This window comes from Prionailurus bengalensis, chromosome E1 (assembly GCF_016509475.1).
Source record: "Prionailurus bengalensis isolate Pbe53 chromosome E1, Fcat_Pben_1.1_paternal_pri, whole genome shotgun sequence".
Classification (NCBI taxonomy): domain Eukaryota; kingdom Metazoa; phylum Chordata; class Mammalia; order Carnivora; family Felidae; genus Prionailurus; species Prionailurus bengalensis.
Window position 1 is genome coordinate 10,800,831 of NC_057347.1, and position 116,838 is coordinate 10,917,668.

At 54.7% G+C, this 116,838-nt stretch overlaps 3 protein-coding genes across 4 annotated transcripts; 2 read left to right on the forward strand and 1 right to left on the reverse strand.

Moving 5' to 3' along the window:
* Positions 1 to 25,225: 25,225 nt before the first annotated feature.
* LOC122485031 (GRB2 related adaptor protein) lies at positions 25,226 to 51,934 on the forward strand. Of its 2 annotated transcripts, none has more exons than XM_043583283.1 (6): positions 25,226 to 25,402; positions 34,926 to 35,023; positions 39,033 to 39,155; positions 48,578 to 48,713; positions 50,541 to 50,714; positions 51,413 to 51,934. In XM_043583283.1, the coding sequence occupies exons 1-6, from the start codon at positions 25,325 to 25,327 to the stop codon at positions 51,494 to 51,496; spliced, it is 693 nt and encodes a 230-aa protein (XP_043439218.1). In that variant the 5' UTR covers positions 25,226 to 25,324; the 3' UTR covers positions 51,497 to 51,934. The 2 variants fall into 2 exon arrangements, with proteins under 2 accessions (XP_043439218.1, XP_043439217.1); XM_043583282.1 differs by having other exon boundaries at positions 25,229 to 25,402; positions 48,578 to 48,746.
* Positions 51,935 to 51,944: 10 nt separating this feature from the next.
* SLC5A10 (solute carrier family 5 member 10) lies at positions 51,945 to 110,056 on the reverse strand. The gene is made up of 15 exons (XM_043583281.1): positions 109,847 to 110,056; positions 104,873 to 104,944; positions 104,508 to 104,612; positions 104,125 to 104,184; positions 103,449 to 103,553; positions 98,625 to 98,730; positions 98,251 to 98,331; positions 96,549 to 96,754; positions 92,773 to 92,908; positions 59,716 to 59,823; positions 57,270 to 57,420; positions 53,245 to 53,413; positions 52,861 to 53,076; positions 52,416 to 52,473; positions 51,945 to 52,294 (listed from the first exon to the last, which is right to left on the reverse strand). The coding sequence occupies exons 1-15, from the start codon at positions 109,958 to 109,960 to the stop codon at positions 52,188 to 52,190; spliced, it is 1,794 nt and encodes a 597-aa protein (XP_043439216.1). The 5' UTR covers positions 109,961 to 110,056; the 3' UTR covers positions 51,945 to 52,187.
* On the forward strand, positions 68,112 to 96,493 carry FAM83G (family with sequence similarity 83 member G). The gene is made up of 6 exons (XM_043583280.1): positions 68,112 to 68,812; positions 69,269 to 69,931; positions 82,632 to 82,799; positions 90,032 to 90,156; positions 90,901 to 92,158; positions 95,967 to 96,493. Exons 2-6 carry the CDS (start codon positions 69,410 to 69,412, stop codon positions 96,375 to 96,377), a joined length of 2,484 nt encoding a protein of 827 aa, XP_043439215.1. The 5' UTR covers positions 68,112 to 68,812; positions 69,269 to 69,409; the 3' UTR covers positions 96,378 to 96,493.
* Positions 110,057 to 116,838: the final 6,782 nt, after the last annotated feature.

Consider the following 116,838-nt stretch of genomic DNA (forward strand, 5'->3'; position numbering starts at 1 on the left):
CTCTGCACAACCTCCTCATGTCTCTACAGGATGATAGGATAGATGGAAAGCTATGATTATGAGATCATAATCCATGCTATTTTTTTCTGTGGACAGCCAGGGACTTGCTTGCCTGTGTGTGTGTGTGTGTGTGCTTAAAATTAATTGGTACATGTTGCAGGGGCAGTTTCAGTGTTACAAGAAAATTGGGCAGAAAGTAAAAGAATTCTTACATACCACCTCGCACACACACCTGCACACCCCTTTTTTTCTATTGTTTTTAATGTTTATTTATTTATTTTGAGATAGAGAGCACAAGCAGGGGAGGGGCCGAGAGAGAGGGGGAGAGAGAATCCCAAGCAGGCCCCTGATGTAAGCACAGAGCCCCAGGCAGGACTCAATCTCACAAACATAATCTCAGATCTCATTACCTGAGCCAAAATCGAGAGTTGAACCCTTAACCAACTGAACCACACCCAGGTGCCCCTCTGTTCTTAATTTTTCGAGAAGCCTCCAGACTGTCTTCCAAGTGGCTGCACCCGTTTGCATTCACACCAACAGTGCATGAGGGTTCCATTGTCTCCACATCCTCACCAACATTTGTTGCTTCTTGTGTTTTTGATTTTGGCCATTCGGACAGCTGTGGAGTGTTATCTTATTGTGGTTTTGATTGCAATTCCCTGATGATGAGTGATATTGAGCATATTTTCATGGGTCGGTTGGCCATTTCTGTGTCTTTGGAGAAATAGTCTGTTCACGTCTTCTGCCCGTTTTTAATTGAATTATTTGTGTTTTTGGTGTTGAGTTGTATAAGTTCTTTATGTATTTGGGATACTAATCCTTTATCAGATATGTCACTGGCAAATATCTTCTCCCATTCGGTAGATCGCCTTTTAGTTTTGTTGATTATTTCCTTTGTTGGGCAGAAGTTTTTTTATTTTGATGTAGTTCATGTTTCCTTTTTTCCCCCTTCCCTCAGGAGACATATCTAGAAAAACATTGCTATGGTTGATGACAGAGAGATTACTGGCTGTGCTCTCTTCTAGGATTTTTATGGGTTCAGGTCTCACATTCAGGTCTTTTTTTTTTTTTTTTTTAATTTTTTTTTTCAACGTTTATTTATTTTTGGGACAGAGAGAGACAAAGCATGAACGGGGGAGGGGCAGAGAGAGAGGGAGACGCAGAATCGGAAACAGGCTCCAGGCTCCGAGCCATCAGCCCAGAGCCTGACGTGGGGCTCGAACTCACGGACTGCGAGATCATGACCTGGCTGAAGTCGGACGCTTAACCGACTGCGCCACCCAGGCGCCCCTCACATTCAGGTCTTTAATCCATTTTGAGTTTATTTTTTATGTATGGTGTAAGAAAGTGGCCCAGTTTCATTCTTTTGCATGTCGCTGGCCAGTTTTCCCAGCACCATTATTGCAGAGACTTTTTCCCATTGCATATTTTTGCCTCCTTTGTTAAAGATTAACTGACCACATAATTGTGGGTTTATTTCTGGGCTTTCTACTCTGCCCCATTGATCTTTGTTCTATTTTAGTACTGCACTGTTTTTTGTTTTTTAATGTTTATTTTTATTTTTAAACATTATTTAATGTTTATTGTATTATTATTAAATGTTTATGTATTTTTGAGAGAGAGAGCGAGAGAGCATGAGTGGGGAAGGGGCAGAGAGAGAGGGAGACACAGAATCCGAAGCAGGCTTCAGGCTCTGAGCTGTCAGCACAGAGCCCCACATGGGGCTCGAACCCACGAACTGCGAGATCATGACCTGAGCTGAAGTTGGACGCTTAACCCACTGAGCCACCCAGGTGCCCCTTTCTTTAAATGTTTGGTAGAATTCACCTGTGAAGCCCTCTGGTCCTGTACTTCTGTTTTTTGGGAATTTTTTTGATTACAGGTCCAATTTCATTGCTGGTAGTCAATCTGTTCAAATTTTCCATTTCTTCCTTATTCAGTTCTGGGAGATTATGTGTTTCTAGAAATTTATCCATTTCTTCTACATTGTCCAGTGTATTTTTCATAATATTCTCTTACAATCCTTTATATTTCTGTAGTGTTGGCTGTTATTTCTCCTCTTTCATTTCTGATTTGGGTCCTCTCTCTCTCTCTCTCTCTCTCTCTCTCTCTGATAAGTCTGGCTAAATGTTTATTAACTTTGTTGATCTTTCCAAAGACCTAGTTTCATTTATCTGTTCTTTTTTAAAGTTTATTTATTTTGAGAGAGAGAGAGAAAGAGAGTGTGTGTGTGTGAGTTGGGGAGGGACTGAGAGAGAGGGAGAGAGAGTCCCAAGCAGGCTCAGTGATGTCAGCACAGAGCCCAACTGTGGGGCTCAATCCCACAAACTGCGAGATCATGACCTGAGCTGAAATCAAGAGTTGGACGCTTAGGGGCGCCTGGGTGGCGCAGTCGGTTAAGCGTCCGACTTCAGCCAGGTCACGATCTCACGGTGCGTGAGTTCAAGCCCCGCGTCGGGCTCTGGGCTGATGGCTCAGAGCCTGGAGCCTGTTTCCGATTCTGTGTCTCCCTCTCTCTCTGCCCCTCCCCCGTTCATGCTCTGTCTCTCTCTGTCCCAAAAATAAATAAACGTTGAAAAAAAAATTAAAAAAAAAAAAAAAAGAGTTGGACGCTTAACCAACCAGCCACCCAGGTGCCCCTCATTGATCTGTACTATTGGCTTTTTTTGTTGTTTGTTTTGTTTTTAGTTTCTATTTTGTTTATTTCTGCTCTAATCTTTATTGTTTCCTTCCTTCTACTAGTTTTGGGTTTTGCTTATTCTTGTTTTTCTAGCTTCTTTTTCTTACTCAATTACAATGGCTAGTCCCTCCAGTACAATGTTGAACAGAAGTAGTGAGTGTGAACACTTTTGTTACTGATTTAGGGGGAAAGCAGTCAGTCTTTCACCATTAAATACGATGTTAGCTGTGGGTTTTTCATAGATACCTTTTATCATGTTGAGGAAACTCTCTTGTATTCCTAGTTTGTTACGTGTTCTTATCAAAAGGAGCGTTGGGTTTTGTCAATTTTTTTTTCTAAGTCCATTGAAATGACCTGTGATTTTGTTTTTTGTTCTATTTGTATGGTATACTACATTAATTGATTCTGGGTGTTGAGCCAGCCTTGCATTCCTGTGCTAATCCCACTTGGTCATGGCATATCACTCTTGTAGTGTATTTTTGGATTTGGTGTGCTAGTATTTTGTTCAGGATTTCAATGCTTTTTTTTTATTTATTTTTTTGGGACAGAGAGAGACAGAGCATGAACGGGGGAGGGGCAGAGAGAGAGGGAGACACAGAATCGGAAACAGGCTCCAGGCTCCGAGCCATCAGCCCAGAGCCTGACGTGGGGCTCGAACTCATGGACCGCGAGATCGTGACCTGGCTGAAGTCGGACGCTTAACCGACTGCGCCACCCAGGCGCCCCCAGGATTTGCATCCATATTCATAAGAGATATTGGTCTGTAGTTTTCTTTGGTGGCTTTGGTTTTGGTATCAGGTTAATACTGACCTCATAGGAGTGTTGTGTTGCTCCCTCTTCTATTTTTTGGAAGAGTCTGTGAAGAATTGGTATTAATTCTTCCTTAAATATTTGATAGAGTTCAGCGATGAAGCCATCTAAGCCTGGACATTTCTTTGTGGATAGTTTTTTTCTTTACTTACGACTACTCGAAACACTTCATTTATTATGGATCTCTCAGATTGTCTATTTTCCATTGATTCAGTTGGGTAGTTCATGCCTTTCCAGGAATTGTTCCATTTCATCTAAGTTATCTAACTTGGTGGTGGACAATTGTTCTTATATTCCTTCATATTCCTTTTTATTTCTGTACGGTAAGTAGTAATAACCCCCCCCCCCCCCCCCCCCCCCCCCATTCTTCATTTCTGATTCTGGTAATTTGAGTCTTTTCTTTTTTCTTGGTTTGACCTAGCTAAATGTTTGTCAATTTTGTTGATATTTTTAAATAACTAGCTTTTTGTTTCAATTATTTTCTTTATTTTTTCTGTTTCCTACTTCTTTAATTTCTTTTCCAATCTTTATTATTTGCTTGCTTCTACTGATGTTTTAAGTTTAGTTTGCTCTTCTTTTTCCAGTGTCTTTTATTATTTATTTTATTCTATTTTTGTTCATTTATTTTTTGTGTGGGTGAGAGAGAGACAGAGTGCAATCAGGGGAGGGGCAGAGAGAGAGAGAGAGAGAGAGAGAGAGAGAGAGAGACAGAATTTGAAGCAGGCTCCAGGCTCTGAGCTGTCAGCACGGAGCCTGATATGGGGCTTGAACCCACAAACCCCAAGGTTATGACCTGAGCCAAAAATCAGACACTCAACAAACTGAGTCACCCAGGTACCCCTCCAGTGTCTTTTTGTTTTTTATTTATTTCATTTTTTTATTTTTGAGAGAGTGTGCTCATGTGAATGGGGGAGGGGCATAGACAGAGGGAGAGAGAATCCCAAGCAGGCTCCATGCTGTCAGCCCAGAGCCCAAAGCAAGGCTTGATCTTATGAACCATGAGATCATGACCTGAGCCAAAATTAAGAGTCAGATGCTTAACCAAATGAGGCACCCAGGTGCCCTGACCTCTTTTTCCAGTGTCTTAGGTGGAAGGCTAGGTTATTGATTTGAGAGCTTTCTTTCTCTTTTTTAAAAATTGTGTTATTTTTTAATGTTTTTTAAAAACTTGCTTATTTATTTTTGAGAGAGAGACAGAGCGCCAGTGAGGGAGGGGCAGAGAGAGAGGGAGACACAGAATCCAAAGCAGGCCCCCGGCTCTGAGCTGTCAGCACAGAGCCCGATGTGGGACTCAAACCCATGAACCTTGCAATCATGACCTGAGCCAAAGTCGAATGCTAAACCAACGGAGCCACCCAAGCGCCCCTCTTTCTGTTTCTTTTTTTAAAGTTCACCCATTTATTTTTGAGAGAGAGAGTGCAAGCAGAGGACGGGTAGAGAGAGGGGGAGGGGGAGAGAGAATCCCAAGCAGGCTCAGCACTTGTCAGTGCGGAACCTAATGCAGGGCTCAAACCCATGAACCATGAGATCATGACCCGAACAGAAATTAAGAGTTGGACGCCTAACCAACTGAGCCACCCAGGTGCTCCATATCTTTCTTTCCTACTATAAGCATTTGTAGCTCTAAGTTTTCCTTTAAGCACTATTTTTAGTGTAAATTTTGGTATCACATTTCTTCATTTCATTCACCTCAAAGTATTTTATGATTTCTCTCTTGACTTCTTCTATGACCCATTGATTATTTAGGATGTGTTGTTAACTTTCCTCATATTTGTGACTTTTCTAATATTTTCTGCTATTGAGTTCTTATTTAATTCCACTTTGTGGGGCACCTGGGTGGCTCAGTCAGTTGAACGTCCGACTTTGGCTCAGGTCATGATCTCCCGGTTCCTGAGTTCGACTCCCACGTTGGGTTCTGTGCTGACAGCTCAGAGCCTGGAGCCTACTTCAGGTTCTGTGTCTCTCTCTCTGCCCCTCCCCTGTTTGCACTCTGTCTCTTTCTCTCTCAAAAAGAAAGAAGCATTGAAAACATTTTCTTAAAATTTTTTAATTTACATTTATTTATTTTTGAGAAACAGAGAGAGACAGACCATGAATGAGGGAGGGTCAGAGAGAGGGAGACACAGAATCCGAAACGGGCTCCAGGTTCCGAGCTGTCAGCACAGAGCCCGATGCGGGGCTCAAACCCACAAACTGTGATTCGTCCTGTTTGTGTCCTGTCATGATTGACCTGAGCCGAAGTCGGACGCTCAACCCACTGAGCCACCCAGGCGCCCCTAAAAACATTTTCTAAAATTCCACTTTATATTGTTTTTATCCTTTTAAGCTTGTTATGGTTTATTTTATGGCCTAGCATGTGGTTTATCCTGGAAAAATTTCTATGTGCACTTAAGTAGAATGTGTATTCTGCTGATGTTGGTGGAGGGTTCCACAGATGTCTGTTAAATTTTGTTAGTTTATAGTTTTATTCAAGTCTTCTATTTCTTTTTTTTTTTAATTTTTTTTCTTTTTTTAGTGTTTATTTATTTCTGAGATAGAGACAGAGCATGAGTGGGGGAGGAAGAAAGAGAGAGGGAGACACAGAATCTGAAGCAGGCTCCTGACTCTGAGCTGTCAGCACAGAGCCTGACGCGGGGCTCGAACTCCCAGACTGTGAGATCATGACCTGAGCCGAAGTCGGTCGCTCAACCGACTGAGCCACCCAGGCGCCCCAAGTCTTCTATTTCTTAGTTGACTTGTGGTCTAATTGTTTCATTCTTTTTGAAAATGGGTTATTGAAGTCTCCAAATATTTTTTTCATTTTCTATATTCCCCTTCATTTTGGTCAGTTTTCTTTCGTGTGTTTTGGTGATGTGCTACTTGGTAACTATTGTTTCAAATTGTTATACATTCCTAATGGACAGATCTTTTTATCATTATGAAAATGTCCCTCTTTGGAGAGCCTGGCTGGCTTAGTCAGTAGAATATGTGAGTCTTGATCTTGGGGTCATGAGTTCAAGCCCCACATTGGGCATAGAGCTTCTTTTTTTAAAAAACGTCCCTCTTGGAGTGCCTGGGTGGCTCAGTCGGTTAAGCAGCCGACTTCGGCTCAGGTCATGATCTCGTGGTCCGTGAGTTCGAGCCCCGCGTCGGGCTCTGTGCTGACAGCTCAGAGCTCGAACTCACAAACTGTGAGATCATGACCTGAGCTGAAGTTGGACGCTCAACCGACGGAGTCACCCAGGCGCCCCATAGACAGCATGCAGTTTGATCTTGTTTCTTAATCCCGTATGACAATCTCCGCCTTATTTAATCCATTTATATTTAATGTTATTACTGACATAATTGGATTTATGTCTGCCATGTAACTTGTTGTTTTCTATATTTCATGCCTTTTTTGTTCCTGTATTCCTCCTTTATGGCTTTCTTTTGCATTAAGAGAATATTTTCTTTTTTTGTTTTTAATTTTTTTTAACGTTTATTTATTTTTGAGGAGAGAGAGAGCATGAACAGGGGAGGGTCAGAGAAAGAGGGAGACACAGAATCCGAAACAGGCTCCAGGCTCTGAGCTGTCGGCACAGAGCCAGACGCGGGGCTCGAACCCACGGACCGCGAGATCATGACCCGAGCCGAAGTTGGACGCTCAACCGACTGAGCCACCCAGGCGCCCCAAGAGAACATTTTCTAATGTGGAATTGTAATTCCTTTAATTATTCCCCCCCTTTTTTTTTTTAGTATTTTAGCAGTGACTCTAGGATTACCACATACAACTTAACTCATCTGAATAAGCTTCTGATTTATATTAGCTTAATTCCAGTAATATATATCGAAATGATACTCCTATATGGCTCTATTCTCCCCCCTTCTTGCGGTATTACTGTGTATGTTGTTATATTACATCCATTACTGTTACAAACCCAATAATACATTGTTATAATTATCACCTTACCGTCTATAGTTATTTCCTTAGCCCAACACAGTTTTGCTCCTACCAACTTCCTTTGTGCTGTCATTGACAAATATATTGCACATATTACATTTTTACGTGTTACAGCCCCAACTATACATTGTATGCACATTACTTTTTAAAATTGCTTTATAAATCAATTAGAAGTAGGAGAAATCCACTTCTATTTTCTTTGCTAATTACATAGTTGCCTTTTTGTTTGTTTTGTGGGCTCAGATTATCATTTGGAGTCACTTGCTTTCAGCCTGAAGAGCTTCCTTTAATATTTTTCTTTCTTTCTTTCTTTCTTTCTTTCTTTCTTTCTTTCTTTCTTTTAGTACAATTTATTGTCAAGTTAGCTAACATACAGTGTACCCAGCATGCTCTTGGCTTCAGGAGTAGATTCCCATGATTCATTGCTTACATACAACACCCAGTGCTCATTCCAATGTTTTATTTTATTTTATTTTTATTTTTTTATTTTTGGGACAGAGAGAGACAGAGCATGAACGGGGGAGGGGCAGAGAGAGAGGGAGACACAGAATCGGAAACAGGCTCCAGGCTCCGAGCCGTCAGCCCAGAGCCCGACGCAGGGCTCGAACTCACGGACCGCGAGATCGTGACCTGGCTGAAGTCGGACGCTTAACCGACTGAGCCACGCAGGCACCCCTAAACCATATCTTCTATACCCATTCGTCAGTTGGAGGACATTTGGGCTCTTTCTGTAATTGGCTATTGTTGATAGTGCTGCTATAAACATTGGGGTACATGTGTCCCTATGAATCAGCACATGTCCCTATGAAACAGGAACCTCCACACTGTTTTCCAGAGTGGCTGTACCATTTTGCATTCCCACCAACAGTGCAAGAGGGTTCCCGTTCCTCCACATCCTCGCCAACATCTGTTGCTTCCTGAGTTGTTGATTTTAGCCACTCTGACAGCCACTCATTGTGGTTTTGATTTGTATTTCCCTGATGATGAACAGTGCTGAGCATCTTTTTATGTGTCTGTTGGCCATTTGGATGTCTTCTTTGGAAAAGTGTCTATTCATGTCTTCTGTCCATTTGTTTCACTGGATTGTTTGTTTTTAGGGTATTGATTTCGGTAAGTTCTTTATAGATTTTGGATACTAACCCGTTATCTGATAGGTCATTTGCAAATATCTTCTCCCATTCCATCAGTTGCCTTTTAGTTTTGCTGATTGTTTCCTTTGCTGTGCAGAAGCTTTTTATCTTGATGAGGTCCCAGGAGTTCATTTTTGCTTTTGCTTCCCTTGTCTCTGGAGACATGTCAAGTAAGGAGAAGTTGCTGTGGCCAGGGTCAAAGAGGTTGTTGCCTGTTTTCTCCTCTAGGGTTTTGATGGTTTCCTGTCTCACATTTAGATCTCTCATCCATCTTGAGTTTATTTTTGTGTATGCTGTAAGAAAGTGGTCCGGTTTTACTCTTCGGCTTGTTGCTGTCCAGTTCTCCCAGCACCATTTGTTAAAGACACTTTTTTTTTTCCCATTGGATACTCTTTCCTACTTTCGCCATACATTTGTGGGTCCAGTTCTGGGTTATCTATTCTATATCATTGGCCTATGTGTCTGTTTTTGAGCCAATACCATACTGTCTTGATGATTACAGCTTTGTAGTACCGGCTTAAGTCCAGGATTGTGATGTCTATCACTTTAGGTTTTTTTGGCTTTTTTTTTCAACATTACTTTGGCTATTTGGGGTCTTTTGTGGTTCCACACAAATTTTAGGATTGTTTGTCCTAGCTCTGAGAAGAATGCTGGTGCAATTTTGATTGGGATTGCATCGAATGGGTATATGGCTTTGGGTAGCACCAACATTTTACCAATATTTGTTCTTCCCGTCCATGAGCATGGAACGTCTTTCCAGTTCTTTGTGTCTTATTCCATTTTTTTTCGTAAGTTTTCTATAGTTTTCAGCCTACAAATCTTTTACATCTTTGGTTAGGTTTACTCATAGGTAGTTTATGATTCTTGGTGCATTTGTACTTGGGATCAGTTTCTGGATTTCTCTTTCTGTTGTTTCATTATTGGTGCATAGAAATGCAACCGATTTCTGTACATTGGTTTTATACCCTGCGACTTTGCTGAATTCATGTATCAGCTCTAGTGGCTTCTGGGTGGAGTCTTTCAGATTTTCCATGTAGAGCATCATGTCTTGTGCAAAAAGTGAAAGTTTGACTACTTCTTTGCCAATTTAGATGCCTTCTATGTCATTTTGTTGTCTGCTTGCGGAAGCTAAGACTTCTGACACTATGTTAAACAACAGTGGTGAGAGTGGACATCCCTCTCGTGTTCCTGATCTCAGGGGGCTGCTCTCAGTTTCTTCCACGTTGAGGATGACGTTAGCTGTGGGCCTCTCATACATGGCTTTTATGATGCTAAGGTATGTGTCTTCTATCCTGACTTTCTTAAGGGTTTTTGTTAAGAAATGATGCTGTATTTTGTCAAATGCTTTTTCTGCATCTATTGACAGGATCGTATGGTTCTTACCCTTTTTTCTATTAAGTGATGTATCACACTGATTGATTTGTGAATATTGAACCAGCCCTGCAGCCCAGGAATGAATCCCACTTGATCATGGTGAATAATTCTTTTAATATACTGTTAAATTCGATTTGCTAGTATCTTGCTGAGAATTTTTGCATACGTGTTCATCAGGGATATTGGCCTGTAAGTCTCCTTCTTAGTGGGGTCTCTGTCTGATTTGGGAATCAAGGTAATGCTGGTTTTATAGATTGAGTCTGGAAGCTTTCCTTCCATTTCTACTTTTTGGAACAGGTTGAGAAGAATAGGCATTAACTCTGCTTTAAATGTCTGGTATAGGGGCACCTGGGTGGCTCAGTCGGTTAAGCGTCCGACTTCAGCCAGGTCATGATCTCGCGGTCCGTGAGTTCGAGCCCCGCGTCGGGCTCTGGGCTGACGGCTCGGAGCCTGGAGCCTGCTTCCGATTCTGTGTCTCCCTCTCTCTCTGCCCCTCCCCCGTTCATGCTCCGTCTCTCTCTGTCTCAAAAATAAATAAACGTTAAAAAAAAATTAAGAAAAAAAATGTCTGGTATAATTTCCCTGGGAAGACACCTGGTCCAGGACTCTTATTTGTTGGGAGATTTTTGATAGCCGGTTCAATTTCTTTGCTAGTTATGGGTCTGTTCAAATTTTCTATCTCTTCCTGTTTGAGTTTTGATAGTGTGTGGGTGTCTAGGAATTTGTCCATTTTTTTTTCAGGTTGTCCAGTTTGTTGGCATATAATTTTCCATAGTATTCTCTAATAACTGCTTGTATTTCTGTGGTGTTGGTTCTGATCTCTCCTCTTTCCTTCATGATTTTATCTGTTTTGGTCCTCTCTCTTTTCTTTTTGAGAAGTCTGGCGATGGGTTTATCGATTTTGTTTATTTTTTCAAAAATCCAGCTCTTAGATTCATTCATTCATCTGTTCTACTGTTTGTTTGTTTATTTGTTTTTGGATCATACATTATTTATTTCTGCCCTAATCTTTATTATTTCTCTTCTTCTGCTGGCTTTGGGGTTTCTTTGCTGCTCTGCTTCTAGTTCCTTTAGGGTGAGGTTAGGTTTTGTATTTGGGATTTTTCTTGTTTTTTTGAGCTAGGCCTGGATTGCAATGCATTTTCCTCTTAGGACTCCCTTTGTTGCATCCCAAAGGGTTTGGACTGTCGTGTTTCCATTTTCATTTGCTTCCATATATTTTTACATTTTTTTCTTTAATTACCTGATTGACCCATTCCTTCTTTAGTAGGATGTTCTTTAACCTCCATGCATTTGGAGGCTTTCCAAATTTTTTCTTGTGGTTGATTTCAAGTTTCATAGCGTTGCAATCTGAAAATAGGCATGGTGTGATCTTAATTCTTTTATTTATTGAGGGCTGTTTTGTGACCCAGTATGTGATCTATTGTGGAGAATGTTCCATGTGCACTCGAGAAGAATGTGTATTCTGCTGCTTTTGAATGAAAAGTTCCAAATATATCTGTCAAGTCCATCTGGTCCAATGTATCATTCAAGGCCATTATTTGTTGACTTTCCGCCTAGACGATCTGTCCGTTGTTGTAAGTGGAGTATTAAAGTCGCCTATAATTACTGTATTATTATCAATAAGATTGCTTATGTTTGTAATTAATTAATTTATATATTTGGGTGCTCTCCAGTTGGGGGCATAAATTTTTACAATTGTTACTCTTCGTGATGGGTAGATCCCTAATTATGGTATAATGCCCTTCTTCATCTCTTGTTACAGTCTTTAGTTTAAAATCTAGGTTGTCTGATATAAGTATGGCTACTCCAGCTTTCTTTTGACTTCCAGTAGCATGATAGATAGTTCTCCATCCCCTCACTTTCAATCTGAAGGTGTCCTCAGGTCTAAAATGAGTCTCTCATAGACAGCATATAGATGGGTCTTGATTTTTTTTTTTAATTCATTCTGATACCCTATATCTTTTGATTGGAGCATTTAGTCCATTTACCGTCAGAGTGATTATTGAAACATATGGATTTAGTGTCATCGTGTTATCTGTAGGTTTCATGTTTGCGGTGATGTCTGTGGGCCTTTGTAGAGTCCCCCTTCGGATCTCCTGCAGGGCTGGTTCAGCCTGGTTCAGATCATGAACCCCTTCAGTTTTTGTTTGTCTGGTAAAGACTTTACCTCTCCTATTCTCGATGACAGCCTTGCTGGATAAAGGATTCTTGGCTGCATATTTTTCCTCTTCAGCACATTGAATATTTCCCACCACTCCCTCCTGGCCTGCCAACGTTCAGGGGACAGGTCTGCAACTACCCTTATGTGACCTTTGTAGGATAAGGTCCATTTGTCCCTAGCTGCCTTCAGAATTCTTTCTTTGTATTTTGCCCGTATCACTATGATAGGCCATGGTGAAGACCTAGTCTTATTGCTTCTGAAGGGAGTTCTCTGTGCCTCCTGGATTTGGATGTCTTCCTCCCTCCCCGGATTAGGGAAGTTCTCGGCTGTAATTTGTTCGAGTAAACCTTCTGCCCTTTCTGTCTTTCTTCTTCTTCTGGACCTCCTATGATATAAATATAATTATGTTTTCATTGAACCACTTAGTTCTCTAATTCTCCCCTCATGGTCTAGTATTTTCTTATCTCTCTTTTTCTGGGCTTCATTATTTTCCGTAATTTTATTTTCTATTTCAGCGATTCTCCCCTCTGCTTCCCCCATCCTTGCTGTCACCGCATCTAGCTTATTTTGCACCTCATTTACAACATTTCTTTTTTTTTTTTAATTTTTTTTTTCAACATTTATTTATTTTTGGGACAGAGAGAGACAGAGCATGAACGGGGGAGGGGCAGAGAGAGAGGGAGACACAGGATCAGAAACAGGCTCCAGGCTCTGAGCCATCAGCCCTGAGCCCGACGCGGGGCTCGAACTCACAGACCGCGAGATCGTGACCTGGCTGAAGTCGGACGCTTAACCGACTGCGCCACCCAGGCGCCCCACAACATTTCTTAATTCATCGGGACTGTTTCTTAGTTCCTTGATCTTTGCAGCAATAGGTTCTTTCCTGTCTTCTGTGCTTTTCTTCAAGCCCAGCTATTAATCTTATGACTATTATTCTGAATTCCTGATCAGATATACTGTTTATAGCTATTTCGAGCAATTCTCTAGCTGTCATCTCTTCCTGGAATTTCTCTTGAGAACCCTTCTGTTTCATCATTTGGGCTAGTTTTCTATCCTTTACATGTTTTTATAGTTAGTTAGGTGTCCTGCGCCTGCAAGCATGACTCTATTAAAAAGGGTCCTATGCTGTCTAGGGTCTGGCCCTTCAGGAGGTGTTTTTGGAGTATGTTGCGTGCTCTCTGTCGTGACTCTGGCTGCTTTATCTCCCTACTCGTAGTGGTGGCTTGAACCTTCCACCAGGTGTGCTTTGATTTGTTCGTTGAAGTAACCCTGGAAAAAAGTTCAAAGGGGGTGGTGGGGGTGGAAGAAGCCTCATCCCATACAAAGAGAGAAATAATAGGGGCGCCTGGGTGGCACAGTCGGTTAAGCGTCCGACTTCAGCCAGGTCACGATCTCGCGGTCCGTGAGTTCGAGCCCCGCATCGGGCTCTGTGCTGATGGCTCAGAGCCTGAAGCCTGTTTCCGATTCTGTGTCTCCCTCTCTCTCTGCCCCTCCCCCGTTCATGCTCTGTCTCTCTCTGTCCCAAAAATAAATAAACGTTGAAAAAAAAATTAAAAAAAAAAAAAAGAGAGAAATAATAGGGGCAGGGAAAAAGAAAAGAAAAAAAAAACTGACTAGGCAGAGAGTCAGAGAAACTATACGGTTTAATCCAGAGAGAGAGGAGGAAATAAAGAAGAAGGAGATACCGAAAGGGTGTCAAAAAATAGATTAAAAATATCTGCTTAAACAAACCAACAACCAGCATAGAGAAGGGAAGAAATAAGAGAAAGAAAAGAAATATAGAAAAAAAAAAGGAAAAAAATATATATAATAAGAATTGACCAAGAATCAAATCAGGAAATGCAAAGTTGCTGGACAATATCCGACGGTGCCTTGGAACACGTGGCTGTGCTGGTCTGGAAGCTGGTGGAGGGGCTGTCTGGTCTGGTCAGTGTCAATTTCACTCCGCTAGATAGGAAGTTACCGGGCACCGAGGGGCAGGGTTTGGTGTAAGTGGGTCCCGCCTCTACCGTGAGCCCACCGTCCAGTTCCGTGTAGCCCCACCATGTTGGTGATGAAAAGAAAAATGGTGACACCCCAGTTTCTCCTCCCCCCAAGCGGGTGTCCCAGACCACTCTGCTCAGGCCGTTTGTCCTGCTCCACAGTCTCCTGAGCCCCCGGGCGCTCGCTCTCCACCACGTTGACCTCTGATGTCTTAAAGGATCCAGCTCTGTGCCCCAGTTCCCGAGTAGTGCCACTGTGCCCAGCTGACAAAGGGCCTCTGGCTGGCAGGTGCCTGCGGGGTCTTTTGTCCTTGGAGCGGCTGTATACCTTCTTCCCACGGCACTCAAGGGAGGGGACTGCTCTCTCCGACTGCACCTCTGAGCTCCCTACTGAGCCTGGGGCTGGCTCCCTTCCCCACCAGGAGCGTGCACAGGGTGGCAGGCCCCAGTCCGGAGGAAGTCCTGCAATCCTGGATCGTCACTCCCAAGGCTGTTTGCAAGTTAGAAACGGGATCTCCTTCCGTTTTTTCCATTTCCCTGTCTGGGGTCCACAGAGGTTTTTCTCGTGGCCAAATACAATCCCGCAATTCCACAGCCTCTCTTTCTCTTCCTTTTGTCTCTCCACAGAAGGGGATCCCTCCCCTCCCTCCCTATGCCCCCCATTTTATCTCTCCCAATTTGCAATCACGCACCCATGGCCCGCCAAGCTGTCCCCGGGGGCCCCTGGAGATGCCTCTGTCACTCTGTAGCCCGGATTCCTGGAATTCCAAATCTTCTGGCCTCAATACTGCTGTGTTTGAGAGATGAGGGAACTTTGGGCCCCCTACTTCTCCGCCACGTTGACCTCTCTTCCTTTAGTATTTCTTCTAGAGTGGGTCTGCCAACAACACGTTCTCTCCCCTCTGTTTCCTGGGAAGATCTTTATTTCACCCTCATTTTTGAAAAGATAGCTTTGCTAGAGACAGGATTCTTGGTCGACAGCTGTTTCTTTGCCCGCTTCTAGGATGTTATCTCACTGCCTTTTGTACTCTGGTTTTTGCGGAGAAGTTAGGTGCTAATATCTGTTCGGTTCTCTTGTGAGTAAGAACTTGGATTTTTCTTGTTGCTTTCAAGATTTTCTCCCCGGCCTTTGACTTTTAGCATTTGTGCCATATAATGTCTATTTGTGGTTTTATTTGTATGTATTTTGCTTGGAGTTTGTTGAGCTTCCTGGATGTATAGGTTACTGTTTTTCAATATATTTGGGAAGATTTCTGCCCTTGTTTCTTTGAACGCGAATTTTTTTGGCAAGGGTGCGGAGAAAGGAGAACCCTCTTGAACTGTTGGTGGGAATGCAAACTCGTGCAGTCACTTTGGAAAAAAAAAAAACAGTATGGAGGTTCTTCAAAAAGTTAAAAAGAGGACTACCCTAAAATCCAGCAAATTGCACTACTGGGTATTTACCCAAAGGATACAAAAATACAAATTCTAAGGAGTACATGTACCCCCAATGTTTATGGCAGCCTATCAACAATAGGCAAAGTATGGAAAGAGCCCAAATGTCCATCGAGTGATAAATGGATAAAGAAGATGTTATGTGTGTGTATATAACACACACACACACGCGCGCGCGCACACGCACACACGCACTGGAATATTACCCAGCCATCAAAAAGAATGAAATCTTGCCATTTGCAACGTTGTGGATGGAACTAGAATGTATTATGCGAAGTGAAATAAGTCAGAGAAAGACAAACATCGTATGATTTCACTCATGTGTGGAACTTAAGAAACAAAGCAGATGAACATAGGGGAGGGAGGGAAAAGACGGGGAAATAAACCATAAGAGACTCTTAACAATAGAGAACAAACTGAGGGTTGGTGGAGGGAGGTGGGTGGGGGAAAGGGGCTCAATGGGGGGTGGGTCTTAAGGGAGGCACTTGTTGGGATGAGCGCTGGGTGTTGTGCTAAGTGATGAATCACTGCATTCTACTCCTGAAAGCAGTATCACACTGTATGTTAACTAACTAGAATTTAAATAAAAATTTGAGAAGAAAAAAAAAAAAGGACCTTCTAGTGAAGTTTTCGTTTTAGTTATTGTACTTTCCACCTCTGTCACTTCCCTTTGGTTCTTTTCACCATTTCAGTCTCTTTGCGATTATTCTATTTGATGAGACGTGACATCATGCCTTTCTTTCACTTCCTTGATCATGGTTTCCTTGAGTTCCGTAAACATGTTTAAAAGGACTACTTTAAAGTCTTTCTGGTCAATCTAACATCTGGTCTCTCTCACAGGCAGTTTGTGTTGCCTGTTGTTTTTTTGTGTTTTTTTTTCCCTGTGTATGGTCATGCTTTCTTGGTTTTTTGTTTTGTTTCATCATTGCTGTTATTTTCTTATTTGCTCAGTGACAGGATAATTTTGGTGAAGTCTCTTTCCTCCTCACAGGGTTAAGGCTCTGATATTCTTTTCAGGGAGGCACAGGGAATGCAGGGAATGCTCCTAGCCACCCTAGGATGACAGCGGTTTGGGCAGGTCTCACATTCCTGACCACACCCAGCTGTTAAGCTGCCCTAATTTCCAACTGATTTTTCTATTGTTTTCAACAATACCCTGGGGCATGCATTGTTCTATGAAAGAATCCTAGAACAGTAAGAATCCCATCAACTCTGTCTCCTTTGAAGGAATACTGTATAGTCCATAATTAAAAAAATTTTTTTAAATATTTATTTTTGAGAGAGAACGTGTGAGCAAGGGAGGGAGGGCAGAGAGAGAGAGAAGGAGACAGAATCCAAAACAGGCTCCAGGCTCTGAGCTGCCCCAATGCGGGGCTCAAACTCACACACTGTGAGATCATGAGCTAAGCCGAAGTCGGACGCTTAACCGACTGAGCCACCCGGGCGCCCCAGAACCTCCACTATCCTTGAGAACACCTTTAGGTCTGAACTTCTTCGCTCTCTGCTATAAATGAGGTCAGTTCCTTCGGGAAGAGAGTAGGAGCTGTTTTATGGCCAGTTTCTAGCCCCAGGCAAACCTCTGAGCCAGGGTTCTGGAGGCGGGGGTGGGGACCAGGCAAGCTTCTCTCTGAATAACACTCCTGCTTTAGGAGCTGAGCCCTGGTGAGGAGCTAGGGAGGGATCAGCCCGAGGTCCTTTCCGCTTGCCCCTCCCGGTGTGCCATCACCACCTCGTGAGTCCAGGCCAGAGTGAGAGGGCCCCAGGGTTCCCAGTACACTGTGCTCAAAGCACTGGCTCTGTTCCGGGCACGGAGGCTGGGCAGAAGGGGGCGGCCACCTCTCAACTATGGTCATGCACTTAGGTGGCTGGAGCAACTCGAGAAATGACCTCCTGCGCCTCCCAGGAAGAAGGCCCTCTTAGTAGGAGCTAGGGCGAGAGGGGCCCTGTGTTACTGGTCTGGGGGAAGAGGGGCGGTGTGTTGTTGGTTTGAGTGGGAAGGGTATAGGGGACACTTTTAGGCAACAGGCTTGGGCGCAATGGAAAGCTGGCACCCACAGTGACCCCGTAGGGACTGCTATGGCTCTTTGCCGTGACCCTCTCGTGGGAGGCCCCTTTGGGAATTGGTGACCGGCCTTTTCCACCATAGGACAAACCCTTTCTATTCCTTCGGACTCCCCCTTGGGCTGTGTTCTTAAAAACTGGAAGGAATTTGGGGCGCCTGGGTGGCGCAGTCGGTTTAGCGTCCGACTTCAGCCAGGTCATGATCTCGCGGTCCGTGAGTTCGAGCCCCGCGTTAGGCTCTGTGCTGATGGCTCGGAGCCTGGAGCCTGTTTCCGATTCTGTGTCTCCCTCTCTCTCTGCCCCTCCCCCGTTCATGCTCTGTCTCTCTCTGTCCCCCCAAAAATAAATAAACGTTGAAAAAAAAATTAAAAAAAACAAAAACAAACTGGAAGGAATTTGACCTCAAGGCCTGAGGAGAAGATGTCTCCTCTCTTTATGTAATGTTTCCTGGCCTCGGGGAAAACTGGCCCAGATCAAGAGGTAAGGCCCCTCACAGAGCTCTTTCTTAGAATACTGTTTTCCCGCTTGACCTCTTTTGCCAGAACTCCTCCAAATGGTCAGAAGTCTCAGATGTGCAAGACTTGTCCCCAATCCCGGCCCCCAGAAAAACTGTAGAAGGTGACTGTCTGGGTCTCGTGGCCCTTCTAACCCCGTGGACATTCTAGATTACCCCTCTTTTATTCCACCTGGTCATTTTTCCCCTCCCCCTGAAGGTCCAGAGGCTCCCCTGGATCCTAAGTGCCCTAGGGGCCCCTGCCATTGCCACTACCCTGCCACCACCCTCCCAAGACCCCCTCTCTTACATCCCAAACCCGTCTGGCACTAATTATGAGCCTCAGGACCTGACTTCTGTTTCTCCACAAAATGCCATGCCCATCCGTGAGGGAGTGAACAGGGATGCAGGGACCATTAGGGTCCACATTTCCTTTCCAGTGTCTGATTTGTCTCAGATAGAAACAAAATTGGTTTGTTTGTTTTTTTTAGCCAAGATTAAGGTCATGTATCACCCCAAAATCCCACAACCCATCTCAGGACCTTCGAGGTTCTTTATGGGAGATCTTTCCTCCACACAAATCTTATATTAGGCCCTGAAAGCCACTCTCTCACACATTATATTATTATTTTTTATTTATTTATTTTTAAATTTTTTTTAACCTTTTATTTTTTTATTTTTGAGACCGAGAGAGACAGAGCATGAATGGGGGAGGGGCAGAGAGAGAGGGAGACACAGAATCGGAAGCAGGCTCCAGGCTCTGAGCCATCAGCCCAGAGCCCGACGCGGGGCTCGAACCCACGGACCGTGAGATCGTGACCTGAGCTGAAGTCGGACGCTTAACCGACTGAGCCACCCAGGCGCCCCTCTCACACATTATATTATACCCCGAGGGCAAACTATCTCCACCATTAATGACCACCCAAACCAGTACAGTCCAAAATCTGGCCCCTCTTTCTCAGGAAACAACATCCCAAACTTACATCCGGGGATTGGGTATACCTCAAGGCTCTTTCGCACAACAAAAAGCCATGTGAACCTGTCTGAACTGGGTCCTATCAAGTTCTCCCCACCACTCCAACAGTGGTAACCCTTCACGGCTCCCCCAGAAGCCATCTTTCCAGAATCAAGACTCCTCCTGCCCCACATGAGGAGACCTCCCGCCAAGTCCAGCTGTGAGCCATTGGAGATCTAAGCACTGTTCCAATGAGACTCAGGGGGTACACACCCTGAGACCTAGAGACCCATGAATCTGGCCCATACCCGGTCCCCATTCTCTCCCATTCAAGCATTCGATTACATTATCTTAGAAAAACTCCCTACTTTCCTCCCCAAACGCTCAGGACCTCTCCTTCCCAATTGCAAGTCTTCGTTCTCGACCTTTTCTTTCAGGGTGACCCCTCTGAATTTCCTTGGCCAGACATCATCACTTTCCTGGAGCTGTTCCCCACCTTGACGTCCTGCTCTCACAATATAATCGTCACCCCTTTTGGGGTTAACCTTTTTCTTTGTCATCGTAACCTTTTGGTGCGCATCCAGTCTCTCCTTCACTGTCCTGCCCTCTTGCAGCGTATTCACTGCCTGCTGCTCTCTTGCGGTGTATTCACTGCCTGCTGCTCTCTTGCGGTGTATTCACTGCCTGCTGCTCTCTTGCGGTGTATTCACTGCCTGCTGCTCTCTTGCGGTGTGTTCAATAAACCACCCATTTCCTTTGTTCTACCTTGGGTGAATTCTTTTTGTTTTTTTAATTTTTTTTTTTACTGTCTATTTATTATCGAGTGACAGAGACAGAGCATGAGCAGGGAAGGGGCAGAGAGAGGAGGAGACACAGAACCCGAAGCAGGCTCCAGGCTCCGAGCTGTCAGCACAGAGCGCGACGCGGGGCTCGAACTCATGCACCGGGAGATTGTGACGTGAGCTGAAGTCGGACGCGTAACCTACTGAGCCACCGAGGCACCTCTGCCTTGGGTGAATTCTTTCACCACCCTTGCAGCCGGCTTCCACCGGCTTGTCACCACAGGGAGGGGTCTTGTGTTGTTGGTCTGGGGGAAGGAGACCCCTGTGCTGTTGGTCTGGGGAGAGAGGGTGCCTGTGTTGTTGGTGGGGGAAGGGGGTCTCGGTTCTCTTGGTCTGGGGGAGGGGGAGCCTGTGCTGTTGGCTGAAGTGGTCCAGAATGGAGTCTGCACCTCATTGAGCCGGAAGGAGGGTGGAGGGAGGGAGTGTTCTTGGTTCCAATACCACAGACCCTCACCTATCTTACCAAATCTTCCTAAATGTTCTTGCACGGCGTTTCATTTTCTGTTCACCCTTTGGACCATTTCCAGAAGCGTTCAGTATTTTTTCGGTTCTGTTTACTGGTTTTCAACGGCTTTATGGGAAGGCAGGTCTGTGGCACCCCCTTGTGCCGGATGTCTATGTCTGAGGGCAGAGATCTGTTTTGTTTTGACTTTTTTTTCTCCATCTCATGGGAGAAAATGCACAAAACCTTACGTGGAGCTCGGCACAGAGTAGAGGCTCAAGGAACAGTTCTTAAGGGAACGAGCCCCAGAAAACAGCGTGAGCCTTTCTCTCCACTGTCTTGTTGAACTTTTCCTGACAAGTGGTTACCCTCCCTGCCCAGGATGAAAACACAGGGAGACCCTTCAGATGTCTCAGTCAATATCTGAAAATAAGAAGGTCCCCATCCTCCCTCCTTGGGGTGTTAATGGTATAGTCCAGTCTATAATTACAGGACTCCGACTTTCACTGAAACTGCACCTCCCCGACCCCCTGACCCAGATCTAGACCTGGAACGGGGGGTGGGGGGGTCGTGATCAATTTCTCTGTCTTCCTCTCTAGGTCGCAAGCTGCCATTTCTTTCTCTTTTTTTTTTTTAACTATTTAAAAATTTTTTATTTCTTTTTGAAAGAGAGAGAGAGCGTAAGCAGGGAGGGGCCGAGAGAGAGGGAGGCACAGAATCCGAAGCAGGCTCCAGGCTCCAGCTGTCAGCACAGAGCCCGACGTGGGGCTCGAACTCATGAACCATGAGATCATGACCTGAGCCCATGACCTGAGCCAAAGTCGGATGCTTAATTGACTGAACCACCCAGGTGCCCCTCAAGCTGCCGTTTCTGTCTCTCGTCCCTGCTGGATCAGCCCCGAGGGTGATGGGTGTATTTGTCTCCTACGGCTTCTGTACCAAGTTATCACAAGCTCTAGTGGCTTTAACAACACACAGTTATTCTCTATAGTTTTGGAGGCCAGAAGTCCAAAACCAGTCTCGCTGGGCTAACGTCAAGGCAAGGGTAGGCTGGCTCCTTCTAGAGCCTCCAGGGGAGAATCCACACATGGCCGCTCTTAGCTTCCAGAGCTGTGGTCCCAGCGTCCCTTGGCTAATGACCCCTCCCTCCATCTCCAAAGCCAGGAGCCTCGGTAGCATCAGACTTTGGTCACATTCCTGCTTCTTCTCCATCAGCCCTCCCTCCGCCTCCCTCTCATAGGACTCTTGAGGTTACCCTGAGAGTCCCCCTCACCCCCCACCCCCTGATCATCCAGGATCCTCTCCCCGGCTCAAGATCCTTACTCAGTCACATCTGTGAAGTCCCTTTGTCAGATGAGGGAACATTCGCAGGGTCCTGGGATTAAGACCCGGATGTCTTTGGGTCATTAATCAGCCTGCCACATGGGATCAGGGTCTAAGGACTGAGAGTCTTTCGTGGCTGGTTCTGCTGTGGGCTGTCAGTGACCAATGCTGACTTTTGCCTCCTGTGGGCAGCTTTTGAGGGACTTCTGTGGGAACCCCAGCTGCAGTCCCCCTGGTGTGCTTGATGCTCGTCCCAACCTGCAGATCTGATGTCCCTTCCTCCCATGCCCTGCATTCCACCCTCAGCTGGGGTGCCCAAAGCCCCCAAGGGCCGTCTCAGTCAAGTCCCTTTCGGGGGGGTCCTGTTTGGTCTCTGGGAATTTGGTGCATTTATGCTGCTAAGATTTGCCGCCCACCCCTGGCACGACGCCCTTGACTCACCGTGTATGTGGCCCAGGCTCCAGGCTGAGGTCACGTGGCACAGGGGTTATGGCACGGGCCTGGTTCAGGTTTGCCTGGGCTTGAACCCCGGCCCTGCCACTTGCTAGCCATAGGCCCTTAGGAGAGCTACTAGCCTTTTTTGTGCATGACCTGACACAGAATAAGCCCTTTGAAAAGCATAAACTAAACCAGCCACCTGGCCCCCCGAGCCCCAGGGGACACATGGTCTGCTTCATAAGGAGTCCCCTCCCACCTCTGCCTCTAGGCACCTCAGATTTGGGGTGGGGGTGGATCCCAACCCCGTGACTGCACCATTCTGAGGCTTTGAAGCCTCCGCTGAAACTGAGCCGGAAAGAGGAACCTTATGACATCCTGTCACACCAGGGTCTGGGGCAGGCGGAGGACAAGGGAGGGGCCTTGGGGCGCTAGCCAAGGCCTGGCCGGCTAGGGCTCCGGGGTAGGCAACGGCTTCTGCCATGTTCCTCTTCTCGATCCACAACTTTCTTTCTTTTTTTTTTTAAACGAAACCTTTTATTTTGAGATGACTGTAGATTCACATATATCCTATCAACTTTCTACATAGTAAAATTTCAAACCTTCCGGAAAGCCATAAGAAGGGCATAATGACACCCATATACCCTTCACCTGCGTTCACCAATTCGTATCTGGTTGAGTTCATGGTTTTTAACCTATTATCCGCAACTCTATAGACACTCATAGAAATGTAGAAATATGGACATGCTCGGTCCACTAGGCATTATATTTCTTTTTTAAAAAATTTTTATGTTTTGGGGCGCCTGGGTGGCTCAGTCGGTTGGGCGTCCGACTTCAGCTCAGGTCACGATCTCGCGGTCCGTGAGTTCGAGCCCCGCGTCGGGCTCTGGGCTGACGACTCGGAGCCTGGAGCCTGTTTCCGATTCTGTGTCTCCCTCTCTCTCTGCCCCTCCCCCGTTCATGCTCTGTCTCTCTCTGTCCCAAAAATAAATAAAAGTTAAAAAATTTTTTTTTTAATTTTTATGTTTTATTCATTTTGAGAGGGGAGGGGGAAGGGGCAGAGAAGAGAGAGAGAGAGAGAGAGAGAGAATCTCTCTGCGCTGTCTGCAGGGAGCCTGACACGGGGCTCAAACTCACAAACCTCATGACCATGACCCGAGCCAAAAATCAAGAGTCAGACGCTCAACTGACTGAGCCACCCAGGTGCCCCTAGGAATTATACTTCTAAAGACTCATATATAATGAACTTCTTTCTCTCTCTGTCTCTCTATATGTGTGTGTATATATATATATATATATGTGTGTGTGTATATATATGTGTATATATACACACATATATGTTTATATATACACACACGTGTGTATACATGTATGTACACGCACATGTGTGTATACATATGTGTGTACATACACATAGGTGTGTATGTGTGTACACATATGTATATACACATATATGCTTGTATACACATATATGTGTATGATACACATATATACACGTGTATATACACACATGTATACACACACACACATATATACATATATACATATATATGTGTATATATACGTGTATATGTATGTGTGTATATACATATATATGTGTATATATACACGTGTATATATATGTGTGTATATACATATATATGTGTATATATACGTGTATATGTATGTGTGTATATACATATATATGTGTATATATACACGTGTATATATATGTGTGTATATACATATATATGTGTATATATACGTGTATATGTATGTGTGTATATACATATATATGTGTATATATACACGTGTATATATATGTGTGTATATACATATACGTACATATATATGTTCATAGATGAATATATTTACATTGAATGAGTATGTGTGTGGTTATACGCATTTTTCCCCCCTAGCTCTGCCTGTGTACTAGTTCTAGAAGCAATAACAACTCCAGAATAGTAAGCATAACGAACACCAGCTCAATCCTGGTTAAACACCACCCTCTGCCTCCCGAGGCAGCTGATTCCAGGGCTGGGGCAGGAGAAGTCTTAGACGAGCCTGAAACATACTGGTAGAAAGGAAGTGCTCAGAGAATGATGGGGACTTGTCATCATTCTGGGGAGTCCTGCGAGGCAAGAGGACAAGGAGGCAGCTGGAAAGGGGTCCCACTGGTCAAATCTGGGATACTCTGAGCATTTCAAATAATTCGTTGTAGTGACGGATTGTCATCCATTGACTAGAACACCTACGCGTGACGTAACTACATGGATATAAACAAAGGAGAAAAACCGTTTTACAGGAAAAAACAGTCTGGCTTCACACTGATCCGTCCAGCTCCCATCCCGCACCCCAGGGCCCTTCCTCACTTTCCTCTTCTGGGTTTGTGTCTCCTGTCTTTCCTGGAGAGAACCTGGGTACTAAACAATACCATCGTATTTATCCATTTATGTTCCTTCCCACAATACTCACTCAGTTGTTCCAGAATTGCTGCACTGGTGCCACAGCCCATAACACACCTACTAAGGGAAGATCAAGACTCATTTGTAGTTCTCTTTGACCTTAGGATCTCAATCGCACGGCCCGGCATTTGAACCGGAAGAGGCACCTTCCAGATTGGGCTTTGACGTATGTGTAGGAGTCTCCCGGGAAGACAAAGTGGAAGAGAGGACCCTGCAAAGGGACATGCATGTGCAAGAGGCCTGGGGAATGAAAGAGGGGTGTGTACCCCCCCTACTAGGGCAGGGGCCCAGTGTTTGTTTACGGGGAAAGGAGATAACAAAGGGTAGGTCTGGAGAGGAGTGTGGTGGGGGATGGGGGTCATGGCTTGGAAGGGCCTTGAATGTCAGGCAAGGAGCTTGGGGTTGATGTGGCAGGCACTGGGGAGTCCTGAGGGGCACTGGGCTTTACAAAATGTGCAGGGCAGATCGGCAAGTTGGTGGGGGTGATTGGGACCGTGAGATGCGATGCCCGAGCTGCCGGGGCGGCTTTGGGGTCACTTCTCTGGAAACCTCCGTATCTCATCTGTGACTTGGGCCAAAGAGAGGATCCACTCCCGGGGCTCCCCGGGGACTCCCCAAGAGCCCTACCTGGCCTTTGGGGTCTGAGGCAGAGGCTGGGCCACTCACGCGCTCTCCGTGTTCTGTGACATGTCTGCTTCCTGTTTCTCCTCCCTCAGGGGAAGCCTCAAAAGAAAAACGCGCTCTCAAAACAAAGGAAGACGGGTCCTCGACTGCAGAGGAAGCAGGAAGCTCTGACCCTGCTCTGAGCCCAGCTGCCGGGGCCTGGGGACAGCGGGATGGAGTCCGTGGCCCTGTACAGCTTCCAGGCCACGGAGAGTGATGAGCTGGCCTTCAACAAGGGGGACACGCTCAAGGTAGGGTGGCTGGGATGCGCCGAGTTGGTCACACAGGGAATGGGGGGGGGGTTAAGAATGAGGGCCCAGGACAGCCCCCCAAACAGAGTCCAGCTTCTAGAGGAGGACGGGCCCAGCTTCTCCAGTTATTGTGATTCTGGACAAGCCACTTGCTTCCTCTGAGCCTCAGTTTCCTCATCTAGGAAATGGGGGGATAATTAATTAGGACCCGTCCTTTGGGGGCTGTTGTGAGGGTTCAAGGAGATGTTACCATAGTGCCTGGCAGGGGTTGGTTCAACACCCAGTTTTCCAGGCGAAGAATTTGAAAAGACAGTTGAAAGGAGGGAGGGAAGGACAGAAAAGCTCTTAGGAAAGAATCACGTGGACACACTAACCTCCTGGGGCTGAAAAAAATGTGCCCGAAGTGTAAGAATGAGCTTCCCAGCAGTGTGGAGAAAAGGGAAAGGAGAGTCTTACCACAGCTTGTGTCTCCTTGTCTGCCCCCCCCTTTTCTTTTTTTAGTTTTTATTGTTTACTTTTTATTTTAGAGAGAGAGCGAGAGAGCACATGTGTGAGCAGGGGAGAGGGGCAGAGGGAGAGAGAGAGAGAGAGAGAGAGAGAGAAAATCTTAAGCAGGCTCCATTCCACAACCCTGGGATCAAAATCAGGAGCCAAAATCAGGAGGCAGACAGACAACCGACTGAGCCAACCCAGGTTCTCCCTTTTGATGCACACTGCAGCCTTCTAAGGTGTTCCGGGCCGACGGGTTTGTGGGCGCTCTCTCTGGCAACGTCCCTGCTTATAAGTCTGCATATCCAAGCAGAGGTCAGGGGCCAGATTCAGAAGCGGCCATGCCAAGATTTAGGCCCTGGAGTGCCGCTGACGTATGTTAAGGAAGTCACTGCCCCCTCCCTGGGCCTCAGTCTCCACACTGGAGCAGCGGCCATTAGACGGGGTGTCTCTCCACCCTGCTGGGCCCCGCTCTTGGCCCCGAGCTTCAAGCACAAGAGGAGGGGACAGGAACGACCATTTGCTGGCACCCCACCAGAGCCAGGTCCCGAGCTCAGCAATGCACACTAATGTCCCAGTTAAGCTGCCGAGGTGGGGAGAATCAGTGCCCCCTTTCACAGGTGACTAAACTGAGGCACAGGGAGGTGACACGACTTGCTCGGCATGGGGCCAAATGTGGGGTGCACCTACGTCCTTTGCCTCTGGAACCTTCATTCTGTCCCCGTGGGTCTGGGCTGGGGTTTGGGGAGCTCATGACGCTCCCCAAGAGGAACAGTGTCCCCTTAGGGGGTTCCCTTCCTCTCTATGCTGGGATGCCTGCACTCAGGTCCACCTGAGGTGCCGGCTGGGGGCCCCGGGGACACGTGGCCATGTGGGGACGGGGGCAGGCTTAGCACCAGCACCACCTATAACCAGGGTATGAGACCTTTGGTGAGAATCATGTCTAGTTGAGAGATCTTACCAATCTGAGAGCAGTTTGGGGTCTGTAGACCCAGACGAAGGGCTTGGAGGGGAGCAGGACAGAGAGGAAATAGGAATGAGGTGGGTGCTGGGCTCCAGCTGAGGCTCAGAGTGACCAGCCAGCGGTGGATGGGGATCAGTGGGCGTTCCCCAAGCGACCGTGGTGGATGGGGATCAGTGGGCGTCCCCCAAGCGACCGCAGCAAAGGCTGTGAAATCTCCACTTTCCTCCCAGATCCCTGTGCCCGCGACCCCCGCCCCCATGTTAGTCAAGTTTCCCCGCTAACTTCTGCTAAAGCGTCAGCCGACACCTGGTGTGTTTCTTTTACCAGAAGTGCTGGCTAAGGCAGGAGCGAGTGAGCTCATGAGGACAGGGACCACACCAGGGCACCAGGACGTGAAACAGTGCCTGGCATGCAGTAGCCTCTTAGTAAGACATGGGGAATGTTGCAGGGAAGAAGGAAGGAAGGATTAAAGCGTTAGCTGAAACTTGGGCATCCCCCATGTCCACAGAGACTGACGAGGGGAACTTTCAAGCTCAAAGAACGATGGAGGAATGCCAGGCAATGGGAAGAGTGGCCTTTTCTCCCCTTCCTTCCTTCCTTCCTTCCTTCCTTCCTTCCTTCCTTCCACAAACACTTGTCAAGCTATGGAGCACATACTCTGTGCCAGGCATTGTCCTAAGTGTTAAGGGTATAGCAATGGAACAAGGCAAAGTCCCTGCCCTCCTGGAGCTGACATTCCAGAGAGTGAGTGACACCAGGAGGTGATACATGGATTGAAGAAATCAACCCAGGGAGATGAAATGCAGAGGGCCAGTGGGTGGGAGGGGACAATGGGACAGCTTTAGGTGGGGTCGTCAGGACAGTCTCTCAAAAGAGGTAACATCTAGGGGTGCCCGGCTGGCTCAGTCAACAGAACATGAGATTCTTGATCTCAGGTCATGAGTTGGAGCCCCACATTGGGCATAGAACTTACAAAAAAAAAAAAAAAAAAGAGGTAACACCTTAGCTGAGACCTGAAGGATGAGTTGGAACCAGCCATGCAAAGAGCCGGGGGAAGAGAGCAGCAGGTGGGAGGGAACAGCTGGTGCAAAGGCCCTGAGGCAGGACCATGTCAGTGTGTTTGAAGAGTTGAAAGAAAGGTCTGTGGCTGAAGTGCAATGAGGGAAGAGAATCACAGGGTAAGGGTGATGTTGGGAGGTAAGCAGGAATTAGGACCTGTGAAGGATTTGTATTTCATTCCAAATTTGAGGCATACTCGTGGAAGAGTTTTCAGTAGGGACAAAGACTGGATCGAGTTTACATTTTGAAAAGGTAACAGAGGGGACAGGAATGGAAGCAGAAAGGGGCTCTTGCAGTCCACTAAGTAAGAAATGAAGGTGGCTTAACCTAAAAAAAAAAAAAAAGACAAGATATTAATGTCCTTCATATGTAAAGAGCTCTTATAAATCAACAAGAAAAAATCACAAACAGCATAATAGAAAAATGGGCAAAGGATATGCATGGGAAAATTGCCGAAGAAGCAACGTAAGCAAGTAAGTGCCCAGTTTCACCAATAACAAAAGACATGCGCCTTAAACCAAGTAACCGTTCCCCATTTGCCAGACCAGTGAACTTTTATTTTAAAAAGAATCTCCAAGTTTGTTGAGGATGCGAGAAAACATGCACTTTTACATGTGGGAGGTGGACAGGGAAAGTGACGATCACTTTGATGGGAACTTGGGAAACATAGAGAAAGCCGTAACAATATCCATGTGTGTGAGCCAGAAATTCTGCCTCTGGAAACCCGAGATGTAATCAGAGATGTATGTGTGTTCTCTCATAAAGGACTCAGGGAGCACTCAGGGTGTCCCTGGTCCCATTCTCTGCCCTGGAGACTCAGCAAGGAGAAAACGGGCATAGTCACTGCTCACGCAGCTGGTATTCTGGTGGCAGACGTGGGCCACAAACCAGATAAACAAGGAAAACACAGAGTTTGTCAGATGGAGAAGGTGTAGAGGGAAAAATAGAGCAGGCGAGAGGTGGGGCACGTTGGCAAAAGCGTCTGCAGTGTGAAATTAACCTGCGTTCCCGGCTTAGTGCCAAATATTACACAGTCCTGAAAATGCTCTTTGGGGAGGGTGTTTCATGCCATAAAAAAGCTCCTGATTCAGCATCCAGTGGCGAAACGCAGAATGCAACCCTATCCACACAGACAGGGGGTCACCTCTACACAGATAATCAGTGGATGTTCATTTTGTGGAGGGGAAAACGGACAGTTTTCTGGGCACTGGATTTGTGCCTAGAAAAAAAAAAAAAGACTGGAAAGAAATGACCTGATAAGCTAGCAGTTGTCGGTTCGGGGTGGTGGGCCAGGAGCTAGTCACATTTTCCTCTACTTTTTCTGCACATCTCACATGTTCTGCAACGAGCAAGCATTCCTTCGAGGGCCAGCTGAGGCGGTGGGATAGCACGTTCACGGTCGTGCAGGTGCAAGGTCACATCCTGCCTTTATTTCGGATTTGGATGGATTTTTTTTTTTGTATTAGCTTTATTTTGTTGGTTTTTTATTTATTTTTGCGTTAGCTTTTAAACAGACTTTATTGGGGCGCCTGGGTGGCGCAGTCGGTTAAGCGTCCGACTTCAGCCGGGTCACGATCTTGCGGTCCGTGAGTTCGAGCCCCGCGTCAGGCTCTGGGCTGATGGCTCAGAGCCTGGAGCCTGTTTCCGATTCTGTGTCTCCCTCTCTCTCTGCCCCTCCCCCGTTCATGCCTCTGTCTCTCTCTGTCCCAAAAATAAATAAAAAACATTGAAAAAAAAAAAAACAAAATATAAACAGACTTTATTTTTCAGAAGGTTTTTTTTTGTTTTTTTTTTTACTTTTTAACGTTAATTTATTTTTGAGAGACAGAGCGCTAGCCAGGGAAGGGCAGAGAGAGAGGGAGACATGGAATCTGAAGCAGGCTCCAGGCTCCACACCATTAGCACGGAGCCCGGTGCGGGGCTCGAACCCACAAACCGTGAGATCATGACCTGAGCTGAAACCAACAGTCAGACTCCTAACAGACTGAGCCACCCAGGCACCCCCAGAAATTTTTTCTTTTTAAAGACATTTCTTAACATTTATTCATTTTTGAGAGACAGAGGGAGCCAGAGACAGAGTCGGTGAGGGAGCAGAGAGACAGGGAGACACAATGTGAAACAGGCTCCAGGCTCTGAGCTGTCTGCACAGAGCCCCACACAGCACTCGAACTCACAAACTGTGAGATCATGACGAGCCAAAGTGGGACGCTTAACCGACTGAGCCACCCAGGCGCTCCTTAGAAGTTTTCTTTTCTTTTTTTTTTTTAATGTTTATTTATTTTTGAGAGAGAGAGGCGGGGGCCGGGAGGGGCAGAGAGAGGATCTGAAGCTGGCTTTGCGCTGACAGCACAGAACCGGATGCGGGGCTCGAACTCACGAACCGGGAGATCATGACCTGAGCTGAAGTCGGTGCTTAACCGGCTGAGCCACCCAGGACCCCCCAGAAGAGCTTCAGATTTACACAAAAATCAAGGAGACAGTACGGTGGCATCTGGACCCATCCCTCCCTATCCGTAACATCTTACATTAGCACCTTGCCCCCACAACTGTGACAAAGTGTATTAGGGGACACCAGAAAGGACAAAGTGGAGGGGACAGGGTGGGCAGGGGGCAGATTAGACACCATCTCTAAATATATAATAACCACAGCTGGTTTGTAATGGTTCGCTGTCCATTTCAAATTTCAGACTGACTGTCCTCTATGTCCAAGTGATTGTGAGTTATTGCAATGGGATCGTCTGTTCTCCTCTATGCATTTTGTCTTCTACAACATATCTGTGGCCTTGGATGAGCACTTAATTGTGCGGCTGCATTCGTGTGTCTACCTTGTCTTTCTCTGCATCCCTGGTAGAGACACAACTGATGTCCCCACGGGAGCTGCGTCACGTCCTGGGTCTCCTAAAGGCTGGAGGTGGATGGAGGTTGCTTCTGACTTGCATAGATGCTCAGATCATCTTTCCAGATGGTGGAGGTGGAGGGTGAGGTCCCAGAGGCCACCAGGGTGGAGAAGGTGGGGGTGGCCCAAAGCCCACGGATGGTGATAAAGGGCAGCCCGCGGGGTATGACACGGAGGGCACTTCTGGGAAAGGAGGAAATGCTCTGGCAGCCACCTTGACCTTAGGTGCCTGAGTGGCTCCGTCAGTTAAGCGTCTGACTCTCGGTTTGGGCTCAGGTCACGCTCTCACAGTTCAGGAGTTCAAGCCCCCCGGGAGGCTCTGCGACAACAAATCTTGAAGTTGCAGAAACCTACAACCACCATGCAATTTTTACCTTAATGGGCTGATGTGGCTACGTTATTAACTAACGAACATACTCAGGGTTTCTGCCTGGCTTTTATTTTTTTTAACATACCGTCTGAAAACATTCTTTACCCCGATTCCCGCGTTTCTTGGGGCCCCCTTAAGTTTTGCTCCCGAGGTGCCTCACCCCCCTCACTCTTGCGGAGCCCTCCCTCTGTGCAACTGTAAAATCGTGAGCACGATGTCACCTTGTGTGCCCCCTTCTCCCAGGCCAGGGCGGCGCTGTGTGGTCGGGTGGCCCTCCTTCACCTGGCTGGGGTGGGGTGGGGTGGGGTGGGGCAGGGCGCAGCTCCTGGAGCCATCCCGTCCGTCCTTCCAACCGGTGCTTCCTGGGCGCCCCTGAGGGCCGGGCCCTGTCCCAGAAGTGCCCACCGGCAAATCCCAGCCTCTGGGAGCCCGAGGTGAGAACATCTGAGCTCTGGTCTTGGAAGAGACCTGGGTGGCACATAGACCCACACTGGGCACACGGCCCCAGACATCACTTCCTGGAACAAAGCATCCTCCCCGGTAGGCTGGGCACGTCCGGGTGCACAGGACCCCACTGTTCCCAGCTGAAGGAGGGGGGCCGGGTGGTGGCTTCACCCCCATCTTTCCACAGATGACCCGGCCCCCGAGACCCAGACTCGGGGAGCCCACAGCCTCCTCGGCATCTCCAGAGACAAGGTCGATGGCACCTCGGACCCAATGCCGACAACCCTGAGCCCTCTAACCTGCTCCCCGACAGCCATTCCCATGGCAGCCTGCCAATACTCAGCCCAACCCCCTCGAGTCGTCCTGGCTGCTCCCCAACTGTCTCGTACCCGGCCTGTCGTTGAATCCTGTCAGCGACTCTGCTGAAACCTATCCGGAACCTGACCGCCTCTCCACACCCCCTCCCCGACTGCCCTCTTCCTCCAGGCCTCCCCCGACCCCAGACAGGTGCACAAGCTCCTCACTGCCACACCTGCCTCTGCTCCTAGCCTCCCCAGTCTCCATACGGTGGCCGTAACTCAGAGCCTGAGCCTCCCCTGCTGCCCCTCCCTGGCTTCTCTTGGCTTTTATTTTATTTTTTTTAAGTTTAAATTTATTTATTTTGAGAGAAAGAGTGAGAGCACGAGCAGGAGAGGGGCAGAGAGAGAGAGAGAGAGAGAGAGAGAATCCCAAGCAGGCTCCGCACTGTCCGCACAGAGCCCGACGTGGGGCTCGATCCCACAGACGGTGAGGTCATGATCTGAGCCGAAATCAAGAGTTGGATGCTTAACGGACTGAGCCACCTGGGCGCCCCTTCTCTTGGCTTTTAAAGGAAAATCTGAACAGCTTCCCGTGGCATACAAGCCCTACGTGCTCTTGCCTGGCTGGCCTTCCCCACTTCTCCTCACAGTTCTGCCCTCCTGAGTCAACTCCAGACCCTCTGGACTCTTCTCGGTTCCGAGAGCAGGGCTTGCTACCACCTCAGGGCCTTTGCACTGGCTGTTCCCTCTGACTTGGACACCATTCCCCGCATTTTCTCACCTCCGGTTGCTTCCTGTAACCGGGGTCTCAGTTCGCATATCACCTCTTCAGGGAGGGTTTTCTGGACCACCCCATCTGTCCCCTGTTGACAATCTGCCTGCCCTCAACCAGACATCCTCGATCTATTTCGGAGCACCTGCCACTAGTTTAAGGTACCTGTTCAGTTGTTTCCTTCCTTCTTTATTGTCTGCCTCTGCCCACAGTGTAAGCTTGTTCCCTGCTGTCTCTCTAGGACTTTGCATGGTATCTGGCAACACAGCAGGTGCTCAGGAAATAACTGATGAGGGAATTCCCTGGCTGGGGACCTTGGGGTAGGACAGTGTCCTGGGTGGAGGGCACCCATGGGGGTAAAGGCCGGGGGCAAGCCAAGGTGTGAATTTCACCAGGGAGGAGCTGATCTGTCTCCTTGGTGTCAGTTTTCATGGCCCGGAGGGTCTGTAGCTTTTGAACAATTTTAACGGTAAGAATTCAGCCAATCTGGGGCACCTGGGTGGCTCGGTCGCTTAAGGGTCCAATTCTTGATTTCGGCTCGGGTCATGATCCCGTGGTTCGTGAGTCTGAGCCCCGCATCAGGCTCTGTGCTGTCCCTGGCTTGGGATTCTCTCTCTCCCTCTCTCTCTCTCTGCCCCTCCCTCGCACGCACTCTCTCTCTCAAAATAAATAAATTAACTTAAAAAAAAAAAAGAATTCAGCTAATGTAGCTAATGAGAACATCACAGATGAGAAAACTGATGCCAAGACTAGAGAGAGAGTCGGAAGCAGGCGGAGTAGCCCAGCCCCAGGCTCCAGGGCATCTTCCTTGAATCTGTGGCCGTGGAAGACAGCCCACAGGTTTTAATTCTCCCATTAAGTTGGGGCATTATTTTTGTTTTGTTTTCAGCAAAAGTTTTCCTGAGTCAGCCACCTGCTTTCCATCTGTCCCCGGGGCTGCTGACCTTGCCCAGGCTACAGACTCAGGAAGGAAGGAGTCAACGGGGCCTGGCAGACAGACAAGGGGGTCTGGCACGGCCTGGGCCCAAGGCAGCAAATCCCAGCTCTTCCTGGCAAAATGGAACTAAATTGATGCCCTTGCGTCTGCCTGCCCCCCGGCCCTTTGCACCTGCAATACCCCCATAGTAGCATGCTCTTCTATATCTGATTTTTTTTTCCTGTCAACAAATACCCACTAGGATTGAGCTGATGTGCGCATCTGCTCCAGGACTGACAGGAGAGATGCCCCCTTGGCCTTGGGTCCAGATACAAGTGGGAGGTAGAGTGGAGGTAAAAACCAGTGGGCCAAGGTCCCCCCAGACCAGCTGAGCCAGGAACCCCAGGCCCCAGAGTCCTGGCTTGCTGTATGGGCTCTGCCTCCCTGCTGCTGGGTGGCCTTGCTCGCCTCCCACCTCTGGGCCTAGGTGTCCCCATCTGTGAAATAGCCTTTGGTGATGAGCTGTCCCACGGAAGGCTTGCCCCGGGGAAAGGAGGAAGGGGCCCCAAGATTCATTCTGTACATACTGTTCCTCCCTGCGGCCGCTTGGTTGCTCATCCACTGCAACTACCAGCCCGACTAGGGCTGTTTCAGTTCCTCTCGACCCACCTGTGGGGCTGCAGAGATCTCACGCCTTGGACGAGGAGCCCATGTGACCTGGGCAGGCCAGGCCTCGGCCACATCTTAGCCCAAAGACCTCCTTTATTTTGCTCTCTGGTGCCTGAATCCCCACCACCCTGCATTGTCACCCTTGAACTCAGATTATAAGGGTTGTTTAAGTGTAAGTGACCCCAGGTGACCACCAGTAGGCGCTGAGCTCAGGCTGGGGCTCCCCGACCTTCCAGGGTCCCTCCGACCTTCACCCCATGGCTCGGTGCACGGCATGCAAATGCTGCAGAAACCCCACGTTCAGGGGCACAGCTCAGGAACTGAGGCACCCCAGATCTGCTCCCTCAGATCTGCCTGGGAGTCCAGCTCCGGCCCCCCTAAAGTTCAACGCACTGACCAAAACCTCACTGGGTCCCCAGCTGTCCAACCTGGGGAGTCTGTGACGCTCTTGGGGACAGGCGGTCCCGGGCCCTGAAATCAGACACGGCCCTCGTGAACTGGGGCAGGTCCCCAACCCTCCCCTGTGAAGTGGGTCCTGGGCTGGCATGGGTGATGCCCACCTGGGGTCCTTGAGCGGCGAGACCTCAGCTGGTGGCAGCCGTGCCTCTTCGGTAAGCAAGTGACCGTTGTCCCTCCCGCCTGCAGATCCTGAACATGGAAGATGATCAGAACTGGTACAAGGCTGAGCTGCGAGGTGCTGAGGGCTTTATTCCCAAGAACTACATCCGCGTCAAGCCCCACCCGTGAGTGGCTGCCCCCCCCCCCCCCCCCCCCCCCGCCCCCTGCCCCGGCCCTACCCTCAAGGCGGCCCCAGCCCCTGCAGTCAAGTGTCCTCACCTGGCCTGGCCCAGGCCGAGCCGAGCTGCCCGAAGGGCATCCCTTAAGCACGCCCCTGGCTTCTAGTCATCAGTGTCTATGCTGAGCAGGGGCAGAGGACAGAGATGTGAGGACCAAAGTGGTGGCAGGGTCAGGGCCAGCCCAGGCCACGCCCCTGAGGGCCTGGAACACCAGAGAACGCCCAGGAGAGTGCTGAAGGGGACAGGGCCCCGGGCTCTCAGCCAGCTGGGCCACTGGCTGCGGTGGGGTCTCTGGCAGGTCCTGCTGTCTCTATGCCTCAGTTTCCTTACCTATAATACAAGGAGGGCCGAGGCTTCAATCTGCAGAGGATTCTAGAGCTCTCTTTAAGAGTGGGTGTCATGTGTGGGGCCAGGCATGCTGGGACCTGGGACCTGCTGGCCCAGGGAAGCTCCCGGCATGCCCTCAGCAGGTGGCCTCCCACGCTGCTGCCCTGAGAAGGGCCGGGGCCGACCCCGGCCCCAGAACAGGCCCAAGTGGCTGAGAACCTATGAAAAACCGACTGGATATGGCTGAGATGATGGTGGAGGTAGGCCCCTCACTCAGTCACTCATCAAACACTAGCCGCAGCCCCAGGGGGCCTAGCTGGGTGATGCCAGAGACACATGATGAGACGCTGGGGTCGGAGCAGCCCCATCCTGTGGGAGCGACAGGTCATAAAGAAAGCACGAGATGGGAAGGCTGTCAGCATTGAGGTAACTGGGGAAGGCTCCTCAGAAGAGGTGACAATGAATGGGGTTTTGAAGGGTGTGTAGGAGTTAGCTAAGCAGCAGAAGAGGAAGGCATTCCTGGAAGAGGGGACAGAGAGGACAATGAGGAAGAGCCCGTGGCAGGAGGGCCTCAGATGCCAGGCTCACGGTGGTGGGGAGCGTGGCGATGGCTGAGCAGGGGAGGGACCCTGTCACAGGTGGAGGTGTGTGACAGGGCCCTGCAGGCTGGAGGGGACAGACTGGAAGCCATGAGGTGTGTGTGACGGTGAGTTAGCAGGGGAGGGCAGTGCAGGGTCAGGGTGGGAACTGGAGGGTATTTCCTCTTTATCTGCCTTCGAGTTATTTCCAAGCTGCTACCACCTCCGGCTTCCTGTGCGGGCAAGGCCCTGTCCCACCCACATCCCCAGCTACCCTGCCTGGGTTCCAGGCATCCCCAGCCTCCCCACGCAGAGGCCGCTGCCTCTAGCCGACATCCTGGGCTGCAGCTATGACATCCAGGCCCTGCGGTGGCCCTGTGGGCAGATATCTGTCCCTCTGGCCTTATGTCTTTCGGTCAATAAAGGGAGAGCGCGAGGGGAGAGAGAGAGAGAGAAATGCCAGGGGCCCCAGGGAATCCATAAGCCAATGGAGGACACAGGCAGGAGTGACCACCGTGGGCCGGTGGGTCAGAGAGAGACCGCCAGGGGGAGGAAATGGCCTGGCGAAGGCCGGAAGCCCAGAAGGCACAAAGCTGCTGAGGAGCCCTGAAGAGAAGCTCGCATTTGCTGACCCAAGATTTTGGTGCAGGGCCAGGCCTATCTGGGCGACGCTGGTGGCTGAGACAAGACCGCGCCTGTTGGAAGCCATGGAGGGTCCCCGTGTCTGAGGCCCTTGGGGTCCCGGGGGTCAGTTCTAGCCACTTACATCTGGGACAGAGCAGGGACAGGGGTGAGGCCCCCAACCCACCCACCAGGCCATGCCCAGATGTGTTCTTGGCTAACCTCAGCACCCTCCCTGGCCCCAAAATAGCAGTGGGGAAACTCGGCATCTGACTCAGCCCGTCGGGCCCCCGGGTGTGGGGTGGAGGGGAGGGGGAGGGCTGGGGTGGGCTGGGGTCCCAGAAGGCCTCATCCTACACCAGCCCCACTCCTTCCCTGAGCACCCCCACTGTCTCCCCTGCCTGCCCGGGGAGCCCCTGGGGGAACCGTGATACCGACCAGGGGCCCCAGAGGCACCCACCCGGCCGTGTGCCCGCGGCAGCCGTCAGGGAGGGCTTCCCAGAGGAAGGGCATGGTCTGCTGGGCCTGGAAGTTACAGTAGAAGTTTGCCAGGGAGGGCAGCAGACAGGCCTAAGCGAGTGCTGTGCGGGGAGGGGCGTGAGCCATTTCACAGCAGCCGAGGCGCCTGCAATCTCTCCAGGGCAGACAGTGGAGACAGCTGGATTCCGGGGGCCTCGGGAAATCCTTGTCCCGCACCCCGTCCTTCAAGCCACCTGAGGACCAGCCCTGCCTTCTCCTGACGGGGGGGGGGGCAGGGCTGGCCTCCTCAGAGGGTGTGGTTGCCGAAGCCTTTGAGGGTGACGGCCGCCCACACACTGACGCCTCCTATGGGGTTTTGTGGGTTCTTTGGAGACACCCGAGCCCTCAGGAAACGCCCACTCAGGGCCCCACTGGGACACGGCGCCTGCACCTGTGTCCTGCTGGGGGCCGCGGCCTCCCAGCTCAGCCTCCCGAACTCCGGGGACCCGGGCCGAGCTTTCCAGATGGTGGCCTGGAGCCCCCACACTCAGCAGCCGTCTTCTCTGCCTCCCCTCCCAGGAAATCCACCGTGAGATGGGCTCGGGGTCCCCACCAGTCTGGGGACAGCAGTAGGCTAAGCCTCGCTTCTGGGTGTGGGCTCCACAGAAGCAGCACCTGAGCCGCAGTGGGAGGACGAGAACTTTATTTTGGAGCGGGAGGCGGGCAGGGAAGGAGCCAGTTGTCCACACGGCCGCGGACGGCGGCGACAGACAGGAGGGGCACCGGAGGGAGAGGACGCGGCACAGGCACCCCAGAGTGTTCCATCGGGGCAGGGAGGTGAGTGTTTGTCCACCTGCTCAGTCTCAGAGAATGTTCTGGGGGCTCGGTCCACCCTGCACACAGGCCTGTGTTAGTCGCCAGAAAAAAGCCCCGGGGCCGAACCCTGGTGTTCGCATTTGGCCCAGCCCCGTGCGGGGACGGCGGGGACGCTGGGGACGCTGGGGACGCGGTGGGACACCACCGGCAGCTGCCGCTCCACCTATCGCCCTGGCTCTGGGCTTCGAGGGCTCGTCAACATCCTGACACAACAGGAAAAGTCCCACCTCACATCCGCCCCCGGTGCCAAACTCAGACTCAGGAAACATTTGCTGAAAGAGGGAAGGGAAGCTTGACAAGGGACGGAGTCTCTGGACCCCACCCGGGGTTGGCCGTGGTGCCACCATGAGACTCTGGCTGCTCTGGGCCTCAGTTTCCCCAGCTGAACAAGAAAGGGCCCAGCCAGAAACCACCTGGACGCTACAAGGGTGGGCAAGGCCCAAAGAGGCCGGGGCTGCGTGGGCCACACAGCGAGATGGGCAGGCCTGGCAGAGAAGCTGAGCCCCAGCCTTTTGCCTCCAGGTACTGGGGACAGAGGGGCAGTGGGGGTCTTGCAGGACTCTAAGCATTTACCAACCACTTCTGCATTACCCAGTTCTATTTGGTCAGCTAGAAAAGGGACTTGGACCTGTGAGCAAAAGTCCAGACGGCCTCAGTCTGTGCATCTGTGAAATGGGTGCAGGGAAACTGCTAGTGCTTCTGCCCTCCATTTCTTCTTCTTCTTTTTTTTTTTTTTCACTTTTCAGAATCTCTCATCTAAAACAGAAGAGCTCAGCTGGGGTTGGCCAGGCGGAGGCGCCCTAAATTTTGATTTTTCTCATTTCATAATTTCTCATTTCATAATATGTTTGCCTGGCCTGGGCTCAGGAGCCAGAACGCCGGGATCGGGTCCCCACTCCTGCCTGCCATGGCGTGTACCCTTGGGTTCGTTGCCGTGCGATTCTGAGCCTCGGGCTCCGCATCTGTGAAATGGGTGCAATCACACCTCCTGTGTCTCGGGACCGCCGTGAGGATCCGCGATGTTGGACGCCCGGCACACGGGGACGGGGTAGCCTGGCCTCCCCACTGCCCTCACTCGCCCCCTCTCTCTGCAGGTGGTACTCGGGCAGGATTTCCCGGCAACTGGCCGAAGAGATTCTGATGAAGCGGAACCACCTGGGAGCCTTCCTGATCCGGGAGAGTGAGAGCTCCCCAGGGGAGTTCTCTGTCTCCGTGAAGTGAGTTCTGACCCATGGGGGAGCGCGGAGAAGGGTGGAGAGAGTAGTCTCCCTGAGGGAGGAACAGCCAGAACCTGGAAGCAGGTGACTGTCTGGGGTGGCGGGGGGAATGACACGCACCCCGGCGTGTGGTCCAGAGTGGTGGGAATATGCTTGGAAAGGGGGTCGGGGCTGCCTGCAAGGCCTCAAGTGCCGGCGCGAAGGGTCTCTGGACATTATTCTCTGGACAGAAGCCAATGGGGGCGGGAGAAGCATCGAGACACCCAGGGCAGGTGCCCCACCCTGTGCTGTAGACAGGGTGCCACCATATGGTGCCGTGATTGAGATGAGGGACTGTGGGGCCAGGCTGCTTGGGTTCAGGTTCTAGTTCTGCCCTTTCCTGGCTGTGTGACCTTGGGCAAGTCACTTAACTTCTCTGTGCCTGCTTCCTCTGATGTGAAATGAGTAATTGCAAGGAATATATGAGTCAATATACGTATATTTTTTGAGTCAATATATTCAGAGCGATTGGAATAGTGCCTGACATTGAAGCAGGGTCGCCGTGATGGGAGGGTCTGGCTTTGTGACCAGCAGCTCCTCGGGCGTGACGTGGCAGTCTCTGGGGAGCGCAGAACCCAATCCCAAAGGCCACAACCAGGGCCGTGGAGGAATCCAGGCTGGAAGGTAGAAACAGGAACAGGCATCGGGGCGAAGGGGTCTGGTCTCTGTGTTTCCTATTCTCAGGACCTGGGACGGTAGGACATAGATGCATAAATTCAAGGAATATTTTGTTGAGCTACACGTCCTGTGCCAGGCTATTCTAGAAGCTGGGGAAATGACGGTAAAAAAAACCCCAAAGTTGCTGCCCTGATGGGTTTATGTCCTGGTGGGAGAGACAGACAGCATACAAGGAAGCAAAGGAATAGAGCAGAAGCCAAGGTGGTCAGAGATGGCCTCTCTGAAGAGGTAGCATGTTTTTAAATGTTTATTTATTTTTGAGAGAGAGACAGAGACAGAGCATGAGTTGGAGAGAGAGAGGGAGGGAGACGCACAGAATCCGAAGCAGGCTCCACGCTCTGAGCAGTCAGCACAGAGCCCGGCGCAGGGCTCGAACTCACAAACCACGAGATCGTGACCTGAGCCGAAGTCGGACGCTTAACCGTCAGAGCCACCCAGGCGCCCCAAAGGTAGCATTTGAACAAAGATCTGAAATTGGAAGTGGAGGCTGCCCAGGTCTCCAGGAATGAGGACCTGGGAGGAGAGACTTCTACGCAGAGGGAATAGCAAATGCAAAGGCCCTGGGGTAGGAATGCACCTGGGCCGTGTTGGAGTCCACAGGAGGTGGTGTGATAAGAGCAGAGAAGCAAAGGGGGAGAGGATGAGGGATGTGGTCAAAGAGATGAAGCTGACAGGTCCTGACAGGGAGTTTTCTCTGGGAGCAGTAGGGACATTGAAGCAGGGTCTTGAGCAGGGGGAGGGTCTTGAGCAGGGGGAGATGTGATTGGCTTCCATTTTTTGGCAGATCCCTCCGGCTGCTATGAGGAGGAGGGATGGTTGGGAGTAAGCGGGAGCACTTGGAGGCCAGGGAGGAGCCAGGCCGGAGGTGGCGGTATCTGGGACTCTGGAGGGGGCTGAGGACATGAAAAGCGACCGGGGAGGGGAGTGGTGTGGATCTGCGAAGTCAGGGCCGCCAGCAAAATGCCGACTGTCAGGGTCTCCGCGGGAGGCGCCCACGGTGCCAGCTTTTCCTGTCACTGACCGCTGTATTGGGGTGGCAAGGTTGCCAGCGGGACAGAGGGAACAAGCAGTGGACCCTGGAGCTTGGCAGGGTGGCCCCTAGGAGGCCGTTCTCCTGGGACTGGGTTGGTTCACGGCCAATGGTTTGATTGTCCAAAGGATAAATGAACACGGGGCCACTTTGTTGTTTAATGTGGGGGCCGGGGGGGGAGTGTGACAGGGCGCTGGGGTCCAGGGAATCCCAAAGAAGCAGAGAAAGAAAGACACGGACAGGGAGGCTGCTGGGGCATGTGTGTAAAAATGACCCAACATCACGAGAGTTCTCGGCACTTACCTGATCCCCTCCAAGCTATGCAAGCAGCCGGCCAGTTCCTTTTACTTCCCTTCCGCCCTTGACCTCCAGGGAACAGACCGGTTACCCCAGGGGATGGGAATGGCTCTGGCCCTCTTTGAGCCTCTATTTCCCCATCTTAAAAATGGGAGCACTGCTGAGGCGCCTGGGTGGCTCAGTCTGTTGGGCGTCCGGCTTCAGCTCAGGTCATGATCTCGCAGTCTGTGGGTTTGAGCCCCACGTTGGGCTCCGTGCTGACAGCTCAGAGCCTGGAGCCTGCTTCAAATTCTGTATCTCTCTCTCTCTCTCTCTCTCTCTGCCCCTCTCCTGCTTGCACGCCATCTCTCTGTCTCCCCAAAATAAATAAGTCTTTAAAAAATTTTTTTTTAATGGGAGCACTGTCAGTGTGCATGTGTATGGGGGTGGGGGGGATGCTGTGAGTTCTTAGCTCTGATCCACCACCCCGCCCCCCGCCCCAGGATGGTCGTGGGCATCTGGAGTGCCCCCTGGGTCACTTCCCACTTCCACAGCTCAGCCTCCATTCCCCAGGATCCGTGCAAAGGCAGGAAGTGGAAATTTTCCGTGTGCTGGCTGTCCGAGGGCCTGGTCAGCTGGGAATGGCGCCACCAGGTGGGCTGGTCCAGCTTCGAGGGGCTCCTGGAATCGGTTCAAAAGCCCAAGATCACCCAGCAAAGCAGGGGCACAGGGGACCCAGCCGGACAGCTTCTGCAGCTGGAGCTGAGGGGAGGTGGTGGCCCTGCCAACCCCCACCCTGCCTCTCCCGCCTCTGCGATCAGATCACACCTCCATGCACTGCCCTCTTCTGGCGATTCTTTGTAAATGCAGCCCGGCTGGTGCAGGTTCAGACGCTGCTGTGTGTGTGTGTGTGTGTGTGTGTAAGAGAGAGAGAGAAAAGAGAAGAGAGAGGGAGGGGGAGAGAGAGAGAGAGAGAACCACAGAGTGGGACAGAGAGAGGAGTCAAACCAAGGAGTGTGGTGGGAATGTAGACACGGCCTGGCCCAGGGGTCTCCACGATGAATGAATAAATATGGGCAATTCAGAGACAGGGGACACTTTCCACATGGTGAAGGAGGTGATATCTGAGCTGGGCCCTGAAGCCCGAGTAGGAGTTTGGTGTACAAAGAGAGGAGAGGCATGTCAGGCACAGGGACTAGCTTGTTGGACCCGGAGTTGGGGCGGGGCAGGGGTGGGTTTGGATAGCAACAAGTCCGACCAGGAGGGGAGACAGGCAGTACTAGGAAGTAGTTGTTGAGCAGGGGAGCCAGCACCCACGTCCTGGGAAAAGGCCTGGGAGCATCTTTCGGAGAAATCCTAGCACATGCCCTTCTGCACGTCCCCCAGGGCATCCTGGCCGAGCCCCCCCCCTCCCCCCTCCCCCCCCCCCCCAGGTCAGAACCAGAAGGAGCTTCCAGGGCTCAGCTAGCTGTGGTTTGTGCACAGCGTCACCAGGTGGCGTCCTCCACCCCCCCAGTTTCATCCCAGCTGAGCCACGCCTCCCAGGTCCTCCTCCCATTCCTGGTCCATTGTCTCTCCCGGAGGGCCTTTCAGTGGCCCTTGGAGGATCACAGGACAGGGATTAGAGTTGGAAACTGAGACTCAGAGGGCGTATATGGCTGGGAGTGTGGGCTTTTGAGCCAGAATCTCAGCTCTGATACTAGCTGTATAACCCTGGGCAAATTACCCTCTGAGCCTCAGTTAATAAGTGCTCCAAAAATGCAAGTTATACTAGTGATTATATTACCTTCTAAGGGCCACACTGCTTCCCAGCCCCCTGTCCCACGAACCCAGGGCTACTAGAGAAGGGGCAGTGACAGAGTGGCAGGGAACCCAGTTCTCGTCCTGACTTCTCTTCCGTCCCCCCCACCCCACCCCGTGCCCCCAGGGCGGGTCCTGGCTTTCTCTTGGCTGTAATGGCCTCATCTACATCATAGAGACAGCAACCCCCAGGTTGTGTCTATGATGGCCATCCAGCAAAGTGACAGCGGTGCAGGTTCACGTGTGAGAGCGTTTCCGCCGGCATCGGCTTGGCTCTCGGGGACTCTGACCCCATTCCACGTGGCATCTCCCGCATGCTCACGCCAAGCCCCATAAAGCTGTCAGAGGTGGGGTTTATGGGCCTGGGCTGCCTCTCGGAGTGAGAGCGGCCACGGCTGACTGCCCTTTATGAATTTACAAAGGGCTGTCTGCCACCACCTCCGGGGGCATGTCTGAGCTGGCAGCCAGCAAGCCAGGGACCAAGGCTGGGGCGCAGTGCCTGGGCTGTGTCGCTTTTGTCCCACACTCCCAGCCAGCCTGCGGTGGACTTCTCCACCGTAAACGGCAGGTCGCTCCCAAGCGAGGCATTTTGCTTCCGTTCGGGCCGGAAGCGCCCTGGAGTCAATGCACGTATGTTTGCTCTGGTCACCGAGTACCTACTGTGTGCCAGGCCTTGTCCCAGGTGCTTGGGATTCGGCCATGAACAAAATGGGACAAAGCTCCCTGTCCTTCGGGCACCCATTTCTACTGGGGTGACAGACAGGAAACAGTTATACAAATGACATAAAATCTTGGAAGATGATAAAGGCTCTTGGGAAAGTGAAGCAGGAAACAAATGGTGGCACAAGGTGGAGGGTGCAATACTTTGCAGGCAAAGACAGAGAAGAAGTGATCCCCAGAAACCCCGTTGGCAGGAAACGGGGGCTCGGAGAAGTGCAGTAACTTACCCAAGGTCACACAGCAAGGAAGAGCGGAGCAAGTGCCCGTTGACCCTCTGCGCCCTGACAGACCCACCTGTCCTGAGTCCCAAAGACCCACGGGTCCCTGCCGAGGTCCCTTTGGTTCGATTTCATGTCTGCTGCGGCACGTGTATTCCACCCCAGCCCTTTTCTTTCTTTTTTTTTTTTTTTAATTTTTTTTTCAACGTTTATTTATTTTTGGGACAGAGAGAGACAGAGCATGAACGGGGGAGGGGCAGAGAGAGGGAGACACAGAATCGGAAACAGGCTCCAGGCTCTGAGCCATCATCAGCCCAGAGCCCGACGCGGGGCTCGAACTCCCGGACCACGAGATCGTGACCTGGCTGAAGTCGGACGCTTAACCGACTGCGCCACCCAGGCGCCCCCACCCCAGCCCTTTTCTGAGGCTAGAGAAGGGCCATGCCTAATGGAGATCACCGGGTGGGGGTGAGCACCCACACCTCTGCCCTGGAGGGCCCACAGGCCCCAGCCGGGGCAGTCCTGGGGCTCCTGACCTTACCCCAGCCTTGTTTATCCTGTCCCTTTGCTGCTGCCACTGTCCCTTTGCTGCTGCCACCAGGCCAGAAAAACCAGCCGGGCAGGACAGGCTGTTGCTAGCACCAGGACTCAGTTGGTCCTTCAGGCTTTTGTTACAGCCCAGAGGCCAGGCCCTGCCCCTCGTTCCCCCCACCCCGCCCACAGTGGGCGGGTGTGGGGGTCACACACAGAGACAAACACACCCATGGCTGCAAAGAAAGGGACTCACACATACAGTCGCACTCACGGAGCAGAGAGAGAGAGAGAGAGACCTCCCCCTCCCCCCCACACCCCTAGACACGAGAGACAGGGACACCAGGCACACGCAGGCCAGGACACTCACACAAACACCGTGGGCACTGCCACTGTTGTGGACCAGCTCCACATGGCCCCTCCTCTGGCCTCGCCCGGGTCGAGACCCCTTCCTGTCCGCCCTTCCCGCCTCCAGCTCAGCAGGGCTCACAGGGCACGGCTGTCTGCACTCAAGCCATCCCCCCCTGCCCAGTTCGGGGGTCATCTGGAGTCAGACATGGATCCCCCTATGTGCCCTGCAGCTCCCCTGGGCCAGGGGGAGGGAGAGTCCACAGAGGGTCTAAAGGGTTCTCAAACACCTCAAGGCTCCACCCGGGCCTTGAAGGATGGCTAAGGCCAAGACCACAGAGGAAAGGGAAGGTGTTCCTGGGGAGATCACTAGCAAGGGCCCCACGAGGCTGGAAGATAAGCTGGCTAGAGAGAGGGACACTACCCCAGATGCTGAGTCCTTGGGGCCACCCGATGGAAGTGGCCCTGCTCAGCCTCAGACAAGCGTGATCACTGATCAGGAGGGGCCGCTCCTGGCTTACATGGCCGCCCCTGGCTGTGGGCAGGCCTCTCTCCTTTCTGGGTCCCGCTCTCCTCACTACAGAACAGGAAGTTTGGACCAGGTGGGAGAAGGGACAAGGCCCGTCATTTACTGAGGACCTACTGTGCACCACACACAGGTGAGGGGCTGGAACACGCAAGCATCCCAGATTTGAGAATTCTCCCAATTCTCAGATTGGAAGGTTCTAGAATTCCTGGGTCCCTTGTCCCTTTCCTGTCTCATCTCCTCTTCTCTGCTCGCCGATCGTCCTGTGTGATCAGGGAATGCTTTGTTCCTGATAACTTTCCTGGTAACTGAAGGTAACCTCCAAGCACCAAAAAGTTCAAAGTTGTGGTCCGTTGGGGTTGAGGTCATTTTCTTTTTCTTTCTTTGTTTCTTTCTTTCTTTTTCTAATGTTTAATGTTTATTTTAATTTGAGAGAGAGAGAGACGGATCACAAGCGGGGAAGGGGCAGAGAGAGAGGGAGACATAGAATGTGAAGCAGGCTCCAGGCTCTGAGCTGTCAGCACAGAGCCTGACATGGGGCTCGAACCCATGAACCGTGAGATCAGGACCTGAGCTGAAGTCCGAAAGTTGGACGCTTCACTGACTGAGCCACCTGGGCACCCCCTGGAGATCATTTTCACAGCTACCGCCCCCTTATCTGTCCCCTTACCCAAAGGGGAGGGGCCGTCCTTACCCCAGGTTCCTCCTCCTGCCTCTGCACCAGGTGGCCCAGACATGGAGTCCTTGGGGTCCGTTTCCTGGTTTCTCACTTGCCCGGCTTCGGGTTGCCTCACTCTGCTGCTGGGAGAGACACTCCTCCCCGAACACCCCTGCCAAAGTCTAGGGGCCGGGGAAAACCTGATCTTGCAGGGACCGGACACTAGGGAGTCATAGGGCTTAGAGGCTGCCTCAAGGGGAGTGTGTGGCCTCTGGGAGGCTGTGGCAGACCAGACAGGGCAGGAGGCACCGTCCGCCTGCCCGCCCCAGTTCCATCCCAGGAACACGGGCATGCATGTCGGCCGGCCAACAGCATGCGCGGCTTAGTCACCTGGGAACAATGCTTGCTGATGAGCGGCTTTGTCTCGGGTTTGGGGATCACTGCTCCACCCGGTCCCAGAACTGGCTCGCCTTGGAGCTAAGCTGCCCTGAGATCTGGATGTGTCTTAGAGAGGGTGTCGGGTCTATTTCAGGGTCAGGACACCTGGAGGGCTGGAATCACAGCTCAGAGCGGACCGGACAGGAGAGGGTTTCAAGAACAAAGCACCTGATGAGCATTTAAGCCTTGGGCCTTGACGCTCTAGTCCCTGGGTCTAGCCTCTCCCAGCTGGGCTAGCCCTCAGGGCCCACTCCGGCCTCCCTGCCTTTTCCGTGTGTAGTATGCAAGCCATTATGTGCAGTGAGTCAGAAGGCCGTACAAGGGGCTGAGGAACCCAGGGAGACCTCTGACTCTGACTGAGTTTGGGCCATTTTACCTGGGCTTTGAGGCATGAGCAGGAGCTTGACTCGAGAATTTGGAGAAAACTGTGTATGCAAAGGCTCGGAGGGGAGGTTATGTTGGAGTGGAGAGAGAGATTCTGTGTGGTTTGGACCCCTTAACATGGGCAGGGTGGGAGGCATCCCACTTTGCCCACCGCCCCCCCCAACACACGAACAGAACAGATTCACCTTAAACAATTGTCTTCAGTCTTTAATCTTAAACCTTCAACCGAGCAGCGCACCCGCCCCAGGACTGACGCTGGAGGAACCACGGGTCCCAGGCCTTCTGGGCTCTCAGCTCCACCAGCCACCTGGGCAGGAAGCCCTTCCAGGGGCAGGTTCCTAAGCTGGCTTCTTTCTGCTGGGGAGCCGGGGTTCTGCTGTGTTCTCCCCGAAGTCACCAGCAGAGTCCCTGCCTCCTGCAAACCCCCCTCCGGGGAGTGCATCAGCGCCCCCCGTTGGGCAGGTGAGGAGGCCGAGGCCCAGAGGCCCAGATGAGCTGACCGGAGCAAGGAAGCGTGGCCGTGGTCTTTTGGCCAGGCCCACAGGATGAGAGGGAAGGCCTCCTGGGGATCACAGCCCAGGGAACAACGTGGTGCAGTAGCAGTCCTGGACTGGGCTGACAAGGTCTGGGATGTTCCCCGTATCACAATTAGAATTACAATTACTGGTATTGTCATACAACGAGAACCAGCAGGGGAGCATGCTAGAATGACGCTTGACACGTGGGAGCTTGGATGTGGCCCCCCAGCTCCGGTTTCTGTTGCCGCATGTGACCCTGGGGGGGGTTACGGTTTGCACTCGGGGCCTCAGTTTCCCCGCCGTACAAAGGGCTCGGTTTGCACCTCCTGGACCACGTGGTGGGGCCGGCCACCCTTGCAGAAGGGAGGGGAACCGCAATGGTTTGTGCTGCCCATTGTCCTAACGCTGGCCCCACCTCTGGTCCCAGTCCATCATGGCCTGTCCTGGCGTATGGGACATGCTGCGTGCGGGAAGAGAGTATATGAAGTGTACGAAGGAGGTGAGGCTGGGCAGGTAATCAGAGCCAGATCTCGAGTCCGAGGTGTTAAGATTTTCTCCCGAGGGCAATGGGGAGCCATAGAAGGTTCTTGAGGTAGGGGGCAGATAGAGACATGAAGCATCCGACACACCTGAGCTCCTCTCCCACCTGCAGGCTTTGGTCTGAGTCAGCACGGTCTGAGGACTCACTCTTCGTGGGACCGTGAGGGCCGGGAGGGGGCTAGGGGAGACTGTCATGTCTGAGGGGCATATTGAAGAGGTGCGAGAAGAGAAGCCCGTTTATTGATTGATTTATTTTTAAAGTTTATTTATTTTGAGAGAGAGAGAGAGAGAGAGAGAACGAGTGGGGAAGAAGGGCAGAGAACCCCAAGCAGGCTCTGCACTGTCAGCACAGAGCACGAGTCGGGGCTTGAACCCACGAACCGTGAGCCCACGACCTGAGCGGAAATCAAGAGTCGGACGCTTAACCGACTGAGCCACCCAGGCAACCCCCTCCTGCGAGAGGAACCCGTTCAATGCTGCCAGTTAGCCACAGGCAGCATTTTCTGAACCCCTTTCCAGAAGGAAGGTGCTACCATTATCCAGAAGCTGAGGTTTAGAGAAGTTCAGTGACCTGCCTAAGGTCTCACGTCGACCTGCCCTCCCGCCCTGCACCTTCTCCCCCGACTGCGGGTCTCAACCAGGGCTGAGAGGGGCGAGCTTCCAGGGGGAGGCAGAAGGGAGGCCCCGGGGCCCCGCTGAGGCTGCCCCTCTCCGCTAGCTACGGCGACCAGGTACAGCACTTCAAGGTGCTGCGCGAGGCCTCGGGCAAGTACTACCTGTGGGAAGAGAAGTTCAACTCCCTGAATGAGCTGGTCGACTTCTACCGCACCACCACCATCGCCAAGCAGCGGCAGGTTTTCCTGCGGGATGAGGAGCCCCTGCTCAAGGTAGGGGCCCCCCCTGCCCCCCCCCCCACGTGAGCCTCCGCGGGGGGCCGGGACACCTGCCAGGTCTGGCCACCCCACACCCCCACCGGCAGCCCCGCATCCAGCCCAGGCTCTAGAGTCCGACTCTGGTGGCACTGCGGTGACACACGCAAGGGTGGGGACGGAGAGGGAAAGGAAAGGAAGAGAACGGACGTGACGCGGGGCCACCAGTGTCTGGCTTGTTCTCAGCTCCTGGCGCAGTGCGTGGGTCACAGTAGGCACTCGGTGTGAATTTGCACGAATGAAGGTACAGACACCTGCCGAGCCTACTGGATGCCGTGCCCGCTGAGCTGGGCTTAGTATGCTGGGGTCCTCATCTGGCCACTGCCCAGGTGAGGAAACTGAGGCACACCCAAGACCACCCACCGGGTAGGCTCAGTCCGGGGTTCTGGCCCCGAGGAGCTGGTCTTGGGTGGGGTGGAGGCAGTGTGAGCGCTCGTGGGTGAGGGCCTGGCTGGGCTCAGGGTGTGTGTGTGTGTGTGTGTGTGTGTAGTGGGGGGTGGGTATCCAGCCGCCACTGGTCCTCGCAAGAACAGCAATTTGCTAGCCAGCCCTTTCATCAAGGGGCCCCTAGGACCAGCCCTCGCTCTCATTAGAATGATGATAGCAGCCAACAGGGTTATTAGCCCCGGTGTGGTTTCCTCTGGGAGGGGGGTTCGGCAAGGCCTGGGGCTAGAGGTCAGGACCCTGGGACGGCCCAGTTGAGCCTGGGCTCTGCAGGGGAACCAGGGAGCATAGCCTGGGGGGGAGGCTGACGGACTGCTACAGAGAAGCTCCAGTCCTGCCTGTCCCTAGACCCCCACCACGTGTGACCTTTGTCCGTTCCTCAACTGGGCCTCAGTTTCCCCTCTCCTGTGCCAGGAGGGTCAAACGGTGCCTCGGGAGACCCCCATTCATGCACTCTGGGCCACCGGGAAGCTGCCGGGCCTCCTCAGTCTGATCCTGGGGCTGGGTCGGTGGCGAGCTCTCCGTCTGAGCCACCTTCCCTCCCCTCCCCCCTCCCCCCAGGCCTCTGTCCCAGACCTCCTGCAACCTCTCCCCTTCACCGGCCGTGGGCCAGGTCTGCCCTTGGAGAAGGTGAGGGAGCCAGTGTGGAGCTGGCTGAGGGCTCCCCACACCGCCCCCCCCCCCACTGCCTCGCTCTGGCCTGGGCCCTGGGGTCACCCACCCTGTGGGAGAACTCCAGAGCTGGCTCAGTCCCCTAGGACCCATGCGGCCTCCTACTTCCTGGGCAGAGAGCCGCTAATTACAGCCTGTCCACCGATCCTATCACCCATCCTGGATAAGATTCCGCAGGCTCAGAACAGAGATGCTGGTGGGACCGGTAGGGCCGGGACACCGGGTATAATCGTCACGGCGACAGGCTGACGTGCCTGCAGAGAGCTCTCGTCCGCCCGCCATTTGCAGGGGGGGAAACTAAGTCCCACGAGGGTGGGGACTTACCCGAGGTCACCTCGGGGTATAGATAGGACAGGAACCCAGGCCTGAGAGCTGGGAGCGGCCCTGAGTGACATCCTCTCCCTCAAAGCTCGGTCAAGGGCGCAGCCATAAACTCTGTTCTTAGCTATGCACCACTTTACAGCTTATAAGGCCCGTTCCTGTGGCCAGGACAGCGGTGTTGGTCTGTGGAGAGGGTGGCGTAGACTTGGAGTGAGAACAGAGTCCAAGCTCAATTCTGCCCTCCCACCCACAGCAAATCACTTCTCTTGTTGGGGCCTCCTGAAAACCCCCACTAACCACCTCCTCCCCTCGCAGGGCCCCCGGGCCTGCTTTGCCCAGGCCCAGTTTGACTTCTCGGCCCAGGACCCCTCACAGCTCAGCTTCCACCGCGGTGACATCATCGAGGTCCTGGAGCGCCTGGACCCCCACTGGTGGCGGGGCCGGTTCTGCGGACGCGTGGGCTTCTTCCCACGGAGCTACGTCCAGCCGGTACAACTGTGACCGGGGTGGAGGCCCGGGGCGGGGGCAGAGCCAGCAGGCCATCCGCCCACCAGACACTGAGGTCCAGAGAGAGGACGTGGACGCCCCGTCCCGGGGTCCCACGGGGCTCAGCCTCACTGGAATGTGGACCTCCTCACTGCCAGGCCTGGGCTCCCGCTGCTTCATACAAACGGAGACGGGGCCTCGGTGCCCGAGGACCGCTGCGATGTTCAGTGCTCACTAGGCAGGGGGAGCTCCCAGAGCTTCCTGCTGGCCTCTTCCTGTTGGCTGCCAGCTGCATGGTGTCACGGGGCAGGGGGACAGAAGCCCCACTCACTCCAACCATCAATGGCCGCGGTCTCAGGGCTCTTGTATTTGGGGGCTCTACCCGAGGAAGCATGGCGGACGGGTTCACCTGGGGCTGATCATCTTCTGGGCCTCCCTGCCCACCCTCGGATGGCTCCTTGAGGTGTTCTGGCTACCGGGAAAGTGGCTTAGCGGTGAGGGACAGGCAAGGGGACTGCACGCACATTGACCTGGACCGATGGACGGACTCCAGGTGGAGACTGACTTCTCAGCAGCCCCCTGACGACTTCGGGCCCCACTTGGGTGTCCAACACCCTCACCCCACCACAGACACTTTGGGGAGGGCCTGCGGGAGGGGAGTGCAGGGATGAAAGAAACAGGCAGCTGTCCCTCTCCCATAGGCCCGACACGATGGACAAGCTCCGAGGGCAGGCCCCGGGCACAGCCACTTGGGGGACCTGGCTGCCCTGGCCTTCTCTGTGTAGGCCCAACTTCCGCCCGGACTGGGGTTCCCGGAGCTCAGGGAAGCTACAGGCCAGGCGGGAGGCCAGGGCCACCGCCGGACTTTGAGGTCCAACAGCATCTGGGATGGGACACTGGCCTGAGCACAGGCGGGGCGTCCACATGGAATGTGCCACCAGCAGCCGGTACTGACTAGCCCCTGCCCAGGGCCTGGGCACTTTGGGGAGCAGGAAGCATGAAACGGGGCTCCGAAAGTGCTTCGAATGCCAGGCTGATGGTGGAAGGGGCAGGGAGCGGGGAGGGAGGGAGAGGACGGCCTCGTGGCAGCCAGGAGCAGCTGGGATGGGAGGCAGGAGTCCAGGGAGGGGGGCTCCCCTCTGCCCAGGGCCGTCTGGAGACCCTTCAAGCCCCGAGCTGCTCCTGACCTGGGCCCGTGTATTCAAAATAAAAACAGGAAAATGAGTATAAGGATGTTGATCGGAAACCTCATTTTCTTTGCTTCGTGCTGGTTTCGAAATACCACCTTCTTTCTGTCCGTCGCCCCCCGACCTTTTTAGGACTCCTCCTTTGCCGGCTCAACTGGTGTGTGGGCACCGGACCGGCTACGCAGTCGCGAGGGGAGTCCCTGGGTCTCTGGGCCTCGGTGTCCTCAGTGAAAGCGAGGTAGACCTGAGGATTCCGAGCGCTCCGGCCTCCTTGGCCACGGGGCCAGCGTCAGGCGAAGTAGGCGTAGAAGAAGATGTTGACACACATGAGCAGGATAGCGTTGAAGCCACACACACGGGCCCAGAAAGCGTGTTTCTGGGGTGTCCGGCCATCGCCTGGAGGAGGTAGGGGGAGGAGAGGGAGACAGATGAGGACCACAGGGCCACACTTCGTACTCCTACGTCCAGGGTGTCTTGGGGTGGGAGAGAGACTCGGAGCCTAGGGTCACACACGTACCTGCTTTGGCTCCCACGAGCACATCCTGAGCCAAGGTCCACCAGGTAAGGTTCTCAATCTGCGGAGAACGATCGGGACGTGGGGGTGTGGCAGGACAGGGGCGGGCCCAGACAGGGTCAGGGGTCGGTGACGGAAAGTGGGCAGCTGGGTTCAAAAGGGGACGGGGGTCAAGAGCTAGGAAATTCTGTTTATTTTTTTAAAGTTGATTATTTATTTTGAGAGAGAGAGAGCGCAGGGGAGGGGCAGAGAGAGAGGGAGAGAGAGAGAACCCCAAGCGCTGTCAGCCCGACGTGGGGCTTGAACTCGTAACCCACGAGATCACTCCCTGAGCTGAAATCAACAGTCGGATGCTTAACCGACTGCACCACCCAGGCGCCCCAAGAGCTGGAAAATTCTTGAGTCGCAGAGGGTCAGGGGTCAGAGTCAGGGGCCGGGGCAGGCTCACCTGGATTCCCTGGGGGGGTGGCGTCAGCAGGCTCCCAGCCACCACAACGACCCCGCTGAGCACAAAGAGGGCGACGGCAAAATGCAGGTAGTGCATGCTGCTGAGGATAGCAGGCCGCGTGTCCGGGTCACCGCAGCGGGGCGCGGGGTGCAGGAATTCCAGGACCAGCCGAGTGGCACCCAGGGCCAGCCCCACCATCAGGCCCCAGAAGGCCCCCTGGGGAAGGGGAGGCAGGGCAGGAGGACGGTGAGGGCCCAGGTTCCCCCAGCACGCACACGGGCGGCAGGGGAAGATGTGAGCCAGAGGCAGCCCATCCGCGGGGAGGGGACCGAGCCCGGACCCCCCCTGTCCTGTCTGCCCCAGTGCTGCCCATCCCCCACCCACCTGCTCATTGGCACGCCGCCAGAAGATGCCCAGAACAAAGACTGCGGTCACTGGGGGGGCCAGGGAGCTGGTCACTGACTGCATGTAGATAAAGAGCTGCCCACTGTTGGAGTCCTGCAGGATGGGGATCCAGGCCACGCTGACGCCCACGAGCACCACGATGACCAGCCTGTGGGCAGGCAGTGGGCGTGCTCGTCCCGGAAGACCCTCCCTCAATTCTCCCGCATCTCCCGCAGCCACTAAGATGCGCTCTCCAGCCGTCCCCTGCCACCCCAGCCTCCTCCCTGGCCTCTGGTCCGCTCCTCTGGGGATGTGGCCGGCCCTGCCCTGCCCCCACCCTTCCATGGCTTCCTGCCGCCTGCAGGTCCGCCCCGACTCCACCTGTCCCTGGGGTCTCCACTGCGTCAGCCCTCAGGGAGCCCCCCCGGCCATGGCCCCCCAGGCTCTCCTCTTTGTCTTCAAGGCACTCATCCCAGGGGACAAACAGAGGTATGTTGGGGGGCAGTTTACATGCTCCCTGTCCATCTCCCCAGCCCGGCTGGAAGCACCAGGGGAGGTGGGAGCCTCAACCATGGAGCCCACTGCTGCATCTCCTGGCATACAATAGGCGCTCAATAAACACTTGCCGGCTTCCTGAGAGGCCTGCGGCCCTCACATTCCAGCCAGACTGACCCCCCCCACCCCACCCCGCAGCTTCTCTAGTGCTGGTGGCCTCTGGCTGCAACCCTCCTCGCCACTAGAGCCTGAGGCTGCAGACCTGCACCCATCACAGGGTGACCTCTGTCCTAAGAATGCAAGGCTTGGGTCGGGGCCCGGACTCCTCAGCTCTGAAGCCTGAGACCTCTGGCCGGAATGAGCCCCTCTGCCTCCCTCCCCTGTGTGGACCCCTCCTTCCGGCCCCTGCCTGCCTCCCCTCTCGGTGCAAGGCCTCCACCGCGGGGACGTGCTTCGCTCACTCATTCAGCAGTCGCCCGTTCAGAAGCCCACCGGAGTGCAGGGCACCGTGCGAGCAGCCCAGGCTGGGTGACGAGTGGGCCCTGTCCCTCCCCAGCACGGACAGCAGGGCAAAGAAAGTAGATGAGTCTGTTACTCTGTCCTAAGGGCTGGGCTCAGGGAGCCCAGAGGAAGTATCGATCCCAGAGGGCTTCTAGGCAGAGGAGGGTCGCCCTCCAGCCTCGAAGAGGGGTGGGGCCCAGCTAAGGAGGCAGAGCTGGGGTCAGGTGTCCTATCTGCTCCCCCTTGGCTGAGTGCCCCTTGCCCCTGTGTCTTGGGTCACTTGGGCACACCTCACCCCCAAGGAGGGTGGTGGGTGAGACCCCCCTGGAACCCTAGACGGGACAGCAAGGGCGAGAGAGGCCACGTCTGCAGCTGGGGCGGGTCCTTCCTGTGTGCCTGTCTGCCCGCCTCCCTTTCTTCCCTTCCAGGCCTGAGGGAGAGGGTGGAGGAAGGAGGTACCACCTTGATTAAGGCTAATTAACCCCCTTAGCCTGGCAGGCAGGCGGGCGCTGCCCTCTTCAAAGGCATAGGCGGGCTCCACGGACACCCAGCCCACCCCGCCCTCCCCACACAGTCTTCTGCAGCCCACACCGGGCTCAGCGCCTGTGCGCGGGGCCTGGCCTCTCCAGGCCGGCCTGGACTGCGGCCCTAGCCTTCCCCCTGCTCTCCAGGGCTTCCCCTTCCAACTCAGTCACCATCAGGCTGCCAGAGAGACCCCAGGCCCAGAGGCTGTTCCTTCTGCCTGGAATGTCCTTCTCCAATTCCTCCCCTGGCTGACCTCCTCCAAGGCTCAGCTCAAGGCCTTCCTCCTCCAGGAAGCCTTCCAACCCCACCCCTTCCTGCACACACACTGCTGTCGGGATGACTGACCCTCTCCATCATTCCTGGGCTACAGCTGCGGTGGTGGGGGGGTGGCCCTCAAGGGCTTTGAGATCTCTCTGGATCCCCCATATTGTTCAGCTTGATGCAGGATAATAGGGGGGCGTCGGGCACTCCTTGTGGACTGGATAACAGAGAATGGCAGACAGAAGGGGGGAGCAGGAGCAAAAGGCCCTGGCAAAGATCAGGGCCCCAGATGCGGGACTGTCACTTGCCCCAGGCCTGTGATGGCTCCTCTGGTGCCACCCCAACCTGATGAGACTGTCAGGGTCACTGGCATGCCCCTGCCTGTCCCTGCCCCACGATGGCCTCCTCCCCAGGCTTCTGGACATGCTCTGTTACCCCTCTCTGTGAGTCCCACACCTCCTTGGATTGAGGCTCCAGAGACCCAGGACGCCACACCATCGAGGAAACGCAGCTTAAACGGTGTTGTTTTAAGCAGGAAGGGGCTGGAGGTGTTGGGGGGTGTCCCCGTGCTGCACGAGGGAGGCCTTTTCGAGCTGAACCCTGGCCCAACACCTAGCATCAGACCCTTTCCACTGCACCAAACTGGCAGCTGAGGGAACTGGGACCCAGAGAGGGTGAGCAACCTGCCCTGTGTCACACAGCCTTATGCCCACAGGCAGGTTGGTGGAGCCTGGGTTGGCTGGGGCTTGACATGGTAGAAGAGGTGGGAAGGAGGGTCAAGGGCACCGTGGCGGGGGGGTGAGTTGGAATGGGGGGGGAAGTTAGGACTTTGGCTTCAGGTGGGAAGAGGAGAGAAGCCTGCTTCTGAGGAGGCCAGGAAGTCGGGGGCAAGAGACATGGGGGCCACTGAGCGGGCACTGAGGCTACCCGTGTCCCAGACCCGGGGACCCGGTCACACTCTGGGCAGCTGGAGGGCACTTGGTCCCGGGATGCCGAGCCCGGAAGGGCTTTGGAGGAGTCTGCCAGATAGGGGCAGGTTTTCGGGGCCACGGGGCCACTGAGGAGGGGCGGGGGAACAACACAGGGGGGGAGAGGAGGTCAAGGGGCCAGGACCTGCTGACACAGAAGCTTCGTGCAAGGCCAGAGGGAGAGGCTCCTTGTTTTGGAGGAGGCTGGGAGCCTGCAGATGAGCTCACACTCGCCTGCTGAATGGCGTGTCCCGACAGAGCCCTTCTGACAGCAGTGGGGCTGACTTACGTCACTGGGCCACCTGCCTGGAGTTGCAGCAGAGACCCCGCCCTGAGGATGAGAGCCAAGGGCAGGGGGCCGCAGGGTGCGCTCTCGGTCAAGACGCGCACCAGAAGCTGGGCCCCTCGACCGGACGGGCGGAGTTGGGGGAGCAAGCCTCGGAGGGGCACAGGAGGGTGGGAGCTGGGAGAGGGCCCAAGCGGGAGGTCACGTTCACACACTAGGCACCAACCTCTCATTACCCGTTGCTGAGTTCACCCCAAAGGACTCTCCGCCAAGTACAGGGATGGAGGGCTGGGCCAGACATGGCCCCTGCCTGTCTTTGTGGGGGGTGGGGGGCATCAGGGAGACAGGTGGACCTATAGGGGCCACATGTCCTGTGGGAGGCTTAGAGGGGAGAGGGGCTCACTCCTCAGGCAGGCCTATCAGGGAGGGCTGCGTGGAGGAGGGGGGACACTTGGGCAAAGTCTAGAAAGATCAGGGAGGCTCCTCAAGGTGATAAGGAGGGGACTAGCAGGGCTAGGAGGAAACGGGAAGAAACTCAGTGGGGCCAGGGACAGCTGTGGCCTGAGTGTGGCCATCCTGAGAACTGGCTCTGGGCCCTCTGCGGGGCAGCTGGAAACCATCAGGAGGGCTAAGGGCTCAGATTTTAGGAAGACAGACAGATCCACAGGGTGACCGGGGAAGGGGGACTCTACCCAGCAGAAATGCCCTCAGAGATTCAGCTCAGAGTCCAAGATACATCTACGATGAGGGCCGTGACCATGAACGGGTGGCCAGAGCGATGTGGGATGTGGGATGGACAGGACACTCTGGCTCCTTGTATCCTCTCCTTCCTGGGAAGTTCCTCCACAACTGGCAAACTCCTACTCGCCCCTCAAAGCCCCCCGTTGGTGGGGCCCCACGGGCCGTCGTCGTGTGGCTGGGGCAGCCTGGGTCCCAGCCTGCCCCCGGTGCCTGGCACGACCCCTCCCACCGCCCACCCCCAACCGTACCGGCCAATGAGCAGCAGCTCCCGCTCGCCAGCGAGGGGCCTCAGCCGCCTCCAGATGTCCATGGTGACAAGTGTGCTGCTGCTGTTGAAGATGGAAGTCAGCGACGACATGAGTGCGGCCATCATCACTGCAATCATCAGCCCCCGCAGACCTGGGGGTCGGGAAGACAGGGCCGCCGTGACTCTGCTTGGGAGCCCCTGCTGCCCGTGTCCCACTGAGGACCCCTGAGGCCGCTGAGGTCCCCTGAGGCCCCCCTGGTCAGCATCGGCCATGCACAAGTCCTCGAGAGCAGAGCCCCGGGGGGAGGGAGGCTGGAGGTTTCCGGGGACAGAGACCCAAACACAAGAGGCTGGGAGGCCAAGGGCCAATGGCGGGGCGGGGGTGGGGGGGAGGTGGTCGAAACTTCTGGATTTGTGGCTTCCCGTGATTGCTTCTGCTCTTGAGGGTGCAGTTATCAGCACCTTGTTTCCATAAAGCCTTGCAGGTGAAAAAGCACTTTCACACCTAGGACTTCAAGTGAAGCATTATTAACCCGTCCGACAGATGAGGAAGTGGAAGGTCCTAGCGGGAGGAGAGGTGCCCAGGGACTCACCGCAGCCAGAGGCAAAACTCTGGGGTGGGGTGGGGAGAGGAAGGCCTGGGGCGGGACCCTCTGCCTGGAGGTCACCACTCGGTCAGGGCGCAGTGGCCCGGTGTCTGGGGTTTCCTGCCATTTCTTGTGGGTGGCAGGCCCCAGCAGGCACTGGGGGGTCCCCTTTCTTGTTGGCTTTGTAGAAAAGGAAATGCAGTTCCGGGGGGAAAACAAGGGGGCGTCCCCACCGAGGTGGGCAAGGCCCTTCTTTGCAAAGCCTTCCGGGAGTCACGGGCTTGAGCGGAGCTGAGGGTGGGGAGCCCTGAGAGACAGAAGGATGCTCAATTTGTAACTCGGTGCTGTGTGGCATAAGGCTGGTCGCCTCCCCTCTCTGGGACTTGGTCTGGTTCTATCTCCAAGGCTTCTCGTAATTTTTCTTCAAGTGTCTAAGCCCCTCCTCCACCTCCGCAGATTCTCTGTCTCTCCTCCAACCCCTGCCCTAGGATACACTTGACACAGGCCCCCTCCCCTGAGGACTCAGCCTCCTGGGTGCCATTTTGGCCTGGCCTTGCTTCCGTGCCTGACCTGCTGTGTGACTTGCAAGCATCCCATGGCCTTCTCTGTTCACTTATCAGGCTGACTGGGCTGGCCCCCAAAGAAAAGCGAGTTAGGCCATGGTTTTCCCCCAAACATTTCTCCATCCTGTGTCTCTTGCTCAGGGAGATGGATTAACTCGGGGTTTATTCTCTACCCATTTCTCAGACAGGGAGCCGACGGCCTAGAGAGAGGCTATGGTCCAACCATGGCTGGGGGCTTAGCAAGTTCCTCCCAGCCCCCAGAACAGAAGAGGAAGGTGAGGCCCAGAGGTGGGAACCCACAGCGAGGCCAAGCCTTGGGCCAGGCACCGTCCCTACATTCTTAGGTTTAATCCCAGCAACCACGCTGAGGGGTGGGTAGGCGTCACGATCTCCAATTTACAAAGGAGGACACTGAAAGTGACACGCCCCAAATATCTCAGCCAGCAAGTGGCAGAGCGGAGTTTTGATCCCAGGTCCGTGCACCCACATCCCCTGGGCCTCGGCACCCCGGGAGGGAGGGAGGGTGGGGCCAGGAATCCAGCTTCCACAGAGGAAGCCACAGGGAGGGAGGGAGACACTTAGGGTTGGAGAATCTGGTGGTGAAACCAGGCCGCGGAGGGTCTCAGAAGGCTCACTGCTACCAGCTGGGGGAGGCAGGAACTCATGGGGGGCTTGAGCCCCGGATCCTAGCGGAGTGAGCAGTGGGCTTGGAGCCCCGGCAGACGGACTGGGGCATCTCAGCCACTCTAGCCATGGAGAAGTCACTTTCCCCTCTTTGTGCCTCACTTTCCCTATCTGTAAAATGGAGCTAATAACTACCTCATAGCCACAACTGGGAAGCGGTTCGTAAAAGGGTCTGGCACCCAGCAGGCCTGGAAGAAGAGACAACGGCGACCTTACTCAAGGGCTCCAACGGCACAGGTTAAGAGGACGAGGCAGATTATCCCAGTTCAGAGCCCAGCTCTGCAGCCCAGCTGCCACGTGACCTTGGGCAGGTCTCTTAAGCTCTGTGGGTCTCAGTTTCCCCACCTTTAAAGTGGGGATGATAATAACAGCACTTAGGGTTCCTGAGAGGAAGATGCAAAATGGTCACGTGGAAAGTCCTCGGAACAATGCCTGGCCCCTGGGGGGGTGCCGTGAGCGTGTGCTCTGTTATACTATTTCCTCTTTTCCCCTAGGAGGGGAACGTCCCGCGTGGGCGTCACACTGGATCCAGAGTGGCCTCCGCAGCCCCCAGGGCCCCTGGCCCTCACTGGTCCCACCCCACAGGCCGCCCAGACCCCACCCAGAATCTCACCTACGGGCATCAGTTCCATGACCAGCTTGGGGTAGGCGATGTTGGAGCAGCCGATCTCGGCCCCACAGGCTCGAAGGCACTCAGACGGCACCACGCAGCCCACGTCATCTGCAGGAAAGGGACGCCCAGTATGTTCCACCTGCCCCACCCCATCCTCCCGACACACCTGAGCCCCTGGTGTGGCCGAGACCCTGGGCCTGACCTGCTCTGTCCGTCACCACCTCTGACCACCAGCTACTCACCCCCAGGTCTGTTTTCCAGTCTGGGTCACGAGGAGGGGGCTGGCCTCTATTCTGGTCCCTAATGCCTTGATTTTTTTTTTTTTTCTGTCGTCCTCTGTCACAACGCCTTCTCCCCCTCCCCAGCCAGGCCAGGGGGTCGCCTGCAGTGTGGCTCTGCCCATGTGAGCAGTCCGCCATCTGTACCCATCTGGGGCGCTAGTCTCCCTCACCCCCCTCCGGCCCCCAGCTCTTCTCCCCAGAGGGGCAAATGCAGGCTAGAGGGGCACCTTCCCCCACCCCTGGGCTCAGAGCTTCAGGCTGGGGCCTTTCCTCCTGACCCTGACCTGGAGCTATGTCTGGGTGTTAAGGGAAGACCCCTAAAACACAGGGGAGTCAGATCATGTCCTGGTCAGAACTACCCGGCAGTTCAGCAGTCAACAAAACCCCTCCAATCGTCGTGATGCTGGGCTCTTCCAGGCTCCTCTGGGCTTGTCCCCTTCCCACCTTGCCACCTGAGGCCTTCTCCACCAGCCCCTCTCCCCAGGCCTTCCCAGGTGGGGGAAGATTTTCCTCATCTCTTTACTCCAGACCACTGGGGACTGCTTGTTTTTGCTTTTCCAAGGGGCTGGTGAGCTGGTGAGGAGGGGGTTTGGTCTCACTGAGGCCACCTCCCCAAGGCCGGAGCAGCGCACACTAACTTCTCTCTTGTTGAGTGAACACGGGATTAATGGGTGTCCTGGACTGAACCCTACCCCCAGGCCGCCCTAGCAAGCTGTCTCTGCAGAACCCTGTTTGGAGGCAGGAACCACGGTGCCTGGCTCCCGTGTGACCCTGTTCCTCCACTGCCCCCGCGGCAGCCGGGGCTCCCCAGCACAGTGTGGGTAATGGCGGTCAACCCCGCGGTCACGTGCTCCTCCCGTGGAACATTCTCTAAACACCTTGTGGCCCCCGTCCCTTGGGATTTTCAGCAGGGGCCTGCAGAGAGCAGAGTAGACGAGAAGATGGTGATTGCGGGGGAAGTTCAGAAACAGAAGCTCCAAGGGGACAGGAGTGAGAGCCGCTCTGAGGGGAGGGGGGCAGTTTGGGGGCTTAAATTTCAATATGGCGGCAGGCACCGGCATTCTTGGGACGCGCTGCTTCCTTTGGAGACCAGGCACTTCTGAGTTAAGTACTGTCCCCTCTGATGTTCCTTCTGAAAAGTTCCTCTATAGATGCCCAACCCACTTCAGGGGGGGGGGTCTCAGATCCCCTTCCTCGAGGCCAGCGAGGCTGGAGCAGCATCACCCCACCCCCAATGACCTAGCATCCAGGTCTCTAGTAGCCCAGACCCTCTCTTGAGCAATGGGTGTCGGGGACACCTGCTGCCTGTCATCCCTGGCACCTCCCACTCAGAGTGTCCAATCAGACATGTCCTCTTCCCTCTCCCTGGCCCAGTAAGAGCTCACTGTCTTCTCTCCTCTCCCCCCATCCAGTCCCCCAGCCCCACAGTCTTCTCCCACGGCCCTGCTGGCCTCACTTGGTCCCCTGCTCTGCTCTATCTCCTCTCATACAAATTGGGCCCCAGCTCCCCACTGCCACCCTTCCATCTGTCCCATCCTTGGCGAAATTACAGTTTCACTCAGGAGCCCCCTCCACCCACACCCCTGGAGCCCTTGGCTTCCTGGAAACAAAATCCTTCCCACAGCATCTAAGGTCCTTGACAACTGGTCCCATCCAGCATGCACGCATCAGCCACCCTGACCTGCTTGCGTTTTCTCCTACACACCCAGCCCTTTGCCACCTCCATGCCTCTGCAGACGAGGTCCCCTCCTCCCAGGGCTCTGTCCTACCCTTGTTTACCTCCTGCTCCATGGCCCATTGCAAAGGGCTTGTCCTCTGAGGCTTCCTCTGATACCCCCCTTTCCAAATCCTCCCCCCACAACCAGGGCAAAGCAGCTTCCTCTCAAAGGCTCCTGTGGCCAAGGACTGAATCACAATTGTTTGTATATTTTACCTCCCCCATTAGACTGGGAGCTCCCCAAGGGCGGACACTGGGTCTGAATCATCCATCTCCCAGTCCTAGCTTTCAGTCAGTTCAGGGCTCGCCCAGAGGAGAGATCCTGTGAACATTTGCGAATGAATGAGTGAGTAACCAAGTAAATGGTAGGGAGGAAGGAGGAAAGGCCTAGGAGGGAAGGAGGAGACGGAGAAAGGATGCCAGAAAGAGCCATGATGGAGGTCAGGCACTGTTTGATCCAGCTGCCCTATTTTCCCACCCGCAGCCCAGCGGGTGAGCAGCTGAGAGCCAGAAAGGGCATGACTTGCCTGGGACCCATAGTCGGGCCCAGGACAAAGCCCAGGGCCCCACGGCAGGACTCCAGGGAGCACTGGGGTCCAGCACACAGAGGGCAGGTGATGGGTCCCTCCTGACAGGTTCTGGGCCTGCACTGGCTGGCTGTGGTGCTTGGAGGACCCAGCCCTCTTGGGAGAGTCACAGCCACATAATGGCTCAGAAAGCCGGAGTCAGGAGATTCTGGTCGAGTTAATTCAGCCCATTCCAGGCTCTGGGCTTGGGCCACCGCCTCTGGGCACCACTGGCTCGCTTGCTGGAGTCTGTGCTGAACAGCAAGAAGAACCTCTCCTCTATGACAGCCGCAGAGGTGTCTCCACTTAAAGTCCCCTGAATATGCCACATTCAAGAGTGAGCAGCCTCAGGACAGTGAGAGCCAGGGAACTGAGAACGGGGCTTCTGAGTTTGCGAGAGAACCAGCTTCTGTGGGCCTGGGAGCTCCCCAACTAGGCTCTACTTTTGCATTGGCACCTCTGTCAGCCAGGGCCGACACCAGAAGCCTGGGAGTTGTCCCTCTCCTTGTCCCCCATGTTCTCCCTCCCTGTGGCCAATGCCACGTCCAGCCACTGGGCTTGGTGCCCAGGTGAACTCCACCTCCTTACTGTACTGTCTTCTCCCCTCTTACCCACCCACCCTGCAAGCCGCAGAGGAAACATCTAAAACCACTAATCTGCCCACCACCCTCCCTGCTCATATACTTCCGTGGCTCTCCATCCCCTGCAGGAGGGATCACAAGCCTCTAATTGTGCCATTCGTGGCCCTCTACCCGCCTAGCCACTTTCAGCCACACCTCTGGGCCTCTGTGTTTTCGGTTCCCTCTCTCTGGAATACCCTTCTTTCCTTCATAAACTCAGGGAATTCATATGAATTCATACTCTCAACTTGTGGATGTCCGCAGGCTTTGGGCAATATCCTCATGGTACCAATAACTCGGTGACCTGTGACAGCTTCTGCCAGTGTTTGTTGATGGACTGAATGACTCTTCCCAATGAGGCCATTGGACACAACACCCTGAGGGCCAATCAAGGTGCTCCCCACTCCCTATCGAGGCCTGGCCCATCCCTGGGAGACAGTCCAGATGTGGATGTTGCCGTAAGGAGTAGGAGAAAAACACACAGACCTGGGTTTAAGTCCAGCTATCCCAGTGCCCTACTGTGTGATCCTGGGTGATTATTTAAGGTCTCTGAGGCTGTTTCCTCCTCTGTAAAGTCCTTTTGGGGGACGTCCAGAGGCCAAAATTCAACCTCAACCTAAATGTTACACCTGATACAAAAATTAATTCAAAATAGATCACAGATTTAAATGTACGATGTAAAAACTATTAAGCTTTTTCAGGGGGGGAAATAGGAGAAAATCTTCAGGACCTACGGCTAGGCAAAGAGTTCTTAGACTTGACATCAAAAGCAATATCCATAAAAGAAAAAATGGATAAAGTAGACTTCATCACAATTAAAAGTTCTGTGTAAGACACCTGTGAAAAGGATAAAAAAGAAAAGCTACAGAACAAATCAGTAAAGTTGCAGGATATGCAGTCAATATATGAAGATCAGTCGTGTTTCTAGACACTAGCAATGAACCATCAGAGTAATTAAGAAAACAGTCCCATTTATGATGGCATCAAAAATAATAAAATACCTGGGAACAAATTTAACCAAGGAGATTAAAGACTCATGTGATGAAAATTATAAGACACCGATGAAAGAAATTGAAGATGATGCAAATAAATAGAAAGGTATACCATGTTCATGGATTGGAACAATTCATGTTGTTAAAATGCTCCTATCACCAAAAGCCATCGACAGATTCAATGTAGTCCCTATCAAAATTCCAACAGCATTTTTCACATAAATAGAAAAAAATAATCCAAAAAATTCCTATACAACCACAGAAGACCCCAAATGGCCAAAGTAATCTTAAGAAAGAAGAGAAAAACTGGAGACATCACACTTTCTGATTTCAAACTATATTACAAACCTATAGTAATCAAAACAGTACAGTATTGGCACAAAAACAGACACATAGATCAATATAACACAATAGAGACTATATATATGGTCTCTCTCTCTATATATATTCAATCAATTTATGACAAAGGAGCCAAGAATATACAATGGGGAAAGGATAGTCTCTTCAATAAATAGTGTTGGAAAAACGGGACAGCTACATGCACATGAATTAAACTGGACTGCTATCTCATAACATACACAAAACCAACTCAAAATGGACTAAGGATTTGAATGTAAAATTCCTAGAAGAAAACATGGAGGGGGGAGTGGGGAGTAAGCTCTTTGACATTGATCATGGCAATGATTTTTTTTTATTTGTCACCAAAAGCAAAGATCTTCAAAAAGACAAAACAAAACAAAACAACGCCCCCAAATGAGACAGTATCAGATTTAAAAGCCTCTGCACAGCAAAGGAAACCATCAACAAAATGAAAAGGCAACCTATGGATTGGGAAGAAATATTTGCAAACCATATATCTGATAAGGGGTTAATAGCCAAAAAATATAAAGAACTCATACAACTCAATAGCAAACAAAACAAAAAACAATAACAACACAATCCAATTAAAAAATGGGCAGGGGTGCCTCAGTCAGTTAAGTGTCCAACTTCAGCTCAGGTCATGATCTCTCAGTTTGTGGGTTTGAGCCCCACATTGGGCTCTGTGCTGACAGCACAGAGTCTGGAGCCTGCTTCAGATTCTTCCCCGCCCCTGCTCATGCTCTGTCTCTATCAAAAATGAATAAATATTAAAAATTTTTTGAAAACAAAATTTTTTAAAAATAATAATAAAAAATGGGCAGAAGATCTGAGTAGACATTTTTCCAAAGGAGACATACAAATGGTCAATGGGTACCTGAAAAAAAATGCTCAACATCACTAGTCATCAGGGATATGCAAATCAAAACCACAATGAAATATCACCTCACACCTATTAGAATGGCTCTCATCAAAAAGACAAGAGATAACGTGTTGGCAAAGATGTAGAGAATAGGGAACCCGTTGTGTGTGTGTGCGTGTGTGTGTGTGTGTGTGTGTGTACTACCAATAGGAGCATAAGTCAGTGCAGCAACTAAGGAAAACAAGAAAACAGTATGGAGGTTTCTCAAGGAATTAAGAATAGAAGAGTGTCCGGCTAGCTCAGTCTGTAGAGCATGGGACTCTTGGTCTCTGGTTTGTGAGTTTGAGCCTCATATTTGGTGTAGAGATTACTTAAAAATAAAATCTTAAAAAAACAAAAATAGAACTACCATATGATCCAGCAACGCCACATCTGAGTATATCTATCTTTTTTTTTTTTTTTTGAGAGAGAGAGAGAGAGAGCACACACAGGAGTGTAAGCAAGTGGGGGAGGAGCAGAGAGAGGGAGAGGGAATCCCAAGCAGGCTCCAATGACTCGGGGCTTGATCTCACAAAGTGTGACATCATGACCTGAGCCTAAATCAAGAGTCAGATGCTTAACTGACTGAGCCCCCCAGGCACCCCGGGCATGTATCTTAAGGAAATGAAGTCACTATGTTGAAGAGATATCTGCACTCCATGTTCATTGAAGCATAGTTACAGTAGCCAAGACATGGACACAAACTAAAGGGTCCATCAGCACATGAATGGGTAAAGATGTGGTATATATATATGTACACACACACACACACACACACACACGCACACGTATATATACATATATATAATAGAATACTATTCAGCCCTGAGAAAGAAAATCCTACCATTTGCGACAACATTGGTGGACTTTGAGGGCATTACGCTAAGTGAAGTAAGTCAGACAGAGAAAGTCAAATACTGTCCGATCTCACTTACAAGTGGAATCTAAAAAAGTCAAACTCATAGAAAAAGGAGTAGAATGATGGTTACCAGGGGCTGAGGGTGGGGTGGGGTGGGAGGAAGAGGTGAGATGTTAGTCAGAGGGTACAAACTTCCAATTATAAGATGAATAAATTCTGAGGATCTAATGTACAGTGTAGTGATTATAGTTAATAATATTCTATTCTATACCTTAAAAAAGAAGAAAAAACAGAAAAAGTTACAGACCAGCGGAAAATATATGTGGACTATATACCTGACAAAGACCTTGTATTTGGAATATATAAAAAGCTCTCAAAAATCAAACAATCCAATTAGAAAATGGGCAAAACACATGAACAGACATTTCACCCAAGAGAACATACAGTGGCAAATAAGCATATGAAAATATGTTGCATATCATTAGTCATTAGGATAACGCAAATTAACACCATAATAAGAGATTATTACACACCTACAAGCATGGAAAAAATAAAAAATTGTGATAACATAAAATGCCGTCACGGATGTGGATAAATTAGATCACGCAGATGTCGTTGGCAGGAAAATAGACATAATACAGTACCTACACAAATGAATATGTATAATACGTATATGAATGTTCATAGCAGCTTTATTCGTAATAACCCCAAACTGGAAACAGCCCAGTGTCCTTCAACAGGAGAAACTGTTAAGCGAGCTCTGGTGCATCTAGGCCATGGGATACTTGTCAGCCACAGAAATGAACAAGCTACTGATATACACGATGATCTGGATGACTCACTAGAGAATTATGCTGGGTGGAAAAAAAGCTAATCCCTAAAGGTTAAATACTGTGTTTTCCATTTATATAACGTTCTTGAAATAACAAAATTGTAGACATGGAGAACAGACAAGTGGCTGACAGGGGTTAGGGATGGAGATGTGGGTATGGCTGGCAAGAGGGAGGTTTTGGTGATGACAGAAGGGTTCTGCATCCCAATTGCAGGGGTGGCCACCCAAATCTACACAGGTGGTAAGGTTGCGCGTGTACATGAGCATGCACACACACACACACACACACACACACACACAAATGAACACATGTAAACTGGTGAAATCTGAACAAGTTCTGGAATGCACCAATGTCAATTTTCTGGCTACCGCATTATTGTACGATAGTTCTACAAGATGATACCACTGGCAGAAACAGGGTGAAGGCTGCACGCAACCTCTCTGTTGGTGGTTGGTTGGTTTGTGTTTTGTCTTTTTGTCTTAACAATTTCCTGTGCATCTGTAACTATGGACAGGTAACTGTAGAGGTTGGAGGGCTATATGCCTTTCAGCCCTGAGAGCCAGGACTCCCTTCATGAGCCTCCAGGCCCCTGTGCAGTCATAAGAACAAAAAGAGAGGCTGATGCCCAGAGAGACTCTTGATCTGGGCCCTCAGTGGCAGTGACATAAATCAGGCTTCAGGACTCCCAAGGCAGTGCTTGCTCACTGGGACTGTCTGCCTCTCCCTTCTGACTGAGTCTGGTAGGGAGGATGTGGGTATATGTGCGCCTACCTGGGAGGAGCTAGGGGCACCTGTGGGGCTCTGCTCAGGGAGAGGCAGGGGCCTGGCTTCTGGGGCCATCCAGACACAGTGTGAAGCCCCTGTGGCTGGGGGGGGGGGGCGGCTCATGGCAGGGAGTACAGGACATGAGGCTTGAGGGGTCAGTGATGGGGACCACAGGGGTGCTGGGCCTGGAGAGAGCAGACACTGCTCCGGGTGACAGACCCAGGTGGATAGATGGTGGGGGGTTCTGGAACGGGGGAGGCCTAGAGATGCCACCAGCCAGCCCTCAGCAACACAGACTAGTGTCCTCAGGGCCCCCATCCCCACCCAAGCATGCCACAGCCCTGTCCAGATCCAGGTTTAATAGGCTCTGTTGTCCCTGCCCTTGCAGCCTGCCGTTAGATTTGGTCCCCACACCCCCACCCCCCAACCAGGGTCCCAAGCCCCAGGACACAGAGCAGATAGTTGGGCCTGACTCCAGCCCACCAGCAGCCCTCTCTGGCCCTCCCACGCCAGGGTTCGGGTGGGCGCTGCTCATCATGCAGGACCAGTCCTGGGTAGGTACCCCTCCCAGCAGGGAGCAGGGCTCAGGGACTAAGAACTGGCTATCTATCTGCTCTGTCCACACGTGGCTCTGTAAAGGCTCCTTCCTGCGTGTGGGTCAGACTGTGCCCTATCCCTCCGTTGGGGGCTCCCAGCCCAGTACCCTAACTCTACTTCCACAACTGGACAGCTGGGTATCTGCACGGACTTCCCGTCCCACCCAGGAAACAAGGCACTGGTAGGGTTGGACCAAGGCTACAACAGGTCCTCCCGCCCCGGGGGCAGGGGGAGGGGCGGTGCGCTGGAGCGGTGCAAAGTTGCTGATTTGCTGTGTGTTCTCAGTAAGAACACTTTCCCTCTCTGGGCTGCACAGTTCCAAGAGTTCTTGGACTTTGGTCCCTGAGCTTTCCAGAACTCGGCCACCTGGGGCTGGAGGCAGCGGAGGAAACGGGGAGCGCAACCACCCGAAGTCGGTGTCTCTCAGGGATTGGTGGGGGGGATGGGGGGTGGGTGAATCAGCTTCCGGCCCCGCCCCCCGGAGCGGCACGTGACCGCAGGTGGGGTGGGCGGGGCGGCATTAGTCACCAGCCCGCCGCCTGCCTGTGCGCTTCGTTCTCGCCGCAGGGCTCTCCTTGCCGGCTCTGTCCCCGCGCCCGCGTCCGCCCGGTAAGCGAGTGCCCCCGGATCCCGGGCCTCCAACGCGCCGTCTGCCAGCCGCGCTTCCCCGAGCCTCCTCCGGGCAGGCCTCTTGGGTTGCCGGTCGTGGCGCCCGGAGATTTTAAGACCCCGCTCCGTTCCCGGAAGCCGTCGGAATGCTGGGCGCCGCTGAGCTGGGCCAGAGGCCATCCGAGTTGTCTCCTGCCTCCCACTCTTGGAAACTTCTGGGAAGGTCCCTGCTGGCTCTAGTTCCTCCCAGAAGTTGCCCAGGACTTTGGGCAGCTCCAGAATTCCTCTGGGATGTGGGTGCCCCCCTGAACCCCACTGATAGAGGCGCAGCGCGCCCTGGCGTGGGTCGCGCCCCGCCGTCTCTCCCACTGCCGCCCCACCCCCGCCCTGTCGCCCCTCCCTAGTCCCCGCCTGCACTCTGACCTGACCTCCGCGTTCTCTTGGACTCCCTCGCAGGTTCCCTATGGGCAGAGTTGCTGAGACGCCGGTGAAGCCCCAAGAGTGCGCGGGGCCGCAGTCGCGCGGGAATTAGGATCCCGACCTTGCTGAGTGCTGTGTCGCCCGCCCACCCAGCAGAAGCGTCGGGGCAGTGGCACCATGGCCTTCTCTCAGGTGCAGTGTCTGGACGACAACCACGTCAACTGGCGCTCCAGCGAGTCCAAGCCCGAGTTCTTCTACAGCGAGGAGCAGCGGCTGGCCCTGGAGGCCCTGGTGGCCCACGGCCGCGAGGCCTTCTACGAGGTGCTGAAGCGCGAGAACATCCGTGACTTCCTCTCGGAGCTGGAGCTCAAGCGCATCCTGGAGACCATCGAGGTGTACGACCCGGGCTCGGAGGACCCGAGGGGTGCCAAGTGGCCCCGGGGGCCCGAGGACAATGGGGTTGGTGACAGCGAGGAGGCCAGCAGGGCAGGCGGGACCCCCACCGAGGCCGAGCCACCGCCCTCTCTGGAGTACTGGCCCCAGAAGTCCGACCGATCCATCCCGCAGCTGGACCTGGGCTGGCCCGACACCATTGCCTACCGCGGTGTGACCCGGGCCAGCGTCTACATGCAGCCCCCCATCGATGGGCAGGCCCACATCAAAGAGGTGGTGCGAAAGATGATCAGCCAGGCCCAGAAGGTGAGGCAGCTGCTGGGCGGGAGTCCCCGGAAGGGAAGCTGGCTCAGTGGGCCTGCGTCCGGCCCCCAGCATATACGGAGACCGCAACACTGTCTCTCTCTTGTGGGTCTCTTTGCTTCCACCCTGGCTGCCTCCTCCCCTGCCCTCATGGGGTTCCTGAGTTTCTTTGCACAGGGATAGGGTACCCAGGTTCTCTGGCAGGTGATGGTGGGTTACCCCATCTCAAAGGGCCTTTGTGCATTGTTGGGGGAGGGCTCTGATCTCCCCAGACGCTGCAAGCACGTTCCCCAGAAGAAGGTGCTGTGATGGGGTGGGGCGGGGAGAAATCTCCGGGTTTTCTCTCACTTCCTGTCCCTCAGGATGGCTCTGATTCACCCCTGAGAAGCAGGACGCTCTCACACACGCCGTGAACCCTCTGGTGTTGCTTTTTCCTGGGTAGTGGAGAGAGTCTGGACTGGTGGAGAAGGCCTGGAGACTAAAACACAGCCTGAGTCCATCTGAGGCTGGCCTGGAGGTCCGAGTTCAAAGGTGCCTTTTTCCTGCCTGTGCTGGGCGACAGAGAGTGCCTTGCTCGCCCTCTCTGAGCCTCTGTGTGAGCTTTGCAATGGCAGAATCTTTCCAGGCTGGGATGTAGGGGATGGGGGTGGGCCCTGGGTGGAAGCGGAGTGAATTCAGCTCAGGGTTGTCTGCCTGTGAATTTTGCCAGTGAAGGGACCTCAGGCATTGCCTGTTCTCGACCCCTGCCGAGCCGTGCTGTACCCTGGTGCGGGTAGTCGTTCTCAGCCGATGCACTGACACACGTCCTCGGAAGGGCCAGGCCGGGAACTGGTGCGCCTTCTTACTGAGAGGAATTCTCGGTTTCCAAGCACATCCTGATTGGTAAAGCCTGATTGGTAAAGCACATCCTGATTGGTAAAGCCTGCGTGGCGAACAGTGTTGAGAAAGGTTCTGAAGCCAGGTCCGAGCTCAGTAGAGAGCAGCGAGTGATGAGCAATGTGTGTGTCCGCGGAGGTCTTTCTGGCAGAGTCTAACCCTTCCCCGGGCCCAGAGCGGGGCAGCAAATCGCACAAGCCCAGAACGCTGGCTTTGGGGACCATCCTGGCTGACAGGGCGTGGGGGAGCTCTTGGGCAGGGAACCCAGAAGTGGGTCAGGAGCTGACAAGGTGGCCACGGGTTAGGTTTCTAGAAAGGTGGAGTCCCTGTCCCCTGAGGGGGCTAGCAGAGTCAGATAGCTCGCGTCTCGGAGCCTGGCTCTCGGCCTGATCCCAGGCAGCTTTGGGGCTTCGGGTTTCTTCTGGTGTGTCAGCTGGAGGTGGTTAGGACCAAAGCTGCGTCTTTGGCGGTTGTAAAGATGGAATCGGGTGACGGGGGTGAGGAGGAGTTTCAGGAAGAGGAGGGAAAGGGGGAGGGGGAAGGGGCCTTCATAGTTCTTGGGCTGAATAACCCGCCCTGCACCTGCCACGGCTCAGGAGGGTGCTGCTGACGCGGTGCCTGACCCGAGGGCCTGCAACCCAGTCCCCTGGGAGGGCCTGTTGGGATCGTATGACCCCTTTTTTAAAAATGGGAGAACGGAGGCCCTGGGTGGGGCTTGACCTGCTGTGCCAGGGTTCCCCCTCCTCTGCTCCTCGCCTCCCCACCAGGAGTAGGAAGGAGGCAGACACCAGATCTCTGCTTGGCATGGGAACAGCCGGCCAGTCTAATCTCCCCCAGACAGAAGGACTGATGGCCTGGCCCGGTGATGGGGGCCAGATAGGGGCGCCTGGGGCCAGGCTGGGCACCGGCGCACCCTCCCCACGTGTCTATGTCCGGGGCTAAGCCCCAGCCACCCCATGCAGTACCATGGGCCCCCGAAACTTTGTTTGCTCCCCACAAAGGCCGCACCAGGTTACTGGCATCACTTAAGAGGACGTGGCCGGGGGGACGTCTGTCTCGGGTTTGAACCCCAGTCTGTGTGGTAACTGCAGTTGGTGCGGCCCCCTGATCGGCTGGCGTTGCCCCCTGTTCCCCTCAGAATGGGGCCCCCCTGCTGAGACTGCCCCATGCTGTCAGCCGGCAGGAGCCTCCCAGATCCAGGAGGAGGGTCTGAGGCAGTAGAGGCTCATCTGTCAGATGAGAGCACTGAGGCACGGAGGACAGGGATTTGTTCACACCCCGCGGCACCAGGGTGAGCCACGCCCCTGCTTTCCATCCTGGCCGCTTCCCTGTCAACTCCGTCCAGGGGGCCCGTGGCCAGCATGGTGTGTGGGTGGGCGGGCAATAATAACAGCCACTGTTTTCTGAGTGCGAGGCACTTTATAATTTCAGGTAGTGTTATCTGCCCATTTTTCAGATGTAGGAACTGAGGCCTGACAGCTGAGTCCCTGCCAGCGTCACCTAGCTAGTTCTTGCGTGGAGGGGTGGGGACCAGGCCTGTGTTGTCCTCAGACTCTAGGACGGGTCCCCTGCCCATCCTGGCCTGACAGAGCACAGCGACAGGCAGGGCAGGGAGGGGCGGCTCAGCCAAGCTGCCTGCGATCCTCCCATCGGCCCTGCCCCGGCTGCTTCCCAGGCCCCAGCGTTGGGCTGTCCCGCTGACGGATGCTGACGGGGGCTGACGAGGTGCTTTGCCTGGCCCGCCCACCGCCACAGGGACCTCTCCCTGCCTTATCTCTCCCCATGAATCACCTCTTCCCCTGCGCCCCCGCATCCTCTCCTCGCCCCCCCAGCAGCAATGCACGGAGAACACTCCCCCTCCCCAGGCCTGGGACGGGGAGCCCGCCGTCCAGCCGCTGGGCCCAAACACTGCCCGCCCCCTGCCCGCCGGGGCACCTGGGCCGGGGCGGCTGGTGCTGACTCAGGGCGGCCCGGCCCGCCACCTCCTCATGGCGGGCAGACCCTGGGGCAGGGAAGTGACACAGCACACGCTCAACCCGCCCCGGCTTGGCCGTCAGGGAGCGGCTGTGTCTCCGTCAAGACTTCTGAACCCCCCTCTTTCCCCAAAGACTAGAACGGAACTGGTACCAGGAGCCAAGAGTGCTGGGATCGGGTCCCTGCTCTGCCTCCGCCACTGTGTGACCCTAGACGAGCCTCAGTCATTTCATCTGTAAAATGGCTAACACTGAAGATTGTCAGGGGTCCCTTCAGCTCTGACACCCTGTTGCCCTGCGATTCTGGACTTCTCTGGGACGAGAGACCGGAGGATCTTGGGTCTAACTCTACCGGCTGTGTGGCCCTGAGCAGGCAGCCTGTGCTCTGAGCCGTCTTCTAGCCCCATTGGGCTCCAAGTCTCTGAGATGGAAGGCCATCTGCCTGCCGCTCCCCCCCCCCCCCCCCCGCCCCCCGGCCCCTGGGGACCAGTGATTTCCCTGGGGAAGAACCTGCTTCGGGGTTCCAACTGCATACCAGAGGCCAGGCCTGTAGTATCATGCCCAGGAGGGATGAGCCCCAGTCTCTCTCTGTTGCAGCCTCAGAGAGAGGGCTGAGGCTGGGCTGGGTCCAGGAGGGGGCTGAGAAGGGAGTGCCCCCCTCCATGACATGGGCCCCCCCGAAGGATCGCTTCACCAGACCCAGACAGCCCAGGGAAGATCCCAGGGGCAGGTGGGAATCACGCACAGGTGAGAAGACGGATGGAGCACGAGGGAGAATGAGTTTCGAAGGTCGGACTAGAACCCACTTCTCGTGCCTGCCAGGCCAGGGCTTGGGAACGGAGACCCAGAGAAGTTAAGTTTCTTGCCTAGGGCTACACAGCAGGAGGAGACGGGAACCTCACGATGCCTGATTAACCTCACATCTTTTCTGTCAACCCCCTGCCTTCACACGCCGAAGTCTTGGCTCATGGCTTGGCTCCAGGAGAATAAAAGCAGCTTAATGAGGCGTTTATTAAATGCCAGCTATATGCCAGGTGCTGAGCGGGCACTTTACCCCCATTGTAATCCTCCCGGCAACTCCATAAAGTAGGTGTTGTCTCCTTAGTGCAGATGAGGAAACTGAGGCTTGGTGGAGCTCAGAGAGGGCAGGTATCTTGCTCACAGAGCTAACAGCGGGAGGAGCTGGACCCAGCACCCAGGTCTGTGGGCTCTGAGCCTCTTTTCCCCGGGAGAAAATGCATCACGGCCGATGTCTCTGAGCCCTGCCTCTGATGGGAGCTTTGGCGCCTTGCTGCTGGCCCCCAGCTTGACTCAGGACAGTAAAAGCACTTTCACGAGGCTCCTTGTCCCCAGCAGGCTCCCAGACACGGTGCTCTCCCCAGCGGGGATGGGGGTGGGGGCACAAGTATGACCAACACAGGACTGGGGAGACCAGGGCTACCGGCAGCTGAGGCCACGGCGGGTCCCTTTGGAGCAGGAGGGAGGGCCCGACAGCCTCGGTGCGTCCAGAGGCCCCAGGGACGGCCCGGTCAGCTGTTCGCGGGCACCCGCCGGAGCCCAGAAGGAGCACGGCTGGTCTCCTGCCTGCTCCAGCAATTCCCAGCCCAGGCCCAGGGCCCTCACCTGCCAGGTGGGGAACATCTGATAACATCGTTCCAGGTGTCAGCTCCGTGTCTCCCAAGGCTTCCTACCCGACGGTGTTTGCATCTTAATTGAGAGTTTGAGGAGAGCCAGGAGGAGCCCTGCCAGGAAGGAGGGCACCGGCCAGCCTCTTGGAGCACTGGGGCAGGGGCGGCGCTCCCTCCCACAACCCCTGCCGACGTTATTTGCGTCGCAGAGGAGGACGCTGAGGTCAGGGCGCTCAGAGCGGGCCAGGGCCTGCGCGGGGCTCCACAGAGCCCCGGTCCCCTGGCTCGGCAGGCTCACCTTGAGGCCAACCGTCCTCGCCCTGGGCCAGCAGAGAGGGGCCGGTCCTCTCACGGGCCCCCGGCTCTCCTCTCCAGCTCGGCCACCCCCTTGCTATGTGACCGTGAGCCTCCGTTTCTTCATCTGCAAAATGGGGACTGGCCACGTGTCTTGCGGCAGTAACAGTGAGCCACCCACAAGCTCTTGAGTGATCCGAGGATGCTCGAGGCGGGGCAGGGCCGCCCCTCCACACTGGGACCACGCCCCGCGTCCTGGCAGGCGCTGGTCTGCATGGGCTGCTCTAGCCTCCTTCGTGGCTCCTGAATGATCTCCAGGCTTGGCAGATGGGCTTGCATACCACTCAGACCCACACCCAGGCCTCTGCTGCTGTCTCGCCATGCTGTCCCAAGATAGTTGCTTTGCCCCTCTGACAGCACCTGTCTCAAAGCATGCTGGGACTCAAATGGGAAAAGAGGTTATGTCAGGCCCTCAGTGTAATGTCTGGCATGGAGCTGGCATGTCATAAATACCAGTTCTCTTGGGTCTTCCTCCTTCCCTCTCGCCTGATAGCCTCTCTCAGGGAATAGTCTGGGTTGAGAAGTGGTGAGCTCCCCGTCCTGGAGGAGTTCAAGCAGGGGCTTGGTGGGATCCAGTAGAGGGGAGTGGGCATCAGGTGGCCCGGAGGCCTCAGGCAAGGAAGTCCTTTCCAGGCCAGTCTTCCTGGCGGATTAGGATGCTCAAGGACACCTCAGCATCTGTCACCCTTGGATCCCAGAGAAGCTGAGATTTTACAGGCTTTTGAATTTACGAGTCCGAGATTTTCCAGTTTGAAGATCCTCAGCTGGTGCCACGCGCTGATGACCGCGTGGTGGTCTGGTTGGCTGGACTTTGTGACTGCGGGACTCTGGGGCCCCTTGGGGCCAACGGGAAGGGGGAGGGGCCTGTCTTATCCACAGGGCGCAGCCCTGGTCACCTGGCCCTCCCCCATGCTCTGCCCTTTTCTCTGCAGCATTCCTGAGCCTTGGTGAGGAGGCCGATGTCTATCTGGGGAGGGCTGGAGACTCAGGGCAGGGCCCACGTGGCTGGATGGGGCTGGGCCGGGCCCCTGGACAGAGGGCTCTGGGTGTGACCAGTATAGTATGTGCCTTGACCCCGTCCACTGCAGTCATTTGGCACTCAGGAGGCCCCAGCCTCCTTTAATTGGCCTTAATGAGGCTTCTGTTTTAATAATCCAGAGGGTGGGGAAGATACCAGGGCTGATGAATGTCAGAGGGGAGAGACCTCGGGTTATCCGTTCCATCCCCCCCCCCTCCCACCCCGTGTTATCGAGAAGAAGAGAAACCAAGGCTTGGAGAATGGAAGTGCTGGGCTACGGGCCACCCAGGGAAGGAGTGGCAAATGCCCCAGGGCAGTGCTGATGGTCAGGAGTTTGTTTCAGAACCCAGAGTGGGCTCTGGGGGGCGGTGGGTGGAGTCACAGCTAGAATGTACACAGGATCCCCCACCAGGGGAAGAGCCCTAAACAGGAGGTCTCTGCCACCAGCTGACTGTGTGGCTCTGGGACGGGGACTCCTCTCTCTGGACAATGGGAGTGGTCATCACTGCCCCCACTTAGTCCCTGGAAAAGGGACGCCTGTATGAGTGTCAGAAAGCTGGCCTGGTTATCCCGACCCTGGCTTGGGTCAGCACGTGTTATTACCTACACAGACTCCCCCGCCAGGCCGCAGGACCAGGCTGTGCCCTCGGCGACAGGCCTTTGGAGCCAGAGGATGGGCAAACTGGTTTGGAGAATGCCAGAAGTCAGGGGGAGAGTCCCTCACAGTGGGGCCAGCGGCTTCCAGGTGTCCTCCTCAATGCCTGGAGAACCTTCTAGGCCTTTCAGACAGTGTCACCTTAATCCTGCTACCACCAAGGGAGGGGTGGGGTGCAGGTGCAGGGGGTGGGGTATGTGTGTGGCGGGGGGTAGCAAAGTAATTGCCCTGCCAGTGAGGGAGGAGGAGCCTGTGGCTCCAACAGGGAGCCTTAACCCCTCCATGTGTACAAGGGGGTGGTGATAACTACAGGGGAGGTCTGCCAGAGATGAATCCTCCAGTCTTTGTAGGTCTGAAGGGTCTCAAAATGTTGGTTTTGAAAGCTCTTTTCACTGGGTAGAGAATTCTAGGTTAAGAGTTTTTTGCATTTAGTGCCTTAAAGATGTTGCTCCGGTGTTCCCTGGCTTGCGATGATTCTGTGGAGAAGCCTCCATTTCTTTGTTCCTCACCATGTAATGGTCTTTTCCCCCGCTGCCTGCTTTACACATTTTCTCTTCATCATGGACTTTAAGTGATGTGATTATGATGTGCCTCGGTGAGGTTTTCTTCACGTCTCTTCTGCCTGTGAGCTTCCCCGACTCTGGATGTAAGTTTTCATCAAATGTTGAAATGCCATAGACACTATTTTTCAAACATTCTTCTATCCTCCCCACCCCTCTCCACCTCAGCACTTTTGAGACTCTAGTAACATGCCTCCTGGACCTTCTAGGTGGACACCCAGTCTGCTGATGCTCTGAGCCGATCCTGGTTGTTCAGTTCCTTACCATGTGTCATTTGGGATAGTTCTTATTGTGTGTCTTCAAGGTCATTCATCTTTTCTTCTATGGTGTCTCATCTGTTATTAATCTCATCCGGTGTATTTTTCATCTTAAATGTTGAATCGTTTTACGTCTTGAGATTCAGTTGGTGGAGGGGAGCAGGGGAGAGGGGCAGAGGGAGAGAGAAAGAGAATCTTAAGCAGGCTCCACGCTCACCATGGAGCTTGATGCCGGACTTGATCCCACAATCCTGGGATCAGGACCTGAGCTGAAATCAAGAGTCGGATGCTCTACCGACTGAGCCACCCAGTCACCCTTGGTTTGGTGTTTTTTATGCTTTATTAAGTGGGACTAGAGAAGACTTAATCCAGGGTAGGAGTTGGACTAAGGACCACCTCTGGCCTGCTGCCTGCTTGTAAATAATGAAACACAGATGCGTACATTTGCCAGTGTGCCGTCTGTGTTTGTTTTCATGCTGTAATAGCAGAGTTGAGTGGGTCAGAGCGATATGGCCTGCAAAGCCTGAAGTATTTACCATGTGGCCTTTACAGAAAAAGTTAGTTGGCCTCTGGTCTAGGCCTTATTTGCCCACTGCTCACGTACTATCCTGAGGACTCTCCTGCAGGCCCTGAGTTTTAGAAGGGTGTGTGGTCTAGCTGAGGTGGGGACGTAAAAGATTCCTGGTCCTGTGTGAGCACTGGTGACTGTCCCAGCTGCTCTTTTCTAGCAGTTTTGTCCCAGCCTGCGTGGTTTCCTCTGTGCATGTGATACTTGGTCACCAGCTGAAGGCTCGAGGGGAGGCCCTATAGCGTCTGGTGTTCACTCTCTGCAGCCCCCTCTCCTCCAGTACTCCATCCTGAAAATTCTAGCTGCCGTGCTCCGGGCACGCCTTGTCTCCTCAACTCCTGGAGACTGCCGGACCCCACCAGGGTCTCCCCCTCCACTCTGCTGCATCCCAGAGGTAGCTGAGGTGGTCCTGGGGCTGACCTCATTCATGTCCCTTCTCTCAAGGGTCACTGTGCTTGCTGCAGTCCTGTTGGCCACGGTTTCACAGATTGTGCCTGGTTTTTGTCGTGTTGTTGTTTACTGTTAAGGCGGGAGGGTCAGTGTGGGCTCTGTTCCTCTGCCGTGGCTTGAAGTGGAAGTCAAATCCAGGGTCTAGAGAGTCGTCGTTCCAAACTTTAGAACAGTCTGCAGCATTCTCTGTGTTGTTCCCGCGAGCTGCCGCCATGCACCAGCCTTCCAGCTGGCTCGGAGGGAGGTAGGGATGGCGAGTGGTGATGCCTGGCCTGTCCACCCCGGAGTGCGCTGTGGGTCTGGTGGGTCAGGACTCAGGTTTGTGTGCCAAGGAGGCAGGAAAGTGACAGCGGAGGCTCTGAGCTTACCCCGTTCCCGCATTAATTCACACACACACACACACACACACACACACACACACCCCACCCCCCACCAGGACACTAAGGTTCTTGCCCAAGGCCATGCGTCTTCCCATGCCGCCACCGTCTGCCTTAAATTGACAGACCCGCCTATATTTCCCAAGACCCAGCGAGGGACTTGGGGTCCTGGTGCACCCTTGCTGTGACTGCGTCTGGGCTCCAGGGTGGGCGGGCTGCTTCTGTCTCCCCTGTCTGCTCTGAGCACTTTGAAGGGACAGACCACGACTGGCTCTCTCTGAGCCTTCTCCACGCATCTCCGTGGCCGAGGAGGGCGGGGCAGGTGTTACAGGGAGCTCTGGGAACTGCTGACTTGGGTCTCAGAGTCCAGGCCTTCAGAAGATAGGTTGCCACTCAGCAGGTTGCTGTGGCACTTCCAGAAGTGCACAAGCGATTCGCGTTCAAATGGCAGAGAGGAGCTGGGAGCGGTATTTAAGTTGGGGTTTGACCATGGATAGGAGTTGTCCGTATGGAAGAGAAAAGGAAGGTGGCCCAGCAAGGAGAATAGTGTGTGTGGCTCCAGGCCCGGGGTTTTAGGGAGGGGTCAGCTGGGTCAGGGGCCCCTGGGGAGAGATGCTGCTGCGGAGCCTGGGCCCACGGTCCGCAGTTTTCCGGGTTTTCCAGTTGCGTGCAGAACCCCCTAGCCGTCTCACTCCTGCCCTTCGTCTCCCGGCGCTTCCACGGACCTGCTCTACCCACCGGTCCCGTGAGCACACTTCTGCTCCAAGAGTGGTTCCTATGGCCACAGGGAATCTGAGAAACAGCTCTGGGGGTGCCAGGAGTTGCAGGCTGGGTGTCGACCCAGGGAGGCGGGGAGTCCCGTGCCGCTGGTGCAGAGGGAGGGAGGGCAGTGGTGAGATGCTCCAGCTGGCCCAGACAAGCCAGGCAGGGCACCTGGGCAGGGCACAGGGTCACCTCCAGCTTGCAGCCTCCCCCTCCATCTTCTCCCCGGCTTTGGCCCTGGCCTTGCCCAGGACCTCTGCAGAACGTGTCTCAGCCGGGACTGCAGGAGGTGGCTGGTGTTGCCCTCTGGGTGGGGCCAGCAGCTTTGCGCTCAAGCCACACTGTGGGCTGGATAGACCACGGCAGTGAGCCAGGCCGACACCCCCATGTGGCAGATACGGAAACCCGGGGCCTGGGAGGAGCTGTGGCTTGTCCCTGGCTTCCCTCATTGCTGCGGCCCAAGCCACTTGGTCACATTCTCTGTTGACAGAAGCTCCCTGAGGCCCGCCTTAAGCCAGGCTCCCTCCACGAGGGATCTGAACGGGGAGCTCTGCCCTTGACGAGGTCACCGTGTTATGGGCAGGCTGAGCCACCCAAACAGATAATCAGGCAAGGGAGTGAATCCCTCCGTGCCTCAGTTTCCTCATCTATAAAATGGGAGTAACAACCACTGCCTCACAGCATGTTTGAGAATTGAACGAGGTAGCCGTTACTGGGGCTCATTATACCATCCCACGGCGCGAGGGCCCGGGACCGCTCTCACTTTCTTAAGCAGAAGGCATGCGGGGTGGGGCGCGAGACCCGGGTTCTGGTCTCGAGTCTCTGGCTCCTGCTCTTCCATGCACAGAATGGGGATCAGCATGCAGAAGTCAAGGGCCTCCAGGAAGCCTCTGGTTCTGACTGGACAAGCTGTGGGGGCCTCCGTGGGGAGCACCAAGCCCCCTCCCCCAGCATCATCCCGGTGCCTAGGGGGCACCAAGCACCCCTCCCTGCTCCCGGCGTCAGCCGGCACCTGTTACAAGCCCTCCTTTGACCGCCCCCTGGCACTGAACCCAGTGTTTGGGGAGAGCTGGCGCTCAGCCCGGGGACCCTGTGGAAGGGATGCACCATGGGGGGCTGGCCCCAACAGGTCCAGCCCAACAGCAGATGATCCCTGGATCAAGTGCCCTACCTGCTAGAGGGCGACTGGGGAAGGACACACGTGGAGTGGGTCCTGCCGGGGCATGTCCCCCAGCCCAGGCCCAGGGCAGGTCCCCATCTGCCACAGCAGGCAGGGCCTGGAACCGGGCCTGACCGATCTGGTGGGGGAGACAAGGAAACGAGGGGTGACGGCTGCCTCGGAGGAGAACTGGGTTGGCTCCGCCCTTTCCAGGGGCGGCCTTATCCAAGGGGATCCCAGGGCTGGCTCTAGGGCTGTGGGATCCCAGGCGAGGAAGTCCCTGCCACCACCCCAGCCACCTCAGGGTCTCATCATGCTCCACCGGTGAAATCCAAGGCTGTCGTGAGCCCACCCGGCTGCCCTCGTGTCTCATCTGCCCTCTCATCCACCTCCTCGCCAAGCAATCTCTGGCCTTTCCTTAAACATCGCCTGGGACGGGGAACTCACTCTCTATCAATACCCTTTGCCTAACTTCGGGTCAGAAAGTGCCTTCTCAACTGGAACCAACGTCTGCCTCGACTGGCTCCTCCCTGCTTACCCTATAGCCCCTGCGTAGTCCGTACAAACTCCCTCTGCCCGACCCGAAACAGCCCCTCAGAGACTCAGAGCCAGCGAGCGGCTGTCCCCCAGAGAACGGAGTGAATCCTGGGCCTCAGCCACCATGGCGCCCTGGCTGGTCCCACAGCTCCACTGCACCCGTTGTGCCAAAGAGAGAGCTGGGCCCAGAGAAGCTAGGCGTCTTGCTCAGGGTCACACAGATCGAGTCCAGGGCAGGGCAGGGCAGGGAGGAGCCCAAATGGGCCTGCAGGGACCAGCTGGGTGAGCTCACCAGAGTGTGCAGACTCATCCCCAGCAGGTCCCAGGCTGCCTCTCCTTCACCCTGTGCCTGCGGATCCCAGTGAGGGGAAGCCGGGCAGGCCACTCTCATGGTGGGGGTGGGGGTGAACTTGGCTCCCTAGCGGGCCTGGGTAGGTTCTAGCCTGACTGTTCCCAGTTCATTGTATGGCCGAGTCCCTGGCCTCTCTGTGTAAGGCTTTTCCAGAAGGTTCTCAGACCCTGGACAGGGCAGTGGTGCCAGCCTTGAAGGATTGGAGGGGCCGGATGTCTGTGTTGGTTGTCAGCATCAGGCCCTGATTCTCATGGGCTCCCCCTTAGTGCCTGGTGGGACAGGGGCGGACGGGGGACGAGACAGAAGGCCAAAGATGGTCACCGAGCCCCACCAGGCCCGAGCGTCTGCTGACCACGCAGAGGAGCTCATCCCAACCACCCTGTCCTTTCCCTGTTGCTTCTTCCTTCCTTTGTGCTTTGACTCCGGCCAGTGCCCCTGCCTGTCCGGCCTGGAGCATGTCACTGCCCACGTCGGGCTAGGGCTTGGGGTAGAGGCACGCTGACGTCTTGGGGTCTCACCCTGAGCCCGGTCCAGGAGGCTTGAGGTCAGCCATTGTGAGGACAGATGTCACACATGCTGGTTTGGACTCTGTCCAGCCAGGTAGGAGAGGTGGCAGCAGAAAGCCTGCCAAAGTCCACAGCAGCCCCGAGCTGCACGGGTGACCTCAAGAACAGCTGTGCCGGATGCTGCCTTCCTGGCTGTTGATACATCGGGTTCATCTCGGCGTCCCAGGGTGGCAGGCGGAGGGCGATGGTGTGGGCTGCTGTTCTGGCTCGGGAATGCAGCCCAGGAAGGGACCAAAACAGGGCGCCCCCGTGCTGAGCCCTGACACCCACAAGGAAGGCTGCTCTGGGGACTGGCCCTGACACGCTCCAAACCTCAGGCTGCAGACCCCGACTCCAAGGTGTTCTGTCTTCCCTGCACCTGCCTCACCGGCCAGGATACGCAGGCTTTGTTCTCTGCAGTCTCGTGTTATGGAAACAGCGGGCACGTTGAATGTGCTTCTCCTCTATTTGCCGCTGCTCCAGAGAGTCCAGTCCCAGCCCCGAGGCCGTGGGGGGCAGGGCGAGCGGGGCGCCCAGAGAGGGTGGTGGGTGTGGGAGGGCTGAGTGTCCTGCCGAGGCACCTGTCCCCACCGCCGCGCTGCCCAACAGCCCTGGTCTCTTCCTGCTCGCAGGTGATCGCCGTGGTCATGGACATGTTCACTGACGTGGACATCTTCAAGGACCTGCTGGAGGCCGGCTTCAAGAGGAAGGTGGCCGTGTACATCATCGTGGACGAGAGCAATGTCAAGTACTTCCTGCACATGTGTGAGCGGGCCCGCATGCACCTGGGGCACCTCAAGGTGAGCTTGGCTGGTCATGAATGACCAAGCGGTCATTCAGTTGGTCAACAAACACTTGGAGCACCTGCCTTCTAGGGATGGAGTCCTGTGCCTGGCACAGAGAGGTCAGTGATCCTAGAGCCTCCTGCCAAGTGGTCGCCTGACCTCTGGCTGAATGCCCAGAGGGACAGGACACTACTTCCAACAGTCAGAGATAAGATAAATGTTGATCAAGGGTTGATCAGACACTGGAACCCACGCAAGGTGCCATATCACATGTTATTTCAAAGCAGCCCATGCCACACTGGTTACCTGTCTTTGCTTGCACACTGCCAGTGACAGGGCGCTCACCACCTGGTCTCCAGCAGCTTACATCCTATCTGGAGAGCTCTGACTCCCAGGAAGTTATTTTTGGGGGCTTAAGCCAGAATCTTTCTCTGTGCGACACCCACCCACCGGTGGATCTGGCTCTGACAGAGGCAGCTTCCTCGGGTTGAGGTCAGGCAAGGATTCCTTGATGGCTGCAGAGTTGAAATAAACTTGAGGAGGGAGAGCAGAGTAGAAAGGGTTTTCTGGAGAAGGTCACCATGGAGCAGAGGTGGAGGGATCGGGGTGAACCTGGTTTCTTCACACTGCTTTGCTGTGTGTCCTTGAGCACATCACTTCCTGTCTCTGGGCTCTAGGATTTCACTGGTCCCAAAGAGAGGCAGATGGGCCAGGGGGCTGGGCTCTTCCGCCCAGATACCCTGCACTTGGTCCCTCGCTTGCGGGCAGGAGGAGCCCTCCTTCCACCCAGCTGTCATTTGGCACCTACTGTGGGCAGCACGTTCCCCAGAGAGTACAGATCAGTACGCATGACAACAGCTGACACTTTCACAGTATGTCACTTGGGTCGGCCCCATCCTAGACACTTCACATGGTTATTTTATTTACTCTGCGTGATGACCCGATGGGATAGGGCAGTTGTTCCCATTTTATGGATGGGGAAACGGAGGCACCTGTGCAGGTGTTTAACTTGCTGCCCGTTAAGTTAAACATATGGGGTGTGGGGGCCAGCACCGGCGCTCCCTGGCTGAGCCCCAGCTTCTGACGGGTCAGAATCCCCTGGGCTTCAGGCCTGTGATCTGAGCAAAGTCCCCGGAGAAGGGGCGACGCCCGGCTGGTCCGTGAGGGGCTGGGCTCCGGTGGCTGTAATTTGTCAGTATCTGTCAGTTGTGCCCACCCATCCCCGCTGAGGCCTTTCAAGTGGCTGTGAGCTCTCCAGGCGGAGAGTCTGTGGCTGTGGGGCCATTTTTATGTGGTCTCTCCGGCGGGCTGACCCCAAGCCCCGCGCTCACCCACCGCCGCGCTGCCCGCCGTGTAATTAGCACCGAGCGTCGACTCCCGGGGCAGACAGCTCATGCTGGAGAGGTCCAGAGCGTGTAAGAGGCGTCTTTTGAAAGGTGACCGCAGAAGCCTCTGCCCTGTGGGCAGCAGATCAGAGAACCTCCGGGCCCATCCCCACTGCACCCTTGCCGCGTGCCCAGTGCGCACCTGACGCCCATCCCATTGCTCAGCGCCTGCATGCTCCTGGGGCAGGATGAAGAAGCTTGTCCATGCCAGGCGGGATCTGAACCCAGGATTGGCCGCTCCGAGGCCCAGCCCCCTGTCTAGTGCCTTTCCTCAGCAGCAGAGGCTCAGATGCAAGTCTGCTCGGAGCGTTCGGAGCTCCCAGGAGGTGGGGGGGAGGCAGGACTGGGCTGAGAACGTGACCCAGAAGCCTGCACGGCTCACTGTGCCAAGCCAGCGTGGGCCTTGGGCACGTGGCTCCACCTGTCTGAGCCTCCGGTGCCTCGTGGCCGTAATGATGTCTCATAGGGTTGTTTGAGGATGAAATGAGAGGAGACAATGGCTGTAAAAGCGCTCTGTGCGCTAAGGGGAGTTACGCGGCTGTTGGCAATAACAAGAAATTATAAACCCCAGGCCCCAGGCGGGGGAGGGTGTGTGTGAGGCCAACCCCCCAACACTTGAGCTTGAAATGAGGCCATAGCCCGAAGCATGGGAGGGGCAGCTCACCCCAGGGGTCCTTGGCACATTCTGCCCTGCTCACCACGTCCCTGCTCTGGGGAATGTTAGCAGGCTCCGCAGAGTGACGCGCCCAGGAGCTGGGCGCCACGGAGGGTCAGGTACCTTCCTGGGAAAGAACGTGTGACCCTGACCTCCTCATTCTTGCTGTTGAGCCCGCCCGCTCCACAGCCTGGGCAGGTGGCCAGAGGCTCCTGTGCGCCCAGCCCTGGCCGAGTGTCACCTTGTCGAGGGCCTGCCTGCTCGGCCTACCTCCCTGCCCGCGGGCCAGCTGGGCCCGGACCTGTCTCAGGAGCACTTCCTTTGCCGGTAATCCCTGGGCCCGCCCTCGGCTGCCCGCCACCCCTGCCCAGCTCTGCAGCGACCTGCCCTCAGCTCCTACAGGCCCAGGATACAGGTCTGACCCTGGTGGGGTCATCCTTGTGACTGTGGGGGTGTCGGGCACCAGTCTGGGCAACGCCAGGAGCCAGGCCTGCGCCCATCTCTGCCACCTGCACTGTAACCTTGGGCAGAGATACTGAATCTTTCTGGGCCTCGTTTTCCCTTTCCCTTCCCCTTCAAGCTGTGTTCTGGCTGGGGACTGCCCTCACGCCCTCACCTCCAGGCAGCCCACCACCCTGCACCCCAGCCTCCTGCCTCCTGAGCCTCGAGCTCACACAACACATTCTGCAAACAGCCGGTGTATTGCGTGGGCCAACCCCTCTCTTGCCTTTGAGGTCAAGTGCGAAGACATGTGCCAGCACCTTCCCGGGTGTGAGGGTCCCAGCCATCCCCAAGCACCCCAGCCTGCTGGCTCAGCTGGCCCCTGACTCTCTCAAGCAGGGAGTGTGGGAATGAGCCACGCCAGGTGACCCAGTCACATTTGGGGTGAGACCGAGGGCTGAGGGATGCCCCAGAGGCAGGGGGAGCCAGGCTGGGCCTCCAGCCTCACAGCTGAGACAGGACCAGAGCTGTGAGATGCCTGACTGATCTGAAAAGCTAGTCGGCTCTGTGCGGCCAAACTGGAAAAACCAGCAGCTACTTGGGCTAAGGCCGGACCTATTTCTGATGAACAAGAAAACTCCAGCCACCGTGGCCGTGGGAAGGCACTTGGTGAGGATACAGGGATTCAGCCTGTGGCTTGGGTTCCACGCTGGCCAGGCCAGCCTTGGCCCCCTTCTGGTGCCCCTCCCCTCCCGTCCTGCCGTCTCTGATCCTGGCCTGGGTCTGTAACGGACTCGGGGTGTGGGGCAATGCTTCTCAACCAAGCGGGGTTTGCCTGGCTTGGGATATTTGGCAATGTTTGGAGACTTTTTTAACGGTTGTGACTGGGAGGGTACTATTGGAACCTGGCGGGTAGCAGCCAGGGACACTGTTAAGCGTGCACAGGACAGTCCCCACAACAGGGAATCGCCTAGCCCGGAATACCAGCAGTGAGCAACCCACCATAGGGGAAGAGCCAGGGGCCCCTCAGACATCAGGGTCCTGGAGCTGGGCTGGCTCAGCCCTGCCCCGTCCCCTACCCCTGAGGGTGCTGTTCATCCCAGCTTCTTGCTGTTCATCCCAGCATGGGGACATGGGTGCTCTGTCCCCTGCAGTCTGCACGGTTGGCCCGATCTCGCTGTCACCGGCCAGACCTGGTCAGGATGTGTCTCCGGGCCTCCCCACTTCTCCTCGGGCCCAGGAGATGTTAGCAGGTCCCTGCAGAGAGCCACTATGGTCCAGCTGGGGGCTGGACTCCACCTACTGGGAGACCATGGGTCGGTCACTCCCCCTCCCTGAGCCCACCTGACTGTCACACACGGCCGACAGTCCTGGCCTCTCTGGGCCTGACCTATGACACTCTAGATATTTTCTGGTCCTCTGTGTCAGTCCCCTCTTGCCCCTTGAGCAGAACGGATCGTATCCCGGGCACACTGCATGTGGTGTCACATCCTACTTTGGCACCTCAAATTATGGAGCCCCCACTGAGTGCCAGGCACCTTGCTGGCCCTCAGCCACGTGCACCGTGGCTTCCTTCAGTCTTTGCAGCAGCCCTGAAGCATAAGAGCAGGTAGGCCCATTTCACAGGTGAGAAAACTGAGGTGTAGGGAGGCCCAGCTGGCATCCGTTTGGTGCCAGGACTGGAGCCATGTTTGACCAGAGCTCCGGGGGGGGGGGGGGGAGGGGGCACTGGGCTGGTCCCCTTTGCCTACCACTGTCCCACGTGTGGGCCACGGCCAGCTCAGTACAGGGTCAAGTGGCATCTTTGTGAGCTTAAGAGGCCCCGTGGGGGATACAGGCAGGGCACTACAGGTGTGCCCCAGCCTAGTGTCCCCCACACCGTGCCCCATACGTGGCTGGGGCAAGAGCTGCTCTTGGAGCGGATGAAACACTGCCCAGCCGTCCCCCCGATGTCCGCTCGGGGACCCATCACTGCCCCTTTGACACACGAGCAAGTTGAGGTTCCAGAGGGTCCACGGGCTTGCCCCGGCCACTCCTCTTGAGCCAGCCTGGGTGCCCTCCACCCTGCCTGCTCCGTGCTCTGCTGGGGGTGCCCCAGGGCTCGGAGACAATGCAGCTTTGTGGGATCCTCTCCCTGCGCTCACCCGAGCCCTGACTCCTGAGACGTTACCTCATCTGGGCCAGGCCCCATGGGGCGGGACCCACCCGGGAACAAACAGCTCCAGGATTGGATGGGCCTTAGAGTCGAGGCCATCCATGCAGCATGCAGACAGGGAAACTAAGGCCCAGAGAGGGCCAGAGACCCACTTCGAGTCCCACAGCAAATCCGGCACAGCCAAGGCTGCCTCTCCCGGAGTTGAGTCACTCTGAGATGTAGGTGGTGACCTCCTGGGCCCTTCACGGGGCCACGCTTTGAGGTGGGCGGGGGCAGACACCGGTGAGGGGGGAATTGAGGCTGTTCTTCCGGGCTGAGGAGAGGCCTGTGGCCCCAGCATGCAGAGCTCTGGGCCGGGAGCCCACAGAAGCCACAGAACCAGGCTGTGGTCGGGCGCAGGTGACTGGAAAAGGCCTCGAAGCGCCTCCAGGATCTTTTTACAACTTCTGGTCCCTGAGCATGCTCCGTGTTGGGTACAAAGTCACGAGCACTAATTGTCCTGGGTCATGGCCAGCTTCCTGCTGAGCTGGCTGTGTACAGACAGGCAGCCTGGGGGGCAGGGGAGCCGGCCCTGGGAGTAAAGGCTTATCTGCCCACTGGGCTGGGCCCAACACCCAGCGATTATTCAGCCCACAGCCAGGTGGACATCCATGCCCGCCCCATAAGCTCTGGGTACTGCCCTGGGGCTGCCCAGCGGAGAGGGGTCTGAGACCTGTCACAGAGAGAACAGACACAGGAGCGCCCTTGGGCCGGGGGCCCGAGCGGAGGCCAGGCTCCCGCTCCCTTCTCTCCGCTGCCCCTGCCCTGACTCAGGCCGTCCCTCCCTGTCCTCCACTTCCTGCTTCTCATTCACTGCTTCATGCGCCCTCCCCCCCTGCCCCACCGTTGGGTGCCAGAACTGTTCTTGAGGGGCAGCTCCAAGCCAGTCACTCCTGCTCTGAATCCTTCCATGGCTCCCTACTGCCCACAGGGCTGAGCCAGGCCCTTAAGCAGGTGTGGGGTCTTGCATGGGCATCTGGCTGAGCCTGTTCTACAGGCTCCATCACCCACCCTCCTCCCGCGATGTCCTCTCTGGCTGCTTTTGTTACCAGGCCTTTGTGTTCCCACGTCTGGAATGCTGCACCCTCTTCCTGCCTGCCCCACTCATCCTCTCGCCCTCTTTCGATGGCAGGCTTTCCCTGGAGCCTGTCCTGGCCCCCCACACTGGGGGCTCTAACTCATCTGCCTCCTCCCTCACCTCCAGTGGGGCGTCCTGGTCACAGTCCTTTCTGTGTGTGTGGCTGGGGGCTTGGCAGGGTTGAGGAATGAGTGTACAAGTGGGCAGTTAGTAAGCGGGGGCCAGTGAGTGGGCGAGGGCGACGGGGAAGCCACAGAGGTATGATGCCCCCTGGAGGGAGTGACTCCTGTCACAGCGACCCGCAGGCAGACCGGTCAGGATGCTGTCAAGGGGGTTCCTGCCCCGGACAGGTGTCAGATTCACTGGGGCTTGTGTTAAAAATGAAATTCCCGGGGTGCCTGGGTGGCTCAGTCGGTGAAGCATCCGACTTCGGCTCAGGGCGTGATCTCGAGGTTCATGAGCTTGAGCCCCGCGTCGAGCTCTGCACTGGCGGTACAGAGCCCGCTTGGGATTCTCTCTCTCCCTGTCTCTCTCTGCCCCGTCCCCACTTGTGCTCTCTCTCTCTCTGTCTCTCAAAATCAATAGATAAAACAATGAAATTCCCAGCCTGACCCCAGTCCTCCGGAGGCACATCTCTGGGGGCACCCGGGAGCCTGGGTTTCTAACACACTCTGGGGAATTACCTGCACCAGATGAGCACAAGTGTCCTTCCCATCCTGAGGCTCTACTTTGGGGTCCCCTCAACTGTCCCCTCCGCTCCTGGGCCTCAGCCGCACTCGCTTTGCCCTTCCTGGGGTCTGCTGTGCCCCAGCTCTCCTGGTGGAAAGAGAGTGCCACGGGGCCCCACAGACTGCACACCAAGGAGGCCTCAGGTGGTCAGAGAGTCCAGAGAAAGGCAGGAGCGACCTCGTTCTGACGGGAGGCAGTGGTGGCCCCGGGTCTGCTCCCTCTGGGTCTTCACTTCCCTTCCCATGGTCTCTCGGGGCCCTTCTAGCTTGCTTGGAGCCACAGGGCCGCTCACTCACCCTGGGAAGGCCACAGACTCGCCCGAGTGCAATCCCCAGGTCCCCCGAGAGCAGGCCCCCCCATCCCCAGCTGCACAGCCGCCAGGGGACTTTTCTAAATTGTGTCTGCACGCCCCTCCTGCTCAAGACCCTGCAATAGCCTCCCGCCACCTGCACCGGCTTTTCCCAAGCTGGCCTGGCCACGCAGGTCTTCTCCTGCCCAGGGCTGCCCTGTGGACAGCCTTTGGGTCACACCCAGACCACCCTGCCCCATGCCCTTTGTCACTGTCACCCCCCCCCAACTTTGTACCTTCATATCGCTGCACTTGCCACCTTGGTCTAGACCCTGTGGTCCCCACGTACAACACCCCCTTTCTCCAGGCCTCACTGCTCCATCGTTCCCCATCCGAGCCCCTCTCCCCCGCACACCCCGCCAGTGCGGTCAGTGCTCTGATCACATGTAATTCTGCCTCCTGTCCCCCCAACACAGAATCTCAGGGTGCGGAGCAGCGGGGGAACAGAGTTCTTCACACGGTCGGCCACCAAGTTCAAGGGTGCCCTGGCCCAGAAGTTCATGTTCGTGGATGGAGACCGGGCCATCTGCGGCTCCTACAGGTGACTCTCCAGCTTTCTGGGGGCTGGGGACAGAGGTGGCTCCGGTTCCCAGATGGTTTCTGCCCTTAATCCTGCCTTATGACACCCTGGTTATTCCGGTTCACTGGTCCCAAAACTGCTGAGGTGTGAGCGGGGCTGGGGCACGCCCTCACGCCGCCCGCCTGTCTCCGGAAACGGGCTGGGGAGGGCTTTTGTCTTTAAGACTGTTGTTCCAGCCTAAGGTGTCACCAGCCTAGAGATGGGTGTGGGCCAGGCGCACAGGGCGGTCACTCCTAGAGCCGCCTTCGAGGATGGGCCGGGATGAGGATAGCTGTGGCCCAGCTCTGCAAGCCCCACCGAGCAGGGGGCACAGGGCGGGGGCTGCCCACAGCCACGCTGGGCTTGGCAGCAAAGTCACGGGTGATAGCACCTGCCATGTGCACCGGATGACAGCAGGGATGTTCCGGGCATTCTGTGAGCGTCCTTACGGGGGGCCCTAACCCCCAAGAGGAGCCCCACGCTGTGCTGTTTTACACAGGTGGGAGCGGCCTCGGTGTAAGCAACTTGTCCCAGACTCAGGTCTGACCCCGAGGCTTGTGCCGTTCCCTGCCCCTGCTCACTTCTTGGTTCCATCCAGGGCCCCGTGGCCACAGTCTGATGAACACCGGCCTGTGGGTGCACGGTGGGGGGGGGGGGCCCAGGCTGGAGGGAGGGGGGCAGGCCCCCACGTGCCTGACCGGGCTGCCCCCTCCCGCTGTGTTGCAGCTTCACGTGGTCGGCCGCGAGGACAGACCGCAACGTGATCTCCGTGCTGTCTGGCCAGGTGGTGGAGATGTTTGACCGGCAGTTCCAGGAGCTGTACCTCATGTCCCACGGTGTCAGCCTCAAGGGCATCCCCATGGAGAAGGAGCCGGAGCCGGAGCCCATTGTGCTGCCCTCCATGGTACCACTGGTGCCCTCGGGCACGGTAGCCAAGAAGCTCGTCAACCCCAAGTACGCGCTGGTCAAGGCCAAGAGTGCCGACGAGATCGCCAAGACCTCCTCTGAGAAGCAGGAGGGGAAGAAGCCCCCGGGGCTGCGGGGCGCGGCGCTGGCCGAGCGGCCGGGAGACCTCGCCGAGGCGCCCCCGCCTATCCACCCTGGGCTGCTCAACCTGGAGCGGGCCAACATGTTCGAGTACCTGCCCACGTGGGTGGAGCCGGACCCGGAGCCCGGCAGTGACATCCTGGGCTACATCAATATCATTGACCCCAACATCTGGAACCCCCAGCCCAGCCAGATGAACCGCATCAAGATCCGAGACACTTCCCAAGCTGGCACCCAGCTGTGGAGGCAAAGCCAGGACTGTGGCCCCACCCCCGGGCCCGGTGCCCCCGAGGACAGGGTCCCAGCTGAGAGTGCTAAGAACGGCCTTCCCCAGGGGGACCCTGAGCCACAACCCCCCGTGCCCAAGCCCCGGACAGTCCCTGTGGCAGAGCTGCTTGCCCAGCACGGCGGCGACGGTGTGGACTGGGCCCTGGAGGCCCCAGGGGAGGAGACGCCCCAGAATGGGACAGACCATGAGCCGCCCAGGACACCGGGCCCAGGCCATGCCCCACTCCAGCGGCAGGTGTCTGTGACCCAGGATGACCCCGACGGCCACGGAGCGGTGATCCCCAATGGGCTAGATGGGGAAGAGGAGGAAGATGATGATGACTATGTGACCCTCAGTGACCAGGACAGCCTCTCAGGCAGCTCTGGCCTTGGCCCTGGCCCCCAGCGGCCCTCGGCGGCCTCCTCTTCTGTGTCGGACGAGTACTTTGAGGTGAGGGGGCGCTCAGCCCCTCTGCAGAGGCGCCACTCGGAGCAGGTAGCCAACGGGCCAGCCCAGCCCCCCCGACGACAGCTGAGTGCCCCCCACATGACCCGCGGGACCTTTGGTGGACCCCTGGGTGGCTCGCCGTGGGCCCCAGGTCGGGAGAGAGAAGAGGCGGGTACTCCAAGGAGGATGCAGGCTCCACACTCCACGGACAAGGAGACCCAGGTGGGTCGGGGTCCCTGCACGTGAGGGGTCCTGGGAGCCCCTCCCCCAGCCCCAAGCACCCAGTGTGGTCACCTGCTGGGATGCCGCATCCCCAGATCGGACAGCTTTGCACGCTATGTGCAGATGGGGAAACTGATGAGCAGAGGGAGGGGGTAGGTGGCAACCACCCAGGGCCACACGCGTGGCTGGTCCCAACCCACGCTGGGCACCCACAGCCTCAGTGCCCCACAAAGTCAACCTAAGCCAGCCACTGGGAGCCGAAAGGAAACGCACCTAACATACCCAGAGATCTCAGACACTGGTGTTACAGGGAGTCAACTCTGCCCTGCCATAGCGGTTGACCCCCTCCCTTGTTTGCTGACCGCACCGAGATGGTTCTTTCTAGCCCTGAGGTCACACGGCAGTAAGTGGTCCTTGTCTGGACCTTATGCCAAGCCACCTCCATGTCAATCCCTTTGATTATGGCCCTGGGGAGCACTCTCCTCCGCTCTCCCCTAGGCTAGGAAACACCTCACATTCGTCCTTTGCCTCTCCTCCCGGTGAGCACTGCAGGTCAGGGACCCAGAACCCTGGACCCCCTGCAGCCCCGGCCCAGCCCCCGGTGTCTGTCCTACCTGGAAACAGCGCACGGCTGATCATGCCTGGCATGATGATCAGGCCCATGGGCAGCATCTTGAGGTAGCTGGCCAGGATGGAGCCCGCCTTGGCATGGTTCAGGTCCCGGGCGGACAGCGACCGCTGCACGATGACCTGGGGGCACGAGGAGGGGGTGAGTCTCAGGCCCGCTCGGGGGTGCCACTGTTCTGTATCACTGGCCTGGAGCTTTAAACCCAGGGATTTGGGGAAGCTTGCGGTCAAGTAGCAGAGGGGTGCTAGAAGCTGCCTGAGCGTGGCTCCCCATGTAGCCCGAGGCAAATCCTAACTGGGCCTCAGTTTGCAGATCTGCAGCATGGGCGGAGGGACAGATAATTGGAACCGATGGCATCTGAGATCCCTCCCAGCTCTGACATTATGAGTTTCTTTCTTTCTTTTCCTGTCTTTTTTTCTTTTTCTTTCTTTCTTTCTTTCTTTTCTTTCTTTCTTTCTTTCTTTCTTTCTTTCTTTCTTTCTTTCTTTCTTTCTTTCTTTCTTTCTTTTTCCTCCTTCCTTCCTTCCTTCCTTCCTTTCTCCTTCCTTCCTTCCTTCCTTCCTTCCTTCCTTCCTTCCTTCCTTCCTTTCTTTCTTTCACAGTTTTACTGAGTGGCTCAGTTGGTTAAGCGTCCAACTTTGGCTCAGGCCGTGATCTTGCGGTCCGTGAGTTCGAGCCCCGCATCAGGCTCTGTGCTGACAGCTCAGAGCCTGGAGCCTGTTTCAGATTCTGTGTCTCCCTCTCTCTGTCCCTCCCCCGTTCATGCTCTGTCTCTCTCTGTCTCAGAAACAAATAAACGTTAAAAAAGTAATAATAAATAAACAGCTTTGCAGAAGTATAATTCACATAGAGTTCAGCCACATAAACTGTACAAAACTAATACACAGTTTTAGTGTGTTTGTTCACAGAGTTGTACGATCTACACCTTCTAAATCGAAGTATTTTTCATTTGGTGCTCTGCAGTTTAAGTCACCAGCTGCAGTTCAGAAGTAAGAATGTGTGATTTTAACCTATTTTCCAGACATGCTGGTTGAACGGAGAGCTCCCAGCATTTATTTTCCTCTGAGACGTGATAGAGCATTTGTTACAGGGTCTGGAGGGGCAACCCTGAGGTTGAAGGACAAGCTGACCTCAGTCCTGCTTTGGCACCGGCTACCTCTGACTTGGGACAAGTCGTGGCCTCACTTGGGGCCTCAGTTTCCCTGTCTGGACGATGAGGGGGTTCGACGCAATTCTCTGATGTCCTGTGGGTGCAAGAGCCCAGGGCTGCGCTCCTGTGCGCTCGTGGCGGGCAGCCCTGGGAGGCAGGGGTGGGGGGCAGCTGCTGTCACCCCATTCTGCAGCTGGAGAAGCTGAGGCGAGCGGCAGGGCCGGGCCCTTCCCTGCAGTGTCAGCGGGCTGCTGCGTCCCCGCGACCTCTCAGCCCAGGCTGGGCCGGCAGCTGTGACCCACTCCCCGTGCTTGGCCACTTAACCTCCCTGATCCCCTGTGCCTTCATCTCTAAAGTGGGCTACTAACACAGGGTTGCTGCAAGGACCGAGCGAGGCACCGTGCAGGTGGCCCAGCTCACCCCTGGCTGGTCGCGAGTTCCCCAAGTTTGGGCTTCCCTTGGGGTGCAGCCTCGGGGTCAGCCACGGCTCAGTGCTGGCCCGGGGGCCTTTGGACCCTGGCGCCACTTTGGGAAAGTCCTGAACTGGCCTGGTTGTCTGTCTCGGCCGTGAGGTGAAGGCGAGAGAACCTTCCCGTGGGTGAAACCAGGTTACGGGTGCCGCGCACTCACACCGGGAAAAATGGCGCTCGCTGTTCTGATTAACGTAGCTGCTGCTGTCGCCTGAAAGGGACACTCCACGTGAGACAGCAGGAGCAGCAGGTGACAGAAGGTGCATCGCCACAGCAGGCAGGACCCCAGGAGGCCCCCTGGCCCGAGTGCCTCCCTGCGTTTCAGACAGGGACACTGAGGTCAGAGAGGGGCTCCGTAGAGCTCTCTGCCCATTGGGCCTTTCGCCTCCTGTCTTATTGGGTCAGTTTGCTTCTGAGTTCGAGTGTCAGTGACATGTGGGGGATGAGCCAGGAGGTAGTGAAAAGTCTAAAGACCATGAAAAGCCCTGTGGCCCCAGCACACAGAGCTGCCTTCTGGTGCTGACTAGAGTGGGCATCCTGGGGGGCTGGCCTGGCCCAGTGGCTGGGTGGAGTCAGGCAAAGCCCCTGCTTGCTGGTGAGGGTCACAGCAGAGTAGCACCAGGCACGTGGGATCCGGTGCAAAGGTACCTATGTCGCAGGGGTTCTGGTCCCAGTCCTGGTTGTGCCCCAGGCAGACCCAGCGGGACCCGGGGTGCAGGTGCCTATATTGAGGGGTTTTGGTCCGAGGCCTGAGCGGGAGGACGCCAGGGAAGTGAGGCCGCAGCCGGGCCGTGAAGCCCCAATGTCAGCGGTGTTCGGCCTCGGCCTCCCTGCGTGACCCTCTTCTCTAGGCAGTAAGGCCCATTCGGCCCTGACCTCGAGGCCAGGCAGCGTGCTGACTCACTTGGCCTTCGTGGGAAAATCTCCTGCCCTGTGTCCCGCCCAGAGACGGCAGTGTCAGCCAGGCCCACGCTGAGTGGCGAGGAAAGGAGAGGTGCCCGAGGGGGGTGGAGGGGCATGTCTTGCAGGGAGGGCTCTCCTCATTCATCCCATGGTGGCTGGCCGGGTCGGCCCTTGGGCCTTGCTGCCTCACTCGCGCGGTGGGGTCCTTGGGTAAGATGGGTGTCTGAGGCTTTGCTGGCACAAGACCTTTTGCTGCCTGGAACTGCCCACGGCCTTCCCGGCATTGCCCGCCTCTGCCCAGAGGGGTAGGTGGCTGGCGGAGGTGACCTGATGCGTTCACAGCCCAGGGAGGACAAGATTCAGACTCCAGAAGAAGACCCAGCCCCTGCAGTCACCAGCACTGCACCCCCCACAGTGGACGGGTGGAGAAGGCTGGGGCAGGAACGGTAGGAACTCACCTTACCGTAACCGTGAAAGGCGGGACCCATCGCTGTGTGAGACGAGGGGAAACTGAGGCACAAAGTAGTGAGACGAACTTGTCTAGGACCGCCCGCTGGTGAGTGGCAAGGCCAAGAGCCATAAACCCAGGTGAGCCGGCTGCCGCCTGCCCCTGGCCCTTGGGGGGTCTCCTCACTGTCTCTGCTCTTTCTCTCCTAGGGCCAACAGATCCCCCATTATAGAGTCCCTGCCTCGGGGACCAGGGATAAAGATGGCTTCCTGCGGCCCGTCAGGACCTCGGGACCCCCGCGGTACCGCGCTGCGCCTGCCGATGGCACCCAGAGCTCTACCAGGAAAGCGAGCCCAGCTGTAACAAGCACGTACCCCTGGCAGGCCAAGGCTGGCCCCGTGCCCCGCACGCTGGCAGATCCCGGGACTCCAAGGCGGGCCCGAAATGCCAGCCCCCAGGCCGATGGCAGGGTCGCTGAAGAGCATCCAAGTCCTTTTGGAATCCCCTACTCCAAACTGTCCCAGTCAAAGCACCTGAAGGCCAGGACGGGCAGCGGCCAGTGGGCCTCATCTGATTCTAAACGGAGGGCCCAGGCCCCCCGGCACCACAAGGAACCCTAGCACCCTGTCCCTGGGCCTGGAGCCGTGCAGTCCGTGGCCTGTGCCCCAGCCCAGACTCACCAGGCAGGTGTTCCTGGGGCCGCGCCAGGGATCGGCAGATGGCCGCCCAGACTCTCCAGAGCCCACCCCGGAAGGCAGGAAGGTAGGGCGGGTGGCGACAGCGACACTCACCTGGTCAGTGCACCAGTACCAGGTGGCCATGATGGTCAGACCGAAGGTCATCCCAGTCCACGGGAGGTCCCCTGTGTGGGGGTCTCGGAACATGTGCATGGCGTCTGCACGGGGCAGGTGGCAGGTCGTGTTTGCGATGGTCCTGGATGGGACGGCCTGGGCGTAGGCTGCCGCCAGCTGCTCATAGCCGCCGATCTGGTCAAAGGCTGGAGGGGTCGGGGTGGGACGGGGACGGGCTGGTGGCCGATGGCCCTGACTCCGGGCCCCCACTTCCCGATGCACCAAACTTGACTTTTTCCCATCCACCTTTCCCAGTGTCTGGAGAGGCGTGGAGGGTAGAGGGTTTTCCAGAACAGGGGAATTCAAATGACTATTTTATTTGTATTTAAAAATAATACTATTAAATGAGCATTTTGCACGTGGACACCACAGTGTCCTCTTGGCCCCCGGACGCCTGTTGGCCTCGGGCAGGGGTTCTCTGCCAAGCTTCAGACTGTCGAATCAAGGAAGCAAAAGTATTTTTTCTTGGCATTGGAGGACCTTCCCGGGGAGTCTAAAAGTGTTAAAGTCCTGACCTGGGGCTCCTAAAGGATGTGATTTTGGCAGAGCTGAGGATGGCTGGCACGTAGCACTGAGAACAGAAACAAGTCCCAGAAGGGACAAGGGCATGACCAAAGCCACATGGCCCACCGGCCAGGGCTCGAGCCAGAAGTCTTTCCTCTCGAGGCCAGAGCACATTCACTCCCTCACTGTTCCTGTCTACCTCAGAGTCAGGGCCCTGTGTGGCCAAACCCTGGCCCATCTGCGGCTTTTGCTGTGTCTGTAACCACCCCTCCCGTCCAGGCTGGGCCCGGCTGCCTGGGTCCCTCTCCTGCAGTGGGGTCTCCCCCCTGGTCTGAAAGCAAGCAGGTACACAAAGTCTGGATACAGGAAAATCCCTAGTCTCACCTGCAAGCCCCTCTCCCCTGCCTTTCCCAGGCAGGAAGCCTGCTCCCAGACTCTGGGCCCCCAGCCTCATTGCCGCCTGGAGTCCAGGCCGGGCCGGGTACTCAGAGCAAACGTACAAACACTATACACAGATCGGAAATTACTAGGCTAGAGGATCCTACAGTCTGAGTCTGGAGGAGGCTTTAAAGGCCTCTGTTCACCCTCTGTGGGATCCTCCTGGCTCTGATTGCATACTTCCCAGGACGGGGAGTTCACTACCTATTTATTGAGGGAGCCCTCTGAGCTTCCTCCGGGTTCCCTGACCAGTATCACCGAGCTGTCTAAACCCTCTTCTCTCCTCCCCTGCCATCGGCCAGCAACCCGTAGCAGCACTTCTTGGGATTATGCACATGATTTTAAACAGTTGGAGCCCATCAATGCCCTGGCAGTGTTCGTGGAGTCCTGATTGTGTGCGCACCTGCCCTCGGCCCTAGGTCACCATCTAGTCCTGAGCCAGGGCAGGTGCCGTGGCCCTGCATTCTTGAGTCCCTTCCACACCAGACCGGAGCTGGCCCGGAGCTGGTGACAAGTGGCAGCTGGGCGACAGGTGGGAAAGGAACACACAGCCTCTGTCACCCAGGGGAGGCTGACGGGCTGACCGCCTCATGGCTCGACCTTGTGAGTCCACCACCCCCTCCTCCCCGCCCGGTGCTGGCCCCTGGGTCCTAACAGGGCGGACCCCCAAAAGCGCTGGCTGCGGGGGGCTACCCCTCACCTTTGACGGTCAGGATGACGGCCCCCACCACCATGATGAGCGTTTGCAGGGCGTCCGTGTAGATCACAGCAGCCAAACCCCCTGTGGGTAGAAAAAAGGGAGCTGGAGAAAGCTGTGCCCCGAGGGAGGAGGGACGGCGGTTCCACGTACGTGTCGCCTGCCCTCTCACAGGTGGGTGAGCTGTGGACCGCTCAGCTGGGCCGGCGGAGCCCGATTCAAATCTCCGCCGGCCAGGCTGTGCGGGGAGGTGGCCCCCCGGCTCCCGCCCACCTCTCAGGCCCCTGCACACCTCTGCCGGGCCACGTGGACACCCGGGCTGGCGGTCAGGTCCTCTGTCCGCGGGCCCCCGCCCGACCCCCGCGAGGGCGCCGTACCTGCGATGGTGTACAGGGCCGTGATGGCGAGCATGAGGGTGGTGGAGAGGTAGAAGTTCCAGCCCAGACAGATGTGCACAAAGAGGGCCCCTGCGTACAGGTCGATCTGCGGGAGGGGAGAGGAAGTTGTGCGGAGGCCCGAGGTGACCGCAGGACTCAGGGCACCGCTCACTCGACGTGCGGCCTCAGTGCCCCGTGGACACGGAGGGAGAGACGCCCCACGCACACACCCACCGGCGCTGCTGGGAGGGCGGGAGGGGGTCGTGGCCGTGGACGAGCGGTTGTGCAGGGGATGCTGCTGATTTAATAAAGTCCCGAGTGGCCGATGTCCACCAAGGAGCAGTGTTGTTATTGAGTCTGGCCCCTGCCTGGAGATGTAAAGGAGGAGCCCTGTGTCCTTGGTTCCCAGGGCTCCATGACAAGGAGGAGTCCAGGAGGGCTTCCTGAAGGAGGCCCGAGAAGCCTTACGGGCCTGAAGAAACAGATCTGCAGCCTAGGGCTCCAGGCCCATATCCGTTTGGGTGTGCCCCCTGTTCTCTGCTCCCCATTAGACAGGCGGCCCTGAAAAAAGACCAGACGTGCTCTGGGGGCAGGCCGGGGGGGGCAGGGGGGCAGTCTTGCTCACTGCCCTCCGGTGGGGTTGGAACTGAAGCCAGGACCGTGTCTCGGGCCAAGGCTGGTCCCCAGAGGCTGCACTGGATACAGACGCTGCCATCCCAGACCCTGGGGCAGCCTAAGGGGCTGGAGTCCTAGTCCTGGGGTGAGCCTCACACCCCTAATTCTCCCCCCACCCCCATACTGTACTGGGAGCCCAGGGAAGGAGGGCAGGACTGTCCTGTGTGCTCAAGGGGGCTCCACCCTGACAGGATTCCAAATGTGCCATTCTGGGCCTGCTCAGTTCGGGGGAGGTGACCTGAAATACAATCTTTGGGGCCAACAGGCTCCCGAGAAGGCTGAGCGAGGCTGCGTGCGACCAGGGGGCACGGGGTCCCTTCGAACTACTGCAGTGCCTGGCCCGACATCCAGCTGACCAGCACGGGTCAGTCGGTCTTGTGGACCCCCGGTTCCCCCAGGCTCCAAGCCCTAAGGACACAGAGCCCCGGCCGAGCCCGGGTGTCACTCCAGAGCCTGTGTTCCCTGTCCCTCTCCCTCCAGGCCCCTCCTTTACCCTCCCTTGGAGAGACCAGCCAGTGTGGACTCTGACAAGGTGCTTTGAGGAGATCGGCAGCCCGTCACTCTGGTCCCTGGCTTTGGTGGTGTGTGAGTGTGTGTGTGTGTGTGTGTGTGTGTGTGCATTCGTACGTGTGTCTACCTCCAGCTCAAGGAGAGAAGCCCAGGGTTGTGAATATCAGAGCAGGAAGGACTCTTCAAGCCCCCTCCCCCATCAGACCGGAGGAGACACAGAAGCCTGGGGAGGGGACGGACTTCCCCGAGGTCAGGCTCCAACAGGTATCAGAGATTGGAGTTGCCGGGTGAATGGGGAGCAAGAGGTCTCTAGAAAGCAGCAGCCCCTTCCTCCCGCCTGCTCATCCTCCTGCCACCCAAGACCCCTCTCCGCACCCAGGCCGCCCTCGGAGCGGAGCCCTGATCTGTGTGGCTGGCCTTCAGGCCCCGGCCACTCATCTCTAAGCCCAGGTGACTCTGGCCACACCAGACTGGCCACCATTCCAGGCCCAGCACTTCACGGCCTCCAGGCCTCGGTTGGCCAGGTCCCTGTGCCTTGGGGCTGCCCAGTCCGCAGGCTCCGTCTTCCAGAACTATCTTCTCCGACGCCCTGCTCCCCTAACCTCTACTCCTCAGGGACTCCTGTCTGGGGCGGTGGGCCGCGAGGAGCCATGAGGACCTGGACAGTGTCAGGAGCAGTACAGGCCAAAGTGTGGAGGTAGGACTCAGCCGCTGTCCTCACTCCAGGACCCTGCACAGCATCCAGCAACAGCCTGTGCCGCAGCGAATATGAGATTGCCTACAGGCTCCCGGGGAGTACCCCCTGACCAGGAACTTTAGACGGCACCCAGCCCGACTGGACCTCCCCTTCTGCAGCCCAAGCCCAGCCTCTTGGGGGCCCAGGAGAGCTGCGGCCTCGTAGAAGCTAAGAGCCCTAAACTGTGTCCCTGATCACATGGCTTTGTGGAGGTCATGCCGCCTTCTGGGCCTTGGTGGCTCTTATCTGGAAAATGGGTAAGCAGATATGGAGACGGGCACAGGGGCAGGCCCAGCCTCCTCCATCCCTCTACAGAGCCCTGCCCTCAGCGGAGGCTGGCGGAAGGGAGGAGCGGGACCTCCAGGGGTGGCCCGTCTCCATCGAGGCCACCCCTGTCCCTTCAGGGCTCCAGAAACTTCTCACCTTTGCCACACCCCCTGGCACCTGACCCACCGGCCACTGCTGTTGATTCTGTTTCCAAAATACTCCCATGTCTACCCTCTGGCCCATCCCTTGGGAAGCCCCTCCCCGCCTCCTCCTGCACTCAGCTTGTTCAGAGGAAAATCAAGTTCTCTGCATTTCCACCGCGCATGGAATAAAATCCAGCTAGCCGGGCCCAGAGGTCCAGGCGTCGTCCACCAGGCCCCCTCTGTCCCCGTCAGCGCTCACCCCTCCCCGAGCTCCACGGCTCCCTGCGCTCCAGCCTCGCCCCTGCCCTCAGCTGCCGCAAGCCTGGCCTTTCCCACAGAGACCACTCTCTCCAAAGGGAGCCTGCTCTCATCCTTGTAGATTTCAGCCTCGCCTCTGCTTCTTTCATCGACGTTTTTACTGTTATGATTGTATTCGTCTGTTTACTTATCTGTCTGGAACACTAAGCTCCCAGAAAGCAGGGAATGTGTTTATCATCCAGTGCTCAGCCAGGGCACACATTATGTATGTCAGGGGTTGGCACACCAGAGACCACAGACCAGATCCAGTCCACACACCTTGGTGTGGAGTTCTCTCCCTCCAGCAGCAAATCTGAGCAGCTCGTGTGTGTCCTGCAAAGCCAAAACTACTTACTTTCCAGCCCGCTGCAGACAAACTTAGCTGGCCCCTGGCGTGTATTTTTTTCATTCAGTCCTATGAGCTATGCCAGGCATGTAGCACTGGGGGCGCATCCATGAACAGAGAGAAGAAATGAGGGAGGCAGACAATAGACATTCTAAGTGAATTATGCAGACTGTCTTCAGGCCAGAAGATAGTCCGTGTACGGAGAAGAGGGAGAGCGGGGAAGGGGCAGGCCTCACTGAGAAGGCGAAATTTGAAAGACTTGACACAGGTGAGGACGTGAGCCATGTGGATATCCAGGGGAAGAAGGTTCCAGGCAGAGAACACAAGGGCAAAGGCCCTGAGGCAGGGTCACGGCTGGTGTGTTCATGGATGTGCAAGGAAGCCAGTGTGGCTGCAATGATGTGTGTGACAGAAGAGGGACAGGTGAGGTTAGCAGGGTAGCAGGGGCCCCTTCTTGGAGGATCTTGTAGGCCATGGTTGGCCTTTGCTCCAAGTGGCCTAGGGTATTGTGCCCCGTTTCTGTATTTTCCAGAGGTTAAATGACTAGCCCAGGGCCACGCAGTGATGGGCCTCAGTGGCCCCCGACCCCATCTGAGGGTCGGGGTGGTGATCCCCGCAACCTGCCATCGAATGTTCTCTGCACACCAGCATCCCCACCCGAGGGATGACAGCAGGTGAGCCCTGCGGTCTCTGTCAGGACAGGCTGCAGCTGGGGTGGGTGCCGAACGCACAGACACCCGGGGCATTCGCGGGGCTCCACCCAGTGAGGTCAGGGCCTCGGGGCCAGCTGGGCTCATGCACTTCAAACAGTTTCAGCCCAAAGCCATCAGCCAAGGCGTCCCCGGTCCTGCCCAAACCAAGCCGGGCAATTAGCGTTCCTCCTGCTTCCCTCTCGGCCTCATCCCTAAGCCCAGCCTTGGCGTTGGAGCCCCAGCCTTGACGTCAGTGGGTTGCTTTCCATTTTATAGGAGGGTAAGTCCACTCATCTCCCTTCACAGTGTGGAGTTCGAAGTGCCAAGTCCTGGCTGCCTCGGTGCAGCAGAGAGGCGGCCGGGGGCCCCCCCGGGGACTGGGAGGCTGGGAGACAGAGGCCTGGGTTCTTTGGTCTCCACCTGACTCACCATGACCTTGAGCTAGTCACCGTCACTCTCTGGGCCTCAATGGCCTCATCTGCACACAGGGGTTGCAGGATGAGATTGTCTGTAAGGACCTTCCCTCTGAACCCTCCTTCCTTCTGGAATCCCACGCAAGCCACCCCGACATTTGAGGTGCGCTTTCTGCCCTTACCCTTCCAGGGGGACCGGGTCCAGGCTCCCAAGGGAAAAGAGGCCTGGGGTGCCCACTAGGGAGGCACCCCAATACCAGGAGGCCGCCGCCAGGGGTCAGCTTCTCGAAGGAGTTGACCGGCCACGGGATGGGCTCCCTGTGGCCGCTGGACCGCCAGAGACCATGAAGGCTCTCAGCGCCCCCTAGTGGGCAGCCCTGGTTCACCTCCGCGCTGGCCCAGGGAAGCCATCCAGGCTGACCCCCAGGCTCCCACCAGTGACCTCTCATAGCGAGAACCCCGAACGCCCTCATATCTGGACCCAGGGCAAAGCAGAAGTCAGAAGGCCTGCTTTCTGCCCCCAACCATGCCAGCTGCCCAACCCGCCTTCTGGAAGCCCTCGTCAAGCTATCCCAGACTCAACTGTGTGGGCAAATCATTGTCCCTCTCTGGGTCTCAGTTTCCCCAGCTGTTGAACAAGAGACAGATGAGAGGATGTCAGGTGTGTCTGAGGGGCCCTCATAACAGGGATGATTCCAGGCGATGCTGGCGGGATGCTGGGAGTTTGGGGGGGGGGGCAGCTCACCGATATCTTGGTGAAGACGGACAGCAGCAGAGACAGGATAGACAGGTACATGCAAATCCGCTGGCCTCCGTAGCGCTTCTGAATGTATTCAGGCATGGTGACGATCTGGGGAGGCACAGGGGGGCAGGAACTAAGCACTTCCCCGAGATCACACCCAGCTGTCAGGGCCCAGAGCTTCTCAAGGGCAAGGCCAGACCCACATACTCATTACCATCCCACAACCGGGGACGGTGACTAGGGACAGAGGCACAAGTCTGAAGGCTGTGGTGACAAATCCGGATGAGCTACTGACGCGACTCGATGGGGAAGGACTGGGAGAGATCCAGGGAATGGAAACCACTGGATCCAGTGGCTGCCCACTGGGGCTGAAGGAGTGGGCAGAGTCAGGGACAGTGTCGCCCAGGTGTGTGCTTGGGTGGAGGGAGCATCACCCCCCAGATGCGGCGAGCAGGGGCCGTGGAAACCAGCAGACACGGCTCCCAGGCTGAGGGCCTCGGGAACGTGCCTTCATGAGTTGACAGGAATGTTAGTTGGCCTAAGAAGAAACGCAGCCCTGGGAGCAGTGGGCTGGCTGTACTATGTGAAGCCAGGGTTCCTGTTCATCAGCATCACCAAGCCAGGGGAGCACGGCCCCGATGCAGGTGAGGCCACCCTGAGTCCCCGGGAGTAGACTCACCTCCGAGGAGATGTAGATGGGCACGAACACCCACGCCAGGGCCAGCAGCACATACGTGGCCTGAGCGGGACAGGGACAGAGTGAGGACGGCGGTCCCCAGCTCCCACAGACCCTGCATCCGGGCCCAGCGGACTGGAGACCTGACCTGCCAGAGAACCTGAAGAGGGGAAGAATTTGCCTCTTCCTCCCTCTGTGGCCAAGGCTAAGCTCCCTATCCAGCACTCTGGCATTCTGAAGGCCATCCATCCCCGGGAACAACCCCCGTCTAGACACTGGCTGCCCTGAGTGGCCAAGGGCAGACCCCACTGGAGCCCTATCAAGGTCTCTGCACCTTTCAAGGTCTCTGCACCCTCCCGCAGCTGCGTCCACCCCTGCCTGCTTACATTCCACTCGAAGCCCGCCACGGCCAGGCCCCCGGCCGCACCCGAGCCCGCCAGTCCAATAAAGAGGCCCGAGCCCTCGCTGCTGGCAAAGAGGGAGGCTCCAATCTGGAGGACAGAGGGGAAAAAGAATCAGCAGAGGCAGCCGCCCCCACCAGATGTCAAAGCCAATTCCCGGCACCCCATCCCGACGCTCCCAGCTTGGGGGCCCCTTGCCAGCCTCAACCTGCCCCATCGCTGGGCCCCCCCCCACCCACCCCGGGCAGTGACCTTGGGTGAGGAAGACACACAAAGTGACTGCAGGGATGAGCCCCTAGGCAGCACCTGCATCCGGGATCAGATGCGGGGCAGGGGGAGAGAACACTCACCGGCCACCAGGTCATGTCCCGGCCCGCCAGGAAGTAGCCTCTCACCGTGTTCCTGCTGGCCCCGCATGAAGACTGCAAGAACAGAGGCAGAAAGGAGCTCAGCAGGTGTTCGAACCAAACTCGTGCCTGCACGTTCACAGCAGCCAAAAGGTGGAAACGACCCAGACGCTCAACGACTGATTAACACAACGTGGTCTATCCGTACGACGGAATATTACCCAACCGTCGGAAGGCATGAAGTTCTGACACCTGCTACAGCACGATGGCCCTCGAGAACGTTCTGCTAAGTAAAAGGAGTTGGACGCAAAAGGCCACATATTGTATGATTCCGTCTATATGAAATGTCCAGGACAGGTGGATCCACGGAGGCAGGAAGTAGATTAGTGGTTTCCAGGGGCCGAGGAGAGAGGGCAAGGGGCAATGATCGTTAATAGGTATGGGGTTTCCTTTCGGGGTGATGAACAAGTTTCGGAAGCAGATACAGGTAATGGCTGTAAAACAGAATGAATGTACTAGATACCTCTGGGTTATACAGTTTAAAATGGTTTCAATGGTGAGTTTCATGTGATGTGAAATTACATCAATAAAACAGAAAGGACAGAGGGAGCCAGAATCTCATCCACAGCCTTCCACCCCAGCTCCTGGGCCCCGTGGTCCCGTTCCTTCCCTTCACTCACTTCCAGCCTGCTCTGGACCATGGCCCAAGCCCCTGGTGGCTCCCCGCTGGCCCCCCACTGGGGGAGGGATGGACACACCAGGGAGCTGGGGGCCATGAGCACGGCTGACTGTCGCCCTTGACTAAGACGCCCTGTGCTGGGCCAAGACGGGATCCTCCACACTTCTTATCCCAGACCCACCAAACTGCCTCAGGGCAGTTACTGTAGCCTTACGGGTCAAAGTCTAAGTTTTGATCATTCCACAGTGCGTAACTAAACTGAGATTTTTTTTTTAAGATTTTATTTTTAAGTAATCTCTACACCCAATGTGGGGTTCGAACTTACAAACCCAAGATCAAGCGTTGCATGCTCTACTGACTGAGACAGCCAGGTGCCCTGAAGCTGAGATTTTTGCCTCTTGATGAGGACTTTGAGCTAAGGATTTTGAGAGCCTTTTGGCCTTGATTTCTAACTTCTAGTATTCTAATCTCTGATACATTTCGAAGAATTATCACTCAAGGATTCTTGCATACCTTTTGTGTTGGTGGGAGTATAGAGTGTTGTGCTCCATAATATAATTAAAAATCTGAAATCAGAATGCCTGGGAGCAAATCCTGGCCGCTCTGCTTCCTGTGTATGACCTTGGGCAAATTACTTCACCTCTGTGCCTCAGTTTCCTCATCTGTCATGCGGGCCTTCCCTTGCAGGGCTTCTGTGAGGTGTAACGAGGTAATACATGTGACACTCTAACAACAGTGCCTGGTACCTAGTAAGTAAGCCCAATAAAGGTCAGTGATTATATGGGTTTTTCAAGCCCTCAGTGCTATCTGGACAGGAGAAAGTGAATAGATGTGAACTTGAGGACAGAAGAAATTTGAAAAGAGGGACCCTGGAGGTATACTTAGGTATATATTTTGCATTCCTTTCTCCCAACATATCTATCCTAACATAAGACTGGATCACAAAGTATCGATCAATATACAGGCCTCTTTCTACCTGACTTTAATTGCCGCCCCCCTCCCCCCACAGATTCAAGATGATTCATCTGAATTGTCTGCATCGGACATTCAAAGCTTTGGATACGGCTCCTGCTTGCCTCTCTCCCACCCCATCTTCCATCACTTTCTGTGAGCTGTGACGCAGCCATATTGAATACAGTAGTATCTGAAGACTCTCACGGTCTTGGCCAGGATGGCCACATCCAGCTTTGTGGGCTGTGCACTGTGCAACTTCCACAGCAGCTCTGTTCTTAGCCCGGGATTTTTCCAATCATGTCCTTTCATCTTTCAGGGATGTGGTAGGCATGGCCAATTCCTTCCTTCTTGCCCCTTCCCTTCCTAAAGGGGTCTCATTTCTCCTAGCAATTGGCCTGAGTGGCCCCGGCCCAGTCTCCAATTCCAGGAGTCCTGAGTCATCTAAGCCATGGAGACTATCACATTCCTTAGCTGCCGCACCTGGTTCAGGACAGTTGTGGACTTAAGCTGGGATTGCTCCTGGCCTCCTGGGAGGCGGAGGAAGAAGCCGGGACTCTGAGGGTGCTGGCAGCCATGTTCACCTAGTTAATATTCACCGAGTGCCCCTCTGTGGCAGAGTTGGTCCCAAGTGCTTTACCTTTATGAGGTGTTTAGTCTTTTTTTTATATATAGTTTTATTTTTAAAAAGTTCTTTGGGGCGCCTGGGTGGCTCAGTCAGTTAAGTGTCCGACTTCAGCTCAGGTCATGATCTCGTGGTCCGTGAGTTCGAGCCCCGCGTCGGGCTCTGGGCTGATGGCTCAGAGCCTGGAGCCTGCTTCCGATTCTGTGTCTCCCTCTCTCTCTGCCCCTCCCCCGTTCGTGCTCTTTCTCTCTCTGTCTCAAAAATAAATAAACATTAAAAAAATTTTTTTTTAATTAAAACAAAATTTTTTAAGTTTTTAATTTAATTAATTTATTTTTTAACATTTATTCATTTTTGAGAGACAGATCGTGAGCAGGGGAGGGGCAGAGAGAGAGCGAGACACAGAAGCCAAAGCAGGCTCCAGGCTCCAAGCTGTCAGCACAGAGCCCCATGTGGGGCTCAAACCCACGAACTGTGAGATCAGGACCTGAGCCAAAGTCAGATGCTTAACTGACTGAGCCACCCAAGTGCCCCTAAAGAAGGTTTTTAATGTTTATTTTTCAGAGAGAGAGAGAGAACAGGGAAGTGGCAGAGAGAGGGGGAGACACAGATGCAGAATCCGAAGCAGGCTCCAGGCTCTGAGCTGTCAGCACAGAGCCTGACACGGGACTCGAACCCACGAACCATGAGATCATGACCTGAGCCAAAAATCAAGAGACAAACGCTTAACCGACTGAGCCACCCAGGTGCCCCGAGGTGTTGAGTCTTTGCAGCAGCCCATGAAGTACATACTGTGACCATCTTCGTATTCCCAATGAGAAAGTCAAGGCTTTCACAGATGAAAGTGGCTAGTAAGTGATGGAGTCAGGATTTGAACCCAGGCTAACCAGACAGGCTGGGCATCTCACCTCTGTGAGGGAAACTGGACTCAGGACAATGTCACACATGCATGGGAGGCTGAGAAAATCAAAGTGAAGTGCAGCGACAGCCTTGATGATACTCTGGAAACCCCTGGATCCTACCGTACCTGAAGCCTTCACCATTGCTGGACTTTTCAGAATGGACGTCATTATATTTCCTTCATTGTTCAAGCTCATCTGATACAGGTTTTCGGTCCCTTACTCACAGATACCCTAAGAGATGCAAAAGCTCAGCCCAAGGTCGCTTGTAACGCCTCCTTAAAGGCCCTCCCCTGGGCTCTCCTAACCCCACTGTCAGCACCTTTGCAGGTGCACCTGCCCAGCCCAGCCCAGCCCAGCTTGTTCCATCTGCTTTTGGGTGATGAACGCCTACATCTGACCCCTGTGGGATCCGGCTCCAGGGTGTACTCCTTGAGTGGCTCTGTTCTTTTCTGCCTGTGCTCACAGCCCTGTGGCCTTGGAGGGGCAGGTTGGAACTCCCACAGCCCCGCTGCACACAGCACCAGCCTGCAGGGGAAGGCTGAGCTGCGAGGGGGCGAGTCCTGGGCGGCAAGGCTGATGGGCCGTGTCACCGGGTGGCAAAGGGCCTGGCCTCAGATACCGAAAACATTTTCTTACGTGTGCACTTCCAAATAAATCCTCCCACCCACACTGACTGGGGAGGCCTTCTCTCCCTCCTCTTCCCTCTCTCTCCCCTCCTCTTCCCTCTTTAGGTCTTGTTGACCTCTGGCCCCCTGGCTTAAATCAGCGGCCAGGAAAGACAAGATAGGGATACTCATTCTCCGCCAGGAGATAAAGACCATGTGTCAGCACTCAGGGCTGCTGGCCCGGGCACTCCTGGGGACAAGGAGGACGAGCCTGACTTCTGCAAACCCACAGCTGGTTTCTGTGTTCACGTCCTCACCAGAGAGGCCTCCAAAGTCAGCATTATGAGCACACAGGAGGGACCCCTCCCCTATGTACCGGGACCTGGGGTTCGCTGGGGAAGTCCCAGACCCCAGAGCACTGGGGTTCATCTGTAAATGGGGCTGGCCTTTGCCCCGGGGCTGTGGGGACCAGGTGCCGAGCACAGCGCCTGCCTAGCAGGACCCTCACTGCCACTGGAGTCTGTGATGGCCTGAATCACTTCTCTTTCCTATAGAAAGTGAGAGAAACTCGCTTAGGAACTAGGCTAGGCTGGTGGACAGGGAGCTTCTTTTTTTTTTAAGGTTTTATTTTTATTTCTGAGAGACAGTGCAAGCAGGGGAGGATGAGAGTGGGGGGCGGGGGGAGACAGAGGATCCAAAGGAGGCTCTGTGATGACAGCAGCGAGCCGGATACAGGGCTTGAACTCAGCAAGTGGGAGATCACGACCTGAGCTGAAGTGGGACGCTCAAATCACGGAGCCGCCCGGGCGCCCCGGACACAGAGCTCTTAAAAGTAAAGATCCCCAGGCTCCGTGTGCCTCTCCCCTCCTCTGAACAGACCATGAGCCCATCTGACATGGGGGAGACAGAGGTCAAGAAGGCGATGAGCCGTGCCGGGCCCCCAGCTTGTCCGCACAGACGCTCAGTGAACTTCCCGCGAAGCCTGCCTGTTACAGAGAGGCCCTCCTCCTCCTCGCTTTGTAGACTGAGAAACCACTGCCCAAAGAGAAGGGGGCTTGGTCAAGGTCCCAGATGAATCTACCCCAGGGCTGGGAAGAGGGCCCCGGGGGACACCCGGCCTCCAGGGGACACGATACAGATGCCTCAGGGACCTGCCAGCCCAGTTCCCACCCCCCGGTCCCCCCCCCGGCTGGCCGCCCACTGCAGGCCTCTCACCCATATGCCCACAGCCAGGTTCAGGGCGAAATACACGGTGATGACGATGAGGTCGGTCACGCTCAGCTGCGGGCTGGGAGCACGGGGGTCGCCGGTGGAGTTGTCCGCCTCCATCCCGAGGCAGGCGCCAGCCCTGAGCAAAAGGAGCTAACTGAGGGCCGAACCGGGTCAGAAAGGGCTTCCCGGCAGGCAATAAATTGATCATTAAACCGAGCACGATGGTGGCATCTCCAGCCCACAATGTGGCCGCGTGCTTGAGAGCGGCTTCAAAGTGCGGCTCGGTGTCCTCCACCGCCCCCCCCCACACACACAGTGGGGAGCAAGTCCCGACCGTGAGAATGGGGGAGAGCTCGAAGGGGGCTGGAGGAGGGGAGCCCCCCTGCACTCAGAGGGGGTTTGGGAAAAATAAAGGGGAGGCCTGGCTGGCTCAGTCAGTAGAGCGTGCGACTCTTAATCTCAGGGTTGTGAGTTCAATCCCCACACTAGGCGTGAAGTCTTGTGACTTGACCTGTATTTAATTTGTATAGAAAGCATGGCAAGTGGGGGACAGATGCCTCACCTCTGGGGACATCAGGCAACCATGCCCTGTGGCCATCAGGCCACGAGTAGCCTGAGAGGGTCTTGGAAGGGCGACCCCCTGTGTCACGTGGTCCACTTCTAGCCACGACAGACAGTCCCAGCCCCAGAACGTCCCAGTACTGAACAATAAAGTCCTGTTGCCAAATTCTGTGCTTGCTTTATCTAGACTTAGTTGAAACAATCCCAAGCCCCTCATTTGACCATCTGTTTGGGTCCCCGTGGTCCCCTCGGGACATCCACGGAAGGTCACAATATCTAGCAAGTGCCTGCCAGGAGCTGAGGACAATGCTTAGCTTAGGTGATACCATATCGCAGTCAAGGAATGGAGGCCAGGAGGCTGAGCCATCTGTCATTATCTAGCCCCGTAAGGGACCGAGCTGGGATTCAGCTCCAGATCTGACCCCAGAGGCTCCCCATTGGTGGCAGTGAGGGCTGTGACTCCATCTAGGGTCCTAGATGCTTGCTCACTAATTAAGTCATCATGCACAGCCTGGTGGATGTCTCCGACATGGCCCGTGGCTTTGCAAAACATTTGAAGTTTAACCAGGACGCGCAGCTCTTCCAGAAGTGTTAATGAGTGAGCAGCAGCCCCCGGGAACACACTGACCCGCAAAACCCAGCTCTGCCTGTTACTCGGTAACTGGGGGTAGACTGTTTAAAGATTACATGCAAAACTAGACAGAGGAGAACAATTAAGTCACTGTTTATAGTAAATTCGGGCGGGCTTAGACTGCCCCCTCCCCAACTACCCTCACCTTCAGCCAACTAGCCTCTCGGATGGTGTTGACTTTCCAAGCCATTGCTGAGAAGCATATCATGAATCAAAAGATCACTTTATACGAGTCAAAAGGACCCAGCTGGGTACTGTCCAGATTTTGTAAGCCAGCCGCCTAAAGATAAAGTGGTTGAAAAATAGTATTTGGTCCCCTCTCCTCAGCCTGGGTCTCAGAAGGAAACAAACCACCAAGGGATAAAACCCCCTGCCCTCTGATGAAAGTTCTGGGGAAAAGAGGTCATGAGGAGCACATGGGTGGGACGGGGAGAGGGTGGCAGTGAAGGAGGTGAGAAATTCCACACGTAAGCCCAATCACATTCCATATTCCCACCCCATCCTACCCAACACGACCACATGCAGATCAAACTCTTCTGGCCCAGCCCACCCAGGACAGAATATGGGGCCAGCCTAGCCAAGGAGCCATCCGTATCACACCCTGTAAGCCGCATCTATCCCAAGAGGAAGCCCTGAGCTCATGTTTTCCACTACGACCAACTCCATATCTCTGGACACCAACTGGATGTCCTACAATTTGACTCAACTGTCACTACCTACCTGAGTTACTGCAGACCCCACGGGTTGAGCCCTCAGTCTGCCAGAACTGTGCCCCACCTCAGATGCCAGGCACAAATCTTAGGCCTCCCATACTTCTGGCTGACCATCTATAAATGTTGGAAGGTCCCATGACCCCTTTCAAAGATGTCATAATTTGCTAGATGGCTCACAGAACTCAGGGAAACATTTACAATTGCCAGTTGATGATAAAGCTTATTATAAAGGATACAGATGAACAGCCAGATGAAGAGGTACATAGAAGTGAGGTCCAGGGGCGCCTGGGTGGCTCAGTCGGTTAAGGGTCCGACTTCAGCTCAGGTCATGATCTCGCGGTCCGTGAGTTCGAGCCCTGTGTCGGGCTCTGTGCTGACAGCTCAGAGCCTGGAACCTGTTTCGGATTCTGTGTCTCCCTCTCTCTCTGACCCTCCCCCGTTCATGCTCTGTCTCAAAAATAAATAAATGTTACAAAAAAAAAAAAAGTGAGGTCCAGAACAGACCAAGTCCATGGGTGTGTTCACCAACCTGTAACTTCCTGAACCCTATTCGTTCTGTAGGGGGTTTTATGTAGGTTTCTTCACCTAGCACGATGGATTCCATCACTGGCCACGGATGATTAACCCAAGGCTAAAAGTTCCAACCCTCGTATCATGCCTTGGTCTCGTCATCAGTTCCCATCTTGAAGCTCTCCAACGGCCACTGAATTGTACACCTTAAAATGTTGAAAATGTTGTGGGGCACCTGGGTGTCTCCGTCAGTTAACTGTCCAACTCTTTCGGCTCAGGTCATGATCTCGCGGTTCAGGAGTTCGAGCCCCACATCAGGCTCCATGCTGACAGCTCAGAGCCTGGAGCCTGCTTCTGATTCTGTGACTCTCTCTCTCTCTGACCCTCCCCTGCTCGTGCTCTGTTTCTGTCTCTCAAAACATGAATAAATATTTTTAAAAATTTTTTAATGTTGAAAATGTTGAATTTTATGTTATGGACATGGTACCTCGATAATAAAAAATAGACTTATGGGATTTAGAAGGCTTCAGAGGTCTTGGTATTATGTACAGATGTACTAAACCAAGGTAAAATCCTGTAACCATTAAGAAGTTTCTCTTCAGGGATGCCTGGATGGCTCAGTCAGTTAAGCTGCTGAGTCTTGACCTCGGCTCAGGTCATGATCTTGTGGTTCGTGAGTTTGAGCCATGCATTGGGTTCTATGCTGACAGTGTGGAGCCTCCTTGGAATTCTCTGTCTCCCTCTCTCTCTGCTCCTCCCCTGCTCGTGCTCTCTCCCCCCCCCCCAAAAAAAACCTTAAAAAAAAAAGTTTCTCTTCAAATATGGGTTGCCTGGGTGGCTCGGTTGGCTGAGTGGCCAACTTCAGCTCCGATCATGATCTCGCACTTCCTGAGTTCAAGCCCAGCCTCGGGCTCGCTGCTGTCATCACAGAGCCCACTTCAGATCCTCTGTCCTCCTCTCTCTCTGGCCCTCCCCTGCTTGCACTTTCTCTCTCTCAAAAATAAAGAAGTTTCACCTCAAATAGGAACACAATTATACTTGGGACCTTAATGCCTGACTCCCAACAATGGATAGATCGTCAAGAGAATCAATAAGGAAACAGCAGATTTGAGCAACGTTATAGACCAGATGGACCTACCATACACAGAACATTATACTCAACAACAATAGAATACAGATTCTTCTCGAGTGCACACGGAACATTTTCTAGGGTAGACCATATGCTAGGCCAGACATATGTTAGACAAAACAAATCTTAGCAATTTCAAGAAAACTGAATTCATACCAAGTATCTTCTCTGAACACAAGGGCATGAAACTAGAAATCAATAAGGAGAATGCTGAAAAATTCATGAATACGTAGAAATTAAACAACACTCTCCTGAACAACAGTGGATCAAAGAAGACATTAAAGGGGAAATAACAAACAAGTACCTTGAAACAAATGAACATGGAAACACATCATACCAAAACTTATGGGATGCAGTGAAAAGCCGTTCTAAGAAGGAACGTTATAGCCACAAACACTTGCATTAAGAAGTAACAATGAGGGGCGCCTGGGTGGCTCAGTCGGTTAAGCGTCCGACTTCAGCCAGGTCACGATCTCACGGTCCGTGAGTTCAAGCCCCGCGTTGGGCTCTGGGCTGATGGCTCAGAGCCTGGAGCCTGCTTCCGATTCTGTGTCTCCCTCTCTCTCTGCCCCTCCCCCGTTCATGCTCTGTCTCTCTCTGTCTCAAAAATAAATAAAAACGTTAAAAAAAAAAGTTAAAAAAAAAAGAAGTAAGAATGATGTGGGGCGCCTGGGTGACTCAGTCGGTTAAGCATCCAACTCTTCGTTTCGGCTCAGGACAAGATCTCACAGTTTGTGCAATCAAGCCCCGCATCAGGCTCCATGCTGACAGCGTGGACCCCGCTTAGGATTCTCTCTCTCCCTCTCTCTGCCACTTCCCCACTCTCTCTCTCCCTGTCTCTTAAAATAAATAAATAAACTTAAAAAAAAATGATGAGCACCCAGTGATGTGTGAAAGTGTTGAGTCACTGTATTGTACACCTGAAACTATAAAACATGGTATGTTAACTACTGGAACTCAAATAAAAACTTAAAAAAAAATAAGTAAGAAAGATCTCAAATAAGCAACCGAACACCATGCCTCAAGGAACTAGAAAAAGAAGAACAAACTGAGACCAGTTGGCAGGAGTAATGAAATAATAAAGGTTGGAGGAGAAATCAGTGAGATAGAAAATGGAAAACCAGTGGAAAAGATTAATTAAACTGAGAGTTGGGTGTGAAAAGATAAACAAAATTGATGAATCTTTAACTAGACTAACCAAGGAAAATAATAGAGAAGACCCAAATCAACAGAATTATAAATGAAAATGAGACAGTACAACTGATACCACAGAAATACAATGGATCCTAAGAGGCTATTATGAAAAGTTACACACCGAAAAACTGGGCGACCTAGAAGAACATGAAAAAAAAAATTCATAGAAACATACAAACTACCAAGACTGAATCAGGAAGACAGAAAGTCTGAATAGACTGATTACTAGTAAGGAGATTGAATCAGTAATCAAAAAGCTCCAAATAAAGAAAAACCCAGGACCAGAAGGCTTTACGGCTGAATTTTACCAAACAGTTAAAGGATTAACACCGGTCCTTCTCAAACCCTTCCAAAAAAGGAGGAGGAAACATGCCCAAATTCATTTTATTAGGCCAACATTACCCTGATTCCAAAGCCAGAAAAAGACACCACCAGAAAACTACAGACCAGTATTCTTGATGAATATAGACGCAAAAATTCTCAATAAAATACTAGCAAACAGAACTTAAGAGCACATTAAAAGAATCATTTACATGATCGAGTGGAATTTATATGTGGAGTGCAAAGAAAGTTCAACATAATGCAAATCAGCCAATGCAATACATCACATTAATAGAACGAAAGGAAAAATCCTATGATCATCTCAATAGATGCAGAGAAAGCATGTGACAAAATTCAATGTCCATTCATGGTAAAAACTCTTAACAAATTAGAGATAGAAGGAACTTCCTCAACATAATAAAGACCGTGTATTGATAAGTTCACAGCTAACATCATATTCAAGGATGAAGGTTTGAAAGCTTTTCCTCTAAGACAAGGGTGCCCACTCTTGCCAATCCTATTCAACATAGTACTAGAAGTCCTTGCCAGATCAGTCAGGCAAGAAAAAAAATAAAAGTCATCACCATTGGAAAGGGAGAAGTAAAATTGTATTTGCAGATGACATGATTTTATATACAGAAAATCCTGAAGGCCATCAAAAAACTGTTATATCTAATCAACAAATTCAGTAAAGGTGCAGGACACAAAATTAACATACAAAAATCAGTAGTACTTCTATATGTTAACAATGAATTATCTGAAAAAGAAATTTTAAAAACGATCCATGCACAATAGCATCAAAAACAATCAAATACTTAGGAATAAATTCAGCCAAGGAAGTGAAAGAGCCCTAGTGTGAAAATTAAGACACTGATGAGAGAAATTGAAGATACAAATAAATAGAAAGGCATCCCATATTTATGGATTGGAAGAATTAATATTATTATTTTTTAAATTTTAAATGTTTATTCTTTTTTTTAATGTTTATTTATTTTTCAGACAGAGAGAGACAGAGCATGAACGGGGGAGGGTCAGAGAGAGGGAGACACAGAATCTGAAGCAGGCTCCAGGCTCCGAGCTGTCAGCACAGAGCCTGATGCGGGGCTCGAACTCACGAACTGTGAGATCATGACCTGAGCTGAAGTCGGACGCTCAACCAACTGAGCCACCCAGGCACCCCAATTTTATTCTTGAGAGAGAGAGAGAGAGTGCACGTAAGCAGGGGCGGGGTGGGGGGCGCGGGGCCAGACAGAGAGGGAGACAGAGGATCTAAAGCGGGCTCATCGCTGACAGTAGAGAGCCCTATGTGGAGCTCAGGCCCATGAATCCTGGGATCATGACTTGAGCCGAAGTCAAGGGTCAGAGGCTTAAATGACTGAGCCACCGAGGTGCCCCAGAAGAATCAATATACCACCAAACCCATCTCTAGATACCATGGCATCCCTATCAAAATTCCAGTGGTATTTTTTCTTTTACAGAAGTAGAAATAACAATCCTAAAATGTATATAGAAGCACAACAGACTCCAAATAGCCAAAGATCCTGAGAAAGAATAAAGTGGGAAGCATCACACTTCCCGATTTCAAACCTTACCATGAAGCTAGAGTAATCGAAACAGTATGGTATTGGCGTAAAAACAGACAAATACGTCAACGGAACAGAATTGAGAGCCCAGAAATAAAACCAAGCAAATATGGTCAACTGATATTTGACAAGTGAGCCAAGAATGTGCAAGGAAAGACAGTGTCTTCAATAAATGGTGCTGGAAAGTTGGAAATTCACATGTAAAAGAATGACACTAGACCCCTGTTTTTCCCCACTCACAAAAATTAACTCAAAATGGGGGCGCCTGGGTGGCTCAGTTGGTTAAGTGTCTGACTCTAGATTTCAGCCCAGGTCATGACCTCACGGTTCATGAGTGCGAGCCCTGCATCAGG

Bases quoted from the DNA above. Each gene is read 5' to 3' on its own strand.
- FAM83G (XM_043583280.1), top strand. From the start codon at position 69,410: ATGGCCTTCTCTCAGGTGCAGTGTCTGGACGACAACCACGTCAACTGG. The intron at 90,157-90,900 runs GTGACTCTCCAG...GCTGTGTTGCAG, and splicing joins GCCATCTGCGGCTCCTACAG to CTTCACGTGGTCGGCCGCGA. The intron at 92,159-95,966 runs GTGGGTCGGGGT...TTTCTCTCCTAG, and splicing joins CCACGGACAAGGAGACCCAG to GGCCAACAGATCCCCCATTA.
- LOC122485031 (XM_043583282.1), top strand. From the start codon at position 25,325: ATGGAGTCCGTGGCCCTGTACAGCTTCCAGGCCACGGAGAGTGATGAG. The intron at 48,747-50,540 runs GTAGGGGCCCCC...CTCCCCTCGCAG, and splicing joins ATGAGGAGCCCCTGCTCAAG to GGCCCCCGGGCCTGCTTTGC. The intron at 50,715-51,412 runs GTACAACTGTGA...CCTCTCCCATAG, and splicing joins CACGGAGCTACGTCCAGCCG to GCCCGACACGATGGACAAGC.
- SLC5A10 (XM_043583281.1), bottom strand. From the start codon at position 109,960: ATGGAGGCGGACAACTCCACCGGCGACCCCCGTGCTCCCAGCCCGCAG. The intron at 96,755-98,250 runs GTGAGGGGTAGC...CGACCCCTCCAG, and splicing joins CGTCATCCTGACCGTCAAAG to CCTTTGACCAGATCGGCGGC. The intron at 52,295-52,415 runs GTACGTGTGTGA...TACCTCCTCCAG, and splicing joins GCTCGTGGGAGCCAAAGCAG to GCGATGGCCGGACACCCCAG.